We start from the raw sequence: 140,585 nt of genomic DNA, 5'->3' as shown, positions 1-140,585 counted from the left end.
TATATATATATACATTATTATTATATTTTAATTTTTTAGTAATTTTTTTTATATTTGTTAAAATGTTATTATATATTGAATAAATTATTTTATAACATTTTTAATTTTTTTATTATAAATAGAGTAATATTTTTTATTTTAATATTATTTTTTATATTATTTTTAAAATCAAAGTCTCATATCAAGTAAAAATAAATAATTACATAGGTTATTTTATGACATTTTATTGAAAAATGTTACTATAAATAAATAACATTCTTTATAGTAACTTTTTTTTTTTATCTCAATATTATTCTTTTTAATTGATTATAAAATCAAAGTACCACATCGACTAAAAAAAATATATTTTTCTCATTTTTAATTATTACTTATAATTAAAGTCTCATATCAAATAAATAAATGACTCATAAAAAATATATAATCATATAGTTATATTTTAGATAAATAAATTTTGATATTTGATATATAATTAATGATAATAAATTAACAATATTTATACACAATTAGATAATATTTTTAAATATTATTAAATATTGTATATATATAACTTAAAAAGTATTTATTTACATATATTTTATTTTAAAATGAACAAAATCATTAAATCAAATAGGTTTAGTATTTTTGGGCCTAATTTATTAGAGCACTTTGCAATGCAGGTACCAAATAGAAATCTATTGTATAAACATCGGTTCCTATTGAATTAATTTAATTGTTAAAGGACCTTCTTATTTATAATCAAGTGTTTGTATAAACATCGAATCCTAAACTCTAAACCTTACACCGATAATAGATTCAACAATTGTAAAAAAGAGAACGGACATACATAACAATTGATTTTATAATAAAAATAATTATAAATAAATAAAAAATGGGAGCATGAAAGTTGCATTGATTGAATTTTTACTATTAGAAGGATTAAATAATTGAAAACAAAAGCAGTTGTGAACAAATTAATTATTTTTATTTCTAAGAAAACTAAAATAACAGTAACGATGTAGAGTTATTAGCAAATAAAATATAAATTTTATATTTTATAAATAGCGTAATTATAAATTAATAAATAAATTATTAATAAATTATAAGATGTAAAATTATTCATGACATTCATTTATACAAATGTTGAGTTGGAGAAATTGAATGCTTAATAAAATTCTTAAATAAAAAATAGTAAAAGTGAGTGATGTGTATAAGTGAAATTCATTTAAGTATTTTGAGTGAAATATTAGATTTTAAATGGTCTTATATATCTTAATAGGTCTCAAGTCATGCTGCCTATTAATACCTCATATGATAAATAATTAAGTTCATCAAAATATGAATATGTTTATGGTATGTTTTATATCATTGGTTTATTTTTTTTTTGTGTTACATCTTAGGGAAGAAAAGGAAAAAAGGTAACATGAAAAAACATCGCAAACAAGACTAGGTTTCTCTTGGAAACCTAGCCCACCAAGCATTCGTTATCCCTAATATAACTATGAGCTTCATACATCACTTTTATCCAATGTTTGAAGAAGAGTCAATCTTGGCAAGTAAGTCTCTACATTGGTTCCCTTCTTAGAACACATGAACAACAATGTACTCTCAATCGTTTTTCAACAGTTGTCTAATCAGGACAATCTCATTTGGAAATCTATAATAGAGCCCTACCTCACCCTTCACCATATTTACCAACCTAAACAAATCAAAATATCTTATATTCAATGGATCAACACAACTGTAAACCTTATAATAAAGTCATAACATTCGCATATAAGATATCCTCCTAAATCACTCTCTCATGAAAGAATTTTTATTTGTCAATCACAACCAAAACTTTCAAATCCTATCCTCTTAGGGTGATCATATATATTTCATTGGTACTAATAAGATGACTTAAAGCAATATTAAAAATTCTTTTAGAGTAAGACTTTCAACTAGTTCAAAATCATTTTAGATATAAAATTTATATAATTATTATACAAAATCTTATTATATATAGTGGTGAAGATTAGATGATAGTTTTTTTTTTTTTTTTACATTATTGATGTATTTCTATTAAATTTTTGAAAAATTAATTTGAAATAAAAATAATTTATGTTGAAAACTTGTCATCCTAAAAACAAAACTACCTTCTATAGAAAAAATTCAAATATATGTTTTCCTTGAAAACTCCATTCATCAATTTCAAAAATGAGTTAAAAAGCTCCACAAGCTATATTCCAACACAATAATAGTTATTAGACATATTTCAATCAATAGTCTCTCACGGATCAAATTATTCGAGAAAATATATAACGTGGAAACATCACATGATTCACACCGAACTTACTAATTCACCATTCGGCACTGTTTAGCAAATTAAGGCTAACTGGTATGTCATTTTTTTTCTTCCAAAGACATGATCAATGACAAATTAGTAAATCTTAAATCATATTCCTTCAAAAGGATGACTATTTTCACCAAAGCTGGCAAAGAATTTGCATAACATGCATTATTGATGACGAAATAATAAATTGTGCCAGAATAATAAAATGTTTAAAGATATCAAATTTAAAAAGATGAATACAGTAGTAGATATGGATAAGACATGCTGGTCGTATGTAATTTTAGCAATAATTACTAAAAACATTAAACCCAAATTAAGGAAATTATATATGCAATTGTAGAATATGATTACTGGATATTTGGGGCAGTTGTACAAGTCCTTTTTCGCATTGGACCATTGACAACATTGACTGCTTGTCGTTATTGTAAAAGGGATGGTGATCATTTCACCACTCACCACCCACTTAAACCTACTACTACTAATTGCTCCCACCTTCCCACATATTAGTTTTTCTCTTAAAAACATGTAAATTACTTCAAGGTCTTTATCCATTAGATTGTATGATTATACACTAGAGTTACTAATGATAACCATATGGGTAGTTTATTATGTTCTTATAATTTAAAATTATCGCACCTCTAATTTTGTTGTCCAACATAATGCAAATAATGAGTATATCTACTTCAAGGTCATTATCCTTTTGTATGATTATACACTCAAGTTATCATTAGCTATAGTAATGATTATGCACTCGAGTTGTTAATAGCTATAGTAATTTATTATTAAGTTTTATTATATAATTAAAATATAAAACTATCCTTTCCTTTATACAAGAGTCGGATAGCTAATCTAATATTTAGATATGGGGACATAGAGAAAAAAAAACCGTGTTATGACGTATAGGGTCAACTCGAGTGACATTTTCTTAGAGTGATTTAATAAGAAAATTTTTGCATTGTTTTTAATAATTTTATTGAGTTGAAATATATTTTTAATTTTTTAAATTTAAGATAATTTTTTTTAGCTTCAAAAATTTAAAATTCATCATTTTAGTTTATGTAAATTTCAAAAATATTATTTTAATTCTTATACTTAATTTTTATTAAGAAATATATCAAATATTATTGTATAAAATATACTTATTAATATCTTTATTAATGAAAATATCACATTAAACTTGGTTAATTTTATATAATTATTTTAATTTATTATTATTATTGATAACTTAAGAGATTAAAATAAAATTTTAAAAGATTATTAAACAAAATATTTTTAAATTTAAGAAATAAAAAATAAATTTATCTTAAATTTGAGAAATTAAAAATATATTTAAGTATTAAATGTATTATTTCAAGAAAAATTAAGATGCTGAAAATAAAAAAGTAAAATCTATTTAAATATTAAATAACTAAAGTTTTACATTTAATACAGAAGTCTCAATTTATATATTTGACCAAACAAAATCGGTCTTTTGCAGTTACAGAATATCCTCAACTAGACAGCTGTGGAAGTTTTCAAGGATACAACTTTCAAGATTATGATAATTTAACATATTTTATTATATTTAAGTTTAAACGTCTTTTTTTTATAATAAAAAAAATCTGCACGGGAAGAAAGGAAAATAACATATCTTCGTTGATTGTTGGAAACTATGTTGATCACACACATATATGTAACATTATGTTATATTATATAAATTAATTTTTAAATAATTCATATTGTATAAATGTAAATTTAACAGTAAAAAAATACTTTTTTAAATTAAAATGATACTATAATAAAGTATTAATTATTAGATTTTAATAAATAGAATAAAAGTTCGTAAACTTAGAGTGTGTTTAGTAAATTTAGTTTATAAATTAGTTTATTGAATTAAAGGTGTTTGATATTATTTATTGGGTAAGAGTTGAAACATGATCCAGTATAAACTATAAGTTCAGGAGCTCAAAAATTGAAATCTAGAAACTTATAAACTAACTTATTGAATAAAAAATATTTGATAAAATTAACTAATAATTTCATACTCTTTAGTATATATATATATATATATATATATATATATATATATATATATATATATATATATATATATATATATATATATATATATGAAGTTTGTAAACTTTTAAAAATTTAAAAATTATTTAATATTTTATTTATTTAATTCAAATTGACGAATAATCATAAAATTATTTTATATGTTAATTTTAATTAATAAAATGAAATATTAAATAATTTTTAAATTTTAAAAATTTTAAAAATTTGATTTGTATATTAGAAAATTTTAATTTAATAATTATATCGTTGAAATTGAATATAAAAATATAAATTATTAAGTAAAATAATTTTATGTGCACTTATTCTTAAAATAAATAAATTTATTTTATCTCACACACATATTATATATATATATATAATTTTAAATCAGCATTTAATTATTTTCATTTATATTAATTCAATTGAGTTGGTTGAATGCTCAATGTTATATTTTATATGGATGATATAACAAAGAAATAAAATACGCCTTTAAACCTTTTTTAAATTATGCTTAACTCCTATCTTATAGAAATATATAAAAAAATCTTAAAAAAAGCAAAAAACATAATTTTTTTTTTTTATATAATAATAATAATAATAATAATAATGATGTTAATAATGATAATGTATTCTTTATTCAAAAATAAGTTTGTTGAAGCTAGATAACATCATTATAAATAATAAACTTTTATTTTATGGAACCGAATACAAAATTATTAATTAAGTTAAGATAAATTCATATTAATTAATTTAAACACCGATGATCAAATCAAAAGCAGAGTCTGAACCTTATTTGTCTTATAGTCAAGAGGACTCGATTTTTTTTTTTAAATTATATAATTATGTTATAATTTTAAAAAATATATTTTTAATATTTTATATCATATAAAGTGATATGATTACAATATTTTAATATTTTATGTTATTTTTAATGTATTATATTCATTAAAGTGTAAAATGTGTTTTTGGTTTCACTAATTCTTTTTATCTTATTTTAATCATTTTGAAGATGTACTACTTTTTGTCTTTATATAATATTTTATTATAAACGATGATATAAAAATAAATTGAATGAAAAATATAAAATAATTTTTAAGGATTTGTTAAAATTGTTATTTGTATAATATAATAAAATATGATATTTTTAAAATTTAATACCTCATTTTCTTTCTGAACTTTTTAGAAATTTTTAACAAGGTTCCTAAATTAAAAAAGAAATTGCAATTAAATTATTTATTATTTTATAATTTTGTAATTTAGTCCATATAGTTAAAAATCTCTTCATAATTTGTGAAATATGATAAATTTATTATATCTTCATACATATACAATCACATTAAATTATTATTTCATTTATTATTATGCATGTATAGTGAATTTTAGTCTATACTTGAAATTTTTTGTAATTTTTTTAACCACAAAAATTTTAGAATAGTAGAGAATTTTAAGAGATAAAAATTAAAGTTTAATACAAGTAAATCATGATATTTTTTATACTTAAGAAAATATAAGGACAAAACAAAAAAAAATACACTCTAATATGTAAGATATTCATGACAATAAAAATATTATGTCAAATTTAAGATTGAATAATAATATAATATTATTGTCCAAGTATGAAAATATAAAAATATTATATCCAATCTACAATCTTAAAAGATTAAATTATAAAATATAAAACAATGAAGAATCTAATTATAATTTTTTTAATCTAAAGACCTAATTAAAAATTTTCGGAATTTCCTATGAATAAATGATATGCTTAATTCTATTTTTATGCTATAAAATATTTATATATAAGAGTTGATACATTTTTTTTATATGAGAACAAGAAAAAAAAAGGCAGTTAAAGATCCCGAGGGATATTATTTTTTCATATGCATTGAAGCTGAATGAATACGGGAGTGTTTCTCAATGTTTAAGAAACATAAAATTAGGTTATTCTCCTAACACCACTTTAATAAAAATGAAGCGAAAATGAAAGGAGAGTAGAGTAGAAAAAAGAAGAAAAAAGGAAGTAAATAAGAAGGGGCCCAGATGCGAAAATGCAATTGGGCCACGTCAGTGATCCCTATAAACCCATCCTTTGATGAAGTAATGAACAGCGGTTTCCCTTCCAACGTTCACTCTCTGCTGCCATTGCCTATCTTATGAGACGTTCCAATTCTCCCTCGCCGTTACGCACAAAATAGAGCCGTTGCTGCAATGCCTCACTCACTCACTCACTCCCTACTATATATTTTATTTTTTCCACTCACTCTTTCATTTTGCATTTGATGCTATTTTTAGCTACCTAACTTGAGACAAGCCACCATATCCATTACATTATTCCTTCCCAAAGTACGTTCATTTTTCTCTCACACATTCTCGCTGTTAATTAATCTATTATTCAGCTGTCCAAGGTTTAACTTAAAGGCTCTTTTGTTTCTTTTTTGGAACATAGATTAGACCACATTCTTTCATCAGATCTATCTGCAAACAATAATTCTTTTTTTTTTTTTAAATATATGGCTTAGAGCCAAGTGAGTTTCAACTTGGCTTATCTTCCAATCAAATTTGAATTTTCTCGATTCTGCCATGTCCTCTGAAAAGTTGCTACGGAATAAAGACCCAAAAGATGCACCATATCGGCTACAAGTTCAACTCACTACTTTTCTATTTTTCTTTGTTTTTTTTTGTTGAACAAATTAAATAAATTATGTTACCCTTTTTTTTTAACTTGAAAAACACAGCCTGCAAGCTCATTCTTTTATGCACAAGTTTCTCAGTGTCCGCTTCTACTTTCTTAGACAATCTTCTAGGAATCAGATTTCCTTTTCTAGTTTCCACCCTTTTTTTAATTTTCATTCTCTTTTTCGGTTTTCCCCTTTGTCTCAAGAGGGGAATTGTGTCTTTTTTGTTTAAAAACTAACAAACTTGTGGTGATTCATTTCAGTCTATGCAGTGGTGGTCTTGGGTTGCAGTGTAAATAAGGTAGCAGAAGAAACTCCTCGTTCCTTGCTGCTTTTGGAAGTGTGGAAGGAAATTCTGAAATGGAATATCTACCCATTTTCTCTTTCATTTCAATGTTGTGTTTGGCTCTGTGGCATGGGAGTGCTGAACCTGTTGAAGACAAGGAGGCTTTGCTTGACTTTGTGAACAAGTTCCCACCTTCTAGGCCTCTGAATTGGAATGAGAGTTCCCCCATGTGTGCTTCCTGGACTGGTGTGACATGCAATGAAGACAAGTCTAGAGTAATAGCAATTAGGTTGCCAGGGGTTGGATTTCATGGCACTATTCCACCTGATACTATTAGCCGCCTCTCAGCACTGCAAACTTTGAGCCTCAGATCCAATGTGATAACTGGCCATTTTCCTTCTGATTTTTCCAATCTAAAGAACTTGTCTTTTCTCTACCTTCAGTTCAACAATTTGTCTGGTCCTTTGCCTGATTTCTCAGCCTGGAAGAACCTCACTGTTGTCAATTTCTCCAATAACCATTTCAATGGCACCATCCCTTTCTCCCTTAACAACTTAACTCAGCTTGCTGGTTTGAACCTTGCAAACAACTCACTCTCTGGTGAAATTCCTGACCTCAAGCTGTCTAGATTGCAGATGCTGAATTTGTCCAACAACAACTTGCAGGGCAGTGTGCCTAAGTCCATGTTGAGGTTTCCTGAGTCTGCATTCTCTGGGAATAACATTTCCTTTGGAAGTTCTCCTGCAGTTTCTCCCGCGGCGCCTCAACCGGCTTATGAGCCTTCTCTGAAGTCTAGGAAGCGTGGAAGGCTCAGCGAGATGGCTCTGCTGGGAATCATTGTTGCTGGTGGTGTTTTAGGACTTTTAGCTTTTGTTTCTTTGATGTTTGTGTGCTTCTCAAGAAGCAGTGACGAGGATGAGGCCTTCAGTGGAAAGTTGCACAAGGGAGGAATGTCTCCTGAAAAGGCAGTCTCAAGGAACCAGGATGCAAATAATAAGCTGGTTTTCTTTGAGGGATGTAGTTATGCCTTTGATTTGGAGGATTTGTTGAGGGCTTCTGCTGAGGTGCTGGGAAAGGGAACTTTTGGTACTGCATACAAGGCAATACTAGAGGATGCAACCACGGTTGTTGTGAAGAGGTTGAAGGAGGTAGCCGTTGGAAAGAAGGATTTTGAGCAGCATATGGAGATTGTAGGAAGTCTTAAGCATGAGAATGTGGTTGAGCTCAAGGCGTATTATTATTCCAAAGATGAGAAACTCATGGTGTATGATTACCACAGTCAGGGTAGCATCTCTTCCATGTTGCATGGTATGTACCACTGTTTTAGCTCATTGCAATTTGTTTTCCAATTCATATATGTTCTGGCATGTAATAACGCGCTTAAATCGATTCAAGTATAGATATATATGGTCAAATTGACCATTTTAGATTAATAATATTCGTAATAAAACGGGTCTGTTGATTATTCAAATAGCTTCATGTACATGTTCACTTCTCTGGTTTAGTTGTAGCTATTGACAAGCATACCTAGCTGTAAAATATACGAGGCATTCTTCTACTTATTTTGACAAGACTTCATTGGCCTTCCTCTTATAGATTAGACTCTTTTAAAATATTGTAATTTAAAATAAAGATTGTAAAGTGAGAAGGTATTTCCATCGTTTTGAATTAAAGTATATCGTAAAGGCCAACCCATTTCAAATCACTGGTGAATACTTATTTTGACAAAATTTCATTAGCCTTCCTCTTATAGATTTGAGTCGTTTAAACTAAAGATTGTAAAGTGAAAAGGCAAGGTATTTCCATTGTTTTGAATTATATACTGTAAAGTTAACTCATTTCAAATCACAGTGAATACATCTTTACTTTTTTCTCTCCTTACTTTACACATCTCTTTACTTTAAAGTGGCTAAATCCTCCTCTTGTGCATTAAAACTTTAGCAACCATGAGAGGGTGTGTGTGCATGTTGATACATTAGTCTTATTTCATCCTCTTTGACTTCTCTCATTTTAACTCGTAGCATACCAATTAAATCCTTATTCGTTATGTTATTACTATTTTGAAGAATGTCTGTCAAGCTTCATATTATTTACAAATGGTAAAGTTGTACAAGCACTTAAATATTGAACATTAACAATCAAATAAGAGAAATGTTAATGACACTCTCAATCTATTATTCTATGTATAATTTATTATTAGAGATAGTGTTGCTAACTTTTCTCATAAGATAATCTCACTCAGGAGGAAAGTAAATCTATTAGTGTCTTTCAATATTTGAGTGCTTGTACAACTTTAATGCCCAATATCTTCCAATCTCACACTGAGTGTACGTTTTACACAATATTTGCTGTTTTGCAACAGAAGTCAAGATTCAACATATGCAAATAATAATTTGTCTTCGAAATGCTAGTTTAGTATATTCTACAAATTACAGCAACATCTAAACACTGTCCTTACATGTAAAAGCCTTTCTTTTTTTTTTTTTCTGAGAATTTCAGGTAAAAGAGGAGAGGATAGAGTGGCTTTAGATTGGGATACTCGGCTGAAAATAGCCTTAGGTGCTGCAAGAGGCATTGCACGTATCCACCTTGAGAATGGTGGCAAGCTTGTACATGGCAACATCAAATCCTCAAACATCTTTCTCAACACCAAACAGTATGGCTGTGTGTCTGACCTTGGCCTGGCAACCATATCAAGCTCACTAGCCCTGCCAATCTCACGAGCAGCCGGTTACCGTGCACCCGAAGTTACCGACACCAGAAAGGCAGCACAGCCCTCAGATGTTTACAGCTTTGGTGTGGTGCTGCTAGAGCTTCTGACTGGGAAGTCTCCTATCCACACAACTGGTGGTGATGAGATTATCCACCTTGTGAGGTGGGTTCATTCTGTTGTACGTGAGGAGTGGACAGCTGAAGTGTTTGACTTGGAGCTGATGAGATATCCAAACATAGAAGAAGAGATGGTTGAGATGTTGCAGATAGCCATGTCATGTGTGGTGAGGATGCCTGATCAGAGGCCAAAGATGTGTGAAGTTGTGAAGATGATAGAAAATGTGAGGCAGGTTGATGCAGAGACTAAAATTTCTCAACGTGACACTGGTAACACTCCTTCCACTCCTTCCTACATCTTAAGAGGAAGTGAATGAAACAAACATCTTGCCCTTTGTTTCATTTTAGTGCATCTTGTCAATGTTTAGCTGTTATTATTCTCATTATTATTTTTTCCTCATATTTAAGTTGCCTTGCCTGAGTTGGTTTAATATTAACTGGTATTTGATTTGATCCTGCGTAAAAGGAAGTACCATGCGCTGGTACTGCAATCAAGTGGTTATAATGTGAACCATTTCTTGTGTGTGTGAACTGTGATTACTAAGTAGCAAGAGGTATAACAACTATTGCCCCTATTATTTTATATAGGAATTCTTTGAGAAATTTGCTTTATCCTTTTTAAGAAGATTCTCCGAATTGTCTGTTGTATCGATCATTTTTTTTTATATAAAAGTATCAGTATGTTTTTTAATGATCAATAAACAATGCATGTAAATTAATAAGTTAAAACCAACAATTTGTAATAGATTCGATTTCTTTAAGTAAGATTTTGAATCTAAATCGTGTGCATAAAAAAAACGTAGTTAAAGTTATTTTTTTTATATTAAAAATAGTTAGTCAAATTCTTTGATGGAAATTAATTATCAAGAAAACTTGTAGATATTTCATATGAATAATATAGTTTAAAAAAAACTAATAAGGATTAGCAAAAATTTCCTTAAATTAGAACTACGGTTTCTTCCCTTGTAAGTTGTATTTGTGGATGAGGAAGATGACAGGTTAAAAATTAAAATTGTAAAAATGTTTTAAAAATGAAGGGGTACATTAACTAAGTACCCTAATGAAATTAGGTAGCAAGACTAATGAGTCTTAATAACGTTAAGAATACTTTTTGAAGAAAAAAAATACAAATTATTAATAAATTTAATATTACTAATGAAATTAATTATAAAAGGTCTTATATATATATAAAAAAATATATGTAGAATTATTAGTCAGCAAAAAATTTGAGAATTTTTCTTCTGAAACGATGGTTTAAAACATGTGTTGGCATTTTAATATCTACTAGTATTTTAATTTGTGCAAAGTATAAGCTAACTAAATATATATTATATGTACTAAATTTTATAATAAATGAAATATACAAATAAATATTATATTTAAATATATAAATCATATTTGAAATTGATATAAATAAATAATTTTAAATATATAAATTATATTAAAGATTTATGATAAATACTTTATATTATAATATAATATTATTTTTATTTATTGATAATTTATTTTAAAATATTAAAATTTAATTTATAAATAATTATGGTAAATAAAAATTAAATTGGAAAAGAAGTTAATAGAATTCTTAAAAGTCTTATGGTTAAAGAAAAGTATTTAAAAATACTTTGTGTTTAATATATAAAAATTAATTAAAATTTATAGTATATTATATATATATATTATGTTTGAATATATAAATTATATTTAAAATTATACATAAATATTTATTTTTTTATCGATAATTTCTTTTAAGTTATTAACATTTAATTCATAAATAATTATGATAAATAAAATCAAATTAGATAAAAAGTTAAAATAATTTCTACAAACTTTCTTGATAAAAAAAATTAAAAAATATGTTTGTGCAAGATAGAGATTCATGTTTAATATATAAGAGCTTATTTAATTTTTATTTTTTTTTACTTTTTAAACTTAATCTTATTTAATATATTTTTAAAACACTAAAAAAAACAGGAAAAATGAATTATCTTATATTTTTCCTTTATCTTTTAGTCCAATGTTTTAAGTATTAATTTATTTAACTAAATGAAGTTTTTTCTTAATATGGTTATATTTGTATTTTTTAATTTTTTTTGCCAATTTTACATTTAATATTACAATAAATTAAAATATTATTTTCTCAAGATTAATCTTTATAATATATTCATTAAATAAAATATTAATATATTGGACATGTTAATATGTTATTAAAAATATATATTTCATCCAAATTATTCTACCAAAATTAAATATTATTTTTTACAAAATAAAAAAAATGTATTTTTTATAATTATAATTTTGTTTTAAATTTTTTAATTAGAATTTTTTACAGTAAAATAAATTAAAAACTAATAAAATAGGCATATTGAATAACCCAATTCTGTTTTGGATCTCTTTATTGTTCTATTAATTATTTGGTAGTTCAGTTCTAAATTTAACTCTTGCCGGAATATTCTGATGTGCATAAAAGTTGAGAATCAATTATATCTTGGGAAGAATTTCCTACGTTATTGACCCTTGTTTTTCAACTTATTTGAGAAATTAATTGGCATGTTATTTTCAAAGATAATAAGGTTCCTCCCCAATATCAACAACAATGGAAGCATTCGCCTTGACATGATCATCATGGAGCCCCACAATGACCATATCAAAGGTTTATTTTTGGATGATTCTTTTTAGATCAACTTTCTACTTGCCGTTGTTAGGTCTATTAATATTATTGCTTAAATTTCTAATAACAAATAAACTGCTAGTATAAAGTTTCTTAGTTATTGTTTACCTGCGACTTCTTCTATACCTGGTTTCAAAATTCCATTATTTGCTACTCAAAAATTTCCATTTCTAATATTATAATGGCTTAACAAAATATTGATCCACGCTGCAAAATGTTAAAATAATATTTAATCAGTAAAAATCATGTTTTGTGAACAGATTAACCTTTAATTGTTAACTTTAACATTGTGTATGTTTATGGAAAAAAAAACTAGACGAATGTGAAAATTTTCTCTCTAATTGGAGTAATTTCAGGTCTTACTATCAAGTAAACAAATCCTACTGTTGATGGTCCATTGGGCCGAAGTAACCAGCACAGAAAACTCACTTCACTACAGTTTTCAGCCCAATTCGCAATTAAGTGGAAGTAGCCAACATGTAAAAGTTTGACTTAATATAAACGCTCATTTAGTTTCATAATATATTGGCATCCAAGTGAGTAGAAAATCCAGTAGATACTCACCAGTTTCTAGCAAAGACGTTGTTAACATTTTTATATCTCGATGATGGAAAATATTGCAATCCTGGTTTCCCATGTCAAAGTAGTTTGGGCTCTCGTTTATTGTTTTAGCCCATTCTCCAATTCAATCTTGGCAGATGTTAAACACACCTTCACTCTCGTATTAACACACCCCCTTTTTTTAAAAAAATATATAAAATGTCTAAATTACCCTTTAAAAAAAATGAAATTTCTAAATTTACATCTCCCTTTCCCGCACCTCCCTTATCCTGTATAAGCATGTAAATTTTAGTCTGGAACGACACTAGAACGGGCCGTTCTGCAAGAAGTACGGGCCGTTCTGCTTGCAGTACGGGCCGTTCTGTTGCAGTACAGGCCACCGCGTCACTTTTAAAATGGCTACTTTATGACTAATTTTAAAACTCCGATTTTAAAAGTCATTTTTGTACTAGTGTTTCTTTTCATAGAACAAGTAAGAGTCTTTCTCTTACAAGACCACCTGCTGACATTGCGCACCCCTCTTCTTTCTCTTTGTGACACTCCTCTTCTTTTTTTTTTTCCCCGCACCTCGCACACCCCTCTTCTTTCTCTTTCCGGCACTCCTCTTCTTCTTCTTACTGTTACGAAAAGTTCTTTCCGGAATTATATAAAAATGTTCCGGAAAATACTTTCCATAATATTAAATTCTTATTCCGGAAAGTATTTTCCGGAAATGTTTTATTACATAATTCCGGAAAGTACTTTCCATAATATTAAAGTTATTATTACGGAAAGTTCTTTCCGGAATTATATGAACAATAATTTTACTATTCCGGAAAGTACTTTCCGGAATGCTAATGACTGTAAAAGTACTTTCCGGAATGCTAATGATTGTAAAAGAGCCTTTCTTATGCTGGTTATGGTGGGGCTAGTCCTTTTTTTCTATTCAGAATGACTGTAAAAGTATATTACTTAATGACATTGAGCGGAAAGAAACTTTGAAAAGAAGAGGGGTCGTAGAGTGTGGGGTGCGGGGAAGGGGGGTACGGGGAAGGGATGTGTAAATTTAGGAATTTCATTTTTTTTAAAGGGTAATTTAAACATTTTATATATATTTTTTTAAAAAGGGGTGTATTTATACGAGAGTGGAGTTGTGTTTATCATCACCCTTCAATCTTAGGCTTCGAAAATTATTGAAATCACTACACGTGGGCCACAGCACATATTACGTTATGCCAGCCTTATGTGGGCACTGTTTTATTTAAACTAGTATTATATGTTCTGAATTGTATAAAGTAGTGTTTATTTTTATATAATTAAAATTTCTAATGAATAAATATTTTTTAACATGAATTATATTATAAGTAAACATCATAATAAATAAATATTCTTAAATATATAAATCGTTTTTTAAATTTACAACTCATCATTTAAATTGTGTTATACTTATAAGATGGTTTTCAATTATTGATATTTACTTTGAAATAATTATTTAAATCAAATTTAAAGATAAAAGTAAAAAATATGATAGTTTGAAACGATTGAGGTTTTTTTTTTTTTTTCCAGTCAATTGTGAAAGTAATGTGTAAAACATACCTTTAAAGGAGAGGAGTTGTAAAAAGAAGAGAGAGAATACTGAGAATGACTAATTGAAAGAGTAGGAAGAGTGAGAGTTTTATTATTCAAGTTATATATAGGAGGAGTTAGTTAAAATAAATTGGTGAGGAAAAAAAAAACTACCCATCATATATGGATTATGGACCACCCACTGCTTCAGTAAGCACGTCTGTTAGTCAGTTACTTTAAGAGTCCTTTGACCCAAAATGAAAAGGGATGTCCTAAACTAAAGAGCTAAAAGGAATTCTCCCTCTACCTGAGAGGCAGTGCCTCACTGTAACTCAACACTAAATAGGAAACTTAACAGGAAAAGGGAAACATAAATGACTTCAATAACAATGTAATATAAAAACTTTGAATGTATATGTTAGAATTATAAAATAATAATTTTAATCTTTCACTCTTTTTTTTTTTTTTTTTAATTCTAACTTTCTCGCCAAATTGCAAAGAACATTTCCCCCCCCCCCCTCTTTTCTCTCTTATTTTCATGTGTATAAAAGAATATTTGTTTATAAAAAAAAATGTATTCCTTCTTTTTTTTTCTTCTTCCTTTATATGACTGCTATTACCGAATAAGGTGTAAATGTTTAATCGAACACACATGTACGAATTAGGAAGTTTCCAATAAAAATGAAAGTTTTCACTGTGGACTGTAGTAATTCCTTTCGAAGTTCTGTTTTTGATATAATATGTTGAGTAGGGTAGATTCCAAGCCTCATGAAAATAATGATGAAAAAGAAGGAAGGTAAGGATGATATTAACTACGGGTGCAACTAACTTTGGATAAGCAGATCCCGTCAGCTACATCATGTTTTGAATTTTCCATTTATTACCCTGGTCAAAAGGATCTAACATGTTAACTCTTCTTTCCTAACTCAATGAAGGGTCATTGCAAGTGTATTTAAATGTTTCCACCAACTTTTATAAATTAGCCCATAAAAGATTTCCATGCCATCTCACTGTCCATTAGATTTTTGGAGTATATAAAGGAGGAAAAGATCGTGATTTTTGAATACCATTTATAACTCTCAGATACACTCTCATGCTTAAAATAATGTAACTCATCATGGTATTGCTCATTGAATGTTTGATAGTATATGTGCTGAACAGGTGACGTACTATTTTTATTTATTTTTTATTGTTACAAAGGATGTCTATGAGTTAGTGTAGCGCTTGTGATTCGACCTCAAAATAAAGCAGTTCCCGAAAGAAATTGTTATAATTAGATTAGGTTAACATTTTATATTGTATGTTCTTACCATGATAAGACAAGACCTTAAATTAAATTAATGAACCGCTTAATTGACTGACTAGTGCATGGAATGATCATGTGAAAGCTTACAATTTTGTCTCACCCAAACAAGGGCCAAAATAAACAGTCTCGGTGCAACTCTTTCCGTAAGACTCTTCAAACTAAAAATATACATATCTTGAATTATCTAAATAAGTACAGAAAAAGCTCAGGGTGTAAAATTTCATTTCTATAATAGAAAGAAAATATGTTACATGCTTCATTCAAACTAAAAAAAACAGATGCTACCCATCTTGAATTATCTAAATAAGTACAGAAAAAGCTGAGGGTGTAAAATATTTCATTGTGTAATAGAAAGGAAATATGTTACATGCTTAATTTAGTGAAGAGCCAAGTAGTGCTGAATTTGATGTGCTTGCAAGGGTGATGATATGTACCCAGATGGCAGATGGTGCACATGGTCCCTCCCAAACCAATTAATGGGGAGCAGCTTATGCTGTTCCACTCAATCTTTTAGCTGCATGCACAACTCCATCTGTACCAAGAATTCTTGCCCCAAGAGTGTTCTTAGGACATGTATAAACCTCCAAAATCGTGGGTAGATAAACTTGTGAATATGCAGAAAATAAAATCAACTGATCAAGTAAAATAAATGAAAAAAAATCAATTCATGTACTTTTTTGCATTAAAAACTTTAGGTGAATTGGTCCTGAGATCTCATCAATGTTAGTGCAAATTTTCAGACATAAATCATTTCTATATAGATTACATACCAATAAAGTTCATACATTAATAACATGAATCGAATTCATATCTTTATAAATATTTAAATTTAAATTTTATTATAATCATTGTAACCTGTTAAAAAGCAAAAGTAAGTTGACATTTTACGTCCAATTTGTAGAATAATGTATGGTAGATATTGGTCTCTATTACAAACCTTTGCAAACACGATTGGGTACGGTAATAATGGAAAAATTACGTACAATTATAATGCAAACCAAACGTTCCTGAAAACAAATTACACAGCAGGGGTTCAATTAGACTAGATAAATTAAGTTTCGTACGTATTCAATACGTGCTTATTATAATTAGGTTCTAGCATGTCTTCAATATTGATCATAATCTTGCATGTTTTGTTGTAATTTCTTAAAGAAATCCTTTGGAGCCAGTTGGGTTGGTGATGCATGACTTTCTCGTAGAGAAATCCTTGAAAATAATATATAATAAAATGTAATTATTTTTAGGTAAATCTGTATTCTTTAAAATCCCCACCATATCACTGAAATAAATAATTAACAATCAACAACAGGGGTTACTCTAGTGAAATGAATAGTAGACAATAACACTCACATTTAATATCTGATCTTTCTCAAACAAATTTGTCTCTAGCTAGATAAAAAATATCTGTAGAAAGCTAAAGAAAAATCCATTAAACTAAGTTTTTCATTCACAAGTATACTTAAAACTCATCTATTTATTAATTATGTAGTAAGACAGTGCTGGCAAATGTTTCATTGTATATTGTCCTACTCTATGAAATTAAAAAATAAAATCTGAGATGACCATTTATTTACCAAGGAAACAGAAACATAAAGGATTATTATTTTATATAACATCAAAAAAGAAGCTAGTTAGTTAGCCCGATCACGAATTCATTATGATTCCTCTATTTTTATATAATTAACAGTACGGAAAGTGATACCTAGAATAATTATATTTGTGTTTAATAAATAAAACTAAAAGTATATTTTATCGGATCAAATTCAAAAATAAAAATAGAAAGCTCATTAATTTTCAAAAAAAATAAAGTGAATGTAACTTTATTAAAATATTAATTCTTTTTCTTTGTGCAACTAAATGCTCGCAAATGGCTTTCTCTTTTCTGTAAAAAAAATATTAATAAAAGAAAAAGCAAGTGAGAATCAATGTACTTCAATATATTTCAATTATCATATGTGAAAATCTTTGATAACATTTTTTTTATCACAGCAACAATCCTTATGATTCGAGTATTATTTTTTCACTACTAGATTTTAATCTTTTAGCAACATTTTCTTGTTTACACTTGTTAAAATGTTACTATATATTAAATAAATATGTTATTTTGTAACATTTTTTTGAAAAATGTCATTGTAGATAGAGTAACATTTTTTATTTCAAATTATTGTTTTTAATTATTTTCAAAATTAAAGTCCTATATCGAGTAAAAAAATTTACATAAGTTATTTTGGAATATATTTTGAAAAATATTACTATAATTGCTTATAAAATCAAAGTCTCACATCGAGTCAAAAAAAGTATATTTCTCTTATATATAATTGTAACTCATAATTAAAGTCTCATATCGAATAGATTAATAACTCATAAAGAGTATATATACTCATAAAGAGCATATATACTCATATAGTTATATTTAAGATAAATCAAATTTGATATTCTATATATAATTAGTGGTGACTAACTAAAATTGTCTTTCCCTAAAAACTTAAGGAACTCCTAGAAGTTTAGGAGATATAAAAATATAATAGTTGATTTTAATATTTAAATTAAAATTAATTATTATTTTATAAAGTTAACAAAATCTTGGCAACATCATTAAAATGTTACAAAAATACTATTTTAATAACATTTAAAAAATGTTAACTAATTATGTAAAAATGTTATTAAAAGTCTTTAGCAACATAGACTATATACAACATTTGATAATATGTTGCTAAAACAAATTAACAACATTTATACATAATTAAGTAACATTTTTCAAATGTTATTAAATACTATTTGTATTGTAGTGTTTTTTTATTCTTTGCCTTAGTACACAAAAGAGTCTGTGTTTGTGTTTTGTTGAGAGGAAGTCAACTAAACAAGGCATGACCACCTCTCTCCCAACTCGAGAGAGGAAAGGATAATGTTGTTGAATACTATCTCAAATCAATCCTAAGTAGATAAATAAGTTTATTGGTCAAATTATTTATATGAGACATTGACAATCATCCTTTTATAAGTTTATTTACGGAAATGTTATTACAATTTTTTTTTAAATAATAAGCTTCAGTGAACTTCTAGCACGATGAATAAACAACTCATTGTTACAATCTGAAGACTTCACTGTACCATTCGAACATTGTTTAATGGTGCCTAATTACAATACGTGAAACAAAATAAGAAACTGTACTTAGACTTTATATATATCTGGAGTTGTGCACAAGTTATTAATATGAGTTAATTATTTATATACTATCGGTGTAAAAATAATTAATTATATCTTTTAATTATGTCATGTTACTGTTAAAAGTAAATATGTTTATAATGACATGATATAATTAAAAAATATAATTAATTATTAGTATAAAAAAACTTTAAACTGGTAATGTATTGATAATTAACTCTATTAATATTAATCCATATATATGAGCTGCATGTTATTCTTAGGCACCGACCACACGGGTTGGGTACCAGAAAATCAGGGTTCTCCAAGTTTATTAATCATCAGCTATAAACATTAATTGAGGAGAGAGCGAGAATCACAGCCTGCTGCGAACTGTTCTGACACAAATGCTTGGGAACAATGGATTAGTGATTAAGAGGACCTGCATTGTAGTACTCCTATTAACATCATTTGAGACATACATAATATTTATATACAGTATTTAATTAACTTACACCTCTTCTCGTTTCTTCCAAGTGCTGACCGTAGTCAAACTCTTCGTGATTGCTTTCTTCCGTAAAGTGCACCACATTACCGTTGTATCGCATGTACTCCACCACTCTCATCATTATGACTAGGTTCTCCAGCCAAAGCGTTTCGACTATCATTTGAGATAACAACCAGTGCCACGTATGAAAATTTGGCAAATGGAATTTGGGCCTGTTTCTAGAGTTGACAACATGTTTTACAAAATTATTTTAATTAAATGTGATTTTAAAGTAATGTAATTTTTATTGTAACATATATCAGAATACTTCTGTTTGATTCAAATAAAATATTGTTTGAAAACTTACAATAATTAATATTGATTATGGATGTTAAATTACTCATATATTTTAATTTTAAGATATTAAGAGCATGACCCTAGGCTCTAATTATGGTCATCGTAAAGAAATACACATATTAAGAGCATCACCCTAAAAGACAATTTAATTATTGCATATTCAGTGATTAATATATACAGTATACATCCAATCAATATATTAGTGTTTTGAAACTAGTGAGTTAATAACTGAAAACAAAGCTCGTGAGCAATATTTTGGCCACAGCGCCCATTGACTTTTAATAATATGCATTTGAGTGCGGTTAATTTGAAAATTAGCAACCTAGAGCATCGAAGCTTCTTTCTCTTTTGAGGCTCAAGGCATGCACAGCACACAACTAAGAAACTAAGCCTCGGAGATGGTGCATTTTTGTTTACTAGTTCTCCATCACATAAAAGTAAAGAACAATTCCAATGCAAATAATCACAATCCATGACTTTATGTACATTTGGCTTAGAGTTTGATCAAAATAAATTAAATAAAATCAATTTCAATTTATCAGAGTATTTTTTTTATTTATTTTTTATTTGGAAAAGCTTTTCAATACACTTCATAACTAGCCCATTGTTTTTAGACATTTTATAAAGCTTATTTATCTCATTGATTTGTGTCTTTTTTGTGGTACAACTCTAAAATGTATTAAACGAGTCCCAGATAAATTACTATACATTTTTAATTATCATCAATTTTTATGTAAAAATTGTCATTTTTTTTTCTTGTTTGTTCTTCTCACCCTGTTGTCTTTCGAATGGTTTCTTTTTCTCTCTCTTTTCATTTCTTTTCGTATCATATATTCTCCGCTCTCCCCATTCACGATATCCCTCGACCCTTATTATCTCCATTTATAAACCCTATACAATTTTAGCTTCATTCTCCTCTGCTTCATACAATAACAAAATTAATGTTGGAAAATAGGATATGATAAGAGAAAACAATATTGTGAGAAATAGTTTATCCACAGTGATTAGTTTTATCCATGTGTTGTTTGGAGAAGGAAAATTAGTTTAAATTTGTATCTCTTATTATTATTATTATTATTATTATTATTATTATTATCTTATAGCATGATAATTAAATTTAAATCTGTTACTAGTCATCTAACTTAACAAGAAAAACATATTTTAACGGCAATTGGATTTTTAAGATTTTCTCAACTTATAAAAAAGATCAAACATATAACTCTTGATCTATTGTTTTAGTACTGAAGACTTTCTTTAAAATAATCTGGTGACAATTCAGATTTAAAATATTTAAGAAAGTAATCTATCTCATTTCAACTTTAGGAGGGAGTATATATATTTATGTTTGGATATATTATAATCTCAAATTTTTTAAAGATATGTTCCAAAAATCTTAGCATAGTTATATCCAATCTTAGTTAAACTATTGGACTTTTGTCTTAATTAAGTCATAGGTAACAACACAATGGTGGGCATATGCCGAATCGGAATGGTTTACTCTAAATCAATTTTGTATTCAGAGAATACACAACCACAAGCCTCAAATGACTACATATTTCACACCTATATAAAAAAACAAAAACAAAAAACCCTTCAAATTTGGTTTGACATGAAAGACTATTTCTAAAAAGAACTAGCTATTATCTAGACCTTAACTTAAAACTCTTTAAGACCTAGACATGCTCATATATAGGAAAGCTATCATGACTCCGAGCATAAGATCTTTATTTATTGTTATGATTTCATAAATAATAACATATTCTTATTATCATTAATAAACCTCAAAATTATATAGTATTTATGTTCGTTATTAAGCACAACTGACACTTTATTTAAGGTTTCAGTGTTGGAAAATACAGCCAACGACATGAGAGTTATGTTGACATTTAATCGAAAGAGTCACATACAAGACAGAAACTCAAAAGTACTCCATAAAAATGTCTTCGACCAAGGAAGATATACTGGAACGGTAGAAAATTAAATTAATTAACTGTTATCTAAGAAGTAACTGAAGAGGCAGTGAGTTTTAGTTGGAGATAGGAAGAGTGGGACGATTAGCGCAAAGTACTCGGTTCTTTTTTAGTCAAAGAATGGGTGTTCTGAGCCAAAGTATCTCAGCTCACGTGATTGGTATGCCTTCTGCCCTCCCACGTGTCCTATTTTTATGCCTTAAATACTGCTGCATTTCCTATGTGTCTCGTATCCCACATCACCTCATCAAAGGTTAACCCATAAAATACTGTTCTATAAACCATTTTACCCTGCAGAGATTAAACCGGGTTTAAGTCACAGATCTGTTGGATCCTATAAAAGTATAAAACAGCTTCAGCTCACCAAAGAAACAGTACTTTTCTTCTACTCTCCAGTACCTTTCTGTGCCCAAAATACCTCTCCTCTCGTACCCTTTCTTCTTCCTTCCTCGCAGTACAAAACAAACCACACTGTGAAATCCCCTTCAATTGTTACAGTTACAGCACAGTTAGCTTGAATATTGTTTTTAATTTCTTTCATTTTCCAGTAAAAGAAACTGTTCAAATCCTTTTTTTTTCTTTTTTTTTTTCAATCCTTCAACTTTAGCTGAAAAATGAACACTTTTCCTTTCGTCCCACATGTGTTGGTGCTGGGTCATAAGACTAAGGTAGAAAGAAGATATGTTTGTTCTCTTTTGTTCCACGCTGCAAACGCTGTTATTCTCTCCTTTTAAACGTAACTTTCTTTGAACCTTCTCGTTCTTTAAGAAACTCTAGAAGCAGTGGATTTCTCTCCCTAGTCCCTTTTAAGCTTCTCTCTGACGTGTTCTCTCCCTTCTTTATTTATATTCTCTCCAACCTTCCTCGCCCGTGTCCACTCTCCCTTCTCCAACGAATCTCTCTCTCTCATTCCCTTTCTCATCTCTATTTCTATTTCACTTCACCAACCCACTCACCACCTTAAACGCACCCAACACCTCATGGAAGAACAACAAAACCCTTTCAAGAACCACCCTTATCCCAAGCTCGTAAGAGTACGCGTCGCCGACGCCGACGCCACCGACTCCTCCAGCGACGACGACGACCAACCCTCCGCCTCCTCCACGCGCCGCCGAGTCAAGTGCTTCGTCAACGAGATTACAGTCCATGGCGGCGTTAATGTTGTTTCCAAGAAAAGAAGGTTCAAGTCCGGCGGTGCTCCGGCGAGTCGGCGGCGGGCGGCGGGGAGGAAATTCCGGGGAGTGAGGCAGCGGCCGTGGGGGAAGTGGGCGGCGGAGATAAGGGACCCGTCGCGGCGCGTGCGCCTCTGGCTGGGAACCTACGACACCGCGGAGGAAGCCGCCATTGTGTACGACAACGCGGCCATTCAGCTGCGTGGCGCCGACGCGCTGACGAATTTCATAACGCCGCCAGCGGAGAAAAATAAAAGCGGGTGGTGCTCCGGCGAAGAGTTGCGTTCCCCCACCTCCGTTCTTGGGTGCTGCTCGGAAGGCGAGTCCGTAACCGCAACGATGACTGCAAACGACGTGGCGGAGCCTGCGAGTGAATGCGAATATTCGTGCGTTTCGGGGGATAAGTACTTGAAGTCGGAGTCAGTGTTTCCGATTCCTAGCGATGTGGTATTTGAGTTCGAAAGCACGTTGGATATGTTCAATGTGGCAGAGAGTAGTATATTCCTTGGGGATGATTTGAGTGAAGGGTTTGTTAGTGAGAATTTGGATTTGGGGTTTAGGGAGTGTGATAATTTCCAAGACATTGGGGATTTGTTCGTTTGGGATCCCCTTCTCGCTCTTTGATTCACACCACACCACCTTTTCCTCCTTTCTATTGCCAATCAAAATGGCTTAGTTTTGTATCGGCGGCAACCCTGGGATGCTATCAGTTTTGTTTTTTTTCCCCTTTTTTAGCCAAATATCATGTTTTATTTTGTTTATGTTTTCATATGGGTGAAGGAGACATTTTTGTATTCTAGTACTACTAGACTAGTATATGTTTCTTGACACTAGTTGTGAAACCCTGCGTCCCCCGGTCTTGCCTCTTTTCTTTTTTAATGTTTAATTCACTTAGCATATAAGCTTACCCGTTTGTTGGCACACCGGTTCGCACGTAAAACCAAACTATCATTGCTCCTGGATATTTACAAACGTTCTTCACTTATATATATAAATCCAATTTTAGCCTCCATATCCTTTATTTTGTCTTTACCTGTCTCCAAGTGTTAATTAACTCCATTATTTATTTAAATTTCAAATTAACTGGATTAACATTAATTTGCAACTTTTAGTTATATTTAATTAGTACTACGGTGCTTCCTGCTCTATTATGTTATGAAATATCACAAAATGCTTATAACTTAAATGCTTAATGTGATTCAAGATTTAGTTATATTTCAACTTTCTTCTATCTTTTTTAAAGATGTGTTCAATGGAAATAAATCAAAATATTTTTATATACAATATATATAAGAATGGATTCACTTATTCTAAAAAATTAGTTTAAATAAATTTATTTTATTCATATTTTATATAAAAATTTAATAGTTTAACAGTTAAATTAAAAGTTTTTAATACTTATATTAAATTTATAAATTTAAAAAAAATAATATTTTATTTTATTAATTTAAATTGATAAAATAATTATAAAAATATTTTAACGTTAATTTGAATTTATATAACGAAGTATTATATGATTTTTAATTTAGTAAAAAAAATTATAATCAAAATTTATTCTTAAAATAAGTGAATTATTTCTTTTCCTCTCTCTCAATATATATATATATATATATATATATATATATATATATATATATTAAGTATGAATTTAACATTATATTAATTAAATTATAAAATTGAAAAAGTATAAAATAAAATATGTTATATATGATAAAACAAAAATTTAAGTTATATTTAAATATAAATAATGTTAATATAAATACATTAAATGTATAAATTTGAGAAGTATATAATAATCATCAAATTGGAAGATATAATCCAACATATAATTCATATCTCATTCATTAAATATGCTAAATATAAAAGAATGAGAGAATCATGAACACATATACAACTATTTAATATATTAATATTACAATTTTAAAGGCATCACTCATAAAAAAAATTAAAGGATATTTATATATTGCCTTATAATAACTATTATTATAATACTTGAGTAACATTCAAATTACCTACCCCTTGATGAACTCTTGAATATCATTGATGGTGACTCAAGCTCTAAAAATATTGAGATCATCTACTAAGATAAAATAGATTTGCAATGATATTAATAATTTATTATGGGATACTATGTGATAGATTTTGTTTTATTTTAATTATTATACTATTTTTACTTTGTATTATTTTTTATTTTGCATATTTCAAGTTTTATATTTCATGATTCACAGTTCACATGTATTTTTAAGAAAAAAATATATAGAGGATTCATATTATTCTTTAATTTCTCTTATATTAAATAGAGTAAATATAGTATTTTTTTTGTCTAAAAAATAATTCGTATAAAATCATACATGACAAACCAAATTATTTTTGTGATATTAATTTATTTTATAAAAATATTAAATATAATATTTTAATTTTTTTTAAGATAGCAAATAATTTGAAAATAAAACAAAGTATTTAAACTTATAATAATTTTAAAATAAATAATATAATAAAATAATTTATTAAAAAAAATAAATATGCCTCTTATATATTTTATACATATCAACAATTTTAATAGCTAATTTTACTAACACTTCAAGTTAAATTATAGCTACCTTATATTTTCAACCATCTATGTAAGCTCATAGGAGTATTTGCTAGCTTGTATAGTTATATACAATCAACTAGTTGATTTGCCAATTTTTGTCAAATAGCTAGAGGCAAAATCTTTATTCTCTTCTAAAAAAATTAAATAGTGACTTTTCCTTCTTTTTCTCTTCCTAAATTAGACTACATAAGGAAGTTTCTCTTCTTTTTTTTTTTTTTTTCTTCTTCTCTCTTTTAAACTAAACACAATGTAAATATTAAAATGTCAACGTTAATGGAGATTAAATACATGTATTTTTATAAGTAATTTCGTTTTAAACGCTGAGTGTCTAGTTTTTTTTTGGGGTAGAGCTTAAGATATATTTAATCAAGAATGAAATATTAATCTTTTAAAATAGGATCTCTGGACAGGCATTCTTCTGTACACACAAAATTGAAAAACAAATCTTAACTACATATAACTAACAAGATCTAACACAACTAATAGATACAACTAAATTCGATGCATGGTAAAAGAAAAAAAAAAACTTAATCACATAATTAAAGACATATAGTTAACTGCTAACACTGTACCAGCTTGTTATTTGGCTTCGCCACACTTTTCAAACATTATGTTAATATCCATTTTCGCTTCCATTGCGATGGTATTTGTAACGAGAGAATTTCTATACTATATTTATTAATTATCAACACGAGTTTTACATTTTTGGCATCCTTATAAATGAACTATTTCAACAGGAAAATTTATAAATTAAGCCCAAGCATTTGTGAGTTATAAATTTATATTTGGAATATGAACAGAAGCTTATTTAATATATCCGGCTATAGGTATTGTTGGATTGGATAGGTGCATTACTTGTACAATAAAGTCTTACGCTATGCAAAAATGAATTTGGCATGTAACGGTCGCACCTAACGTAAGTGTAGGAGTAGTCCATATGCTCAGGAATTATTTTACTGCATTTATTTTCTTTTTTAGAGTTTGCTCGGGTGAAATTAATGGCGTCACCTACACTCTTCACCAGATATTCAAACCTTGCGAACCACTTTCTCACCAGAAAAAATTGCTACCGGATATTTTCGTTCTAGACTTGGGAATCAGGGCATAACGTATCTTTGCTTAATTGGTGCAGACATGGGCCATCACAGTAGCAGAGGATTAGAACTGTCAACTGTGTGACAAACTTAGATATGATTTCATCTTAATATTTTTATAAAATAATGTTAATTTAATAAGTATTAATTAACTTTAATTAAAACATTAGCCCATCAAATCCAGAAAGTGAAGTCTATCGATAGTTTCTGCTTCTCACTTTTTTTTGTTTGGTTCTTCCGACGTTAAAAGCAATTAAAAGGAAAAGACTAGCCCTTTTGCCTCTCTCGAACTAAAAGGCAAAAGCCAAACCAAACACACTGCTAACCTTCTTTTCCGTTTATATTTTCTGTTTTGGCCAAATTTAGCTTGTTCCTCCAGCTTCCCAAGGAAAGCAAAAGAAAGAAAAAATAGAAGGGATCTTTAAACTTGAAGAGGAAAGAGTTTGAAAATGATTTTGTTTTGTGTTAATAAATATGTATTATTAGCGAAATTATAGATGATAATCCAGGTTATATATTTTTGTCATGTTTTTAATGAATATTTAATTTTGATAATCCTACACGTGAAAGAAAAGAAATACGTTGAGTCTAGAAAAGGGAACATGAAAATGCGTTGTGGGCTTTTAATAAGGAAACCGGTCAGGTGCAGTTTGAATTCTGACAATGCAAGTGGCAGCATGAACATGAATGAATACTTTTCATGCCATTAACCGGATGGAAAAGCAGAAACGGATAAGTTAAGCTTTGCTTCCTGACAAATTTCTAGTTTCCAGATAATCTTTACTCTTCCATTTTTTTATCTTAAATATTTTTAAATTTAAGATAAATTTATTTTTATTCTTCAAAATTTAATTAGTATTATTTCCATCACTATATTACAAATGCAATATCATATTTTAAATAAAAAGTTTCTTGAAAATGTAATTTTTTTAGTTATACGTTATTTTATTATATGATTTATTTAGGATAATTAATTAAGATTTTATGCTGTCAATTTTGTAATAGCAAATAACTCACACTACCCTTTTCGTATTTTTAACTTTATTTTTATGGAAAATATCAAATTAAATCAATCATCGAGAGTTAGTTTTAATAATTTAAAAAATAATAATTTTTCATCAAGAGAAAAATATTTGTAATATGAGAAACATGGTAAATAATTTCGTTCTTGATAAAATTTAATATTTTTAATTATTAAATCTTCGTACTTGAATCTTATATATGCACAAAATTTTAAGATATCGCTATAAATTTTGCTGATTAAAAAAATGAAGCATGCACTATTAAATGTTTGGAATAAATGTTTTACAAACTCAACTAAAACATTATTATTTTTTATGAATAATATTTGTGGCATCTACTACCTGAAAAATAAGTTTAAAGCTTAAAGTGAGTTTTGACTTTTAGAACTAATACATTTATTTTGTTTCATAAAAACTGTATAAAAAAAAAGTGTTGTGTTAGTTATTTTTTTATTTATATTTTTAATAATAGTTTTTAACAAATATTTATTGTGTTACTCATTTTTAACAAGAAGATTAGTTATAAGATTAATTTTATAAAATTATTATTTTCTTTTTATTTTATAAAATAATTAAAACAACAATTATTTTGGAATAGAAAAAAAATATAAAATTCTAATTGTTTAAGAAAAAACAAGGGAGGTGAAATTCTCATAGGTACATTTAAAAAATATATGTTTAAATATATTTTTAGTCTCTTAAATTAAATTTATTTTAAGTCCTTCAAATTTAAAATGATCTTTTTAATTCATGTAACCTTAAAAAAAATTTATTTTAATTCATATATTCAAAAAAATTTAGGAAATTTTTCAAATACTATAATATAAAATCTATCTACTAATATTCTTATTAGTGAAATCACATTAAACTTCTGATACTGTATAACTATTTTAATATATACTTATATATATATTATATATAATATATATATATATATATATATATATATATTTTTGGTGATTTGAAGGATTAAAACAAAAATTTTAACATTTTTAAGAATTATAAATAAATTTTAATTTTAAAAAATTAAAAATAAATTTACTCTGAATTTAAATTTAAGAAGTTATAAATATATTTATGCCGGTAAAACTCATAAGAGAAGAAAGGGTTTGTAATATTAAATATATTCATCGTGCACATCATGGTAAAGTTGTGGTGTTACCGAGTTAGTTGTTTTATAAGTAAGGTCATCTCTAATGGGGTTGCTTATAAACAACTTCACTTGTCACATCAACTTTATTTTTCTCTTTTTCTTAAGAACTGGTGCTTATATAAGTAACTTTGATAAATTTTAGGCTTAATTACACTTTTGGTCCTCCTAATTTAGTGTAGGAGCAATTTTGGTCCTCATAATTTAAATTGCTTAATTTTAGTCCATAAATTTAAATAATGGGCAATTTTAGTCCCACAAACAATTTACTATCCAAAATTTAACGGACGTTAATGATGTGAATTTTATGCTTAAATAAACATTAATTATATATTATTTAATTTCTTACGTATCAAATTATTTAATATTCAAAATTTAAAAATTTTAAATTCATTTATTTTATATTTCTCTTTCTTATACGTGTTAATGTTGCAACTGGAACGGCCCGTTCTCCAAGCAAAACGGGTCGTTCTGCTTGTACGCGTAGTTTGTTAATTTTGAAACTGGAACGTCCAAGCAGAATAGCCTGTTTTGATCCATCGTCATGTGTGTATTTTAACATCCGGAACGGCTCGTTCAACGAGGGGAACGGGCCATTCTGAAAGTGCTGCAAGGAGAACGGGCTGTTCTGAAAGGAGAACGGGCCGTTCTGAATCCAGTTTGACACCATGCTTAGATCCAAAATGTAAAAAAAAAATAAAAATTAATAGCTCATTAAAAAAAAATTATATTTTAGTGAAAAATTCTCAATGGGATTGATATCAATATACCTTTTCATTTTGTTTTCAATGTTATTTGAATTTAAAATTTTAATATTAAATAATTTGACACGTAAAAAATTAAATACTATATAATTAATATTCATTTAGCATAAAATTCATATGATTAACGTCTGTTAAATTTTGGATGATAAATTATTTATGGGACTAAAATTACTCATTATTTAAATTTATGGACCAAAATTAAGCAATTTAAATTATGAAGACCAAAATTACTCTTACATCAAATTAGGATCACTAAAAATATAATTAAACCTTAATTTTAAGTAATTCAATTACTCCCTTTTTAGACTGATTAGACAAATGGAATTACTTATAAGTAACCTAGTGGAGGTGCCACGATACCCATTCAAACGTCTTAACAAAGAACAATATATGCATGCTCTTCTGACTGGACGTACCCGGTACTCTCTTTGAACTGTCATATCCATTAAGGTTTCAAGCTCATAAAGTTTAATTATATATATATTATATTGTTAATTGTGTCGGGTTACGAGAATTAAAGATGAATTTGAAGGGTATAGGTATACTGTATAGATGCATGCGGGAAGACGTTATGTGATGAGTCGCTGTCTGGTGGTAGATTAAGGCATCAAGCATTGGAAATTTCAAAAATTGTGAGAAAAGGCCCACATATTAAAAAACTGGGATTTTGGAACTGATCGAGCCAAGCCCACTTGGCTCTCGACTCTCGAGGGCCGAGGCAGTGATTGCTTTTCGCTACCATTTGTTCGGTCCCCACACGTACACTCATCCTCATGTATTATATACTAGCTATTAGGTATATGTGCCTATGCATTCTGCATTCTGCATTCTGCATTCTGCATTTTGCATTTAACACCTTCATCGTAGTATCATATAACTAGTACAATAAATGCATTGTCTTTGCAACCACTCTTTCTTTGATTCATTTCATTACTTTGCTCTTTTAAGCACCCGACCCCTCATATCCCCAAAACATTTCCGGACACTGAACCAAGAAAACTGCCAAAACACCATCCACACATGCATGTGAGAGATACCCTCACAATGTAGCTTCAAAGAGATCGTTAGAAAGTGGGGAGAGATAAGTAGTTAGTATAATTGGTGATGTCGTATGAGAAGAAAAATTTGAGAGAAATAAAAAAGATATTATTATATATATATATATATATATATATATATATATATATATATATATATAAATATAAAGAACGACTTCTATGAAAATATTCGTTATTACGGAAATATGATAATACCTTATAATAACTCAAATAAAAAATTAAAATAATAAACTATTAAAATTAAAGCTCACTTACAAAGTACAAACACATTTTATAAGACTGTCAAATAATTGTCACTAGTATCACTATTAGCATCGCTATCGTTACTGTAATTGTTGTCCTAATTATTACTTTCGGTACCTAGTAAAAGGAGGAGAAATGATAATAGTGATGGTAACATAATAATAACGATGAAAATAGTAATTTAAACAAGAGGTATATACTTTTAACGTCAATAACAAATAGCAAAATAGAGTGTATTAGAGAATCTTTATCGGGGTTGGTACGGTGTTGCTTATTTAGCAATCATGCAACGTGAACTGACAAATCTTAAATATGCATCAGTTGCTTATAGTACCGCAGCTTGTACCCTTATTTAAGATATATATATATATATGAGTGCTTAGAAATTGCTTTAACTGAAAAGATAAAAATGAGTTATGTAAAAGGTACTGTTTACGGTGGAATTAACCATCAAATCCTGGGTTCTTTTTATTTAGACTAGCATACGAACGTATTTCAATTTAGGTGTCTTACTGTGCGTTATCATGTTACCGAGAATGGAGAGTAGGATGAAAAAGTCTTAGCAACTACTTGTTTCGAAATATTCTTCTATTACTACTAACAAGCGATGCTCATGCAAGCAAATAATAATATGAACAGAGTGAACAATATATATGTTAGCAATGCAAATCATAGTTCATTTCGTACAATGATCAAATTACGTTACACATGCGAACATATTGATCCCAGTACATGAATACACTACGTAATTAAACAAAGAACAAGAAGACTATTCTACTTCTACTCCTAAAAAAGAGAAAAAAAGTGGCCGAGAGTCAGTCATACCCAAAAACGATCTTGTGCACGAAAGCCATGTGTGTGTGTAGGCAGAGAGTGCTTCAGAGTCCAATTCTAGTATGAGTTTTTCGACCCCAGTAAAGGTCCGTACTCCTTATATTTATAGAGCAATCAAGGGCGGTTAATTCTGTACATGTACGCTTTTGACTCATAACCGCTATCCACTATATTTGCTACGTGGTCTTGACTCAACTTCCTTTAACCGCTCTTCCCACGTTCCTTGTTTTCTCGATTGATTTTTTAGTAACCGTTTTGGCTTAACCTCCATGTTCTGACAGTCTCAACTTTTCAACTATTTTCGAGCAACACTTGTTTTTTCGAGTCCCATAATTTCATCATGTGTTGATTTTACTTCTCAGGCAGCGCTATCAATCTTTTCGAGTCACATGATTTTCGAGTATGCCTAACAAATGCCCCCCTAAGAATTTGGTTTCGATGAGCATTTTAGGAGAAAACTAAATTCCTATCAAGGTTGTTCTTCGATACTTCCTCGATTTGTTTCTTGATGTTCACTTTACTTGACGTTAACTTAATCTTTCTTTCGATGAAAACCTATTCTTGTAAGGTATTGACCATTTGGATGTGACATTGATAGCTCTGACGGCGCATACTTCTATTTTTCCATAAATTTGCCTTCTGATATGAAACGTTTTGGCGGTTGTTTTGGAAATTCAATCTAATATTTCAAATAATCTTGCCTAACCTAACCCGTTTCAACCTAGGCCCATTTACCTCGTTTAAAACCCCTTTTTCACCCTAGGGTTAAATTGTTTTCACCACTCTCTTCCTTCGTGCCCAAGTTTTCTCGCTCACTGTTTCTTTTTGCTCTGGTTCTTGATCTTCTTCTCAGACCGTTCTTCTCTGTTCTTGCTTTTGTTTGTTATGGCTTCTTCTGCTGCGTCTACTTCCGCTGCCGTAGCTTCTTCAATGTCTCCTACTGCCACCACTTCTTCCCCTATTTTGATTGCTACTACTTCTGCTGCTATGCCCACCACTCCGGTAACCACTATGGCCACCGCAACTACTATCCAGGACACTCCTCTGCTACTGACTGGTGCTCAGGTTCAAAAGGTCAAAGAAGGTGATGACACTTTCATTCCAATTCCAGGCATGGAGGAGGCTAGTTTGAAAATATACCAATCTCAGGTACTTCTTCCTTTTTCTCTAGCAGATGGTTCTGTTCATGCTTTCCTTGGTCCTTTTGCTGGTCAAAATACCAAGAGATATGGTAATACCCTTTTGCCTGAGGACTCCACCACCCTACCTTTCATTTATTCCCCAGAAATAGACCTAAACCTTTTTGGGGATACTACCAAAATTTTTAGAGCGTTTCCCCCCGTTAAAGAAAGGCACCTCTCTTGGTTAGCTCGTGTAGAGGCTTCTATGTCCTCAGAATGGAAAGAAACAGGTATTTTCGAATTTATCCAACTAGCTAAGTTCGACCTCCACCTTTTCGACCCTCAAATGCTCCTTTCTGCTATCTTCTTCTGGAATAGAGAGACTCGGGCTTTCGAGTTTCCTTGTGGCTTCATTTGCCCGACGTTACTTGATGTTGCTGCTATAACAGGGTTAAAGCCTATTGGAGATAGGTTTTATCCTGACGCCTTTGAAGAGGAAATTTCGATCAAGGATACTTCCATTTCTTGGGATAAGAAGACCTATTTGGCCTTTATTAACGCGCATATGGGACAACCTGACACGCCTGTCTCACCTTCAGAGCATATTGCCTTTCTTATGTACTGGTTGTCAGCCTGTGTCTTTTGCACCCCTTCGCTTCAAGTCCCAAAATATTATTACAATTTAGCTCAAGCCCTTCATTTGCAAAGGAAAATCTGCTTAAGCAAATTACTTCTGGCCTCTCTTTATACTTGTCTTGATGAAGCTTCTGAAAGTCTTACTCGAGAATCTGGGCCTCGAAATCTCTCTGGCCCGTTATGGCTACTTCAACTTTGGCTCAACGCGCTATTGGAGAAGAAACTTCATTTGCCCTCAAAACCCATTCCCATATGTGAACTCGAAGGAGCTCGTTTAACAACCCTTACCCCTCGAAAGCGTCTGGTAGACAATTTCGAGAAATATATTAGAGCCATCCTTAGCTTTACTGACTTCACTGAAGATTTAGCCCCTTTCATTCGACCGAATTTGATAGGTCCTACATGGTTGCGCCAAAATAACCAAGTTGGTAGCATAAGTCCAGCTTCAACTGACCTGTGGTTTGGATTCTTGTCTTGGGATGTGATCATGTCGGGTATGAGGCAAAAAGATGTCAGACTTTATCCTTGTCAGCCCCAACTTTTTGCTCGACAGTTTGGGCTTTGCCAAATGAAACCTCTTCCCCTTCGACGTAAAGAAGGCATTGATGCGGATATTTGTGTCGAAAAAGGGAATTATGAAGAAGTCCTTAACTTCATCCTTCGCCCTGATAAAGAACTTAGGCTTACACCGACCACCTTTTCTCCTTCCTTCTTAGTCTCAAAATGCTACCTTCGATGGTGGTGTTACTATATTGTAGATAAACTCATCGATTTTGATGGCTTTCTGAAAAAGCTGATTAGTTCTCCTCTTTCTTGTACGCAGGGGCCTAAACAACCAGGTACTTTCAAGAATCAACTTATCATTTATCAATTCGAACAATTTTTTAAGGTTTGTTATCGACCTGACAATGCGCACCGAACCATTTTTGACGCTTCTGTCTCATTATCGAAAATGGTACAACGGAACATTCGCTCAAAAAAGGTAATAAATCCTCAAGGTAAAACTGATTTCGAAAAATTTTGTCCAAAGCATATACCTCCTCTTCCAAATGCCCTTTTTGGTCTAGTTAAACATGTATCTCATCCTCCTTGGGTGAAAACACTCGACCCGTTTTACCTTGAGCGCAAAGAAGTTCCTGTAAAGAATAAAGTTACCTACGCGAGATGTTTCGTGTACGATTTTCCTCGAAACAAATGGTGGCCATTATGTTGGGTCAATAACATTAACCCTCCTCCTGGTAAATATTTTTCACCTCCTTCCTCTTCGCGTATACCTTAAACTTGTCTCACTTCTTTGCTCGAAACTTGTAGCTGCCATCGCTCAGCGTGTTCCTCGACATGTTGATCCAACTCCTGATTGGGAGAGTGACGATGACGAGGATAAGGAAACATCTAAAAAGGGTCGAAAGAGAAAGACCGCTGCTGACAAAGTTTCTTTACGTTCTAAGGTATACCTTGTTTGGATTGCAGTTTTTCTCGAAACTAATATTTTATCTTACCTTCTCGAAATTCTACTCTACAGAGTATTGGAAACTCGAAGAAACAAAGAATAGGTTCAGACAGTACCAAAACTGTTAAGTATCTTAACTCAAATATTAAGATTATTTTCTTGCTCGTTTTTCATACCTAATCAATTATTTTCCAATTCAGGTCTCGACCACAAAAAAGCAAGACAAGGGGAAAGGTAAGATGGTCTTGCCTCTTCCCAAAAAACCTCAACAATCCTCTGGCGAGAAGTTGCTTAAAGACGCCATGAAGTCCGTTCCTAAGGTATCTCAATTTCGACGTCTTTCCTCCTTTATATTTCTCTTATGCCTTTAACCGTTCTAAAATCCTATTAATAGGATATTGCGATTATCCCACTGGATTCTTCTCAAGGGGTGTCTCAAGAGGTGCAGAAAAGCGTACCCTTTGCCACTGAGGTAACCCAACATGTTCATCTTGTTATACCTTGTGACTCGAATTTCCTCTTGATGTTTAGCCTGACTTCTTCATTTCCTCAGTTGTCTACTCCTCAAGTGGATGTTGCGGCGCTTGCCTCTGCCATGGCTTCGATAGAAGTTCCCCCTCCTGTCGAAGAGGGTAAGATTCCCCAACCCGAACCTTTGACTAATATGGAGACGCGGCAAGACTCCGCTCAAGGTGAACCTTCTTTCGAACTACAACCTCCCTTGGATCCGAACCAGGGTATATTTCTTTCGACTTTAATCTTCGATATGATACCTTGTTAATGGAAGTTTCTTATGTATTTACTTTTGTGCAGGTTCAACTGAGTCCCCTAGACCTTTTACCACTTCTCCTTCAACCCAGGGCGGTGCTACTTCTTCTGTCCAAGGTCTTTCCTTGATTCCCTCTCCAGATTTGGATTTGATGAGTTTCTTTAATGACGAGGACGAAGATATCAATACTATCTTCGAAGTGTTGGACAACTGGACGAGTGGTCCCTCTGGGTCAGAGAAAGACAAATTGAAGGCTGTTGAGCCAGCTTCTGACACACCTTCTTACCAACCCCTACTCGACTCTTTTCGCTCGAAGGCATACGTTAAAGATCTCGATCAAGCCTTCCTCATTCCTGAATTCAAAACGGAAGTGCAACAAATGATTGATGAGTTGCTCAGTTATTCGGACCTTCCTTCTGATATTTCTTTAGAGCTTCAAGCATTTATCAAGCCCTTTAGCCGCGCCTGGGAACTTCGAACTCAGTGGTCTACTGCATATCAAGAAGTGACTCAAATTGAGGTCGAAACTGAAGGAGACCGTGCTAAGCTCGAGAAACTCCGAGACGAGTTGGTTTCTATCAAGAAATCAACGGAAGAAATGATTTCTGCTTTACAAGCATTGCAGAAGGAAGAGGCTGATATCGAACGTACTATCGAAGCCTTAAACCACGAGCTTGACAAAACTCGCTCGAAGAAAGATGGAGTGAAAATTAAGAGTCAAGAGATCAAGAAACATCAAACAGGGCTTAAGGAAGAGGGCAAAGCCATTTCATCTCGATTAGCAAAGACTTTGGAGCAGAAGAGGCATTTAGAAGCTCAATGTGCGTCTCGCAAAAAGAATCTGGACGAGGCTTACAAAGCTTTCGAGGATTTCAAGAAGCAATTTTTGCAATAATTCATTCTTCTTATCTATTTTTCCAACCTTTTAGTTTATATTTGCCTTGTATTGAACAATTATTCTTCTGCTCTTTTATGGAAATGTTTTAAATATTTCCCATTTATGACTTTGCTTGCACTTGAATTATTTATCTCCTTAATTACATATGCGTTCTTTGAATATACTTGCTCGACTAGAAATGGGCCTTCCCAATTATATGACCACTTCCCCAAACATCGAGATTTTTGATCCATGGGAAGTATAACTTTTAATACCAATTCTCCGACTCGAAAACGTTGCATATTCACTCTCTTATTATAAGTTTTCTCGACTCTTTCTTTCTGTTGAACAATATTCTGTAACGCAATTAATCTTTCTTCCTCTAAAGAGATCAACTCATCATACATCAAGTTCCAATAATCCTCCACGGGTAATTCATTTTGTTTTTGTATATGAATTGATTGTAAGTTAATATCAATAGGAAGAATAGCCTCATGGCCATATACTAATTTATATGGGGTTGTTTTCGTGGCATCTCGAGGTGAGTTCCTATATGCCCATAGTATTTGGACGAGAGTTTCATGCCAATTTCGAGGTTTATTTGATATGTGTTTTTTGATTAAACCAATTACCACTTTATTAGCAGCCTCAACTTGACCATTAGCTTGGGCATAATATGGTGTTGAAGTTACCAACTTAATTCCTCTTGATTCTGCATATCGAGCAATGTTTCGACCCGTGAAAACCGTACCCTGATCAGTAGTGATTGTTTGAGGAATTCCAAACCTTGTAATAATATGGTCTTCGATAAAATCAATTATATTTTTTTGCTCGACTTCTTTTAAAGGAATAGCTTCAACCCATTTTGTAAAATAGTCTATGGCAACTAGTATATACCTGTGGTTCTTCGAGGAAGGTGGGTGTATTTGTCCGATTAAATCCATTGCCCAACCCCGAAATGGCCAAGGTTTGATGATCGAATGCAACTCACATGCCGGTACCTTTTGTATTGGTCCATGCTTTTGACACTCCACACAACTTTTTGCGAATTCGATACAATCTTTAATCATAGTAGGCCAATATAAGCCTTTCCTTGACAAAACCCATTTCATCTTCTTTCCAGCTTGATGTGCTCCACAAATGCCTTCATGAATTTCTGCCATTGCTATATAACCTTCATGGTCTCCCAAACATTTGAACAAAACTCCGTCGAAGCCTCTTTTGTACAATTCATCATTTAGTAAGAGATAATTGAGAGCTTGGAGTTTAATCTTCCTTTCAACCTTTATGTTAGGATTTCGCAAGTATTCGATCAATTCGCTCCTCCAATCTTGTTGACCTGCTGAACTTATATTTAGAATTGCTCGATAGTCTAACACTTCACTCTCTGTATGAATCAGATATTCAAGATACTCTTTACTGATTTTATATCCAGAGGCTATTTGGGCCAATTTATTTGCAATATGATTTGAGTCCCGGGGAATGTGTTGTAACTCTACTTCATCAAATGTGTCAAGTAATCGTGTAGCTCGAGTTTTGAATTCAATTAATTTTTTATTTAAACACTTATACTCTCGAGTTAATTGTTTGATGACCAGTTGTGAATCTCCTCGAATTACCACATTTTTAGCGCCTAATTCTTCAAGAATCTCAAGTCCAGTAATCAATGCTTGGTATTCAGTTTCATTATTCGAGCATCCTGTATTTGTTTTGACTGATAACTTCGTCGGGACCCCTTTGGGAGAGATGATTAAAAGACCTATTCCGGCGCCTAACTCGTGTTTCGAGCCATCGAAATATAATTGCCAAGGCTTGGTGGTTATGTAATTAACTTCTTCAGTTCCATTCGAATGTTCTGCAAGAAAATCCGCAATTATTTGTCCTTTAGTTGCTTTTAGCAGCTCGAAAGTTAATGAGTATTCGGTTAAGGCAAGTGCCCATTTGCCGACTCGAGAATGTAACACAGGTTTACACAACATATATTTTATCACATTACTTCGACAAAGTATTACAACATTACGAGTCCTAATATAGTACTTCAACTTAGTACACGCAACATAAAGACTTAAACATAATTTCTCTAAAGGGGTGTATCTAAGTTCTGCTCCTACTAACATTCGACTTAAATAGTAAATGACTCTTTCGATGCCATTTTCATCATCTTGCGCCAGCATGCCCGCAATAGTCGAATCATTAGCTGAAATGTACAACTTCAGTTGCTTCCCTTCAGAGATTGGTGCAAGCACTGGAGGATGAGCCAAGTAAGCTTTAATTTCTTCGAATGCTCTCTGGTGCTCTTCATCCCATCGAAATTCTTGCTCCTTTTTTAAACGCAACAAAGGAGAGAATACTTTAGTTTTACCAGACAAATTCGAAATAAATCTCCTCAAAAAATTTACTTTACCTAAGAGAGATTGAAGCTCTTTCTTGTTCGATGGAGGCTTGGTCTCCATGATAGCCTTGGTTTTGTTCTTGTCTACCTCGATCCCCCTCTGGTGTATAATAAATCCCAGAAATTCGCCTGCTATGACACCAAAAGCACATTTCAATGGATTCATTTTCAAACCATATTTCCTCATTCTCTCGAAGACTAGTTTCAAATGATATAAATGGTCTTTCTTTTGTTTTGAGCCAACAATTATGTCATCAATATAAACTTGCACGAACTTACCAATCAAATCATGAAAGATTAAATTCATCGCTCTTTGATAAGTCGCACCAGTGTTTTTAAGACCAAATGGCATCATCACCCATTCGTAGACGCCTAAGGCACCTGGGCATCGAAAGGCAGTTTTCGACACGTCATTCGCTGCAATATAAATTTGATTATATCCAGAATAACCATCTAACAAACTCATAATCTCGTTACCTGCAGCGACGTCTATCATATTTTCAGCAATGGGCATAGGGTACTCATCCTTGGGAGTTGCCATGTTGAGATCTCGAAAGTCAATGCAAACTCTGAGTTTTCCATTTTTCTTTATAACTGGCACTATATTCGAGATCCAGTCAGGATATCTCGAAGTTCTGATGAACTTTGCTTTCAACAATCTCTCAATTTCCCCTTTGATTTTCTCGATCACTTCAGGAGCAAATCTTCGAGGACTTTGTTTCACGGGCTTCCTTCCTAGGATCATTGGTAGCCTATGTTCTACCAATTCTCGATCCAAACCTGGCATTTCATCATAATCCCATGCGAAGCAATCTTTGTATTCATGCAAGACTTGAATTATCTCCCCTTTCAGCTCCCCTTGCAAGAACTTGCTAATGTAAGTGATCCGCTTATTTTCGATAGTTCCCAGATTAACCTCTTCGAGCGGATCTTGGGATTCTAACTTATGCTCTCCATTAGCGGCACTCTCGAAACCCAAAGGTGAATCATCAAAAATGCAATCCAGTTTGAGTTCTAGCTCTGCTTTTTCTTTTTGCTTTTCATTTTTATCTGAGACTCCTTCGTCCCTTTGATTTTCTGTTTTTTGCTTTTCTTCCCTCTTTTTCCCGATTTCGAACTCCTTTTCTTTTTGTTGTTTTTCTTTTTCCTTTATTGATTCGAAATCCATCTCTTTTTTTTTTTTTTTTGTTTTTCTTCGGCCAACATAGCCGTGCTAACCTCATTGTCAAATTGATCTTTATCGGCCAAATTGGCCGTTTGATCGGCCACGTAGGCCGATATTCGAGCTAAAAAGCTCGAATAAGGATCTTCGTCCTTCATGCATCCAATGGAGCCGAATTCTTTTCGGCTCAAATAACGAATCCTCTCTTTACATCCCAACAAAAGGTTTTCTTGACACCTTCCTCTTCATCCATCACCCCAGAGTTGTAAGCGTCAAAAGGTTTGGTCTTGGCAAATGCTGTCAGTTGTTGATCAGCAAAATACATGCCAACTTCATAAGTCTTCTGATCAGCTTCGAGAACCTCTAAACCTTCATCATCGTTCCAGAAGAAAACCTTCTGGTGTACGGTCGAAGGAACAGCACCTACACCATGAATCCACTCCCGACCTAGCAACACGTTGAAGTTTGCTTTGGAAGGTGTTACTATAAACATGGTAGTCCTCTTCACACTTCCGATCTGTACATCGAGCAAAATCATACCTTCAAGATGTGAAGACTTGCCTGCATAGTCGGAGATCATGATGTTATGGGGTTTCAGATCATCCAAGGATTTCCCAAACCTTTTCAGCATTGTCTTAGGCAAAATATTCACAGCTGCGCCTCCATCGACCAAGACCTTGTTTACCTCTTGCCCCTCGATCATCAGTGTTAACAATAGGGGTTTGAGATGTCCTTTCATTTCTTCTGTGGGAGAGTCGAAGACAGCAGAGTTAAACTTAGGGATAACCCTCGAGATTTGATTGACCCATATGATTTTGGACTCATAATTGGGGTCCTCGAAAACGTCTTCCCTGATGATATCCTCTTGTTCATTCACGGATTCCATAGCACCAGCATACTCCGAAGGTAAAATGGAAACTACCCCGCAAATATCTTCCAAAGAATCCTCGAAACCGCTCTCGAAGCAGTTTGTTATCATGTCTTCATCGTCTTCGATGAACTTGCCAGAAGATTCCCCTTTTTGAGGAACTGGGATCGAAAAACGATTTCCTCCCCTACCTTCAAAGGTTGCTTTACGCATCCTTTGCTGCCTCCTCCATTGGGTTTTGGTTAAGTTGTTAAATGGCTGTCGAAATCCACGTCCATATCCCCCAGCTGGAATTCCAACATTCCCTGTAGTCAAGTTCGAAAATTTTCCTGCATTTCTTTGTCCCGGGTTTCCCATGCTAGTCATTACTTGTTTACCTCGACCCATCATAGACCTAGGTGGTGCGTTCCATGTCCCGACAGGCACATTCGCGTTCGGCACAAAAGTATTGCCGAACCTAGACGAGTTATACATCTCCATCTTCCCAACCGGGGCATTATATTGAGGCATATGAACTTGCCTCATAGTCAGACCAGCATTCAACCTAGCATTGGGCTTCATTTTTTCACGCAGCTTCTCAGCTTTGTAATTCTTCATTATTTTAGACTCCTCGAAAGCCTTAGCCGCTGCTCTGTCGAAGACAGCACTGCATCGAGGACACAACATGACCTCTTTATCAGCTTCTTTTTTCTTCGATAAAAATTCCACCAGACTATCTCCTTCCTTTGGGTATATGGGTTCTTGCTCTTTAGCAAAATCCTCCATTAACTCTTCGAGCTTCTCATCAGAAATGGGCTCAATGCTATCATCGTCCTCAGCAGCGACTTCCACCATGTTGATGGACATCGAAACTGGTTCAACATAGCCAGTATGGGCAGCAAATGGGTCAACATCCACTTTCATTTCCTTCTCTTCAAAAGCCAGGCGACCATCAGTAATCGCCTTCTCGATGAAATCCCTGAAACGCACACAACTGTTAGTCCAATGTCCATACATATTATGATACTTGCAGAATTTCTTTCCTTTTCTTTGCTCGAAAGGTGGAATTTTATGATTCTCTGGGAGTATAATCTGTTTATCTTTTAACAAAGTATCGAATATCTTTTCTGCCTTACTAACGTCAAAACTATATTTTTTAGTCGAATTCCCTTCTATATTACCTCCTGGTTTTAGCATTTGACATTGGTACGTAGGTCCAGGGCGCAATTCTGCCAAATTAATCTCGAAATCTTCACTTACAACTTCATAATTAGAATCCTCATTTAACTCAGAACTTTCTAAATACGCTATCTTTTCTTTTCGAACGAACTTGTCGAATTTCATCAACTTTTCCTTTTCTAATTTAATTTGTTCAATCCTCCTCACTTTCTCAGCAAGTTGAGCCATGTCCCTCAATTGTTCATTTACTAATTTTTTGCGTATTGAGAAGTCTAAACCTGTGGCGGCGATTCTAACCAATTCATGTTCTGGAATATTAGTATAGCATCGAGATTTTAATTGCCTAAACCTATTTAAATAGTCATCTAATGTTTCATTACTTTGCCTTTTGATATTCATTAGATCGACTATACTAACCTTTGTTTCCTCTCGAAAGAAATGCTCATGAAAGCTACCTTCTAGCTGTACCCAAGTATGTATCGAATTAGGAGGCAGGGTAGTAAACCAGGTAAAAGCATGTTTAGTCAACGAACTTGGGAAATATTTCATTTTCAAGTATTCATTATTAGCCAAATCCCCACATTCGACCCCATACCTAGCTATGTGTTCAACTGTTGACTCAGTTATATCTCCTGCAAATTTCGAGAATTTTGGGACTTTCATTCCACGGGGTAATTCTACTTGTGTAATATAATCTGGAAAGGCTGACACAAAGTATGGGCATTCATTCCGACCTACATCAAATCCATGTCTATTCAATATCCTTTCTACCATTTGATCTAAATTATCATTAGGGTTCGTGTTAGGTCGAACTATGTTTTGCAAATTTCCATGCCCCCCAGGGTTTTCTGTATCGTTCAGATTCACACTCATTGCTCTCGAAGGAGTCCCATTACCCAACTTATCTCCTATTTTGTTTATTAGCTCGTAAAGGGGTGTCATGATGTTGTGCATCTGAGTAGACAACAAATTGACCATGTCATGATTACTATGGTCCATTTGTTGTCGAAGGGCCATCATTGCTTGATTACTAATACCCGTGGGCATGTAACTACCTTGTCGAATTAATGAACCCTCCTGACTTGTTCCTACATGTTGATACGGGTCTTGCATAACAAAACCCAGTCCACTTGGCCCAGGATTATATCCCTGTGGGGATATATTCATTTGTGAATTTGGCCCTATAAAAGGCATTGACATTTCGACATACGCAGGCTGGGTATTTCGCCAATTAGTTGGCATACCCCAAGGGTACTCTCTAGTAACATTTACCAACTCTTGAGTGGTATTATTATGCCTAGCATGGTTTTCAAGCAACACAGGAGGAGATCTTGCCCCCCTGGTCACATTGGTAGCATTATCAGGATTGGAGTTAGGCTGTTCTACATCTACATTATTATGGTTTACGTTCATGTTATCAGACGTAGACATAGTTCTTCCACTCCTTAATCTCATGCAATTCACACACCTAAAACTAGTCCAATTATGTTCTAAATTAAACGGGTCCCACCGGGCGTGCCAATTTGTTTACGGTGGAATTAACCATCAAATCCTGGGTTCTTTTTATTTAGACTAGCATACGAACGTATTTCAATTTAGGTGTCTTACTGTGCGTTATCATGTTACCGAGAATGGAGAGTAGGATGAAAAAGTCTTAGCAACTACTTGTTTCGAAATATTCTTCTATTACTACTAACAAGCGATGCTCATGCAAGCAAATAATAATATGAACAGAGTGAACAATATATATGTTAGCAATGCAAATCATAGTTCATTTCGTACAATGATCAAATTACGTTACACATGCGAACATATTGATCCCAGTACATGAATACACTACGTAATTAAACAAAGAACAAGAAGACTATTCTACTTCTACTCCTAAAAAAGAGAAAAAAAGTGGCCGAGAGTCAGTCATACCCAAAAACGATCTTGTGCACGAAAGCCATGTGTGTGTGTAGGCAGAGAGTGCTTCAGAGTCCAATTCTAGTATGAGTTTTTCGACCCCAGTAAAGGTCCGTACTCCTTGTATTTATAGAGCAATCAAGGGCGGTTAATTCTGTACATGTACGCTTTTGACTCATAACCGCTATCCACTATATTTGCTACGTGGTCTTGACTCAACTTCCTTTAACCGCTCTTCCCACGTTCCTTGTTTTCTCGATTGATTTTTTAGTAACCGTTTTGGCTTAACCTCCATGTTCTGACAGTCTCAACTTTTCAACTATTTTCGAGCAACACTTGTTTTTTCGAGTCCCATAATTTCATCATGTGTTGATTTTACTTCTCAGGCAGCGCTATCAATCTTTTCGAGTCACATGATTTTCGAGTATGCCTAACAGGTACATGGCTATTTAGGAACTTTTAAACAAGTCCCGGGTAAAAATGTTCTAACAATGAAAATGAAGGTACACTGTAGTTGTAGCGTTGTACAGTTCAACTACATTGTTCGTTAAACTGGTAAGTATACACGTGTTTATACGGAATTAACTTTTCATGGGTTACTAATCAAAGAAAAAAAATAAATTCATGGGTTAGTAGTATCGAAACCAAAAAAAGAAAAAGATAATTAAAAAAAACTGAATGTGAACTTGATCTTTCATCATGTCCCAGCCATGAGGGGAAGGAATTGGGCTTCAATACATTCGCTCGCCAATCTTGAAAAAAAAATATGGAGGGGTGATAATAGCTAAAGTTATAATATGTGAGTTATATGTAACAATTTTTATTATATTATTTTTTATGACTGATTTTAACTACTTAATAATATTAATTTTTATATCCTTATTTGTTATTAACATTGTATACAAAAAATCGAAAATTCATATGTAAATTCGTAAAAAAATATTAAATGTATTTTTATATTAAACACGAATGCATAAAAAAGTGTTTTTAAATCAGCTATAAAACTGATATCATTGAAACCAAGAACTATAAATGTAATATTAATATTTTTAAAGAATATTATAAAAGATTATTAATACCATCTAAAAATATAATAACTTTTAATATATTTCTTTATATTAAAAAAAATTGGGACTATTCTCAGTCTCCATTAAGCTCCGACTCTGCTAGAATCGATGACCAATATTTGGAAAGAAAAAAATTTACTAGAAGGATGATCAAAGCTTGATCTTGATTTGAAATGTTTGGACCGTGAGATGCTGCAAAAGTGGTGACCAAACCCGGACTGCATTTTGAGGAATAGAAGAAGTTTGAAAATATTAAAGTAAACTAATTAACTAACCATAGTTAACCATTTTACCATTTATCTATAGTTTATTTACATTTACTTAGTTTATTATTTTTGCATGGCTAGAACCTGCGTGGCAGCTTGGTGTGTGGCCTTCAAAATTTTGTAATAGTTATCCACACTAATTAGTAAGTCACTATTTATAATTAAGTAATGATTATTTCAACTGTTTAGTTTTAAACTAATGTAGTTAGGCCCATTACTAAAGTGATAAAGAGGAGGCCCAAATGTTTTGTTAGCTGATTCAGAGAGTTCTAGAGTAAGCAAATACAATTAGCGAGTTCATGGGCTGACTGATTTAACTGTTGTGAAATTATAAACAAATCATTACTATTGGGTCATTTTGAATTAATTTAATTTTACATTTTTATTGGAGAAAAAATTAGTGGATACCTTTACGTACTCAATGACACCTGGTGAGAGAATGAGAAAAATAAATAAATATAATAAATTTTAGAATAGTAGATTTAAACTTAACTCAATTCTATAAAACTAGCTTGTAAGGTGAGAATTGTTTTTCACTTATATACTATTTATTGCTTAATCTTTAATCGATATAAGACAAATTTTTTTCAATAATAAGTGATATAGAAAAAATATGATAGTTATTATTAAAGTGTTTAAATTAAACCGGAGAGATATTCACTGATTATTATTTTTTTATTATTTATTTTAGGAAAAAGATTGGTATTTAGTCAAATCTAAAAAGAGAAAGAGATATAAGTTTGCAATATAAGTATAATTAATATTTTTTCGTTAAGGGTCGAACTTAAGTACTATTTAAATAAAAAGAATAAATATAAGTAACATGATGTGATAAGAAAATATAAATAAGAAAAATAATAGTAAATATTGATAAAGTGTGTAATGTGATATCATTAATATATAAGTAATAAAATGATAATATCACATCAAATACTTTTTGCATGTTTAGTTTCTATATAATCCACTTTTAAGTAAGAATTGCATTAAAATTAATGTAAAATCAATTAATTGTTGCTTTTTTATTAATGCACATCTAACTAAAACTAATGTGAAATCAAACATATTTCTTTATCAACACTTACTATTTTCGTATGCGATCAAATTAGACATACGCATATTTATGCTAATTCTTTGCACACATCAAATAGTACATAAGTATGATTAAAACATAACACCATAAACAAATTAATTAACAAGTTATAACATGTATATTTTTAAATAAGTGCAACGAAAATGGTGAAAAAGCATTGTAGCAAATATACAGAACATAAACAAATGGAAACATTAATTTGTGGCCACAATCCTATAAATACAAGAGGTGAAGACTATTATTGTAGGGTGCAGTTAAAGTTGGAGGAAATGAAGAGATGAAATTAATGAGAGGATATGGTTGATGGAGCAACAACATCAACATGGAGCTTTTGGCCAAACTCGCAATGCATTCCAACGGAAGAGAAGAAATAATAGTCCCCAACCCTATCCAAAGTAACACTCGAGTTCCCTCTGAAATACGTGTGGAGGATTTTTTTGGTTGTGCAACTGTCGTAATCGCTTTTTTCTACAAGAATCACCGTGTTCAGTCCCGGGTTGTACTGGAAAACTGCAAACCATGTACACCAAGCAACAAATTAATGACTTGTTCCTGTGCTAATTGTTTTAGGTGTGTTACAAATATAATATGAGAGCCCAATATATATATTTAGTTAAACTATTGTGCCTGAATCAATGTGAATAATATTAAGTATTAACATATGTATTGAAATTGAAGAAAAACAAGTTATGAAAATTATATATGTCACATACGAAGAACGTCACCAACAACGAAGGTTCTGTTTTGGGCCCATTCCTTGTAGAACGTTGGGCTGTTGGGCACATTCCAACCCAAATTGTCTCCCACAATATGAGTTGTGGAACTCACAGATACCAATTGCATGCTGCCAATCGTGGCGAAGATGAAGAAACTAAGGTGCATTTTCACGGCCATTTGTTTCTCAATTTGTGTCACTGTGTCAGTGTTGCCTTTGTTTGTTTATTTGTGATAATATCTCATTGAACTCTAAAGTGGGATTGAAATTGAATTGAAGATATTCTATTACTAGTGCTCACTAAAATTGGCATTTCTCCTCCCGCTTGTGCGCTTATTAATTAGGAAACTCGTTTTTCTTGACCAAGTCAAATTATTGATTACAAATAAGAATGGCTCAGGTTCTAGTTGTCAGATGAGAATGATACATGTTATATAGAATCAAAGGTTGGGAGTCTTTTCTGTTACTCCAAAGTACTAAACAACCAAAATGACACCTCATATCAGAGTGACATTTTTTAGGCTTTTGTTATATAGAAATCGAGTAAACACTTTTTTTTCATTGATTTAAAAGACACGGTCATGCTATCTATCGAAATGAATCACTAGAGTTGATTTAATTAATGTTCAAAGTTTGGATAATATGTATATGAGTTTATGTTTGTGCTATTTTTATAATTTCCATGAATAAAAAAATATTAATCTTAAAATTGAGAAATTAAAAAAATATAGTTTCTAAGATGCCTAATAAAATTTTATATTTATTTATTTATTGGTATTTTAGCCTTTTATTACATCAACATTATGGTTGAATTGAGATTTAAACAATGTATAATACCAACAATCTTAACTATTAGGTTGACCCTAATAATTTTTTGGATGTTAATATAAATAGTTTGTTTAATTATTTACAATAATTTTATCTAGATGAGTTATGATTCGACTCATCATGAGTTGTTCAAACAATGAGTTAATCTAACTCACTTTTAAGTGAAGTTATAAAAAATTGAATGATAAATTTATTTAAAATAATAAAATAAAAAATATAAAAAAATTTTATTAAACTTGATTAAAAAAAACACTTCTATTATTTCTATACCCTATAATTATATATGTTTATTACAAGATATAAAAATTGAAAAGAAAAATAGACATCAATTGTAACTAACTTATAATATCACAATAACATTTTTTTTAATCCATCATAATTAAAATGACAGCACTATAATTCAAACCTAAAATTTTGTGTATTCTAACTCCCTTCAAAATATCTTAGTAACATAGAATATGAAATTGACACAAAAACTTATAATCATAATTAATATATGTCAAATTCAATCAATAATACAAATATATAATCACACTAATATTTAAGAAAAAAAATTAATTAAATAAATTCATCTGACATATCATAAATTAACTTGTGATAAGTCAAGTTATAAATAAATTGAGTTAATTTTTTCCTATAATGAAATGAGCTAAATTTTTTCTAGTTTAGATCAAATTTGTAATAAATTGAATTGACTTATTTCTTTTGCACATTTATTTTATAAATATTATGTATATTTTTCATATTATATATATACATATAACTAAAATACTAGCTTACTTTTATTTCTACTTCAAATCCAATTTTTAAAAGTTGTTTATAGCAGTATTTTAAAACCCGGACCGACCCGGCCGGTCGGACCGGTTGGACCGGGAACCGGTGGTCCAGCCGGTTCGAATCTGAAGTTGGATCGATTATGCAGTCGACCCGTTTCAAACCGGATTGAACAGGTCAATTTTCCGGTTCAACCGGTGAACCGGTGGGTCAAACCGGTTCAACCACTTTTTTTTTCTTATTTTTTTTAAATTTTTTTTAAGGGACCATAAATCAAAAAAATAATAATGAAAATTGAATCTCTTAATGAAAAAGCAAGGAGTCTTATTAAATATAACAATGACTACTTGTTCTAATATATTTGTTTGCAATATATACAACTTAAATAACTTTTATAGTATATTATTAATTTTAAATTATATATTTAATAATGCAATATCTATGTAAATATTACATATATTATTTTATGATATTAATTGCAAGCATATTATATATGTACATATTATTTATATTTTTAATTTGTATTAATATACCGTTTAACATGTAATTTTTTTATGTATTTTTTACAAAATAAAAATAAAAATAATTTTAAATAAGATAGAAAAATTGAAATTTAAAATAAGATATTGATTTATTAAAATTTATAAGTATAAAATATATTTAATATAAATATTTTTTAATAAAAATCGAGTCATGCGGTTCAACTAGTGACCCACCGATTCAACCTTTGATCCACTAACTCAGTACCTTAACCGGTTCGATGATCGGCCCGATTTTTAAAACTATGGTTTATAGAATAAAAACGACTCATTTATTATTTTATTTTGGGTGTTAATTATTTTATACATAAACTTTTGAAAATAAAAATAAAAATAAAAAATGAATAGCGGAGAGCAGAGAGGAGTAATAAAATATTAAATAGGCGTGGTTTAGCGAAAAACCAATTGGCGCCTTCGGAAACAGGAATTGGGCTTAAGAAAATCAAGGTTTGTCCGTAAAACCCTAAATTAGCGAAGCGAAGATGGGAGAAAGTGGAGCGAAACCGGTGTGTGCTGAAGAATCTCTCGCTCTTCTCAATTGCGTCACACAATCTCCGTTCGATGAAGACAAATGCCTTCGCCTCTTGCATTCCTTGCGCGACTGCGTCCTCGCCAAGGTACACTTTTCATTCCTTCTCAAATAACTGCGTTAAGAGGAATCCAATTTCTTTTAATCATTGTTTTATATCCCTTCTCTTTATGCCGATGCCCGATGCCCGATGCCCGATGGGTTACATAAAACTTTTAAATTTGTTCGACTGACCTAAAAGAATGTTTCATCGGTGTTGATGAAGGAAGTCAATTGTACAATTTGGAGATTTTTTGTTTTAGCAATGGAAGTTTAATCAAGTACCGGCTTGGCTTTAGATGACCTCAAGAGCCCACCCTTTGATTAGATATGACTCCTCTAGGCAAAGCATATGTTAGATGGTAAAGTAAGTATGAATCACCCTTGAATAAACCATCAATTCGGTCCCTCAAGTATTACCCTCTCTCCTAAGTAGTTCTTAAAGTAATAAAATTATATTAGTGGTTCCTAAAATGTTAGAAATAATGCTTTATAATCCTTTAAGTATTGAAAGATCCTTCAAACTAGTCCTTTGATGTTGGCAAAACATATCAATGTCACTAAATTGATGGATTTTCAATACTTTAGGAGCTACTTATCAATTTCATTTCTTTAAGGACTATTTAGGAGAGAGAATAATACTTGATGGCCTATTTGACGATTTATTCGATCATGCTTTGATTAGTATCCCGTATTTTAGAGGAACTTATTTTATAGGTAAAGTAAGCTACTTATATAAACTAAGCAACTTATTTTAGATGATAAAGTAATTTGAGTAGATGATAAGAAAATCCACAGTCAATATAATTTGCACATGCATAACAAGTCATTGATGTGTTGGAATATCAACTATTTTTTTTGTTATCATACTTTTCCCTTGCTCATATTAGAAGAATCAAATTCCTTTTATAAGAGAGATGGCCACAAAAACAAAATGTGAAAGTAGTTCATATATGGCTTATTTTATTGGAGTTGCACTTGATCTGCATACCAAACATGATTTGAAACACTTAAATCGGAATGCATATTTGGTGGTGTTGTCCTCTCTGGACAGTACATAATTATGCGCTTCAGAGTTGATTGTTTATGGCCTTTGCCTTCCTATTCCAACTTGTTTGCCAGACATGTTTGAGTTTATGCATGCAGTTGTTTAAACATAGATGTGTTTTCTTCTGTTTTTTGAGTGGTTTGTGTTTTCTGCCTCAACAGAAAGTGAAGAAGTTTTCCCTAGCTGGACAGGAAAAACAGGAAACTAAATCCATTGACAAGAAGGCTTAATTACCAATTACCATATCTTCATGTAACAGAAGCTGTTTAATTTCAAATATCCACAATAACTTTGATTTTGACAAAAAAAATTGTTTCAAGTGTAAAGTTGAATGGGAGGTGAGATCAATGGCTTGCATCTCTCATCATCGGATGTTATGCTAGTTTTTCCGCCTTAATCATAATTGTGGCCTGAGGTTAATATAGCCGAAGACTTCCACTTTACCCTGTTCAGCATAAACACTGAACCGCGTTGCAAGATGGAATTGAATGTATGACTTGTTACAATGTATACCTTTCTAGATAACTACGAATACAATTTATGGCATTCTAATGGATGGATGGATTTCTGGCTTTATAACCTTGTTCATTATGCGAGAAGACGAATATTTCATCCTTGCTTGATGATATGCCATTTTCCTGATGGCTAATTGATTGTAGTCGATATTTTTCAGAATTTTAGAGCTGTAAAAATAACCCTGCATTGGAAACAATTACATGCTTCTCAACAAAAACATGTCTCCCTTTTTACGCTTGGTTAGATTTATTACTCCATTCGTTTTTTTTTATTTGTCATATTTTTAGTAAAATTTTATTTTTGTTTATTTGTTATTTTCAAAATTAATTGTTATATTATCAATTATATCTTTACATTTTACTTGACATCTAATTAATTTATATATCCCAACTAATATGCATTTATTATGAAGTAAAAAAAAAAAAAGATATAGTAGAAAACATTAAAAAAATTCTATAGAAAATAGAAAATTTTATTATGATTCTTTTATATAAAATAATCTTAAACAATTATTATAACAGAACCGAGACATTATTATTATTATTATTATTATTATTATTATTATTATTATTATTCAGCTATGTGGTCATTACGCCAAAAGCAAGATAATCATTATATTACTAAGAGGAAAACATTGACAAAGCCTGTAACCTGGTTTCAAGCACCACCAGAACCAGTAGCCACTGTCACGTACCACTTTTCTTAACTGGAATAATAAACACAACACCCACTATTCTAACATCAATTTCATATTACATTTCCCCCTTTTTGCTCAATGTGCGAACTTGTTCACGATAACAAACTCAGGAGCTGGAGGGGATTTCGGCCGTGTGGATGATATATGTGAGTACAAGAGCCAGCAGCATCAACACATAAGCTATCCCTTGATCAAGAGATGGCCCTGGATTACAACACACAACACAAAAAAAATAAATAAAAAATAAATAATGCAGAATCATTAGTTAATAACTTTAGGTATGACAATTCATCAGAAATTAGAAAAAATGTAAGATCAAAACCTAACCTTTGCAGTTTTAAAACGTTTTTTTAAAAGATAATTAATATAGAAAAGAAGGGAATTGGGATTTGGAAGTACATAGTATGTATATTATTAATAAGATTGGATGTGGCATTGGGATATGATATTAGATCTGGTGAAAAAAGATAGAAGAAGAGTTGAAAATAATAATAATAATAATACCATCGCTGGTAGGGGCAGGTGCAGGAGCTTGAATTTGAGCATGAACAGCGGCGGGCATTAAGAAAAGTGCGAGAATGAGAGTGGCAAGCATGGCCACAACTCCGAATCCGAAGGAATATTTGGGACCCTGCATTTCTCTTTCTCTCTCTCTGGAACTTGAAACGCACAAGAGAGAGAAAAAAAGAAAGTTTTTGGGTGAGAGGAAGAGGGTGGATGGCGTTTAAAAAGTGGTTAGATTACAGTTGTCAGTTGAAGGCATGCGACAAAAGAGGAAAAAGCCATTCCCTTGTGTTGTGGGGCGCATGTTTCGGAAACCCTAACCCATGTGACTCTTCGCAATTTGCCCTTTCGCTTTTTCATTCCCAATAACACTCTTCTTTTGGCGCCATTCCGCTCCTTCCTCGCCCATATGTTTTTGTTCCTATGTTTATGTTACCCGTCTCTATACACCCCTAACATATTTATTTATATCTCACTTATTTCTAATTACGTCTCTTCGCTACATTGTTAGGTTAACTTTTAAGAATAAATAATTACATAAATACAATAGTTAAACATGTTCATGACCATGACCATCAATATCATACAACGACAACCATCTACTTGTTACCTAAAAGTAAAGTAGATACACAAAATCTTTAACATTTGTCTAGCTTGCTAAAATACACCCATGGGTTACTTATTTAGATAGTAATTATAGCTTATTAAAAATATTATTTTGATCATTGGTATTTACTTTTTAAACGATTTAGTTAATAAAAAAATAAGGGTTTGTTATAAAACAATGTCTGAATACATCACATTGCAATAATGTATCAATAACATCTTTAAACAAACATTGTATAAATAAATACTTAACAAAAAGTTTTTTTTTTCCTTACATTTTTTTCATTACCAAATTATCATATATGTAATAAGTTTGTTAATTTTTTATTATTATAATAATCACTATAAAATCACGTTAAAATTGTTTTCTAATTGATTTACAATATATATTTTTATACTAACATGCCGTATCCATTAAACTCCATAAAACAATACCACAACACGAAAAATACCTTGTTACCAATTGAAATTCAAGTCATAGCATTTATATTTTATACGTCCACTTAGGGAAGGGATCTTCATTAGTATTATAATATAAATCCATCGCTTTACTTTCACTCTAATGTCTTTTACATTAATGAAACCCAACATTTTTTTAATTTTACTTTAAATACATTAATGTGAGGCACTAGCCTCAAAACTTGACAAAATTCTTGCGCAAAATTACAGCAGCCAGACGTCCTTGTTATATTAAGGACAACAAAAAATTATAACATCTCAGACACGGAAATGCTAATTTTAAATACACACGCACTATCGGCGAAAATACAAAAGAAATTTTCAAGATGCTTTCCTTTGAAGGCGTTATTGAAGCTGCAAATTTTGCTAGCTCAAACATAAAATTTACACTACGTACATATATATAGAGTATAATTTTGAAGTGTTAATCTTTCACGTAATGAATCTGCTACTTGTTTTCATATTGATCCTCGAGACTAATGTATAACAAGTCTTTTATACAAACTCCATATCAGAATGTCTGGATTAACATTGTGATTATTTCTCCATTCAATTATGCTTGAAACCGATCCCTTCATCAAATTATGCCGTCAAAAGAATTTTAGATACACTAGAAGAAAATTGATGAGATTAGCTTGAGTGAAACGGGTAAAACTGTATGGCTGTACAAACTTTAACGGGGCAGTTATCAAGGGCAAGCTTTCGCTCAAACCATCTGTAGAACTTTTATACATCCACTTGAATTGGCTGCAACAACCATGTCCGATTTCCCTCTCCAGCACACACTTGAAACAAACTGACCATTGTCATCATCTGTCTCTTTACCAGAAATAGGATCAATGGTGCCAAACTTGTGAGAAGTCACTGGCATGGGAAGAGATTTATAGTAGGCATAAACCTGCAAGATCATATAGGTATCATCGCAAAATTTGGGCTTATACAAGTCACGTAATAGGATGTGTAACTCTGATTTCAGAGGTTTGTGAATAGTTAAATGGATAAAACACTAATTGAATACATTTTTGTATTAGTTAACTTAAAGCCTGTCTAACAAATGTTATAATGAAAGTAACATATACCTCATTTGTTTCTGAACCACATGCTATATATCCATCAGCAACTGATAAACCCACAAAATTCTGCAAAAGCAAAAAGGTGGAACTTAAGTCGGTCTTTCTGATGTACAGCCTCGGGAGTAGCTCACCGAAGTAGTTAATATTATGGAAGGTAAATTTGGATTTTGTAAATTTGTCTTCACTACTCAGACCATCAGAATGCTCCATCCAACACCCAAAAAGAGCGAATTTATTTTCTTTTCTATTTTTAAAACAAATGTTGGAAGGATGTCAGAAACAGATCCTTAAAGATGTCATGGACATAATTTACAGTAAGTGCTACAAAACTTAAAACCAAACCTTCTCATTAGTATGGCCTGACAGGGTTAAGCTGCAGGCACTAGTAGATGGACCCTCAGGAGAGGTTTTATTGAGATTCCAGATCTTCAATGTATTATCCGTTGATGCTGAAACAAGTGTTTCAGAGTCCAAGAATTTGACATAGCTTACAGCTTTACGATGGCCAGTCAACACACACCAAGGGCTTCTAAGATTGCGAAGATCATAGCAATAAGCAGAGTAATCCGCAGATCCAAAGGCCAGCAAATGAGAGGAATGAGTAGAGAACTGGACGCTACAGACATTAGCAACGTTCCTGATTGTGCCTAAACTGTTCTTCTGCAAAACAATTTTACATTTTATTAGCTATAGATCATAGGGAAGAAACTTTTTGCTGTAGCTTTAGCTAAGTTCAGATTCATAAATGCCAGACCAACTTGAGAGAAAGCAACAATCAATGGTAACCCCAGTTCCTCTAATTACTGTTATCAGTCGAGTAAATTCTGCACTCACAGCTTAAGCTGGTGTCCCTATGACCTGTGTATGAATGCTAAAGAGCTTCAGCTTACCTCATTGATACTCCACAGCTTCACAGAACAATCATCACTCCCGCTGGCAAATTTAGTAGGGCATACCAGAGAGAAATCAACAGACCAGGCCCTCTTTTCATGTTCGGTGAATCTAGAAAACCCTTGGCTTGTATTGGCATCCCATAGCTGAAAATGCATCCATTTAGGCAATGCACTTAGTAATGCTAGAAATGAGAGCATATCAATCATCAAGAAATGGTTGTATTTTTCATATTAAAAGAAAAAAATACCAACTTTTTACTTTTAGTTTTCTGGTGGGGGAGGAAGTCATAGGTGAGTATACATGATGCATTTCAGTTAGTGAACTAGACCAATAAGAGCATCTAGTTTATCAGACAAACTCTACCAGTGTATCATAACATACTCATGTTCAGTACAGAGTACTACTTTGTCGGCTTCCTGAGGAACTATATTAAACTTAAAGAAGGTAAAACGCAATCCATCCTTGAACTGAAATAAAGCCAACCATTGGACATGATAATCCTTAAAAACTTCAGATTGAAAAGTAATCTTGCAAGCAACATAGAGGATCATGGAAACCAATTAGTGAAGCTAAGGGAAGGAACTTACAATTAGCGTTTTGTTCCCCACTCATCCCTTTAGGGTTAGTTTGACATATTCTGGAAAAATGGGAATGAAAAATGAAATAATGAATTTTCGGTACAATTTTTCACATGAATTTCATCCACAATGCTTTGTCCCCCATTTAAAGGTACAAGTATAACAAACTCATCCTCAAACAGTTTTATCACAAACATACAAGTGAAAATTCAAGTATACTCTAGAAGATAAACCATTACATTTTGGTTCAGAACTGCATATGCCAAAATGTAACTGATGGAAACAGAAAAGAATGTATGCCAATGATAAACGCAAAAATTCAAATGGTATCTAATATGCAAGCCATACAAACCTTGACTACACCATCATAGTCTGTGGAGGCAAGATAGTTCTGGATGTAGTTATTCCAGCAAACACTACTGAGCCTTGATCTGTTTGACATCTCAACTACAGGATAATGGATATTGACAGAGTCATTGAAAAGTGCATTGAAATAAAAAATGTTTATTTTCCTTGATATCCCAGCAGCAGCAAAATAGTCTTCATCCCTATCAAAACTCATAGAGCAGATTACATTTGCAGGATTGTTAAAACCAGCATTTCTTAGTGTGCCCCGCAATTTAAACTTGCTATAACGTGCATACTTGCACAAACTGTCAAAGAAAGCTCCTAAAGTATCTGTCGTCTTATGTTGTTCCATGTCTTTTTGAGCTACGCACCAGTTGTCACGATTTTTCAGTATATCTTTATCTAGGTGCATTGCAGTGTCTGTTTCAGGAAGTTTAATTTTGGATCTCATGGAAAAGTATGCATTTTCTAGTAGGCACCTATTTTTCATCAATCTCTGCTCATTTGCATTAGAAATTGTACGTACTGGTGGTAATGTTTCGGAACTTGAAGGTTCTTTGCGAAGAGACGCACTCTCTATTTGACAAAAGGAGTTGTTCTGCAAGCTTGAGGGAAGCAAGGATTTTCTCAAGTCATGTCTCCTCTCCACCTCTTCTATATCTGATTCCAAGCATCTGATTTTTTCTGCCAATTTGTTGGCTTCCATGTGCTGCTTCTCTTTTAGGGAGATGAGGAAATCCAATAGCAATTCTGATTCTGCATCATCTTGGTTAAGACTTGATGATAATTCCTTACTGTACACCTCCTGCATTCCATTAATCACTTCAGATTGTAGGATCTCCCTGTTAGGCAAAATGAGTTATAACTTTAGGAAATCATAGTCTGTGGTAGATATAGAACTTGAAATGACAAGAAAATCGAACCTCCTTACAAGACTAATAAATTGATTTAGAACAACAACAGAAAGAAGTCCTCTCAGAAAGATCTGAGCCCAAGGTGAACCTCCTTTAGTGCTCAATTTCCCTTAGTCCTCCCTATTCTCTCTCCCCCCTATTATCCGATTAAATAGCATATTTTACATATGTAAACATGTCAATATCTGTAGGATAGCCATTACCGTAAGTTTGGGATTTGCTTGATTTCTAGTGATGTGCTTTAGTACAGACCATAATGAAAACACACCATTATATAGTAGTCAGTGATATCTAACAAAGGAGTTTGAGTCTGACATGTCCAAGAATAAAAATTTCAACTACATCTACAATAACTTGCCAGATGTCTATTTTTTTTATAAATAATAACAAAAAGGAAAAAAGAAAACACATCTTCTGTACGCACTTTAAAAATCTAGTTAAAATGGGACTGTATTTTTCCTATACTTGATTAATAGAGCGTTTCTTCCCATCTTTCATTTTGCATGTTCATGCATGCATTAGGTGGTTAATAAGTCTTTTAACTTTTGTCTGGATATGATCAAATTATGGATGGGAAGTAGGAAATAGGAGAGGACACGTAGCAAGAGCTCCACAACATTGTCAGCCATCAGTTTCCAACCAATATGGAGTTGAACCATGTTGTGTGATGCTCTTAATGGAATTTAACACCACCCCAACCAGTTGCACATCGGAGCTACAGCCACCCTTTCTAGTAAGTAAAAATATGGTACTGAAATTGATTCGCAAGCTGATTGCGATAGATACTCCATAAACAATTTGATTTGGTGATCTATACAATTGCGTGGTTGGGATTCATGTGACATTCTTTCTGAAATGCATTTACCAATAGGTAGTATATTCTTTCCTTCAAACTCTCAATGGCACTGGAGAGTAGTTAAAACAAACAAGCTGTAGATCAATTTTTATTTTTACTTATGGCAAAATTTTACTGGGATGGACAAAGTATGAAACCTTTTTTAGTTATTAGTAGGATGGGACCACAACGGAAACTGTATCTACAAAAATTAAAATATAATGGGAGCGTTTTTTCTCATAAATACAAGAGATGATTGATGAATCCAATGATGATCATAATACAGACTCAGATGTGAAATATATTGGCATGGTTAATGGTAAGATAAGTTCCTTACCAAAAATATATATTCGCAGAGTAGAACTCAAAGTACAAATACACAGCTTTCTGGGCACCCCAGAGAGCATGCCGTGATGTTTAAACATTTTTATAACATTTATCAAATAAACATGAGATTTCTATAGCAAATGTTTGTCAAATCATTTTTACTTATAATTTAATTAAAGAAAATCTAATGACTTTGATACACAAGATTTCAGTGTTACCTTATTGTTGGACGTGATGATGGTTCAGGATGCAACATCCAAAGGCAAAATCCGGCTTCTGTAGGATACTCTGATAGGAAAACTGAAGGAAGGATCCTACAGCGAAGATCAGACATTGCAGCAATATGTGCCTTTTCTGATTCAAAATGATTAAGTAACTGAAATAATTGACCTAAAATATAATCAGTCCTAAAGTTTATGTAAACTTATCCTACTGTACTGTTTCAGTAAAAATTGACTAAGAAATAGTATTTAATAAAAGAATATCAGATCATTCAAAGGTCTGTCAAAACAATTAATGGATTAAATTTGTTATAACAAGTATTCGATTTTACTTGACCAAAAGAAGGTTTCCAGTATTAAAGAGCTCTGTTTTTTAATTTACATGGGGTGCCATTTTACAAATGATAAAACAGATCACAGAAGTTGAATGGAATGAATATTTTCCACTGATATTCACAGGTACATTTTTATATATAAATCCTAGATCAAAAAGGGAAAAAAAACACTAGTTGATCCAAACAAAATTGGGTTAAATTAAAATCATTGTACTAATAACGGTAGCTAAGAAAACTAAACATAAGGAAATGATTACAAAAATAGGCTAATAATCAGGACTAAAATTAAGGAAATAATTATAATCAACAACAAAAAAAACAATGTAAACTTCTTCTAAAAGAGGAAGTAGCATCCTTTTCTCTATCTAGCTTGTTAAAGATTCAGCATCCAGTTCAAATCATACCAAAACATTATAAAATAGCTGATACAAATGAGAGGACAAGATTAATGTATGACTGAGAAATGGACAGTATAAATCAGGGATATAAATGTTTCAAAATAAAGACTATATAGCAATATACATTAGAGTTGGTTCAAGAGCAAACAAAAAGTAAATTATAAAAGACAGAATTTGAAATCAGCCAAACAAACAGTAAATTGCCGGTCGATTGTCTCATTATTTACTTAATTTTAATGATTTAAAAAAAAATATATCAACAGTTGACACTGAACAAGCATAAGTAAACTCTTCAATAAGTTATTTCAAGTTAGAATCAGATCAAAAGATTCATCAAACTTTAGTTCCAGAAACATCTCATAAATTTTATAGAGAAAGGGTAGAGTGACACTGGGTCAGTGTCCCATTGCAAGGATGTTTGTAAGCTAACTCTCAGAAGAAGGGGAGACATACCCCCTCCACCCACCTTAAAAAAAACAGACAGAAGCATGTTTCTTACATGTGTACTTCATATTATTTAGAAACACATCAATTTTGAGAACTCAACGATGAAACAGAGGAAATGAACATCGAATAAATGTAAAAAAGAGGGTATCCATCAACTAGGCTACGCACCTCAAAGAAAAGGACTCCGAGACAGTAGATATTTGATGATGTTGCGCAACCACCCTCAGGACTTGCATACCATTTATCTTCCAATCTTTCATTTAAAGAAGTCAATTGCAATTGACCTGCATTAGATATGTGAGGGATGCGAGACAATCTCCAAATATTATGTTCAGAATATTGGATATCTTGTGATCCCACTGCATTGATTTTAATATCATTGGCAATTTGAAGATACAAGTCGGTCCTTGGAGGGCATTGACTCCAATCACCAGAAACTCTAACATTTTCATTGAATTTATGTTTCTTTGACCGCAACTTAGGAGGAGAAATTACCTTCTCTGACAGCCTTTTTCTATTAAAAGAATTCTCTAGCTGAAGAACTTCAGAATTTACAACACTATATAAGGTCTGATTCTGATCAGGCAACCCAAGGTACATAACCTGGTTTGATGGTGACAATTTAATATAAGAAGGGTAAAGATTGTGCATTGCAATTCCCTGGGAGTGAAAACCATCCACCAAATCCACAATTTTTCTGAATATGCTTAAATGCTCCGTTTTGCTCCCTTTGTGGTGCCTAGATTTCAACCATTCTCTCAAAGTCACACCATCACAGTCAGACTCACCGGATCCTGGCACTGTAGCATTATGAGGAGACTTTGCAGTCTTTGAACCATAGCCCAATAATGCATTAGAAGATGGACCTTTACATACAATACCCTTTCCCTTCGATGTACTTCTAATAAGGTACTCTGCAAATCCTGGTTTATCTGTAATTTTTGTTTGTATTCCTTCACGAGCATCACCTTCATCCTCTTTAAGTGCAGCTTTATGCACATCACTGGACAAGTGCTGCATGACATCACCCTGATCATCATTGACTGATCTTCTAGCCAATATATCCCCCCAAGCACTAGATGTAGCTTGAAGACTATTTCTGGCTATTATGCAATCACTTCCCATGCCTGAATCACCAACCAGCTGATAATTATGCCGCCATCGACTCTGACTATTATGCAAAAGCTCTGGATTGTTGGAAGTACCAATAACCAGGTTAGTACCGTTGTAACTTTTCACCTTTAATTCTTCAACCATGCCACCAGCATCATCCGAAAAGAGACTTGGATGCAGATGCTCCCGCACGGCAACATGGCTGATGGCTTCAAGCACATTCTTACCTAGTGGAAGGTCACTATATTCTTGGGGTTTTAATGTTTTGGGGAATTGAGGGTTTAGTGAATGTCCATCATCTTTGCTTTGATGTTGCACACATCCACCAACCTCCAATTCTTTATCCATGTTGTTAAAACTTAAAACTTATCGTTACATTACATATCCTCTGGCACAAACATGCGCTCATAAACTACCCACATGATATAGCAAGTTTGTCGCAGAGCAATTCCAAGTTCTGACAACCCTATGTTAGGATAAGTACTTAAACAATTAGCAATTGAAGACACACCGTTATATGAGAAATATACAACATACACAAGACGCATAAACATTAATGAAACACAAAATCACAATAATTCACTGACCTGAAGGAAGAAATGGAATGGAAGCAGATACTGAAAAGTGTATTGTAGGATAACAGATAAGAGGGAATTAGGCCATTTTGCATAAAAAAAAAAGAGGGTGAAACGGAAGAGAAGTGAAAGTGATTTTTTATTTTTTACTTTTCATTCCAATTATGAAACGGGAGGTTGTGAAAGTAGAGAGATGAAGAAACGGTGAAAAGGGTTTTATTATGATTTATGAGTGAGTTTTTCTTTCTTCCACCGCAAAACACAATGGATAATAGGACCTTTCATAACTTGTATTTTGAATTTGCCACTTCTTTCTTTCGTACATATCTCCGTGTTTCATATCCATGCTACCACGTCGATCAACTGTCTTTTTCTACTTTCTAACTTGCAAACACGTTCCCAGAATTTTACCTACAATTTTTTTTAAATATTAAATTATATTTTACTCTTTTATCTATTAAAATATTTCTTTTTTTTATTATCTTTTTTATTTGACTTAATTTAATCTTTTTAAAATAATAAATATTTTTAATTTTACAATATAATTTTGAATATTTTTTATTGATTGAAGATGTAAAACTTATAATATTTAATCCAAATTATGAAATATAATTGATGTTTTAATCTAAAAAGATATATCATAAACAACTAAAAAATAATATAAAATTAAATTATTTTAAAAAAATATTTTTATCATATTTATAATATATTTGATTTGAATATTTAAAATAATTTATATAAATAAATTTTGTTAGACAAATTTAATATCTTGAATTAATCAGAAAAATATTCAAAAAAATTGAATTAATTTAGATTTAGAAGATAAAAAACATAATTTAATCTTTTTAATGTTGTATTTATTTTTAACAGAAATTTATTAAAAATTATATAATAATACAGCGTCATTAAATATTATGCCAATTTATAAAAACAAATATTTTAATACATTTAATTAAAAAAAATAAGAGGGATTCTCACACATTTTATATATAATCTAACAAATTAATTAATTAGATAAAAAATAATTAAATAAAAAATAGTGAGATAATAATCGAAGTTTATAATTTTTTATAAAACTAAAATTTATAAGAAATAAATGTTTATACGAGTTTCATTTTTTTTTCTAGAGAATTATAGACAATGAAAAATACAACAAATTTTTTTTCTTTTTTCTCTCTATCCAAATGACGGAGCGGCAGAGAAGACGTGCCTACTGAAAATAATAAAAGGCAGTGGATGAGAATGATCCACGTTGATATCGTATGGAACAGTTGACATGCAAAATATGATTTTAGGTATTTGCTTCATTGTTTTCCTATTTTGGTCAAACCAAAACCATAGATCCTACACTTTGTTTTCTATGGTTCCCTTAATGACACGTTATAATTGATTTAAACGTTCATTTAATTTTTTAAATATAAGATTCAAATACATTAATATTTTGAATCGTGGGCCAGCTATCTCATTTTTTGAGGTGCCTCTGAGGACATTAATCATTACTATCGACAGGATATTCCAGGGACGAAAAAAAATATTAATATTTGAATTTTTTGATCAACTTTACAAAAAAAAAATTCGCTGCATAATAAATAGATAACCAAGAAATGAGAGTATACTTACTGCAACTGTTAATAAAAGAATATCTTTATTTTATCTCCACATTTTATTTGGATAATGTTATTTTTTAATTATTTTTTGTAAATTATCTCATTACATTTGGTTATTATATATATTTTATTGATTTTTTTAAGACTTACGTAATTTATTGATAAACAATATATCTTTTATATTTAAATTTTTTTAATTGATTATTTTTTAAAATTTGTTACACATTAAAATATTTTTCTCTTCAAAAATGTACTGACATTCTTTTAAATTAATGATTTTTGTCCTTACTATAATAAACTTAAATGAAATAGTTATTTTGTGAGACCTCTTTCTTTACTTGCCTATAAATGTTGAATCAAATTATCTTCAATCTTTGTCTAAAGTATATTGGATATGTCTATAAAAGAAACTCTGACAATCAAGTTAGTTTATTTGTTCATCTTCTAACATATATTATTATACATACCAGTCTTCGCTAATTGTATATGTTCTTTAATTCTATAACCATTACAATTATAATATGATAAAATTATTCGAGTTAGAGATCAACATGTCAACTCAATATATTGATAATATAGTCGAGCTTATATATTGATGTAGTTAATATATGTAATATGAGGCAATTTAACCAAGTTTGATGTCATTATACTCACTTAGTTGAGTATATTGTCAAGCTTGCATCATCAATAGGGTTATTACATAAGTTTCCCAAACTCTAAACTATGTAAGAGTGAAATAAGTCTTTTTATTGACATGTAATAAATATTTTAGTTATGTGTATGCGCATAGCTCATGTGCTATTTTTAATAATCATTAATTATAAAAAAAATATTTCATATTCTAAGAGATGTAATCATTTAAGGACATTATTTCATCTCTTCTTTTATTTATGACCTTTGGATTTTTGAGATGTGTCTTTTCATCCTTGTAACTCTTTGAAATGATAAAGTTTTTCATTAATAGTTGCTCCATTTGAGTTTTTTTTTTCTACACTAATAATGAAAAATATTTCTTTACTTTTTACAAATGTCATTTTACTCATTTCATATTTCTTCGCTTTCGTCTATCATTTTTATTCCTCCTTTGTTTTTCTTCTTTCTCGTCCTCTGTATCCTCCATTGTTGGAACTTGAAGTTTTTCAAGCTCTGTCCATTATTCCAAGTACTATGGTTTTTCTCTTCCTAATTTAATATACTTTATTCTCATTTAGAAATATCGAGCACAAAAGAAAAGAGGTATTATTGTTCATCCTCTTCTTATCTATTATGACCTTGTTAGGTTAGTTGTCTCTAAGAAATTAGATAAGGGTAAGGGTAAGATCGGAAAAGAGAAAAATGTGTTATTTGAAGAAAAAACAAATATTGATGATAATGATAGTAAGAAGCGAAAAAGAGATGAAAATAATGAAAAAGACTCTCATCCATTGATTTCAATGTCTAAGTGTGAATGGGTTAGAGGTATTGTTGATAAATATAAAGGTAGGTTAACTTTACTTTAGAAACAAGTGACAACTTGTTCATCGTTCTAATCAAATCAGATTTTTGTTGAACCTATTTGACCTAAAGAACGTGTCTTTTTTTTTGGAAATTATGTTCATTCTTGAATATCAAATTGACCTTGACCAAATTATGCATTTTTATCAATTGAAACTTAGAGAGCCACCATATGGTTGGGTTTCATTGAATGGTACAAATTCAAATGGACTTTTCCAATTTTTTTTTCTCAATCTTACAAAAATTTCAAGGAAGAATTCTTTAGAATCTAACTTATTTGTGGTGATCCTAAGTTAGACACTATCTTTCATCTAAATGGAAAACCTAAGTTCCCATTTTATTGACAATCCCAACCTTTGAAATTTAATGATTCTAAGGGTATTGTTTTGACTCCATCTAAGGAGGAAGATATAAGTAAATTGCAATAATTACCTTGACCTTTGGAAAGTAAAGTTGTTTTTTCACTTTTGAAGTCAAAAAATCTTCACAATTATTTAGAAAGTGAGTACTTGCAATTACAAGTTTTCTTTCTTTGTTGTTATTTTTCTTTATTTTCAGAGATCATAGGCCAAAGGAAATGACATGAGTTAAAGACCATGTTCAATATGGAAGAAGAAGATATTCCAAATGATCAAAAAAATTAGAGTAACCTTCGCCTTCGTCAAAGGAGAAAGTAGAAGACTACCAAGAATGCAACATATGATAATGAGAAGATGGTTGAGATGAAAGTCAATCCTTCAACTCAAGATGTTTTACATAACTTTGTTGATGATATTGCAAAATCAACTAAATTGATGAAAGATAGAGGTATAGTTGGTTTTTCTATTCCAACACCATCCTCTTTGGTTGATCAACCTATCCAACCATTAAGTTCTCAAGTTCCACCATCAACTCCTTTAGTCCAACTATTAAGTTCTTAAGTTAGAGCTACAACTCCTTCAGTCTAACAATCAAGTTCTCAGGTTGGACCTACAACTCAAACAAGGTGTATTTACCTAAGATTTGATACTAATCATCTCTTGACAAGATTAAAGCATGTAAGTATATCTCTTGATGTAGCATCATTATGGAATCATGACCTTACTACAAAAGATTTTTACAAGGAAGATCCAACTTTCACTGCTAATAAGGTAGTTACTGAGAAGGTCAATCCGGTTGAGGGGTTAGATTTTGTACAAGTGTTTTAACAATAATTCATTGCTATTGTGGATCATTGGAAGAAAAATTGGGAGAAAAATATTGCCTAAATGGGCAAGATGAAGGCATAGAATGCTCGCTTCAAGAGATTAAGTGTTAAGTTAAGTGAGAGTAAGAAAAATTTGGCAGAAACAACAAAGTCATTCAATGTTGCTACTAAGGCTAACCAATCTTACTCTACAAAAGTTGAAAAGTTGTTGGACAAGTTAAAAATAATAGAAAATGAAACAAAGATTAAGGTTAAATCTTGTGAAGAGAGGACCACCAAAGAATTTTAAGATAAGATAAAAGAGTCTAAGAACAATATCAAAGTTTTTGAAGATAAAGTCAAAGTGTCATAGGAAAACAATAAAGTATATTAGGATGTTATAGCTACCAATGAGAAAAAAATTGTTGACCTAAAAAAGGAGTTAGGAGTAGTTAAGTTGACCAATGAAAACTTGAATAATGAACTTCTTGACACAACACCAAGTTGTGATTGAAGACAAAAAAGGTTTTGCTAAAGACATTTGTCAAATTAAATTGGTTGTTCTAAGGGCCAATCTCATTGATATTCACATTGACAAAGATGTACTTGATGGAAAATTCGTCAATCAAGATGATCTATTTTATGACACTAGTGAAGAGGAAAGTGAAGATAAAAAAGGGAAAGATAATTAAACAACTTGTACTATTAATTACGTTTCTATTTCTTGTTCATTGTAGTGTCTTTTGAATTTGTCTGAGTAATGATTGGACTTGATTATTATTCCAATCAATCTTGATTTGTAATGTTTCATGAACAATATAATGTTTGATGAATTCTTTTTCTTTTATAAATTCTTCTTTGATATTCTGAGTTTAGCCAATTTAAAGATAGCATATTTTATTGGCTTTAAACTTGACCCATTTTTATCTTGGAAAAATTGATAAGTTAATTTCAAAATCTAGCTTCCCTTATTTCCTAATTTCAAGAATTTAGTTGAGAAGAAAAAATCCTCTTTATCTTTTGGAAAGTTGAGAAGAAGGAAAAGCAATTTAGACCTAATTTTAAATAAATTTTTATCATTATTAATTAAATGTAAGATTATTAAATTATATTATATTAAATATTAATAGTTTACAGCAATATTTAATATTAAACTTAAATTTGAATGTTATTGTAAATTTAAAATATGAAATTATAAAACAATTTAATTATGTTACAAAGATATCCCAAATAAAGACTAATTTTTATTTTCGTAATATTTTCAGCTTATAAATAATATTCTGAATAATTTAAAGTATAAAAAATAATTAAATTAATTGAAATAAAATACATACATTACATATATATGTTATGTGAAAATATAATATATGAATTAAACAAATCGTAATTAAGTTGGGAATTAATAATAATATTTTATTTTCCAGTAAATTATATATTTTTAAATAAATGTTTTTTTTTAATTTCAATTATTGGAAATATTATTTTGTATTATAAAGTAAAAATCATAAAACTGAGTTTTATAATAATTTATGATATAATTATTTATAAATTTTAGATGAATTTACCATTTCAATATGATGTAAATATTAAAACCATATAATGTATATCATTATTAATATATTTAACAACAAAAATAACTTTATATTTCAACTGCAGCAAAACTCTTATTTTTTTTTTCCTAACTCTCTTTCTCTTTCATGCTTTTCCCATATCGTTAATCATTCGCGAGATATTGAAGAGATTATGAACCGTAATAATTAGAATGTTTAAAGGGCATTTTATTCCAAAGAAGTGCCAAGATTACCTCGTCACCCTCGCTCGCGAGACAAGGACAGACACGACAGTAATAATGGTTCTTTTCGTCTCATTTCTTTTTTTCTTTTATTTCTTCAAAATTGTTTTTTTTTTTTTTTTCTTTTCTCCATTATGCTCTTTTACTTTTTATTTTCTGCTTCCTTTTTTCAGTATTTCATAATCCATTCGGTTGGTGGCTATCGAGTTCCATTCCCAGGTAGTTTTCTCATGCCTTTATCAGGGAAAATCAAAATTTCTGTTAGATACGTTTATTGATTTGCATCATTTACATTTGTTGAAGAAAACGCCTCCTCCGATTTGCGGCATAATCTTTCTCTCAGGGTGAAACTGTTTGTTATTTTGATTTGGAATAATCAATGTAACATAAATCTGATTAGAGCATAGAAGTGCTGAAAGGATTCAAGATTAGAAAGATTATTGAAAATAATGAATATTTATGTCATAATTAGCATCATGTTGGAATCTATCTTCTGCACATCCAGGATGTTAGCATTGCATATTCCATCTCCACATGCATTGAATTTGCACATGTGTCCTCTAGATTCAATTGAGCTATGATTAAAACTAAAATATTATGTCTTCATTCAATTATTATTCTCTGTTCCGACTTGCATTAATTTATCACGCAGTTGATTCTTTTTTTCATCTGTTTATAAGTGTGTGTTTGAATATGTTAGATTCTTGTCCCGTGTCATGTTGTTGAACCCTCCTATGTTTTTCTTTTCTTTATTTTTTTTAACGGTAATTCTATGAATTCCTTTATGTAAATACGCCAGAAATCATGGTTTGAAATTGAATTGAATGTCATTGTCAACACCATTTTTCTGTGTATGAAAACTAGAAAGTGACACCAATACAAGATTTTTCTAAATAACAATTACTATAGTCAGTTAGGCATGTGTCATGATTATATATACGTTAAGAGAATTTTTTAAGTGATTAAAAAAATGTCAGCTTAAGAAAGTATTAGCTCTTAGCCCACTTTGTGGACTTTCATTCCTGTCCATATATATTATGTGATAAATGGGTGCTAGCCTGCAAGGTGTATAATATTTGCTTTTCTGGCATTTATTTCAAATTTTGAATTCATCAGCGAACTTGGAAGGAAATGTTAAGGTCATTTTCAGCCTAAAAAGAACCGTAGTTTGTTCTACAAATCAGGAAAACAACAGATGATAAGGTGTTTGAACAAGCTTATCTTTATGGAAAAGGAGTGAACATGGCATTGCAAATGAATGTTGGAAGTCGACACATGCACAAATTTACGCCCCCCACATTTATGATATAAATTTGTTTCGGGGAAAAAATTATTGGACCGCTAAGTGCTGTGGGGGTCAGGCCATGATGTTTGCCAACATCGTAGTGTCCATAGAGCACTAAGGGAATAGTAAGAAGAACCAGAATGGATTTAAATGAGTTTTACCTTTTTATTGCATAGTTTTTCTTTTCTTGTTGAGAGTCTTGGGACAAAACTGAATCATTATGGCCATTATGCACGTGCCTCTCACGCCTTTTTTTTTTTTTTTTTTTTTTTTAAGTCAGTTACGTGATACAAATTATTGCAAATGAAATGAGTGTGTGAATATATCTCTACATGAAGTTTTTACGAGAATATTATCAGTCAGCGTATAATTTTTTATTTTATTCTTTAATTATTCTCTCAGAACTGTTCTTCTCTGTTCGGTTCTAACTTTCAGCCAAGGTTTTATTTCCTTTTCTGAATCGAGGCTGTCTCTCACTCCTATACAACAAATATCCCAAAATCTTCTATCACCTAAAAACAAATCCAAAGACAGCTCTAGTTATAACATATATCGTATAATTATAACCTAATTTTCTATCAGTGATTAGTGACTACTGTAGCTGATTTTGTGTTGATTGATTTATTTCCTACTGTTAGGTTAGGTAACAACTACACATGTTCTTGTAATGCTATCTCTGCTTCCATATTTCTAAGTTTTGGTGATACAACTACTGTGCTGTTTGTACTTTTGTTTGCACCAAATTCATAGCTAGTACCACATGATAATCAATTACTCAGTTGAGTCCTGGATTTACAAAGCTATGTGCATATGCCATTTCAAAAAGGCCTTGATATTGTCCTATATATCTGTCTTCATTTCTCAATTTCAGGATTGCTAGTCATTTGTGAAGACAAAAGAGTTCCTTAATTTGGCATTTAATTCTAAATGTAATATTTGCTGATGGTCCTGAAAAGAGTTACTAAAGATGGCATATCACCGCTCAAGGGAATCAATTAAGTTCTCTGGGAGTCTAATCGATCCTGAAAATGCCGAAGACCTCCTAAGGACCAAAACAGGTGGCTACATACTTGTGTCTCATACATCAATGTTGGAATAACCTTCAATGTTGGAATAACCTATAAGATAAAAATTGCTTTCACAAGGAAAAGAAATGACGCAGTACTTCTTAAAAACTTGGTTTTATATCAGTCAATGGAGCTGTTACTAATATTGTTGCAGCCTTGCTGGAAAGCTTAAAAGTGGAAATATGTAGGTGAAAGGAAGAGAGAGAAAGACACAGATAGGAGAGCATAAGAATGGGTTCTTAGCTAAGTTAACAGTTAGAGGAGATTGAGTTGGAATTCGTGCTGTAAGATTAGTTCCTTATACAAGAGTTAGTTTTAAAAATTAAAATATTTTTTTAACACTATAAAATGTGGGGGTATTACGTGAGTAAGTGGATTCACCTTTAGAGTTAAAAGTTATTGAAATTTTTAAATCTGATGTAGCATAACAGGATCGCCAAAAGTTTGTTAAGAACCAAAGAAAGAGTGTACCATTGGAGATGCTAAGTGATGCGAGGGAAAGGGAAAAAGATATGGGAAAAAATGGAGTGAAAAGGAGAGATGAGAAAGTGAGTGCATGAGTATAATAATTATTTTGAAGTCTTGCATTTGGCCGTGTTTGTAATTTAATTTTGAAATATTTGATTATATCATGATTCCACTTTCTTTGCAGATATCGAAAACAGCCTCTCTAAAATCCTGAAGCTTATTAAGAATGAAAACCTTAGCACAGGAGACGGGATCCTTAAACATTCTACAAAACAGACAGAACTTGTGGGGCTAGTAGAGGACTTATACAAGCAGCACCAATCACTTTATACACAATATGATCGTGTTACTGAAGAGCTTGAGAAAGCAGTTTCTCGCAGAAGAAACAGGAAAACTCCAGCGTCTTCCTCTGACTCAGACTCTGAATACTTTTCCTCAGAGGAAGTAGAAGCCAATAGAAGAAGATCAGCATCTGATTCTGAAACTCCTAAGCGGGAATTGGATAGAGGTGATGCAACAGAATTTGAGGAAAAGTTAGCTTCACTAATGAAAAAGGTGGAGATCTTGAGCCAGCAGAAAATGGATCTAGAACTTCAAGTTGAAAGCCAAACACAAGAAATTAAACAGCTAAGCTCCAAGAACAGTGAGCTTAATGACCAAGTCTCGGAACTTGAGTTGCAGTTGAAAGAGGAAAAATCTGTGGTATATAATTTTCAGGCAAAACTCAATAACAATAACAACAAAGCCAAGTCAAACATTGCATATTTCATGGCAAAGATGAATGAGCTAGAACAGGAGACCAAATCCCTACAGAGACAGAAAAATGAAATGGAAGAAAAAATAAAACATGATAAAAACGAAGCATCAATCCAAAGAGAGGAGTTGATGGAGCAGCTTAACCAAATGCAGCAAAAGCTAAATTCGCTAGAAAGTGAGAACAAAGAACTAGAATCCGAGATTGAAAGCCAGAGGGAACAAATGTCTCAAGACCTGATTCAGATAGAAAATCTGAAAGACAACTTAGCCGAAATGAGATCGGTAGAGGAGAACATGGTGGAAGAGAAAGAGAGGTTTCTCGAGCAGATAAAGGAACTGGAACAAAAACTGGAAGCTCAAAACAGCCACAAAAACGAATTGGAAGAACAGTTAAGAGACACAAGTTATGAGATCAAACAGGTGGCGGATGAAAACAAGGCTCTCCAAGACAGAAACCACGAACTGAGAACAGCAATAACACAGAGAGGGGAAGAGATCTCTAATTTCATGAGGGAACAAGAGAATCACAAAAACGGTGCTTCCATGAAGACAATGGCTCTGAAGGCAAACCTGAACACTATGAGGCTCGAATTGGACACAATGCACGAACAGAAAAACAAGCTGGAGCAGCAACACGAGCGAAGCCAGAAGGAATACGCTGAGAGCATGGCAAAGATGGAAACTTTGAACGCGAAACTAGCGGCCCAGGTATGGGATCAAGAGAAAACGATTGAAAAACTGAACGAGGAGAACAAACAAGCGAAAGTTGTGTACAGCAAATTGAGGTTAATGCAGAGTACAGCGGAGAGGAAAATGAACGAGTTGGCGGAGGCGTTTCGGAGGAAGATGGAGGACAACATAAGGTTACTGCACCAGAGGATCCACGTGGCGGAACAGCTGAACAACGAGAACAAGCACAGTTGCAGGCTCACGAAGATGAGGTACGAGGAAGAGAACAAGAGTCTGGGGAGGAGAATCGCGAGTTACGAGGAGGAGTCACGCGTTCCGAGTGGGTTTGATTTGGGTACGCTGAGTTTGGCGGTTGGGAAGGTGGAGGAACACGCGCGGCGCGTGAGCGGGATGGCGTGTGAGGTGGAGTTTGTGAAGGATTGGGTGAGGGAGAGGAATTGCGAGGTGAGGGAATTGAGAGTGAATGTGGAAGAGTTTAGGGAGTTGTTGGGGAAAAAGGAGGAACAAGAATTGTTGTTGAGGGAAAATGTGTGGAATTTGGAGGCACAAGTGAGTAAAGAAGGTGGGGAGAAGCTGAATTTGAGGAAGGAAGTAAGCCAGCTTGAGAAGAAAGTGGGAAAATTGGAGAAGATTGTGAAAGAGAAGGATGAGGAATTGGTTAGCCTTGGAGAGAAGAAAAGAGAGGCAATAAGACAGCTATGTTTTGTGGTGGATTTTCATAGGGAGCGTTGTAACTATCTCAAGGCTGTGTGGTCACGGAAAAGAGCTTGAGTATGAGTTTGTGAAGGAATGTTATTGTTTCTTGTACATTCTGTGGGATGGATGTTTCCGTCCGCACTCATCAAACTATTTGCACTTGCAGATCGTTTTCTTTTTCTTTTCTTTTCTTTTCTTTTGGGCACATTGTATTTTATTCTTTTAATGAAAAAATAACTCCAGCTATGCATCAATTCATATGCTATTATTGAGTTTCAACTTAGTTGTAGAAGAATACAGGAAACAAAAAACAGAGAGAAGATGAATGGCAACCACGTGCCGCAAGCCAGATCATGGTCACCATTTAAACGGGATCTTCGTGGCATCGCATCCTGCTCCTTTCTGCCAATTCACTCCTTAATCATATTTTTCTTTTAATTAAGATTTTTGTCGGATTCCCAGCACATGAAAATGTTTTTTTATGAGAGACAAGGAACATTCTCAATTTACAAATTATATGTAATAATTTAATACCAATAAAGACCTGATTTTTTTCAAAATGTTGAACACCCTATAAAATTTGTATATATCTGAAACAAAATTTATGATATATACACGAAATTTAAGTGATACACAGAATATTAGGTCATAAATAATTTAGTTGAAAATTAATTCTGCATCAGTCAGTCAATACAAGTTGAAAAAAGATAAAAAGAAAGGAAAAAGCAATAATAACAAAAGTTAGCTTAGCCCACACTAATTGCATTGGTCTCGAGGTCATTGATATTGTTAATCTTCATTTTTGTTGTAGAGGTTTGTGTTTGTTTGATGATGGTGTTTAGTCAATAATTATATTTATTAATTTTTTGTTAGGAAGTTAATAAATATTTATAAAATAAAGTAAATCAAGTATGTACATGTACTATTATATTTCTATTAATATAGTACTCTATTTGATATTTTAAAGATAAACAAGTACTTTTATAAAAAGGAAAAACAATAGTCTTTCTTTCTCCCGCTAACCATGAAAATCCAAGAAAGATCACGGATGCATATCTTTGGGTGTGATCCACGTAGAGGAAGGAGAGTATTAAGGTACTGTTTCGTTCGTTCCATTTTGTTTTTTGTTTTTTATTTAAAAAGTAAAAGAAAAGAAAGAAAAAAAAGAAGATAAAACTATAAAAGAGCTTCTACTTGAATGTTGTGCAGTATGAGACTATGAGGTGTTTCAAAATCCGGTAAGCTCGATCCACTTACCCCATTTTGTGCGTATAGAATTACAATTTGAAGTACCACTTTGTTTTTATAGAATTTAATCGAGAATTTTGTGCATATAGAATTACAATTTGATGTACCATTTTGTTTTTATAGAATCTAATCCAGTAAAAAAACGAATTATACTTTTGATTTAGTAAACAAGAATTATGTAATAATTTACCATGATTTCTATATTTAATGATTTAATTACTTGTAACGAAAATATAAATATAATTACTTAAAATTAACATATACACTATATTTGAATATATATACCATAATATATATATATATTGCATTAAAGTGTGAAAATTTTAATTATTGGTTAAGCAGCGCAATTATAAAAGTATGATCCTCGTAATTTTATCTTATGAAAACATGCGAGGAAAAGTTAATATTCAAAAGAATAATCATATAATAAGTATAAAAGTAAACGCATTTATATTACTAATATCATCATTTAAATCACACAACACAATATATCATGGCTTATAATTTAGCAACACAACAATAGCATTTTCACATGATATTCGACAACCTTAAAAAGTAAACAACTTAATGACTTCAAAACAGTTTCAACTTATACCACAACCATACTATTCAATAATAAATTCATATGAACAATACCGCAATCAACATATCATATGCATAACACCTCAACTATATACGTCGTCACCCATTCAACTATAAAGATCTCCTATAACAAAAGTAAGCAATTAAAGTAACTTGATCCTACTGAACCAATAATAATGTGAACCTTTTACACTTGTTAGATCAACAACCAAATTAGATAAAATTTCACAACAACATGATTTCTTAGATTTTGTCACTTAAACTATAAAAGTTTAATATTTTTTTGTTACGTTATAATAACTTAGGTATGAGTTTATCACAACGTTAACATGTATAACTAAGTATCCTATGAAATTAGTCCACTAATTACCATCTAAATATTGTCTCTTTCAATACTTAGTTATGGATTTTGCCCCTCCAATCTTTTACCTTACTTGTTTAGTTACTTTATATATGTATGATTCAACTTGGCCCTTATACGAATCAACATTGGTCATTTACACTCAATATATCTCGACTTGGACCCTGTTTTATGGTCACTTATAGTTGGTATGTCTCAACCTTACTTAAATACTATATCAACTAAGGTCTTAGACAAAATTCAACTATTCACTTCAAGAGTCAATTACTTGAGAAGAGTTTTCAACAACTAGGCTTATAAAACACTACAACAATATCCTCATAATGGAATATCTAACTTTTAAAACACCATTTTCTCTAATCCTAAGTTAATAAACACAACACACCCTAATGCCTAAAGCATTTTCAACACCATCTCCCCAACATTTTCAACAAGATAATCATCAATACACATTGCTTCAGATTAATGTATAAAGAACTAGTAACATATATCAACATACAACATGTAATAAATACAACTACCACATACATGTTTGACATTTCATCAAGAAAATAACACATTTTCATAAGCCAACCCACACCCAACGTCATTAAGACAAAGAACTCTTAGGCTCGCCCACATCCATCGTTACTCAACTCGTGTTTGACGTGAATGAAGTAGAAAGTCTTAGTTGTAATAATGCCTAACATGGTTAAACTTGCGCCAATCTCATTTAAGGCAAAGAGTCTCTACCCAATTAGATGTGTGTTCTAATACTTGATTAATAAATTGGTTGAATGATTTTTTTCAATGATAAAAAATATCTTATTTTATTGAATTAAATTAAGAAAATAATAATTAATGTCTTTTAATAAATACAATTTGAAACTATAATATATTCGGTGCATCATTTAATATCAATTAAACATTATTAATATAATCAAATAAATCTAATTAATAAAACTAAGTATTGAATATATTAATCTATTCCTAGTCAAATATAATTAGTATAAATCTTAGCATTTAATAATACATTTACACTTATGGTTAATATTAATTTTTATTTTTGACCCTACTGTAAATACTGATGTTTAAATTATCATAAGGTTGGTAAATAATAAGTCTTAAATAATATCTAATTGAATGAGTTGAATTAAATTTAATGTTTACTTTTGTACCATTTATGCTAATTAAAGTTTTAAATGATTAAATTGTAAATATTGTTTATTTTTAATTTATTAATTGGGTTTTATTTAATTTAATTTCTATTAAAATAAATAAAAGTAGAAAGACAGCAGTGGTGAGGCGAGAAATAACGCGAAAGGAGTGAGGGTGGCATTATGGTAATAAATAGAGAAAGGAAAGGGCAAAGATCTGAAAAGCAATCCAAAGATTCCATTCCTGAAATTTGAAGGTGCAAAATAGTAATGCCAATACTAATGCTAATTGCTAATGCTGGCGTCTCTCTAATCCAAACAAAGCCACTTTTTCAAATCATTACCATTTTATATTTCCCTTTTCTTTTTCCTTTTTGATTTTGCAAACTTAAGCCTCTCTCTGTCTCTCTTGCATTAACTCACTTCTTCTCGATCTTCCTTTCTTCGGATTCGATCGGATCAACTTCCTCTGCTTTCAAACTCACCTTCTCTGCTTATCATTTCAAGGTAAACTCCTACAGTATCATATCTCAATCTTTTATTCTACTGTTAATTTCCCATACGATCTTTCCTATGCTTTGGATTTTAAGGAATAAATAAATAATAAATTAGCTTACAAATAAAATTATCGCTGCCGCCGTATAAAATTATTTATCGTTGTTTGTCTTTGGTAATTATATTATCATCTCATACGTTGGTTCAAAGTTAAAGCTCACAATCTTTCTTCTTATCTTTTCTCTGTAGGCAGCTGCGATTTTGCTTTTGGAGCTTAGAAGATTCTGTCTGAAGAGTTGAGAGGGAACGCAAATCATATCTCAGGTACCTAATCGGATTTGCCAAGATAGTCACAATTATATGAATCCAGATTACTGCTTTTATCTGTTTTCTTCATTTTTCTTTACAAAGATAGTTTCTTTTTTGTTTAATCGTTTTTCGTTACAAATCACTTGAAATTAACAAAAAAAGAAATTGCCTGTTTTTTAAGCTGTATCACTTGAATTCCAATCTGTTTCTGAGGTGCTTCCCGGAGTTGCTGACGTGGCGCGTTGTTGGCGCATACTGGTGGCTCTGTTTCTTTCTCTCTCTTTTTTAGCCTTTTTTTGAAAAAATATTTTACTTGTCTAATTTTTTTTTATATACCTGCTGAAAATATTTCGTGATTTTATATTTTATTTAATAATTAAAAATATTTGTTAAATTAACTGAAATTCTGCTTTGTTTTCAAATTTTGAAAGTCTTATAAAAATAATTAATAATTAATATTATTTTATTATTTAATAATTAAAAAATAAAATCATTTAAAAATGTGTATATTAAATTATACTATCGTCTTTATATATATATATATATATATATATATATATATATATATATATATATATATATATATATTTCGTTCGGAAAATTTGAACTCTGCGAAGCTGAGCGAATAAATTATAAAACTTTGGTCCAGCGATGATAGCCATGCATCTATTTCATTGAGAATCTGACCGTGAAGGGTGGACCCAAACAATTACACATTCTCCTTTATTCTCTCTATTTTCTAGATTATGCAACTAGTTAATCCCATAATCTGCAACTGAACCCGAATTACCACTTTCAAAAAGTGAAATAAAGCCGCTATAGCATGGGGTCACCTGGGCTTCATTTTGTCATCGGATTGATATGAGTTCTGGAGAATAATAATAGTTGGTCTTTTGAATGATCCCTATATACTTGTACAATCTTTCCCTATATTCAAATATTTTCGTATTTCCCTGTAACAAGAGTTTGCTTTTAATTTCCTGCAACATCTTTGATTGCGATATCATATAAAATTATTTGACTTAAAATATTTTTGTTCGCACACCAAATATTGCATACCACCCATCTTGGGCTACACAGAAGCTGTATGAAAAAAAAATCCTTTTCTTTACAAAAAAAAAGTCCTTTATGTGGCGAAGTGTTGGTGTTGAAAGACTGCTCACGGATGTCACATGTTCTGTTTCTGTTATAACTAAAACAATAAGCGAAGGAAAAAGTTAATCTTTGAAAGATACAATGTTGCTCATATTAGTCCTTTAGTTATGAAAATTATGCATAAGATCAATCAATACATGCCTAGTACTCTAGGGACAAATCTTCGGTGAATTTGATTGATAGAATACATATTCAAAGACTAATTTAATGACTTAATGCAGGTTTAGGGACTGCAAAGTGTAATTTCTATCATTTAGGGACTTGTATGATCAAGTTGTATTATTCAGGAACTATTTCTACATGTTTCAGTCGATCTCCTATAATTTGTATATGTTTTTATAAATAGAAAATTTATTGTTCAAAAGTAGCTAGATTTGTATTCTCATTAATGACATGTTTAAAACATCTGGAAAATTGTGCATTACAGGGCTCAAATATCAAGGAAATGTGTTGAAAAATTCAACTCCTGTCTTACAGGGCTCAAATCTCATTAATTACATGAGAAACAGATTATCTTGATTTTATACTGCTAAGAAATTGAAAATCTACAGAGAAGATGGTGAAACATCGCTTTAGGGAGTCTATTAAATCTTTCTTTGGAAGTCACATTGACCCTAATAAAGAAGAGCAGCTCCAGGTGGCTAAAGCAGGTACAATCTTTATGAAAGATTACATTCGGCTGCTACCATGACAGCATGATATGATATCATGGAAAATATTGATGAATAATTTGCTATGATTTGCATGTATCACCTTATGATGATCAAACTAATGATTTGGAAATTTTCTTCTTTTCCTACAGAAATTGAAGAGAAAGTGAAAAGGATACTGAGACTTATTAAAGATAACAACCTTGAAGAGGATAGTACCCAAGTAGAAGTTTCAAAGAAGGAACCACTTGTTGAACTGATTGAAGATTTCCATAATCAATACCAATCACTTTATGCACAATATGATCATCTAACAGGCGAGTTAAGGAAAAAGATTAAGGGTAAGCAAGAAAAGGGGAGTTCTTCATCCAGCTCAGACTCAGATTCAGATTATTCTTCAAAGGACAAAGACAACAAAAACGGACAGCTGGAAAATGAATTTCAAAAGACAATCGATGGCTTAAAGCAAGAACTTGAAGTGGTGAATATAGAAGTGGCTGAATTAAATCAAAAGTTGACAGTTACACATGAAGAGAAGGAGGATCTTAATTCAAAATATCTTGCAGCATTGAGCAAGATACAAGAAGCAAACAAAATTAACATGGATTTGAAAACTGTTGCTGAAGCTGAACTAAATAAACAACTGGACATTGCTGGTAAAAGAGAAGCTGAACTGAGTCAAAGATTGGAAGACTTAACGGCAGAAAAAGATAGTGTGGCCGCAGAGAAGGAGATAGCTCTCCAACAGATTGAAGAGGAAAAGAAGATTAGTGATGGCCTGAGAACGCTTGTTGATCAACTGAAAGATGATAAACTAGCAGTTGGCAAAGAGTTAGAGGCAGTTACTGCTGAAATTTCCATTCTGAAACAACAGTTGGAACATGCAGAACAGCAAATGACAAATATAAGCTATAATCTGAAAGTAGCTGAGGAAGAAAATGAATCTTTAAAAGCGAAACTTTCACAGGCTTCAGATGAGGTTCAGCTGGCTAACAACAGAATACAAGAATTTGTAGCTGAATCAAGTCATTTAAAGGAGAAACATGATGAAAGAGCAAGGGAAATTTCAGCCCTCACTCAGACGCATGAAGGGTATCAAAAAGAATCCTCAAATCAAATCAGGGAACTGGAGGCACAAATCACAAGCCTGGAGCTGGAATTAGAATCAATGCAAAACCAGAAAAGAGATATGGAAGAGCAAATTAAGAGCAGCACCACTGAAGCAAGGGAACTAGGAGAGAATAATACAGGCCTACAAAACCAAATATCGGAGCTTGAAATGAAGTCCAGAGAGAGAGAAGAGGAGCTATCTGCACTGATGAAGAAACTCGAAGATAATGAAAACGAGTCATCTGCTAAAATGACAGATTTAACATCTCAGATAAAGAAGCTGTTGGCTGATATAGGCACATTACATGCTCAGAAAAATGAACTGGAAGAGCAGATAATTTTTAAAAGTAATGAAGCCTCGAATCAAGTCCAAAACATTACTAATGAGGTGAATGCTTTGCAGCAAGAAGTGGAGTCCCTCCAACACCATAAATCTGACTTGGAAGTTCAGTTAGCGGAAAAAGTCCAAGAGAATTCTGAGTATGTGATTCAAATGCAAACTCTGAAAGAGGAAATTGACAGAAAAATCCTGGAACAAGAGAGACTTCTGGAAGACAGAGAAAATTTAGCCATGCAAATAAGTGCTTTGGAATTAGAGACAAACAGTATAAGGAACAAAAACAGTGAAGCAGAAGAGCAGTTAAGGGCTAAAAGCGATGAGATCAGTCACATGAGACAGGGAATGTTGGAGTTACATGGAAAAATAGAAGAAATAGAGAAAATATCAACAGATAGAGAAACAAACATCTTTGCTCTCCAGGATAAGTTTGTTAACTCAGAGGCAGTGGTTTCGGCTCAAATGGCGGCCTCCAGTGAACAAATTAAGAATCTTGAACATGATTTGGCTTCTCTGCAGAAGGAAAAACAGGAATTGGAACAGCAGGGTGAAAAGCTGAAGATTGAGCTGGATTTCACTCACAACCAGAAGGGTGAAGTTGAAGAGCAAATGAGAACTAAAGAGCATGAGAACACTGAACTGAGAGGGGAAATTTTGGGATTGCAGGGAACAATTACTGCACTGGAGAAAGCATTCGCTGAGAAAGAGTTAGAGTTATCCACCTTACAGGAAAAGCTTCACGAAAAAGAGAGCGAGGCTTCAGGCCAATTAGCTGCCTTCACAGTCCAAATTGATAATCTAAAACATGATTTGGTGTCCGTGCAGAATGAGAAACAGGAATTAGAACAGCAGTGTGAAAAGCTGAAGATGGAGCTGGATTCCACACACAACCAAAAGGGTGAAGTTGAAGAGCATATGAGAACTAAAGACCATGAGAATGCTGAACTGAGAGAGGAAATTTTGGGATTGCAGGGAACAATTACTGCACTGGAGAAAGCATTAGCTGAGAAAGAGTTAGAGTTATCCACCTTACAGGAAAAGCTTCACGAAAAAGAGAGTGAGGCTTCAGGCCAAATAACTGCCTTCACAGTCCAAATTGATAATCTAAAACATGATTTGGTGTCCGTGCAGAATGAGAAACAGGAATTAGAACGGCTGTGTGAAAAGGTGAAGATGGAGCTGGATTCCACACACAACCAAAAGGGTGAAGTTGAAGAGCATGTGAGAACTAAAGACCATGAGAATGCTGAACTGAGAGAGAAAATTTTGGGATTGCAGGGAACAATTACTGCACTGGAGAAAACATTAGCTGAGAAAGAATCAGAGTTGTCCACCTTACAGGAAAAGCTTCACGAAAAAGAGAGTGAGGCTTCAGGCCAAATAACTGCCATCACAGTCCAAGTTGATCATCTAAACCATGATTTGATGTCACTGCAGAATGAGAAACAGGAATTAGAACAACAGTGTGAAAAGCTGAAGATGGAGCTGGATTCCACACAAAACCAGAAGGGTGAGGTTGAAGAGCAAATGACAGTGAAAGACCATGAAAACACCAAACTGAGAGAGGCAATTATGGGATTGCAGGGAACAATTACTGCACTGGAGAAAACATTAGCTGAGAAAGAGGCCGACTTATCCACGTTACAGGAAAAAGAGACCGAGGCTGCAAGTCAATTAATTGCCTTCACGACCCAAATTGATGATCTGCAAAAAGACTTGTTTTCCTTACAGAAAACAAAGGAAGAATTGGAGCTCCACTGTGAAAAAATTAGTGAAAAACATGCAGAAAGCCTTACAATGGTAGAGAATGAGAAGAATGACATATCAAGCAAAACTATGGATCTTAAGAGAACATTGGGAGAACGAGAAGATTCATATCAGAAGTTGAATGAAGAATATAAACAAATTGATAGTTTGTTTAAGGAATGCATGGTCAAACTAGAAGTTGCAGAGAAAAAGATTGAAGAAATGGCAGGTGAGTTTCAAGAAGGTATTGAGTCGAAAGATCAGCTTGTAGTTGATTTGGAACATACAATAGAGGACCTTAAAAGCGACCTAGAAGAAAAAGGAGATGAAATCGGTACTTTGCTTGAGAAGGTTCGGATGCTTGAGGTTAAGCTTCGTCTGTCAGACCAGAAGCTTCGGGTCACAGAACAATTGCTGAGTGAGAAGGAAGAGAGCTTTAGAAAGATAGAGGAAAAGTTTCAGCAAGATCTGAGAACACTTGAAGAAAGAGTTGCCACTTTGTCAGCAATAATAACTGCCAACAATGAAGCTTTTGATAAAATTGTCTCTAATATTAGAGAGAGTGTGAACAGTGTCATGACTGGCATAGAAACTGTAAGCTGGAAATTTTCTGATGACTGTAAAACTTTTGAGGACTGGATCTCAAACATCTCACATGAGCTTAAAGTTGCAAAGGACAATGTCAGGGAGATGAATAAGGAAACAGAGAAGTTAAAGAGAGACAAAAGCCACTTGTTAGAGCAGCTGCAGGTTAAAAACGAACAGGAAGTGGCTTTGAGGAAGAGCATTGAGAAGCTAGAGGAAAAGGCAAGCAAGGAGGAATCAGAGAAGATGAATCTGACGACAACTGTAGTTCAACTTAAGAAGACAGTTGGAGAACTAGAGAAAATGATGAAAGAGAAAGAGGATGGCATATTGGACTTAGGGGAGGAGAAGAGAGAGGTTATCAGGCAACTGTGTTTGTGGATTGATTATCACCGCAGTCGCTATGACTATCTCAAGGACATTCTATTAAAGACTCGCAGAGGCCAGAGAGCAGCATAAGTCCTCATTTTTATTTTTATTTTGTTTTTCTATGCAGCAGCTTGTTCAATTAGATATATGATGTTATGGTGATTCAACTTCTCATTAGCTCATTTTTTTTTTTTTTCATGTGAATTGATTCTTTTTTTCTTTTTTTTTTGTTACACAAACTTGTGCTTGTTTGTAATTCAATTTGTCCAGTATATCAGGAGCATCGTATAGAGTTAGTTTTGTTCTCCTCTTGAATTTGAATTGAATAATGTTACAGCAGCTTTTTCCTTAATTGTTCAACATATATATTTTGATAAACAAGGCCCCCACTATCAAATTCCTCTGTAATTCTTTCATTTCTGTAACGCTTTTTTATTTTTACATCAGATGCATGTTCTTCTTGTATTGTCACCGAATTTCAAATTTATTTGAAAGGCTTAAATTTTTAACACCATTGGATCTTAAATGCACCGAGTAGAGATTTACCATGATGTATTATGACTAGTCTTTGTATTATTAGATTGCATTAACGGCAGTCCTCGGAATGCAGGTTCCAGAGGCAATGTAGCTTAAAGCCAAAATGTGACCTTCATCAGCACCTTATGGAAATTGGATGCAATCATGCACCTTACAAAGGGGACTTAGCGATTAGGGATACACTCATGCACACGAGTTCAGACCTTTCGATCCAACCTCTAAAAAAGATGGCCAAATCAGGATAGAGTTTGCACTCAAATCGGAATATATGATCGTTTTGGATCAGGCCTGAAGTTAGATTTTAATCTGTCTAACCTTGACCTGATTTACTAATCATATTTTGCGGAATTTTTAATAAGAATTTCTTTATAAAAAAAAAAATAAGAAGCAAAAAAACTTGAAAGTAATGAGCAGTTTGGGCTAATTCAAATCTGTTTGTGCGGGTTCCGTTTGATGATAATTCTCCAACACACGATTGAATATATCCTCTATTATTGACTGAAATGTATTGTATTTATTCTTATTTGAAATTTATGGAGAATTATAAATTTTTTTGGTAAGTCTTACTTATTATTTAATGAATTTTTATTTTATTATGTAATTTCTAGTAAATTTTAACGAATAAAAAATGTATTAGAAATTGTACTGTCAGCATTTCTCTTGCATTTGATTATGGTTTGAACAATAACATATCAAAATTACTTCAATCCAGTCAATAGTCATCCCAATGTGTAATACGGCAATACCTCGAATATTTTTATGCTACTAGTTAGTAGGCTGGTAAATATATGATACTATACCTTCCATATTAAATGTCATCTTATTTTTTTTTTCTAAACACCAACTAAGAGAAGTCAATAAATAAATATACAGAGAAGAAAAACAACTTTATAAAATTAATCATAATAAAAATCAACTTCATCCAAGAGAAATACTTTAAGAGAATAGTATGATTTTTTTTTATATTTAAGAAACTGAAACTAAAAATTCAAATAAAGTAAAACATATATACAGTAGTAATTAAATATTAAACAAGTAAACAACAGTTTTTGAATAAAGAAGTTGTCATGAACAGTGGGAGTTCGCCAATATTAAAATAAATATGAAATTCCTACCGACACATGGTTTAGACCGTAGAACGATGATTCGCAAGATAGATGAGAGAAGGGACAATAAGATTGGTGGTGAATTACTGAATTATTTATTAGTCAATAATTAATTAGTAATTAGTATAATGCCCCCCGCACCTATTCCACCGGAGGCTTATAAAAGAATTTTAAACAAGACTAAATTTTGTCACAATAATTTCGTGCCTTTGATGTTACATTTTGATCCATTTGATCACTATTACAAAATACATTCAAATTTTGTGGTCAAGATTACACATTAGTGACAATTTAGAAACTCTGAAGAGATTTGATGAATCATTGCTAGTATATAGAGATCTCATGTTCAAAACAAAATAAAGAGATGATAGGTTAATGAATAATGCAATTCAATCTCTCGTCTTAACTGAAATTGCAAAAATTTGATATTCAAGTTCCAATTTAGTGTGTGAAAAATCTCCTTAATTAATTTCAGTAATTCTTGAAGAGAAAAAAAAAAGTTCGGAATCTTAGACTGAATTATATTCAAGTGAATACACAATTGATGCACCTATTATTATTATATTAACATTTTATCATAAGATTTTTAAAATTATATATTATGGTTAATTGTTAATCTCTAATTATTAATAAAGATACTACATTTGATGTATATATTTTCTGAATTATTTTACCTCTCAACTAAATTTTAATCACCCCAATATTATAAAGTTGATTACATATTCACATTTTATTTATTATTTACTTTTTAAAACAATAGTGAGGGGCATAATGCCTCACTGTTCATAGTCGATATAAAAGTTTTAGATTCATTGGATCAAATATATAAAAGTATATTCCTTACATGCTAGTTTAATTAAAAAACTTTATTAAATATTTTTGTCATGTTAAACTTTGAAAATGGACATCCAAGTCCTTAAAATAACTGAAGTAAATAAGATAGGTCTTGTCATGAAGGAATATCAAGTCTCGAGCACTAACTATTACTCTTAATTGGTCAAATTTATTAAATTCTTCATCGATCATTTGTTCAAAATTGTATAAACTATTATCGTTTGGACACTCTTACATTGAGAAGTCGATGTAATCACAAAATTTTGTATACGACGAGAAGTGTTGTATCTTAAGATCTATACTCTTAATAGAAGGAAAAAAATAATCATTAAGGATTACAACTTTATAAGTAATTGTTAATATATAGTTCCTTTTGGCAACTAGAACCAACTATATTATTTGATTCATAAGCGTTATTATCCTTCCAAACTCTAATTGAACATTAAAATCATTGTCAGTGCATATCTCTCACAAGATTAGAAGTATAAATGAGTCATATACACGTAAAATTATATGCACTATTAGAAGAATCACAACACAAACATTGTTGAATCAATTACTTTTTGTTCATATTAAAATAGATCCTAACTTTATATTTAAGAAATAGATTATGATCAGACTTCAAAAAGTTTAATTTAACTTGAGTTATTTTAATCTTTTCCTAATCTTAATTATTCAAATATCTTTTAAACATTAAGAAATATCCTTAACAAGAGTTCACAAAATAAGAATTTAGACGGATTCAAATTCAAAATAATTTATTTGAACCCACACCTATAAAAAAAATACAAGAATTTTCTTCTATAATTTCTTAACTATTTATGTTAAACTGCCTTAGGTAACAAAATATGTTTTCAACCTCAAATATTTAAAAAGATTTGTAGATACTAAACTCTAATAAACATTTAGAGAAATAAAGAGAGAAGTGGTAGTATAATAAGTAATATAATATGATATGAATCGAAAGAAAAAAATGATATTAATAAAGTATTATTTAATAAGAAATTCTTTTATGAGCACAAATCCAACACTTCATTCTTACACACAATTAATATAAAAAATACAACTAATAAAATAAAAATAAAAATTTTAACATTTAAAAAAAAAACCACGGTTATTCCCTCCATTTCATAATTGTATTTTTTTATTATTGTTTTGAATTTGTTAACATAAAATTTGTATTGAAAGCATAAATGTATGTATTGCAATTTTTTTTTATGGTATTTCTTACACTTTGAAAAGTGAGAAATAAAAATTTTCATCTTACTTAGTGTAATCTAACAAGAAACTAAATAAAAAATGTTGAATTATTTTCATTACCTTCCAATCAATAAAATGATGAAATAAAATTGGAAAATTTTGTAATAAAATTTAATAGATTCTTTTTACTTGTTTATTCTTTAAAAACATTTTCTAAGCTTTCTTTAACATGACAGATAAATGAAATAATTTTTTTTTCTAATTTGGTATTAACTTAAAAATGAAAAAGAGATATTAAGGATATTATTATTATTTATATTTCTAATTTTTTTGTTGAGCCTTTGATTTTTATTATTAAGCGTATTCTTTAACAAGGACGCTGATATCATAGTAGAAATTCGGGAACAAAATCTTGTTAAATTATAGGGGAAATTGTATTAATCTGCCCTAAAGTTTGCAAGTAACAAAAAATTACCTTTGAAGTTTTTGAAAATAAATTCCTTTCTAATATTAATTCTATTTAACTTCTTAAATTAGATAAAATTAATAAATTATTTAGATAAAAAATAATAAATCTTTAAAATGCATGATTTTTCTTATTTTTTCATTAACAAACTCTTTTTCTTATTATCTCCTCTTTTTAGTATCTTTATTTAAACAACTTTTTTAGGTTGTCTTTATATATATATATATATAAACAAAAATGTAATTATGTAAATATTGCATTTTTTTTTGTCAAAACTACAAAATGACATCCTTATTAATATATAGATTTATTTAAGTTTCTTGAATTTAATTGTGGGTGATCAATATTGTTGATAAAATTTTTAGATGCAAATAATCTATCACTCATGTCTTTGTGCAATCCACCAATGAATTACATTTATTTTATATTTGTACTAGTACTTTTTCAATCATAGAAAAAAATTCAAATCATAATAAAAGTGAATAAGTTTTAACATGTAAATAAATTAATATTATAAAAGAGATGATATGTAAAAACTAAATTATAAAATAAAAAAGTGAGTATTAACTAATAAAACTAAAAGGGAGGTCGATGTAATTTTGACAAACTTTAAGGAAGGTTATAATAATTTTTTCGAAATTAAATAGCATGAAAAATATGTAAGATAATTTTTACTTTAGTATTCATGTTAAAATATGCTAAAGTCAACCTTTTTTTTAAATACTTAACTAGAGAAGATTTTTCTTTTTAAATAGAAATTAAATTCTTAAAAACATGTTTAAAAAACTTAGGGGGGTGTATTGGTTTAGAATTTCGTAGGATTTTAAAAGACTTTTTTTGAGTAAAAAAATTCATTGGTATTCAATCAGGATTTTATGTCACTTAAAAATAATCCAGTGGTATTCAATCAGGATTTTCAAGATTTTTTAAAGAGTCCATTAAAATCCATTGGTATTCATTTGAGATTTTTTACAACTTAAAAACAATTCATTGGTATTCAAGAATATAAGAATTTTAAAGGATTGTTGTGTGAGAGGGATTTTGAAGGACTTTCTAGTGTTATCTATAAATACCAAATTCATAAAACAATCCCATCCAAACCCATCGGATTTTGAAGGATTGTTTGAAGTGACTTTTCAAGAATTTTCAAGTGAGTTTTTTATCTTTTTTTTCTATGCTCCTGTCTTCTCCATTTTTTATTTGCTAATAATACTGCACTATTGTTCATTGCTCATATATAATATTGTAGTATTGTTCTCATCTCATTCTCCTATTTTGTGAAACTCCGATATATAAATGATAGTGTCATTGATTTGTTCTATTTTTCTGTTCGTTCTCTTTAATTGACTTGCTTTATTTTATTCTATGTAGTTGAATTTTTTCCTTTATATAACACAAAAAAATGCTTAAAATTTTAACTTTTAAGTGGTAATTTTTTTTATAACACACGTCAAGAAAATAAAAAAGTGAAAGATGAAATTGATATTATAATCTCTACAATATATATATATATATATATATATATATATATATATATATATAAAAGATGAATTTGTTAGGGTTTCTGTGAGTAAAATGAGATGAAAATTGATCTTAATTGGGGGAAGAACCCTCTTAGCATAAAAAATTGCGATTTATCTTCTTCCCTTAAGTTTGTTACTCTTATTCTCCTCCTTTTATGACTCAACAATTATTTTATTTTTTTTACTATGAATTTTTCTTTTTCTTTTTATATTGTGAAATTAGGACTTTTTTATATTTTAAAAAATAAAATTAACATAAAACGTTGCAGTATCTAATTTTTTAGGGTTTAGAATTTATGTCTTCATTAGCTTATTTTTTAAAAGAGGAAATATTGTTAAAATATTTGTTAGAATAATTTATATTTATAAATATCGTTAAAAATTATCATATAATATATAACTAAAATAATATATATATATATATATATATATATATTCTTTATATCTAAATGCTTATTCTTTAAATAATAATAATAATAATAATAATAATAATTATTATTATTATTATTATTATTATTATTATTATTATTATTATACTAATATTATATATATTGCATATGTAATTAGGTAACTATTTTTTTGGTGGATTGTGGATTTCCTAATCGACGCCAATTTTTAGCTCCATTTCGAGGTGTAAGGTATCATCTACAAGATTTTGCAGGTCAGGGTAATATCCCTGAAAATGAGAAAGAATTGTTCAATCTTTGTCATGCGTCTTTAAGGAATGTGATCGAGAAAATATTTGGTATTTTTAAATCAAGGTTCACAATTTTTAAGTCAGCATCTCCATTTTTATTTAAGACACGAGTAGAACTTGTGTTAGTATGTGTAACACTACATAATTTTCTACGTAAAAAATGTCGTTCTGATGAATTTCCAATTGAAGCGGTGGATGAACCTTCATCTTCAACGTTACCAATTAATGAAGATCATACTTTTGAACCTATTATTCAAATCCAGGAGCGAAAATACGCTAATGCTTGGAGGACTAGTATAGATATGGATATGTGGGTGAATGCTATTTAAGAGGACAAGATATTATGGAGAATTATTATTATTATTATTATTATTATTATTATTAATTATCTAGACATTATTTTTTATTATTATTTTTGCCTTTGACTCTTTAAATTTGAATGTATGAATTTTTTTTTGAAATCTTATCAAATGTCAAAAATCCATGAAAATTCTACAAAATCCCACAGAATCTATTAAAATCCTGATTTAAAAGTCTTGCAGAATCCATTAAAATCCTGATTTTAAGTCTTGTAGAATCCTGCAAAATCTTAAAAGTCATAAAAATCCTGCAAAATCTTTTAAAATCCGTAGGATTTTTTTTAACTAAAAAAGTCTTTTAAAATCCTAATCCAATACACCCCCCTTAATTATCTTAAATGTGGAACTCAACGGGAACGAACTAAAAAAAAATGTGGAACTCAACAATATAAAATTAGATAATGTAATTATATAATTAAAATTATAAATAATTTAATAACTACATGATGTGACATCTATTCACATATAATTATGTGATTTAAATTTTTCTCTCTCATTTTTTCATTAAAATCTCGTCATTGATTTTTTATTTAGTAATAGGAATGTCATTTCTTATCTATCTTTTTTATTGATAAAAAATGTCATTTCTTATTATTTGGTACTCTCGACAATAATTATTATAAAATGATAAATTTAAATAAAAAACAAGATACTATTTTACATAAAAATCTCAAATTTTATATTAAAATATGACATCATTCTCAATAATAGATTTACATTTAATTTAACATAATAATTACTTGTAAAAAATTAGATAATTTTATTCAGATCAATTTATTTATTACTTTATTTATATAACTTTGATATATTGAACGTAATTCTAAGCACAAATAAGTTTGACTTGAAGTATTTTATATGTATTAAGTGAAAAACTATATATTACCACATCTTGATTTTCTTTTCTAATATATATATATATATATATATATTAATCTTTACTTATCATTTTTAGAACACTATATAAATTATATTTATGAAAAAAATATATACACATGTAATATTATACTTGTGGTTGATTTACTTATTGTTTAAGTAAATATTAATTTACTTTTAAAGTTTTTGTATTATTCAAGACATTTTAAATTTAAATTTAAACTTGAATTTAAATTTAATTAAAAACAATATATATTAATTTATTTGATTGACTTGCATAAAAAAAATATTTGTTACTTTTAAAATATTACCTTATTTCTTTCTTTGTATAAATTTTATAATTTAATTGTGATATCTTTGGTAGGTACGGTATTATATCACAATATGAGCAATTTCAATGGCCACTCCTATTAGTTTATAATTTTTAAAAATAAGATTAATAAAATTAATAATATTGACCATTTTCCAAATAATAAAAATTATTATTTTAAGTTATATATATATATATATATATATATATATATATATATATATATATATATATATATGTTAAGATAGGTGTATTTAAGAATAAATTTTTATCATTCCTATATTATAACATAAATGGATTAATACTAATAAGGCTATTTGTGCATGTGAAGGTGAAAGAGAAGGGTCTTATTATATTCCTGAATAAGAATTAAAGAGTGGAAAATAAGAGGTGGAGAATCTTGTCTGGAGTCTTGTCTTCAAAACTCCAAACTACTGCTACCAGTCGGTCGCACCACAGCTCACATGGATCTACGAACCACTTTGCCATTGCTCCCTTCTCTTAGCACTTAGCACTTAGCACTTAGCACTTAGCACTTAGCACTTAGCACTTAGCACTTAGCACTTAACATCATCAAATTCTCTTTCCTCAAAATCTTAACACTCTCTCACTGCTCTTTGCTTTGCACAACAAAACGAGGATGGATTATTTGAAGCAAAAGTTTCCCTTCCTCAAGCTTTTCCTCACCATCTTCTTCCTAGGCCTCGCTTTACGCATCCTCTTCTTCCACTCCCTTTCCCCCACTGTTTTGGAATCCCCATTTCCTCAGAAAGTCACACTAACCCAACCTCAAAACCCCCCTCTTAGTTCCACTCTTTCACCACATATTCCCCAACCCCCACCTGTTCCACAACATGTTCCCGAACCTCCACCTGTTCTCGAACATGTTTCCCTAACTCAACATCAACTCTCTCACACCGCAGACTCAGGTGAGTTTTATGTTTGCCTCTCATCTTTTAATCCCTTGTACAACTAAAATATACGCACGTCCGTTTAGATCTGCAATCCATAAATGCTCTTGTGGATCTTGTTTCTGATTATAGGCTATAGTACCATTTCAAGCTGAATGGTTATGTATCTTGCACATATGAGTCATACTATTTAGAAATTAGATATAATTTTCTAAATAATTATTATGGCAATTTATGATTACATGAAGTTTTATCTATGAACACGTAAATCAACTCACATGAGGTTGTTTCGTCATAGTTAGTGATCTCTAGTTCAAATTTAGATATGCAGCTCAATTACATACTTTGCCATCCATAATGATCTTACCTTACACGAATAAGATTGTCATTATTTGACTCAAATAAGATTGTCTTGTGCCTATAATAATACTTGTAGATTTTACCAAAATATTATATGAAAATGTACATTTTGAATTCTACATAAATTAGTTGGATTGTAGGTTAGGGATGTGAATGCTTGGTTCCAACTTGAATTTACCTGAATGCAGAGAAATGTGATTACTTTAGCGGGGATTGGGTTCCAAATCCGTCGGGTCCAGTTTACACTAATGATACCTGCGACCTCATTGAATCTCATCAAGATTGCTTGAAAAATGGGAGGCCTGACAGAGAGTTTCTGTATTGGAGGTGGGCTCCAAGAGAGTGTGATTTGCCTCAGTTTGATCCACAAAGGTTTCTCAACATGATGCGGAACAAAGCCTGGGCATTCATTGGCGATTCCATTTCCCGCAACCATGTGCAATCGCTGCTCTGCATTCTCTCCAAGGTATGTTTTTCACATACAAATATGCAATGAATGATTCTTCTTACTGACATGAAAGGTCTGTTTTCCCATTTGTCTGATCCTTGTGAATGTTTCTGTGAGGATCAGACAACTGCCTTTTGTACTTGTGTTTTTTTTTTGAATTGTGTTGGACAAGATCTTGTTTTTGGTGCCAATGCCAAACCTTGGAGGCTGGGTTTATGTACTTTGAACAATAAAATCAAGAATCTCTTGCTGTTTGTGTGAGAAAGCTTTCTGTTTGTGTAAGCAAATGATGGAATAGGCCTAAATGTTTAGTAAACAGTAATAACATGTTTATCAAGTACTTACAGGATTCAGCCTATGATTTAATGTGCGGAAAACTAAGTAAAGTCATTTTTTTTACTTAGCTTTGTGGTTGTGCATGCTCCCATTGCATCGGAATCTATCAGTGCCCTTATAGATCTGAGGCATAGAGATTTATATACTACGAGAATATTTGAAATCATTGCTTTTTGGCTCTGAAGTCATTGAGAGTAGCATCATTTTAGTTACAAGATTTGATGATCTATTGCTGGATGATTGATTTGAACTCCCTTTGAAATGATTATTCAGAGGGTTTGTAGTGAAAAAGTTTGTTGTTGAAACATACCTGTAGAAGATGCCAAAAAAAAGGAGAGTGAGTATGACTAATGGCATGAACAAGCTGGGTCTAGTTATTGATATTTGTAAAAAAGTCCATACACATATAGTTGCTAGTAGCCTTCTTCTCAGGCCTGAAAGCTGAAATCGCAACTTCTGTCTGGAATTCCCTTCTACTTCTGTTTCAGCTTTCTCAACACAAAACAATGCATTTATTTTAAATTCAAGACTTATGAGATTTAGTTCTCAGGGCGATCTCTCTTCCTTTTTGCTCTTTTAATTTTATTTCTTCATCATTTTGTGTCTACATTAGGTATATACATATGTCTCATATAGTAATAAATTCACTTTCTTAAATGATTGACTGTGTTATGAATGCTGGACTTTGCCACCACCTGTTTGGGCTGTCAATTGAAACATTTTTAATTTCATTAATCTATAATTAGGCATAAGAGAAGCATACATTTTCATATAGTTTGTAGCATAATATATTTTAGAAATTATGATGGCCTATATATACTGTTGTTACTTATTACTCCCAGCAATCATTGGAAGAGGAGTAATTCACTTCAACCATTTTGTCCTTCAGGTGGAACAACCTGTCTTAGTCTACCACGACGAGGAATACAAGTCCAAAAGCTGGAACTTCCCCTCATACAACTTAAGCGTGTCAGTTATTTGGGCACCATTCCTTGTGGAAGCTGCTATTTTTGAAGACATAAACGGTGTTTCGAGTTCTGAAGTTGAGCTACATCTCGATAAACTGGATAGTAAATGGACGGATCAGTATCTCGACTTTGATTACATTATTTTTTCAACTGGGAAATGGTTTCTCAAATCTGCAATCTACTATGAGAATGACACTATGTTGGGCTGCCACTCGTGTCCCAAAAGGAACCTGACGGAGCTGGGGTTTAACTTCGCTTACCGCAAAGCCTTGAAATTTGTGATGAACTTCATAGTGTCTTCCACTCACAAGGGGATGATTTTTTTCAGGACATTCACTCCTGATCATTTTGAGAATGGGGAGTGGTTTAGTGGTGGAACTTGCAATAGAACAGCACCAATTAAGGAAGGTGAGATGGAGATGAAATATTTGAACAAGATGCTTCGTGACATTGAGTTAGAGGAGTTTGCAAAGGCAGCATCTGAAGCTTCAAGAAATGGGGTGAATTTTAAGATTGTGGATTTTGCTTCACTTTCACAATTGAGACCTGATGGGCATCCTGGTCCATACAGGCAATTTCATCCATTTGAAAAGGGCCAAAATGCTAAAGTGCAGAATGATTGTCTGCATTGGTGCTTACCAGGGCCTATAGACTCTTGGAATGATATAATAATGGAGATGGTTGTGAATGGGTGAGAAAATGAGTTAAATTGCCCATACAGTTGTGAATATTGATGAATTGTTACACTCTCTATACTATGATTCTTGATATTCATATTCATACAGAAGGACATTGGAGATTGGAGGCAAATAAATTGAATGTAGCACAGAGGATTCTAATCTTGATATGGAAGTGCATGGGCATGAAATTCTGTTTTCTTTGTCTCCATTTTGGTTTGACGGGCCATCCGTGGTTATTTGAGGCAACTATAGTTCTATCTTTTTCCATTTTCTTGTAATATATAGTATTTGATGAGTTGTGTTGTGTTAAACAACTCAAAAAGGAAAAATTAATTCAATTAGATTTGAGGCTGGTTGTTGGATAAGACAAAATGTCGGGGATTACTTTTATTTTATTTGTTTTTAACTGAATAAATATGTCAAATTATCCACGAGATGCGGTTTTCGTTTGGCTGGCGATTTGCGTGTGCAGTTTTTATTTTTTGTCCTGGGCCTGAGATAAATAGTTTAAATATAATTGTTTCATGTCTTATGTGAAAAAATATCATAAGATAAAACAAATTAAGAGAGATGGATGAGAATAAACATTTTTTTTTACTCAACAATTTATATAATAACCTTTTGTCATTGATACAAAATACTCGACAAGATAATAATACATTATACATATGCTTACTCAGTAATGAATTGAGAAATTTTAAGTTGTAAAAATAATAAAACAATATTTATACATAAACGTGTAACATTAAAAATATTAGATATTGGTTTCAAAAATAAATATATATTAGAATTATTTTCTATGATTTTTTATATTTATCGTTACAATTAAAATTAATATGATCACAATTAATTTAATCATGATATTATATTTTTATAATATAAGATTGGAATGACATAGAAAAATACTATATTTATAAAAAAAATTAACTTTTAACTGATCTATCTAATTAAAAAAAAATAGCAACATTACATTGATAAAAAAAATGTAATATTTACAATAAAATGTCACTCTTTATCAAAATTTGATATTTTTTAAGGCTTAAATATTTTTCTAATTCCTTGAATTTACAATAAACTTATTTTTGGTCTCTTATATTTAAAATTATTATTTTTAATTTTTGTAATTTTTTAAAATTTTGTGTTATTTTCTCGTATTACCAATAACATATTTGAAAGTGACAGATTAAGATAGTTATATAATATTAGTTAGGTTAAATTTAATGTTTTCATTAATAAGGATACCAATAACTAAATTTTGTGTAACAGTATTTGACAGATTCAAAAAAAAAATGAATATAAGAAGTAAAATAAGATTTTTTGAAATTACAAGAATTAAAATAACTAGTTTTAAATTTTAAGGGATTAAAAATAAATTTAACTTAAATTTGAAAGTATAAAAATATGTTTAATTTTTTTAATATATATATATATATATATGGACATATTATGATATAGTATATATATTATATTAAAAAAATTAAATTAAGTTTGTTTATATGCATGTTTATTTTTATCAAATTATATTATTTATGGACACTGATAGACATTGTAATAGTGTGTGTATGTATCGTGTAAAAGATAACGTATATTTGTTGTTGCGGTTACTTCCTCCTTAATGATTATATATTCGATGCCAAGTGAATTTTTTTTTTATATATATAGAAAATAGGTTAAGTCAGGACTTTTATTAAATTTTATATAGTTTAAAAAAATTTATACTTTAAGCTTGTTTGACAGATTCACTTATTTAAGAAAAGTAAATAAATAAATATTATTATATTAAATTTGTTACAATATATTAAAATCGTATATTTTTCTTAAAAAATATTAAATATATTAGCTCAAATAAAGTGTGAAGCTAATAAATTTATGAAAAGATAAATTTGTGTTTTATCTAGAAGTCTCATGCAAAATAGCTTTTTTTGAATATGTTATTATCGTGAATGTCAAATTAGACTTTAAAAATATGTTTATATCATATAAACAAATTGAACTCATTTTTTTTAATAAAATTTAGAATATATATTTTTATTTTTATTTTAGTGCCAAATTATTATAAAATAAGTTCTTAAACATAGGCTTATGGTAGATAAACTAGTTTAGATTCAAAACATATATTCCTAATCAAGGCTTTTACTTATATTTAACAAAGATCAACATGACTTACCTATTTTATTCCTAAGTGTTGTATCATCGTCACTGTCAACACTACCCTAGAGTGTATTATAGTGGTTGTTGATGTTATTAACACTACCACTACATACCACCGCCATCATTATTACAATTACTACCGATGTTATTACATTAAAATAATTTATATGAATTGTATTAAGATAATCGGTATTATGAAGAGTAACATAATAAATTTTATATTATTTTATTTGTGTCATTTGTTCACCACCAAATAAAGCACATGATAAAATATTAACTTATAACTTGAAGAAAATTTGTCTAATGTTCTCTTTGTATTATACCTTAATATATATTATTTTTTATCTTAATTATAAATAACAATCATTGATTTTAAGGTTACTGAAACTTAAAATTATTTTATATCTTTCATTTATTGTTAACTTCATTTCCTATGTATTCACTTATAAATAATATTAAATATAACAATCACTTAAAATAAAAGATATGTTTGAAATATTATTTAAATTTATGATATAATTAATTAAAAGTAAATATATTAGTTGAGTTTCTTAGTCTGAATGATTTGTAATTAGAACAAGAGGACAAAGGTGGTGTTAAATATACCTATAAAAAAATAAAATATTTATGAGTTATTACCTTAAATGTGTAAATGAAATAAATTTAAATCCAAAGCAACTAAGATCTAAACACGCTATATATTTATTTTGAAAAATATAAAAATTTATAGATTTCAAGTTTGTATAATATACTTTTCTCCTCATTTTATAATGGATCTTGCTAATAAATACCATATTAATTAAAATATATAAAAAAAATTATAATTAAAAACTATGATAAAATTGCGAGTGTGTTTGATAAGACATTTAAAAAATTTATAAATTTCTTTGATTATTGATGTAAATATATTTATTGTGCGAATTAGTTGAAGTATCTTATAACTTATAAATTATTAAATTTTATTTTATTTTTATTAGTTTATTTGAATTTTTTTAACTTGTAATTTTTTTCTTTAGTTTAGAAACACTTTTAGATGTAATCATTCTTTCATTTTTATTATAAAAATTATTTTATTATTTTATATTTATCAACTAACTTATCAATTAATATTATTAAATGTTTTCGATTCAATTAACTAGTTATGGATGTTTCAATGAATCCAAAATATACAAAGACAATGAATTATATATAAAAAAAACTACTTATAAATGTTTCTAGCTTTTTATCTTATTAGCATTTTATTATAATATATTTTCAAGTAATTTATAAGTAAATTTTACTAAACACATGTGCATGAGAGAGTGTTGTTAGAAAAAAAATAACTTTTGATTTCTTCGATAAAAGAGTGTCGTGCTTTTTTTTTTTTTAACATTAAAAATGCCGTGTTTAAATGACTTTTACGTAATTTTTATACAAAAACAAGTTACCTTTGTCTTTTTTTTTTTTTTTTTCCCTTAGTAATAGCCATTCCTTTCAAAATCAAGCAGTAATGTATCCAATTATACGTTTTCTTTCTTTCTTTATTTATTTATATTATCATTTAGCTTAATGTTCAAAATTATCCGTAAATAGTTAATTTTCTGAATCTTTAAAAATAAAAAATTGCCGCGTAAATAGTTAATCCTTGAAAAAGAAAAGATTGCGTTTGTCTCATTCAAATTTAAAAAATCAGACCGTTGCATCAACGGAACACAGAACAGTGCTATAAAAACCCCTTCTCTTAGACAAACAATACGCACTCTCTTGCATTTCCCTCTCTTGCATCATCAATGGCTGACGCAGCTGCTGAAGTAGTAGTCCCAAAGAGGGGAAGGGGCAGAAGGCCCCTGAAGGATAAAACAACAACCCTACTCACATCTGATGATAACAAACAGGACTCCAAGAATCACCAATCTTTCGAGAAAGAATTGCTCCACATGCAGGAAATGCTTCAGAAAATGCGTCTCGAGAAGGAGCACACAGAAGAGCTCTTGAAGGCCAAAGATGAGGCTCTCAAGCAGAAGGAACAAGAACTCAAAAAATTGCAGAAGCTCAAGGAGTTTAAACCTACCCTCGTGAGTTCACTTCATCTTCTATCTTTTTATTGTAAAGATTTTTTATTTTTGTCAAGATTTTTACTTGTGGTTCTTTATGGTTTCAATTTTGTTGGGATCTCTGCAAAATTGCGGACAATTGTGGCCGATCTGGCCCCAATTGCGATCATTAGGGTTGATAGATCCAAAATTATTGACGTTGGCGAAGGTCTTGTTTTTAAAATTATTTATGTGTGTATTTCTATCTCGGTTGGTGTAGAATTTGCCTGTGTTGAAAGATAATGAACAAAAGAAGGATAAGAAGAAGAAAGGGTGCTCCGAGAAGAAAAGGCCTTCTCCACCTTACATTTTGTGGATGAAAGACCAATGGAATGAGGTAAAACAGAAATCATTTGGTTTTTTTTTTTTTTTTGGTTAAATTCAATGTTTTTTTTTTAATTTATTGATGGCTTCGCGCAGATCAAGAAAACGAACCCTGAGGCAGAATTTAAGGAAACTTCTAACATGTTGGGGGCTAAATGGAAGACTGTTAGTGCAGAAGAGAAGAAGCCTTATGAGGAGAAATACCAAGCTGAAAAAGAAGCCTATTTGCAAGTGGTTGCAAAGGAAAAACGTGAGAGTGAGGCAATGAGGTTGTTGGAAGAGGAGCAGAAGCAGAAGACTGCCATGGAATTGCTTGAACAGTACATGCAATTCAAACAAGAGGCAGAAAACAAGGGCAAGAAGAACAAGTAAATTATATGCCCCTTTCGTTTTTTTTTTCATTACTATGTTTTTGTGTGATACTGTGATAGTTATCCTCTTCTTAGCTTGAGGTTGTTGATGTTGGTGTTGTATCTTCACAGAAAGGAGAAGGATCCATTGAAACCAAAGCACCCCATGTCAGCTTATTTCATGTTCACTAATGATAGGCGACCAGCTCTTGCTGCTGAGAACAAGACAATGTTGGAGGTAATTGCGTGTCACCCTTATTTGTGACCTATGAGTTGATTAATCATGATAGAAGAGACACATATAATAAGGGTTTGGTTCTTTAATTCAGGTTACACAAATCACAGCTGAAGAGTGGAAAAAGATGATAGACGATGAAAGGAGACCCTATGAAGAGGTTTGCTCCTTTGGTCTCTCAATTCTCATATACTATTATACCCTTCTGTCGAGTCATTTATAGGCATGCATTCTTACTAATTATTTATTTTGTAACTCTCAGATGGCAAAGAGGAACAAGGAGAAATATGTCTTAGAAATGGAAGCCTATAAACAGAAAAAAGAAGAGGAAGCTGCCAATCTCATGAAGGAAGAGGAGGAGCATATGAAGCTTCAGAAACAAGAAGCCTTGCAACTCCTTAAGAAGAAGGAGAAAACTGAAAATTTAATCAAGGTTTTCCTTCTATATCAATTTAGTCCTTATCTTTTTGTGTTTTATTATTTTTCATTGATGCTTATCCACCCAAGCATGGTGCAGAAAACAAAACAGAAGAAGCAAAACAAGGAGGATAAGAATTCTGATCCAAACAGGCCTAAGAGGCCTCCATCCTCGTACCTCTTATTCAGGTGAGATTTCAATTTGAAAGTTACAAGAAATTGAAAGAATGCTATGTATGTGGTGTTTCTGAGATACAACAATGCAAAAACTATATTGTGTACAGCATAGAAGCAAGGAAAAGTTTACAGGAGGAGAGACCAGGAATCAACACCTCAACCCTGAATGCACTTGTTTCCTTGAAGTGGAAGGTAAGTGTTGCACTATAGCTTCTTCAACATTTCATTTTTGCATAACAAAACAATCACTTACATATTTCTGGTGCAATTTGGTTATTAGGAACTGAGTGAGGAAGATAGACTAATCTGGAATGTGCAAGCATGTAAAGCAATGGAATCATACAAGAAGGAATTGGAGGAATACAACAAATCCCTTGCGGCAACTTCAACTGCAATCCAGGAGCAGAAAACCGAAGAATGAAAAAGATCCCCGTGGGCAGCATGTTCAAAGTTGATTTGAATATGCTTTCAAATTTAGTCGCTAGTGATGTTTTACTTCATTTTTTTAGCTGTATTTTTTCTTTACACAAGTTGTAAAGAAAACCGAATAACATAATGATGCTTTCATGCCTCTTCAATTTAGTTTGGTATCATCTTGAATTTGCCCTCAGTGTTTCATACTAGTTTTTTTTTTCATTTGCTCACGTTTTTTTTTTCTTTTTTCATAGACAACACGAATAAAAATTACAGAAAGTTCTAGGTTGTGTCTTGTTCCCAAGTCCCAACTTAAGATGCGGTACAAATCGAGCTGAACGTCAGAATTGTAAGTAAATCCCAGCGTACTTTGACGGAGAAAATTGGTTTTGATTCAATTTGAACATCCAGATATTGTTTGGTTTGATTGTTTTCAAGAAAACAGAAAATAGTATTAAAAATATGTATGGGTTAGATTGTTAAAAACATTTTCATTTGAAAATATTTTAAAAAATAAGTAAACAACTGAAAATTGAATGTTTATTCCAAACGCTCATCCAAACATGCATTACATACTATCTTTCGATAAGAATGTGACATATTCCTCATTTATAATATTTTATATGCTGTGTATTTTTTTTAGTCCTAATATAATAATTTTAAGAGTAAAAATATTTGAGTTAAAAATAATTAAAAGTATTTAATTAAATTGAGTTTAAAGTGTGCATAAATTATGTTTGCATGCTAATTACATAAAATTATCTTCAATATCTCTCACGAATCATAACTCATACAAGTAAATACCTTGTGTAGTTTTTAGTAAATCCGTTATTCCTTCATGTGCAAGTTGAGAACTTATTTTTATGAAATGTAGAAACATGTTTAATAATAAAATTTATTAAAGTATATTCAAAATTTATAATTATTAAAATGCAAATAGATTATTTTAATACTTAAAAATATAATTATTTTAACTAAAAATATATATATTTTTTTAAAAAGCTAAAACTAGAATATTTGGTTCTTGAATTTTTATAGATTTAATATATCATTTGGTCATTAAATTTTTGATATTTTTTAATTAAATCCTTAAACTAAAAAAATTGCAATTGAATTTTTTATTTTTCACGATTTTTGTAATCACATTCCTAAAATAAGTAAAATTGTCACAAATTGTTATTTTTGTAACGATTTCAAAGTTTAGGGACTTAATTAAAATTTTTCAAATAATTTAGGAACTAATTGATATATTAAACCTTTTTAATAAAAAAATTTACAATAATGTTTAAAAACATCTTACATTAAATTAAAAATAAAGATTAAGGATTAAATTATATAAATTTTATTTATTTTCATCGTGGTTGGTCATTAAACTTGAGACCTTCATTATATATTAGAGTTGTTAATTTGAGTTCGTTTCGATGGGTCGATTTGGTCAATCTACAAATAAGGTCAAGTTAAACCTTAAAAAGGATAGTTTACATAAAATTAAGCCATTTTGACTTAACCCATTGAGCACAACAAGCAAAATGAGCTTAGGTCAAGCTATCCCATAAGCTTACAAGCTGACCTATTAAATTAATAAGTGAACAAATTTGAATTATCATCAATTTGTAAATATGAAATGTATTATAAAATAATAGAATAAAATATAATATAATTTATATCAATAATAAAGGATTTAGGGTGTAGTTTATAAAGTTGTAGTTACAAGCTTAGAGTGAGGATTAACTTATGACTTGACCTTATGACCTATTATCTCTGTTCTGTTTGTCGTAGAAGACGAAGATGTAATCATGCTTGTACTCACGAAGTCACAATAAAAGTAAGAGTAAGGGTATTAATGAAGAAGACTAAGATACTACAAAAGGCTAAGAAAACTAAGTTTAATACCTTTAAGGTATAAAATTATTATGAAAATGTTAGTTTAGTTGATGAGATGGATAAATGCAAATGCAATGGTTGTGCTAAATTGTATACATGTAAAACTATTAAGTATTTCATGACAATATATAGTATCAATTAATCATGTTATAAAAAAAAAATTCATTGAAAAAAATATATTTAATTTTTAAAATATATATTTTTTAATTAGGTCAATTTGGCATGATGACTCAACATGGGTCAGGTTGGACTAAAAAATTATAGCTAGAAAAAAAAAATATATGGACCAGACTAGCTTAACCTAAAATAACATTTGATTCGTGTAGGTCAGATTGTATTAAGCTCGCTCGATCTATTTGATAACTCTATTATATACCCAATTTTTATTAAGTCCAACACATGAACATTTTAATAGAGTTGAGTTCATTTGGGTGCCTAAATGCTTATTACAAAGCAACAACAAAAATATACTTTTCTATGGGGACAGAGTATGACTTTAGCAAAATACCATGCTATTACCATGTTGCTTATACCAAGATTATCTTACCTTGGCAGAGTATTAGACTTCTTAGTTTAAGTGGTGACACTTGAGAAATCAAATTAAGTTATTAAACAGATTCTCTAAGAGACCTAAAGTTGTCTATACCTGACCTATTTGTGATTGGTCAAAAGTTGTAGTTTAGGGTCTAACACTTAAATTGTTCACCTTTGTTGTAGAAAATCTCAATAATTGATATGTGTGATGACACATTTGTTGTTTATTGTAGCTTATGTTGAATATGTTGTTAAGTTGAAGTAGATAAGTTGTATTACATTGATAAGTTGTTTATGTAGTAATTGATGATATATAAGTGAAACTGTGTGGTTGATGAATGTTGTTGCTAAGTTGTTATTTATTGCTTTTGATTATGTTGATTTCTTTCACAAACTTATCCTTGCTTGTTTTTCTTGTGATTAAAATTGCAACAATCATATTTTGTATGAGTGTAACGTAGAATTAGCAAGTTGGCATGTCTAACTATTGGAGGGTCATGTTGTGATGGCCTCTTTTGGTGGTGTCACTTTAATGTGACACAATTGTTGTATAAACACTTGACTAGCAACTAGGGTTCTTCTGTAAATAGTTATATAGACTTTATATTTTGACAGGGTATGTATATAACCCTATAAGGGAATTTTATATTTGAAAGTTTTATGTTTTTGCCCGATACATGTATAAGTGACATGGATGACTAGCTAACTGTTGCATGAAAACTCTAGGTTAGTTGATGTTGTCTATTTTTTCCACTACATTGAGATTGAACTATAGTAAGCATAGTAATTTGTTGAGTTGATATAATTCTAAACTTAAGTTGTAGAAGATATAGCTTAAGTATATGAGAGTTGGCTTGATGAGAGTTGAGTTTATAAGGTGGATTCTTAGAAATAAACTTCATAAGTTCATGACTCTAAAATTTTATAGAAAAGTTAAAGAGAGGTGTTTTGGAGCTAACGGAATCCGACCTTTGATTCAATTCCACAATAAGATCTTTTTTCTTCCCTTGATCGTTAGTTGATGTCATAGAAGCTAAGGAACTAAGAATCTTAGAGAGAAGTCATTGTATGAGATTCGGGGTTTTCAAGTTTTCTTCCATTATTCCTTGTTTTATTGAAGCAATCGAGGTAAGGGAAGTTTATAGTTTGATTCTTTCAAGTTGTTGCATGTTGTATTTGTTGTTAATTTTCCCATTGGTGGCTTGATTTGTTATTTTTGAGGTAGTTGTTGATGATGGTAAAGTTGGGCTTTTGGATTGATGAACCAAAACTCAAAATTGATGGTTTTTTTATTTAATAATGTTGCATGTTGAATTTAAGGTTGGATTTGTGTAATCTAAGTATTTTAGAATCATTTCTATTTGGATTTTAATTTTCTTATCACTTAAGTTGCTCATAACATTATAAAATACTTGAAATATCATAATTGAATCTAATTCATAACATGTTATATGTTGATATATAATGTTGATTTAAGTTGTTAAAGTTGAAAGTTGTTTATAACCTTAAGTTGCTTAAGTTGAAAGTTGTTTACTGTTAAAGTTGTATGATGATGAGTTGTATGAACATCTAGTATTGAGATACACGTTGAAGTTGAGATACATAAAAAATCATAGAAGAATAAAATTGTTTTAGAAATTAAAGTATCCCATTATGTGGATATAGGTTATGGTGCTCTCAGAGCCTAGAGTTGAAAACTCTTCAATGAGTAAGTTGACTCCTAAATGGATAGTTCTTTTTAAGTTGTCTCATTTGGGTTTTATGTAGAATCATATGGGGATCGGTTGAACCATATGTATATAAAGTAACCAACTAAGTAAGATATGAAGTCGATGGGCAATGTCCTTAACTTATTGTTGGAAAGGTACATAGTATTTGAAGGATAGTCGATGAACTAATTCCATATAAGACTTAGATATGCACGCTAAGGTCGTGATAAACTTACACCCAAGTTATTATACTTTGATAGTAGTACTATACTTTCCTAGTTTAAGTGACAAAACCTAAGAAACTAAAATAAATTGTTAAACAGGTGCTCAAGGAGGTCTGAAATTGTCCATGCTTGACCTAGAGAAGACAAGTTAGACATTGTGATTCGGCAGGGTCAAGTCATTTAGACTGTTCACTTTTGTTGTAGAAGATTTCCATAAGTTGATACATTTGATGATGCATTAGTTGTTTAAAGTTGTTTGTGTTGTGATTAAAGTTGTTTATGTTGTTCATGTTGTAAGTTGTTCAGTTGTATATGAATTGAATATAAGTTGTTTATTCAGTTTCCTTGTTGATTTTGAGTTGTTTAGTTGATTATCCTCAGTTGTTCTCAATTGTTAAGTTGTGAGATGATCTTGAAGTTGAGTTATGCTTTTAAGTTGAAAAACTAATCCATTTCTTTAAGTTGTTTATATCGATGAAGTTGTTACTTCTTTACTTGATGATCGTTGTTTTCTTTCACAAGTTTACCCTTACATTTCCATGTTGTTGGACTATAATAATCATACTTCGTATAAAAGTAAGATAGGATTAGGTTGGAAAGCATGCTTGGTGGATAACCATGTTAGAGATAACCTTGTTTTTGTTGTGTTGTTCTAATACAACAATTGTGTATAAAGATGCTTGTCCGATGCTAAGGTTTTATGCTTTTAGTATGCTTTACTAGATGTATACTTATATATGTATAGAGTTTATTATAACTTCATAAGAGATTTTATATTTTAAAGTCAAAATTAGCAGAGACTATTGCATAGATATCAAAGTATTGTTGCATGATAATCTTAGTTTAGTAAATTTTTTTGTATATTTTGATGCATAATTATTATATTATATTATATTAAGTATAATGACCTTTCGAGTTATTGCACATATATAAATTTAAATTATATAAGATGTGTAAATATGAAACTTTAAAATTATATTAATATTCATTATAACTGTTAATACATTTTTTAAGAGTAATATATATTTTTAATCTCTCAAAATATTGCTTTTAGTCTTTATAAAAAATTTAATACATTTATAGTTTTATAAATATATTAGTCACTTATAATAAAATAGAAATATTTTCAGTGTTATAGAATTGGAGGGAATAAAATGAAAATAGCTAAGGATGGATATGGAGGATTTTGCCCTTGCTCTCCTCCCTCTATATCTCTTTGAATTTTTTTATAATAAAATATATTTATATCACTAAATATATAATTATATTAAATTTGTTTGATTAAAATCATATATTTTATGTTGTATAATTCTATAATTTAAAAAATATTTATAAGTTAGTAAATAAGATGGTGTATAATATTTATTTAATTCTATTATTAAAAAAATTTCATTCTCCTTTCTGGATCCGTCCATGAATAGAGATATTTGTCACTCAAAATTTCAATCAAGGAGAGAGTGACATGGCAATTTTTCGTAGTAGAAAGAATGAATCTGTTTCATTTTCATATCTTATATTCCATTCCATTAGATTATAAGCTACTATTATATCCCAGCAGCCTTTTCAAATCTTCTTAACACAAATCATGTCAAATACTTTTTTGTCAATGCAACTCATTAATTGAACACATCTTGGAAGCTTTTCACGAAAGGAATTCATGAAAGACGGAAATTCGGCTCATTGGTCTAATTGAATCCTGGGATTATTTATTAAAGTGAAGTTGTTTAAAATAATATTCATCTCTTTGGAGTGGATAATGGGGAAGGTAATACTAGTTAATGTAGTGTCACCATTGTCATGTATTTTTATTACAGTAAGCTGATTAGTATCACTCACCGTTAATCATCTTGAATTGAGAAATTATTACAAAACAATACTAATTGATCGAATTTGGTACTCCCTCCGTTCTTTTTATAGCTATTTTGACAGTATTTTTTGTTTTTTTTATTGTCACTTTTTTTTTTAAATCAATGACTTATTATTATTATTTTTTTTATTTTTATTCTTGATAATTAATGTATGTTTACTGAACAATATATCTATTTGTTTCTAATGTATTGCCTATTTCTCCTCCAATCATCTATGTGAAGTTAATATTATATTTATGAAGACAACATTTTTCCAACAATATTATTTATTCATGAATTCTTTTTCTTTTCATAGTATTCATTCATGAATTAGGATGGATACCCAAAAGACACCATTTACTTAAAAGAGTGATTAAATGGCGTATGTTACAATTCACATTTGTATTCTAATAATCAATGCATTAATTCATGGATTTCTCAAAAAATGCATAACAACAATAAGTGTACACAAATCAACAGTCTTAAGACTTAAATGCAAAAAAATAAAAAGAAAAAAATAAAGAGTATAACAAGAAAGTAAGTAATAAATATTTTTGAAAAATGAAATATCAATAATTTCTTTAAGTCTCTAGCAAAAACCTTAAATGGCTATGAAAAAAAAAAAACAGAGGGAGTATATTATATATAAAAAAAAGTACTTTAATTTTTTTAAAATTAAATATAAATAAATTTTAACTAAACCAATGTTATTTAAAGTTTTTAATTTAAAAATATTTCTAAGATAATAATGAGAATATTATTTATAATAAATATGTTTAAAAATATTTTGATAAATATAATATATATTTTATATAAAATCGTAAAAATTAAATATATTTAACTATTTTTTTATATGAATGAAATTAATTATTTTTCTTATAAATATTTTTAGAGAGAATAATGTAGAATATTTATGTTTTTAAAAATAAAGTAATGTGCAGTATAAGAATTCACAGTTATTGTAATCTCTCTTATCCTTCTTACAATATATTTATATTTGAATTAAAATATAAATAATTTTGTTAAATTTATAAAATTAAATTATGATATATTAATTTTTTTATTTTTAAATTTTTATGATAGAGATAAAAGTATGACTCAATGTCAAAATTTATGTATCTATACGAATAAAATTAATACTCCATTTATTATATTTTGTTTAACATTTTAGTAATTATTATTTGTTTCATTTTAATTATTGTTTTACAATATCATAATATTCAATATTTTTCCTATTAAACTATTAAGTATTATTAATGTATTCTTCAATTATCTATAGAATCCAAAAGATTTAGAGGTATATCGAGAAATTACTAGATTTTTTTTATGAAATCAGACATATTAATTGTATTTCTTAAGTGTTAGGTCATAATCTTAAATGTTATTTCTTCCGTTTTATTTATAGTTGTTTAAGGTTTTTGTACAAGACTTAAGAGAATAATTGATATTTTAGTTTTCAAAAATATTTATTATTTATTTTTCTGTTATACCCTTTATTTATTTTTTTATTTTTATTTTTTGCATTCAAGTCTTGAAACGGTTGATTTGTGTACATTTATTATTGTTATGTACTTTTTGAAAAGTCTATGCATTAATACATTAATTATTATAATACACTTGTGAACTGTAACCTACTTCATTTAATCACATTTTTAAGTAAATTGTATTTTTTGGATATTCTAATTCCTGAATAAATATTATGAAAAGAAAAAAAAAATCATGAATGTATAATGTTGTTAGAAATATGTTATTCTCATAAATACAATATTAATTTCATATAAGTAGTTGGAGAATAAATTAAGTGATACATTAGAAAGAGTACTCTAGAATGAGAGTATATCATAAATGTAATTAAATATGTTGTCTTAATGTGAGTGGTTCCTCATAAATGTAATTAAAGGCTTTGGAGATAAAAATGTTGAGAAATGAGCAGAAAAGAAAAAAATCTTCCAAGTTGGAGAAAGCATGATACAGGCAATGGAGTCTATTTATTTTTCTATGGAAAAGGACAGAAGGTGAAAATGGAAGTGTGAAGTGTGAAGTGTGAAGTGTGAAATGATGGTAGCTACCTAGTTTTATACGCCTCAATCATCATACATATGAAGATTCCGCCATCACATAGCACGCTTCCAACCTCCTTTTCAGACCCCAACCAATCAATTTCGTTAACTATTCAACTTACACTTTTCTGCACAATAAACTTCTTTTATAACTTTCTTTAATTTCAAAATTAAATCTAATTCATTAACTTTGCATTTAAGTAAACTAAATAATACTACTCCGTACTATGTTTATAATAGAAGTACAATTTTTTTACTACTAATGAATATATTTGTTCAACATAGCAACTAATCTCTTTCAAATTTTACAGAAATTTAATACGAGAATATCTTTTTTTTTTTTAATTTAAATTTTATTTACATTTTTAAAGGATATTTCATTATCTGTGTCAATTCAAAATGTTAAAATAAGTGATACAATTATTAACTTTATATATTAAAATAAATAATATACAGTCACAATGTAAAAATATTTTATATTTTCACTTAGTTTCAAATCTTCACGTATGTCTATTAAATTCTATTTAAGTAATATATTTTTAAAATAAACTTATTAATTTATAATAATTACAATAAAAACATAATTTTAATTGATTAATGATATAGTTAATTTTTAATTTATAACATAAGCCTATTAAACTTTATTTAATAATATATTTTTTAAAATAAGTTATTAATTTATATACAATTTTTTTATTTATTGACTTATTTGGAAATTTTTTATTATTATTAGAATTAATTTTGACTACATTAATTGTAAAATATCTTCACATTTTCATCCAATTATATATTACCAATAATAATAAGATCGGTAGCTTTTATAATAACTGTTTAAAGAAAATCATATCCATTATAATTTCTAATTAATTTATTTTTAGGAAATATTGTATAAAAGATAAATAAATGAATGACAAGATTGCAATTTCAGTGTTTCAAGAAAGAAATGGCCAAGATTAAAAGCAAAGGCTCCACACTCACCTAACATATGATATATGTCATATTTATCTCTATTTTCTATAAGTATAATAAACGAGTTCGAAATTTTTGGTGTCTATAAATTTTGTCTAATTTTATTTTATAATTACTTTTTTTTTAAGTTACAAATTTTTATTTATTTTCTATAAATTTCACTGTAAATTTTTTCTATTTTTAAGAATCATCTACTATTACATAATTTTATTATTTATTATTTTTAAAAATAATTATGGAGGCACAGCTTTTTATACTAATATATAATAAGGGGGGGTGTATTGGTTTAGGATTTCGTAGGATTTTAAAAGAATTTTTTTGAGTAAAAAAGTTCATTGGTATTCAATCAGGATTTTATGTCACTTAAAAACAATCCAGTAGTATTCAATCTAGATTTTCAAGATTTTTTAAAGAGTCCATTAAAATCCACTGGTATTCATTTGAGATTTTTTACAACTTAAAAACAATCTATTGGTATTCAAAAATATAAGAATTTTAAAGGATTGTTGTGTGAGAGGGATTTTGAAGGACTTTCTAGTGTTATTTATAAATACCAGATTCATAAAACAATCTCATCCAAACCCAACGGATTTTGAAAGATTGTTTGAAGTGTTTTTTCAAGTGTTTCAATAATTTTCAAGTGAGTTTTTCATCTTTTTTTTTTCTGTTTCTGTCTTCTCCATTTTTTCTGTACTAATAATATTATATTATTTATGCCTTCATTAGCTTATTTTTAAAAAAATAAAATATTATTAAAATATTTGTTAGAATAATTTACATTTATAAATATCGTTAAAAATTATCATATAATATATAATTAAAATAAATAAGTATATATATATATATATATATATATTCTATATCTAAATACTTCCGTTTATATAAAAAGATTATATATCTAAATATTTTCTCAGTATCGAATATACTAATTTTTTTATATAAAAAAATCATCTTTTGTTTCTATATTTTCGGTTTTACATTTTTTTTTATAATGATTGAGATATTTGATCCATTTGGATAGTCAAGATATATTCGATCTTGTATAATTGGTGTGCTTCTAAAAATAATAAGATAATTTTATTGATTTTGTCTCTTATCCATAATTATTTATATAACTGGTTTTCAACATATATTATTTTAATAATTCAAATGGGAGATTCACATGAAAATAATAAAGAAAAAGGAAAAGAGAAAGAAAACTATGAAGCTTGGACCAAGGAGGATTCCGATGAATTGTTACAATTGATAGTGGATGCTATAAAAAGATGATAGAATATTATGGAGAATTATTATTATTATTTATCTAGACATTATTTTTTTTTAATTATTTTTATCTTTGACTCTTTTTAAATTTGAATGTATGAATTTTTTTTTAAATCTTATCAAATGTCAAAACTCCACAAAATCCCACAGAATCCATTAAAATCCTGATTTAAAAGTCTTGTAGAATCCATTAAAATCCTGATTTTAAATCTTGTAGAATCCTACAAAATCTTAAAAGTCATGAAAATCCTGCAAAGTCTTTTAAAATCCGCAGGATTCTTTCACTAAAAAAGTCCTTTAAAATCCTAATCCAATACACCCCCCCTAAATTTGTTGAATTTTATCATAATTATTTGTAATTTATAATCTATATCTATATTGTATATAAAGTGGATATCTATATTTAATTTTTCACATTATTTAAAAAAATAAAATTAAATAAGTTTAAATATATTTTTAGCCTCTCAAATTTAGTATAAGTTTATTTTTAGTCTCTTAAATTTATAACTATTATTTTAGTCTTTATAATTTAATTTCTTCTATATTTTAATCTTTAATGTCAACAATAATATATCTATAAGTAATAAGTTGAGGTAGTATCCAACATCAATGAGATTTAGTGTGATATTTTCATTAATAGGGAGACTAGGTGGATTTTGTATAACAGTATTTAACAAAATTTCTAACAAAATTTAAATATAAAAATCAAAACAATATTATTTTGAAATTATATGACTAAAAAATTTGATTTTAGATTTGAGAGATAAAAAACAAAATTATCTTAAATTTGAGAGACTAAAAATTAATTTATCTTAAATTTAAGAAACTAAAAATATATTTAAAAAAACACACATATATATATATATACATATATATACATATATATATATATATATATATATATTTATAAATTAATTATCTAATCTATCAATAATAACTATCTTCTTATTTTATAACCACCTTTAATTCTAGTTTTGTTTAAAATTATTTTATTTTTTTAATTATATATTATTTTACTCGATTTACATTCTCATAACTATTCTTTTACGAATTAGAATTTTTTTTATGTTAATTTGAATTCATAATCATTTATATTTTTAATAATCACTTATTTTTATATATTATTTTTTATAAAAAAAAAATTCACATAGATATGCTAATCTGTAACTATAGTAAAAGAGAATGGAATTTTTAATATACACAAAATTTCGTCAAATTTTACATTTATAATTACTCTTTTATAAATTACAATTTTTTAAATTATTTATAAAAAAAAATTCCTTCATAATCACGTGTATTTTTAATAATCACTTTTATATAATTTTAATAATTTATTAATTTATAAAAATAATTCTGAGAGGCAGTGTACCTTTTGTATGAGGGTCTTATATAAATACTTTGTACATATAATGGATTATCTCTTCTTAATCATAGTTTAGTTAGTGAATATCATATCATGGCAGAGCCACCTAAGGCGGATATCGGTAACCGGCGCCAGGACGAGGACGACGCCGGAGCTGCTTTCGTTCTCCAATCCAAAGGTAACTGTAACTCAGATTCACGGAACTATGGATTCAAACAATAATATGAAATATGAATGGCTTAATCAATCAATATATTATATATAGGTGAATGGTGGCACGCCGGCTTTCACTTAACGACGGCGATCGTTGGGCCAACGATTCTGACGCTGCCGTACGCGTTCAGAGGATTGGGTTGGGGGCTCGGATTCTTGTGCCTCACCGTCATGGGAGTCGTCACCTTCTACTCATACTTGCTCATGTCCAAAGTTCTCGATCACTGCGAAAAATCCGGTCGCCGCCATATTCGCTTCCGGGAACTCGCCGCCGACGTATTAGGTGCGGTGATTTCTATGTTACTTGGTTTCTCTCACCGCTTCATATTTTAATTGCCTGTCTGTCCTTTTCTTATCATTCACACCCCTTTCCGTCGCCCATTAATTCTTCTTTGACTTTTTTAATCAATTCTCTTCGCTACTGCTTTTCCTTTTACTCAACTTTCTTCCATTTAAATAACTAAAGCTTCAGCCATGTCACCATATTTGAATGCAAAAGCTACTCTCGTTTTAAAGTTTCATAAAGATAAAGTATTTCAAATTTTTTGTTTTAAGAGATTAGATCTTTATACTTGCCGTTTACATAAGATAGTATACCCGGTATCTTAAATTTAAACATTTTACTAATTAAAACAAAAAATATATGTTTTGAAACTAACTCCTGAACTCATATATAAACAAAAAAAATAGATAAACTTTGTAAATTTAAATATAAATAAATTTTAACTAGATCCTATTTAATGCTATTATTTTAAAATTTATTCTTAAATTAAATGTGATCACTACATTCAATAAATACTATTAAAGATAGTTTAGAAAGTAAAATTTAATTTTATTTATGAAATTAATAAAATTAAATAAGCTTAACTAATTTATTTTATGTGTGAATTTAAATATTTGTTGGTCTGGTTTAACAGGGTCTGGATGGATGTTCTATTTTGTAATCTTTATTCAAACGGCAATCAACACTGGCGTTGGCGTAGGGGCCATCTTGCTCGCGGGTGAATGCCTTCAGGTTAGTTTCCCGTTTCAATATTTATTATTATACACTATTTATCAATTTCTTTCTCTTTCTAATTTAACTAATTATTTTAGTTTAATTTCCTGTCATTTTCCAATCAATAAAATTTAAAGGTTTCGGGTTGTAGTGACATTAAATAAATCAACTGGTTATAACTATAGTTATAGTATATATAATCGTATTCATTTTACATAATCTCTTATTCTTTATTATATATTGCAATTCTGAATTTCGTTATCTCCCATCAATTATTGATATTTTATTCTTCTTTCTTTTTTCCTAACCTTTCAAGAAGTTTTCACTTACTGATTATAAATTATGGCTGAAACCGTTGTTAGCCTTGAACTATATTTTGGATGTTTTCGAAGTATTCCTGACTTGCACGTTTTTAACTGATCAAAATTTTCAACAAAAAAAGTACTACCTTCTAAAGAATGAATAGTGATCGAAATTTTCACTCAGAAATTATTTATAGCCTCATCTTGAGACGAATACTATGCAATAATGTTAAACTTAAACTCTACGGAACCATGATTGGGGGGTAGCCGAAAGGATGAGTTATAGTGAGTAGTGACAAACTGAAAATGGTTAAGAGTGTAGTCATTGTGAAAATGATAAGATTCAAACTCAATACCAAATGATTGGAAGGAGGTTGGTGCGGTGCAACATGAAGGAAATTGTGATCTCTTGAGTCACGCTTTCTACTTATTGAAATTTTGGTTCATGAAAGCAATTTCGCACACGCATGATATGACATTTTTCGCCTGAGCCGATAAATCTAAAATTGTGCTTTCAGCCATTTTCTGATGAGATTGAATTTGTAATCCTTTATATAATTTTTGAATGACAGATAAAGATATACGAGTAACTTCGATTCTAAGCTAACAATTTGATCAGTACAAAACAGTTGTTGGAATTTTCGTTTTCTTTCTTTTGCTTAAAAATAGTCAAAACTATAATTTCTTGAGTGATCATTTATTCTGCTTTTGCTGCATATTGTTTTAAGATAATACAGTGATTTGGAATATTAAGTAAATAAATGACCTTGGTTAAAATATTTCATTTTTTAATTTGTTAATTAATTTATTGTTTGTTTTTCCTTTTGTTATGGAAGATCATGTACTCCAACATTTCACCTCATGGATCCCTCAAATTGTACCATTTTATAGCGATGGTGACAGCGGTAATGATAGTTTTTTCTCAGCTTCCTTCTTTCCATTCCCTGCGACACATCAACTTTTGTTCACTACTTTTCGCCCTTGGCTACACTATCCTGGTGGTTGCTGCCTGTATTCATGCAGGTATTTTATCCCCTAATTACATTTTACTTACAAACAATCTTTGTTCCAATAACATGATTTAAGAAATCTCCAACCATGTTGCAGGTACATCAAAAAATGCCCCTCCAAGGGACTATTCCTTAGAACCTAAGAAGTCTGCGAGGGCATTCAGTGCCTTCACCTCCCTCTCCATACTAGCAGCAATATTTGGGAATGGCATATTACCAGAGATACAAGTACATACTGTTCCTATTACTAAGTTAAAATAATTTATTTGGATATTATGTTACGTACATTGACCATGTCATTATGAATACAGGCAACTCTAGCACCCCCTGCCACTGGGAAGATGGTAAAAGGCCTTGCTATGTGTTATGCTGTGATTTTTGTGACTTTTTACTCTGCTGCAGTTTCTGGATATTGGGTATTTGGAAACAAATCCAACTCAAACATCTTAAAAAGTCTGCTACCAGATAGTGGGCCTTCTTTGGCCCCAACTTGGGTTCTTGGACTAGCAATCATCTTTGTTCTTCTTCAGCTCTTTGCCATTGGTCTGGTAAGCCAACAAACATCTCTCTCTCAATGGGAAGGTCAATTGGTCATGATTAAGTTTTGTCATGAGAATAATTCTATTTGATTTTGTTCCTTGTGAGTGATTTTTTTAAGAGGACAAAAAAAATTAATTTTGATACATTGTCTTACTCTTAGAAATCAGTCTAAAAACGAAGAAATTATTTCATGGTTCGATACTACTGTATCTCAGTTAATCTCCACGTGGCACATGATTGAGTCTTATGTGTCACCTGAAGATTATTCAGGATCAGGGCAGGATTCAAAAATAGTTATTACAAAGTCAGGATTCAAATTCATGATTGAATGACTTTGTAACAACGTATATATATATTTAATGTGTTGTAGTTAAATTTCATAAACAAAACTGGCATGAGCAAAGATTTAATGTTTGTCCGAACATATGACAGGTCTATTCTCAAGTTGCGTATGAGATAATGGAGAAGAAATCAGCTGATGTGAGGCAGGGGATGTTTTCCAAAAGAAATCTCATTCCTCGCATAATTCTTCGAACAATTTACATGATATTATGCGGGGTTTTTGCAGCCATGCTACCATTTTTTGGGGACATTAATGGTGTGGTTGGAGCTATTGGCTTCATCCCTCTGGATTTCATTCTGCCTATGCTTCTATACAACATGACATACAAGCCTAAAAAATCATCCTTAACTTACTGGATCAACGTTTCAATTATGGTGATATTTACGGGTGCTGGAATCATGGGTGCATTCTCTTCCATAAGGAAATTGGTTCTTGATGCCAACCAATTTAAGCTGTTTAGCAGTGATGTTGTGGATTAAGAAAATGCATACATAAAATCACGAATGCAAGACCACAAAAGGTTATTTCAGTTTGTGAAATGGGTGACATTGACACCAGACAGATAAAAACACTTTCCCCAACATTGTTGTACATATGGTATTAACATTAGGCTCATGAGAGCTCATAGCAAGCGGTAACCGGTGTTCATGGTATTGGTAGGTTCGTGAATGCTCTAGATTAATTTTTGGAAACATGAAAAAATATAATTATAAATCAAAATACCAAACGAACATTAAAAAAATCTAACAGTTCTTTTTCTTTAAATTTTGATTATCTACATATGTTTCTAGACACCGATTATGGAATTGAAATTATTAGATATTTAATATTGAACTATATTTTTATTTATATAAAAAAATGATTTAATGCTCTACATATATAATTTAGAACGGTTATCATATCGAATCTTCTTCGGTGAAAATATTATTAGGAATTTTTTTTAATGAAAATGTTTTAAAGATTTTTTTTTTTATCTAGCATTGTTATCTTTATTTTTAAGTTTTTTTTAAAATAGTAATAGTTAAAAATAATATTATAATATAAGCTATATATCATAATATATATATATATATATATATATATATATGAGAAGAGATTCGTTTATTTAAGAAATAAGTTTACTTAAATTTACTCCGTTTAATAATTTATATTTTGCATCAAATTTCAATGATTCAATAATTAAATTTAAAGTTTTTAATGCATAATTAAGTCTACAAATTTTTAAAAAAATTAGAAATTATTTAATATTTCGTTTTATTAATTCAAATCAATGTATAAAATAATTTTATGATTATTCGTTAATTTGAATTAATGAAACGAAATATCAAATAATTTTCAAATTTTTTAAAAATTTACAAACTTGATTTATGTATTAAAAATTTTAAATTTAATGATTGGATCATTAAAATTTGATGTAAAATATAAGTTATTGAACAAAATAAGTTTAGATATATATACTTATTTTTTAAATAATTAAATCTGTATATATAATTGGCACCAAACTTGATAAGGTAACTAGTTTTGTGGGAAATATGCATAGTGGTCCTTATTATATAAAAAATAAAATAAAAATTCTTGAGTATTTTTATAAAGGGGCACTTTGAAACATAAACAAATACACTATCACAATTATTTTCCTTAAAGGACTAAAGTTTTTTAACAAAAACATAGTATAGCAAATTGTATCTATTTTCTTATTCCACTTATTTAAGATTTAACTAAGAAAAGTCGTTCTTAGTGTAGATAGATATAATCTTAACACAATTAAAGAAAGATGTTAACAATACAAGAAGTAATATTCAAGAAACATATATCTATGTAGTTTTTATTGTTTTGATAGATTTTAAATGCAAAACATATCCTTTTATTTGGTCGTAACTTTCATCCACATTCTTATCTAATTAAATGCACGAGGAAGTGTGCTACGTACAAGAGCGGCAAAAAAAATAAAAAAATAAAAAAAATAAAAAAAAAAAAATATATATATATATATATATATATCATTTTTCACTTTGTATGAGTAAAAATAGATGAATTATTACAATTAATTTGAAAGTAAATATACATATAAGCAATAATTCATGTCCTCTCGCATGTAATTCATTTAAAATAATATTAACTTTTACTTCATATGATGAAATTAAACCGATATATGATTATGTGTGTAAACATAGTCATAAAAAAATTTGTTTTCACAAGAATAAATTAATTTAGTTTAACTACTTAATCACGTGGAAATAGTTTAAATACTTATTTATGATTAAGTGATCATGAATAATTAACTTTTATAAATATTTATCTTGATATATATTACACTCCATACATTATTGAAGGATTGTATGGAAGATAAACTTTTCAAATCTACATATTTGGCCTTGTACCATAGAACTGAAGCAAGAAAAACATATCCTAGACCCTAAAATAATAGCATTGAATAAATTTTAAACAATGTTAAAAAGTTTAAGACATGTTTGTACATTTTAACACTTTTTGTTTAAAATCACACATTGTGTGTGTGTGTAATAACACATTACCGTGATAATTTTACTCCAAAGGTAAGAAGATGTTATTATTCTTACTAGGATGCTGATTCCGAAAGCCATTTCGAAAATGGAAACACAAGGCTAAAATGCCTACCAAATAGTAGTTAAGACTTAAGAGTAACAAAGAACAATACAAGAATGTGTAACCAATTATGTTGAGATGTTGCATTTGAAAAACATACCCTTTTTTTGACCCAAATACATTGAAAGAGTATTGACACCATATGCTTTATCCCTTTCAACATCACGTATATTCTATATAAATAGAATGCTTTACAATAGTAATACATATCGAACAAAAAACTTGATGTTAAAAAGAAACATGTTTTAAAAAGTCTTTACCTTGGACACCATTATACCCACAGAGTATAAACTTATAAAAAAAACAACAAAAATGAGTGATTTTGGAAAGATAGTTGGCCTCTTCAACACAAAAGTCTAGACATTGTTACATGGGTTAGTAATAAAAAAAAATTGACCATTTCATCTTTTCCACTTTAATTAATAGCATGTTGAAGGTTATAAGAAAATATAAAACTCTTAGGAATATATAACAAAAATATATTAATAATACTAAAGATGATCTTATGTGATAGTTTGTGACTTGTGTGTAAAACGTTTGTAACTTATTCATAATTAGTTAGTTATAAGTTCTCTATTATTCGAATGAAATAGCCATAGTTGGTGTAGCAACTTTCAATGTAAATGAAGCTCATTGTTCTCTATAAAAAAAAATGAAGCTCATTTTTCTTTATAAATATTTAAATGCATATAAGTTAAAAATTTAATGATTATGCACTAATAGTATAAAGTACTTTACACTATCAATCAATTATAATTCATTTTTTGTATGAATTTTTATTTATTTATTATAAAAGTTAACAAACTCACCATACATGATTTTATTGAATGAAAACGTAAGACCATTTTACATTATCATTGCATAGTTTATTTTCTCATAAGTTAATCCATGATTGTCCAAAACTAAAGGCCTATAAAAATCACAATTAGTTATAAAACAAACCTGCATGTGAAGGAAACATGCAATTGGCGATATAAATCCTAAAATAGCAACCATGATCATTATTGCGGGCAACGGATGTTTCTTCCATCTTAATACCGACACCTGAAAAGTTTCAAAACATTGCAATTAACATTAAACAATATTTTTTAAATGAGACCTTATTAATGGCCTTAGGTGTGATGAAGTACTAGGTAGTAATGAGATTGATGTATATTGGAAAAAATCAAAGTCCCATATCGACTAGGGATTAGACAATTAAATAGTATATAAATGGAAAACAACCCTCACCTTACAAGCCGGTTTTATAGGGTTGAGTTAAGCTTAATCCACTATTCTAAGAATGTACTTGCTTGCTTTATATATTCACCAAAGAGATTATACAAACTTTCTTTAATCATTCGACCAGCCAGCTCTGGCTTTTGCAAAATTTTAACTATAGGATAGTTGGTCTTGAAGAGAGTTCTTAACCTTTGAAGGTGAATCACGAGTTCTTCCTCTCCATTGGAGAACTCTTTGAAGTTTAAGAAGTATCAAGAAGTTAAAGATCTAGAAAGAAGCTTGAAAGTAAAGTGATATCAATTACGTCTCTCCTTGATGTTTCCATCACACTATTTATAGAAGAAATGGTTTTGCGAAATGAAGCGTCGCGTCTCCCTAAACCGTTAGATCCTTTTGATGTCAATGACGAAGAAAGGTATTCCTCTGTGTGCGAAACATTTCACATTCACATTATTATAAGTGCTATGACATGTCATCATTGCATGCAAAATGACTACTAAAATGACAACGTATCCAGAAGGCAATAATTTCAAATCTCAAAGCGAGAAACAATATTTTCGACAATTGACTATGCATTCAACTCTTCTCTCATAAGTTGAAGACTTAGGAGACTTATGTATTATCAGTCTTCGTGACTAGAAGGACATTGAATAGTCATCTATAAGGTCGAGAAGTATTTGGTATGGTCAAACACCTCATCACAATCATGAAAAAAGTAACGTCGGGTCGTTACAAAGAAATAAAAGGTCTTAAATACACTTAATTGACTAAATCATCAACGGTAACATCCTTTTATCTATAAATATACATTAATTTCACTTTTATGAGATATGTAATTTTACAAACAATATCGAAACGTTCCAATTACTTGCTAACTTTGTCATCAAAGTTCCTTTTGCAGGTACAACTGACATATGAGACTTATTGTTTAGTCACTTGGTAAATAATACTTGTATCTTGTTGAAGATAGAGGAACTCAATCTGGTTGGATCGAGAATTGGACATAGTCTTTTAGTTGGATACGAACTAGTATAAAAAAGACTCGTGTCATTTCATCTATTTTACCACTTTGGCTGATTACCTTTTAGTATTTCATCTTTTTGTACTCTTCACTTATTCACTGCAAAAAAGCGTGAGTTTTTTTATATACATTATTCAACTCCCCTTCTAATGTGTATCTTTCTCTCCAACAAGTTGGGTAGGAGCAACATTAAGATTTTTAAGGATACTAGTAAAGAAAGGATTAAAAAGAATAATGATATTGAGGTCTCAAAAGAGACAATCATACATATAAAAGAAATGCCATGAATCCTAAGGATCTTTCGGAGCAAAATCATAATCAAGATTTAGAGAGGCATCAATTTTGCAACATCTAGCAAAAATTGAATACGACACCTCTTCAATAAGAAAGGTAGAAATCGTGACAAGATCAACAAAGTTTTCAAGAGCTCTCAGATCTTTAAAACAATAATTATACGTGGAAACCTCTTAATATACCCATTCAAATCCTAGAACTATCTTAAAGTTTCTATCGGGTCTAAACCATCGGCTTAGGCCAAGGACTCAACCTCTTCATGGTTTAAGTTATCAGCTCAGGTTGAAGTCTCAACCCTTTTATAAGGAGAAGTATCATTAGAAGATAAATTAGAAAAGTTAGGCGAAAAGGAACCAAAAGAGGAAGAAGATGAGGAATGGATCACTTTTACCTAAGTAAGAAAGTAGAGGACTACTCAGAGGTGAAATAAGAAGGATCAAAAGAGTGCTCAAAAAAGGAGAATTATCAAGGAGGCCCAAGTTTGGTAAAAATGACTTCCTATTTATAGTGAGGTAAAAGAGGGGAGTGGAAGATCATAGTTGTTGGATCAAGCGTAAATCAATGGGTATTATCAAGGGACTATTTATATGCTCAAAAAGTGTGATTCCTCATTTCAAATAGGAAAATGAATAAGCATGACAATTCACAAAAAAAAATGTTACTAAAACAACATTGTCAAAGAAATTAATGAGATGTAACATGTGAAACGACTTTGCCAGGTTCTCTTTCATTTTATAATTAAAATTTTTTGAAAGCCTTATAGCATGTATGTTGGAAGGGTTTGGTCAAAGGGTAAAGCCGAATACTCCTCAAATTGTTATCGAAGACTATATTAATCCACGAATATTACAAAAGCATCATTAAATATAATTAAATAATTAATGGACCTATCATTAGGACTCAAATCCAATAAAATTAACATAAATAGTGATTTATTAAGAAGAAAAATGTACTTTTACATTTATTATAATATTAATTATGTTGACTTATCTGGAGATCGAAGATTGACTTGAGCGTTAAAATGTCTTTTATAGTATTCTCCTTTTTTCTTTCTTAGAAAAATTACTCATTTCATTATTAAAGATAGGTGGAGTATATTTAAAATCTTTTGAATAAAAACAATAAAAAATTATGATAATATAAAAGATGAAGATTATGAGAATAAAGACTTATAAAATAAGGAATTAAATTTGATAAAATTACCTATATAGTTTTCTATATTTACACGTACCATTAATTAATCCATATATGGTGTTGTATCATCTGAAGCGTATGTACATGTGAGTGTGAATGTGATACGTATGAGACGATACTTATACACACATGATTCCTGATTTCAAGGGGCCACTTTTGCTCCACGTCCCGGAGTTCCCACTTCTTCTTATTTTTCCACTTAATTAATTAGACGATCGATTTTTATTTTATTTTTAAAAGCTTTCAAGAATGGAAGCTTACCTGTACTGTGTTTGGCCAATGTTAAGCAAGCAGCTAGCAAAAATACAAGTGTGGTGGCACCAAAATAAAAAGTATATATCCTCACGGATTTAATGGTAATGGTGGTCAATATCCGCGGGACGTGAAACCCTTATATTATTAAGATTAAGATTAAGATTAAGATTAAGCCGCACTTTCCAAGTCATAACTAACGCGTTTCACCCTTCACCAACTATCACATAAAAGTACTCAAACCATCTCTTTAGTCGTCTATATATACAACACGAAAACTAAGAAATCAAACACTATTTTCACAACCTCTTTAGGCATGCACATGGAGAAACCAAGAGAAGAAAAGCTTAGAAACGTTTGGGATTGTGGCAGCACCCTATATGACTCCTACGAGCTAAACTCCTTCAAACACCAATTGGACTCAGCAATAGCCAATTCTCCGAGAAATAGAAGAACCCTTTCCATGCCTCACCAACGTTGTCTCTCACTTCAACAACCTCAACCTCAACCTCAACCTCAAACACCCGTGTCTAACAACAAGTCTTTCAAGATCTCTCGAACCTTCCACAAACTCCTTCGCTTTGTTTTCAAGCCCACCAACAAACTAAGGGGCCCTAGTAACAACATTAGTAGTTTCCGAGTGGAAGATAAATATTCCAACAAGGACCGTTTATACATCGTTTATGATAAGTCCGAACCGGTCCTCTCCACAATTCCCGAACTTCCGGAGTTTGAGGTGGCTGTGGTTTCGCCTGAGATCACTTCCTTGGTCAGAAAGTCAGCGTCGGAGCGCTTTACGCCCACCAACGCTATCGGTATTTCGTGTGCTTAACAAAGGATCATCATAATTAACAATTATTATTATTTCATCTCATAAATAGTATTAGTGTGGCTTGTGCTTTTTTCTTTTTTTACAAGTTTTGATGATTCACGATGCAATTGTTTAATTTATGAAGCGCGTATAGGAATGTGTAACTTGGACGGTTATGTGACTTGTCATTATTATTAATAAAATACTCCACAGTTTTCGGTCCACGAAATTAAAGAGAAAGTGATTTGATTAGGATTGGGATCGGAGTCAACTATAGAGGTGATAGTTAAATTTTGATTTAGATGAATAGGTGGAGGCGCATCCATATTGAGGCCGCGGAGGTGGTTTATCAACTTTTCAACTACAAAGTAGTTTTTAACTATTTATATAATCAAATTTTACAGTCATTCCTATGCAAAATAATTAGATAGGTAGAATATATAAGTGTGGGAAACAATGCACTTTCAACCACCTGGAAAATAAGTCAGGTTAAACTCACTTTTTTATTGGAGATTTAATTCGTAGAGAGTTAAGTTGGATTCACTTGTTTACTCAGTAAAAAATATATATAGATTTTTATTTTTATTTATCTTAAATTTTCTCTTAAAGTTATGATCAATATAACTAGAAAACTAGTAATTTAATAAATGATTTAAATGTTTAGCAAGATATATACTCATCTATTTCTACTCATTTATAAGCATGTTTGACCAACTTGTGCGTTAATTAAAAAAATAATTAATTTTATTTAATATTGTTAACTTCAATTAAAAATTATTTTTTTTATATGACCCTTCATTAAAATTTGATAACGACTTCATTGAAATTTGATATCAAGAATAATTTTTTTTATTAAAACTATAATTTTAATTAAATGAAATATATTTTGAAATAATATTATTAAATAGAATAAAAGTAGGTAAGATATATTTATATTTAGGTCCACAATTCATGAGATTTTTAACTTCATTTAAATGCGTTAGCTTCATTTTGGGGATAATATTTGACTCTACAGGGATACATAATAACTTAATTAAGAAGTATAAAATAAATCCATCAATGATATTAAATAAGTTTATAATATAATTACATATAATTCTATCAATAAAAATAAAATAATATGTGTGTTTATTTGATTAGTACACGTCTGGACAGCAGATAAGATATTAGTAACTGTGAAGTGTAATGATCTGAAAGCCCAAATTGAAAAGGGTGGCCCAATAGGCCGATTTGAGAAATTGATGGGTGGGAATGTTGCATGAAGCAAGAGATGAGAATTGAGAATTGAGATAGAATAGCAGAAGAGAGAAGAGTGAAATGGCGGGTGCCATGAGCTTGACCCTTCCCGTTGTGACTCTCTGTAAAGGCACCAAATTTGTGAAGCCTCCAACAAGGTTTATGCAACATGGAAGCAGGGAATGGAAGCGTTGCAGAAACAGAAGAGTGATCGTGTGTGGGCTGCCACTGCCTGTTGATCCATGGGCCCCCACCATCGACTCTCAGAGCATCGCTTCCCAGCTCTTCGCCTTTTCCTTGTTTCCATACATCGGATTCTTGTACTTCATTACCAAGTCCAAGACTGCTCCAAACCTCACCCTCTTTGGCTTCTACTTTTTGCTTGCCTTTGTCGGAGCCACAAGTTATTTTCTTTATCTCCCTCTTTGCTGCAATTATATTCAAGTTTCATCACTGTTGTAACAAAATATGAAATAACTCTTTAGTACCTCAAATAACTATTTTATTTACAATTCTCAAGTTTAATTAGTATCATAAGATTTTATGTTTCAACTTTGTGTCCCTCAGTGTAGTTAATTACAAATAAAAATAAAATTACAATTTTTATTTTGGTGCTCGAATATATATTCAGTCATATTTTCTTTTATAAATTTTAGTTAGACTACTATAATCGTTAATTTGTACTTTCAAATACTTATTTGATATATTTTTTTAGTTTCAGTTAATATGATAGCATTTTCCAAATTCATAGGCTAATCATTATTTACTCTGATATTAACCTTGCTGATTTGCTATGTTTTGAACCTGCTTTTTCTATGGCGCGGCACAATTGAGCAGTACCAGCTGGGATTTATGGTGAGTTTTAAGTTAAGTTGTTGAAAATGATGTTCAGTTTGATTGGCTCGATATGTAAAAAAGATGAGTGGTGATTTGTGTTTGCATGTCACCGCAGCGAAGGTGCATTATGGGACTTCTTTGTCCAATGTGGACTGGTTACATGGCGGAGCTGAGTCCCTCCTCACTCTCACTAACTTGTTCATTGTGTTGGGTCTCAGAGAGGGTCTCAGGAAGGCTCAAAATTCACAAGATGATGAAAAAACACCCTCTCCTAACTCGGGCTTGGAGGAGGAGGAGGAGGAGAAGAAGAACAAACGTGGGAATCTGGTTTGATATTTGAAATTCATTATGTTGTCACTTTTATTGCAGCATCTGGGCTGTTTTGTTTTGTATATAGAATGGATTATAAATGCTGGAAATTTGTGTAATTAAAGCATCAATTGGAATGAAATCTTACAGGGTTTTGGTCAGCATATCCAATTTTGATGTGCCATTTTGTTTCTTTTCCCTTTATTTCCCTTTAGTAATGTTCTAAAAGCTCACTCTTATAATATTGATTATTTTTTTGAGATGATGTAATCTTGTAACTTAAATTGCCTTATCAGTTGTTCTTTGTGACTGCTATTCTCTTCTACTAAAGATGTGGCTTGTAGGTTGTACCGAGGAAAATTTAGAGCACCTTTTAATCTGAAAGTACAAACTGCTTTTTGATAAACAATGCCAAAATTGTAATTCTGATATTGACTACAGTGACATTCATGAGTGCTGCAGTTGCTGATTCTTTATTCTACAATTCTACTGCTGTTTGAACTTGTCCTATTTTGGGAAAATTATATGCTTATAGGATTCCATTATAGTACAATCAAGAGAAAAATCCTGGGGTATTAAAAGGGAAATTTGGATCAATTTCCACTGGATCAAGTGAGAAATTGAAATCGGGAATTGGAGAATTGGTTGCTGATGTGTTGGTGGAAATGATCTCATTAACTTCAGAATCCGAATTCGGCTTGTTATAGATCCCATCAAACTCATTCATCTGGAAAGTTGGAGATGAGAAGTAGTGTGATTCTGGTGTAGTTGGAGATAACAGGTGTGTTTGGTATAGGTCACTCAAGAAGGATTCGTTCCCTAGGGATGAAGGAATCAAGCTGTGGTTTTCTTGTTGCATGCATCCAAATGAAGTTGAAGGGAAAGTGAAAGGATAGGTCATATCTCCACTGTCCAATTTATCTGTGCTGACAGCCAAGATGTTTCTGAACTTTGTAAGGCTTTCATGTGATGCCTGTGCATGGTGAATATCAATGTTATGACTGTGTGGTTTCTCTTGTTTGTCTGGTGACTTAGGTGGCATAACAGCATTGTTTCCCTGGGAACAGGTATGCTTTCCTCTGTAAGTTATGTCAAATATTGTAGGATCTTCATCTGACCTCTGTACTTGTTTTGTGGCCCAACAGCCCTGAGTGTTGCGGAAGGTGCACCTATAGTAACTTCTGCAAGTGTCACAATGAGTTTTTAATTAGAAGTTTATCATGAACAATACTTGTGATTCTTTTCTAAAGCATATTTTAGGGAAATCCTCTCACCTTGGATATTTGGCACCAAGGATGTCTTTCTGACCATATTTTCTCCAGTTGTAGCCATCTTCATGTGGTCCTTCAAGACCACTCTCGCAGCTCACTCTTACTTGGTCCATCCATTTGGGCATTGTCTTTCTGAAATCAATTAAAAACAAATGGTTAGGAGCTGTAGTATATAATCAGACATAGTTGATGTTTATGTAGCAGCAAACTGCTACCAAGTCTGCCTAGTAAAATTCACCTTTTCTTTGAATCATGTTTAACTTCCTGGTGATCCTTGATGGTCCCATCAACGTCCTCACTCAAAGGACTTCCATGAACAGACAATGGGGACTCTGGTAACCGAGTCGCTGTTGCTTGACTCATGGCCTGCAACTCGGAAGTTGATGCATTGCATCTTAGAATTAGTAGAGCCTTTTCATAAGAAGATAATATCCTCTGCACCAGTAAATCTCTTGTGCCGGCCGAATACGGCGTCCTCAAGTCCGCCTTCAACTTCCTTGCTACCTCCATCCCTTGAATTAACTCATTGATGAGCGTGTTCTGCTCCCAGCTCCATTCATTCTCCATTTTGTGTTGTTTATAGTAGCGACAATATTCGTAGATGATGGTGCTTGATGTTTATTTCATACCCAATAGCCTCACTTCTACTCTGGAAACGCACTTATATCTAGAACCAATAGTTTATTTTTCTGTAGCAGAGTTGTAAGCTGAAGTTTATGAGAGCCTTGGAATGGTGAAGTGTGGTAAACAATGAACATGGACGTAGTAGCCAGAACGAGACTTGAAATTTCAAATGGGTTTCTTAGGATTGATTAGTTAGTAGTTGGAGCAGAAGAGAAGAGAGCGTGAGTGAGGCTAAAGGAGCAAAGGGTATTTGAGATAAGGTGTGTTTTTTTAGTTGAATGAATGGCTTGTATTTATAGGGTGGTACCTTTTGGGGGTTTGATTTCCAAATAAGGAGCAAGGGAAAGGAAGGGGTGTTGATTCGTTGAAGGGTTGAAAGTCCAAGTTTGACTGAGAAAAGCGAGTTTTTCAGCTAAGACCGGTATTTGGTCAGTGCATAGTGTGATGAATTAAAATTGTGACCAAGTCCACTCAAGCTGGATAAGTTATTGTTGGTTAATGATAGGCCCATGTTCCTTTTGATTTTGAAGAGTTCGAATGAAGAGAATTTTCCAACATTACTCCGCGTTGTCGCTTGGCCCCTTACTACTATTACTTTTTTTCCATTGGCGAAGAGAAAGAAACATAGAAGACTGCTTACGCGACATGGTTGTTGCCATCTACTCAATTTCCTCGTTGATTTTCGCTCACTCTTCGCCCAAGTCAACATAAAATACTAATACATACATAGTTTCATACTCTACTGTTGCTCACTCTTGGTTGTTGCTATATATTCAATTTCCGATCTGCAGTCTTCATATTCGAGAAAAATTAGTCTGATAAAACATTTGACAGAGTTAACTTTACAGCGACTTCTCGCATGTTTGGTGTTTTTGGATGTTATTTTACAAGCTAATAGTTATAACATTTATAAGTCTCTTTGGATAAATTTTTCTAGAAAAATTTTTGGAAAAAAATATAAAGAAAAATTAAAATAATTTTTTTCATAAGTTACATAAATTAAAAATAAACTTCTAGAAAAGTTGATAAAGAAACTTTTACAATAACTTACGAATAAGTTAATCTTAGCTTAGAAACTTATTTTATTTTTTAATTTTCGTTTTCTCTTTCAAATAGAGAAGTTTGGAGGAGAAAAGAGCTCACGAACTAGGGTCTTTTTCTCTAAAATTCTTCTCTAGGTTTCTTTGAGAATGAACTTACAAGGTTCTATTCTCAGATAAAGTCTTAAATGCCCTTCCTTCTAGTATCCACTAACCTTAAACTAACTCACTATATCATAATAAGACCAAAACAATTTATATTTCCTCGTTGAAATAAAACATAGACATATCAATATTAATTTCCTTTGTGTAGGTCGAATAAGGTAGATGGTTCCACGCGTCTTCCATTTGCTTGTTCTTGGAAAGGAATCTCTTCAATCATTTTTCTCCTTTTTTCTTTTTTTTTTTCTTCAAAACCGAAGGGTGTAGAATGCTTGTGCGTGTGAAGTGGGACTCTGAATTGACTATTACTAAACAGGGTTGGGTATATTCATGAGGAAAATGTTCTCTAGCAGAAAGGAAAAATTTTTATTTTGAAACTTATATGCTTTTGTGATGCACATCTACCAAAAGATAAACAAGATAAGTAAAAAGATTATGCATGATGTTACATACAGTATTAACTTCTTGATTTTAGCATTACATTAATTTGTCTCCCTTCATATTGTAAGAACATACCAACTTAGAGAGATTTATATATAAAGTAAGAGTTTATATAGTAATAATATGGTAACAAAGAAAATACAAATAAATGTTATATAAAAAAAATACAAATAGAACGAAAAATGTTGAATATAATTAATATGGCTAAATCTGAAAAGTTGGGACTATAATTTAACAAATATATATATATATTATCATTTTAATGATACTTTATGTTAATATTACATGTAAACTTGTTTTTGTTTTTTATCTATAAAAATTTCAATAATAATAACAAAAGTTAAATCTAAAATTTTACACATATTATATCAAACTTTCATCACTAAGTCAAGCTCATATTATATGTAAGTCTTAAGATTTAATTAATAATTTTTTATTTTTATTTTCACTTCTTTTTATTTAAACATTTTCCCCTTCCTCGATATATACTAACTATTCATATCTATAAAATATAATAAAAGAAAGTTATACCTTCTACACGTCTCATTCATCGGAAGAAATTTTTCCTCGTAAAATCAGACCCAACTTTTTTTTTTCTTTTATTCATCTTTCTTTTTTCCAATTATATTTTAATATTAAATAATTAATAAAATAAAAGAATATCATAAAATTTTAGATTATTGTTAGTTTTATATATTTTAAAACTGTTTAAAAATTATAATAATATTTTTGTTCACTTATAAATATTATTACATATTAATATAATAAATACCTTTTCAATATTTTTATTAACAGATAAAAAAATTGTTTTCTGGATAATTTAATTTTAAAATCATTACAATGCTAATTTGAATTTATTTTAAAAATATAAAAGATATTAAACATTTTATTTTATTTTAAGAATCTATTTTAAATTTCTTGGAATAATTTTAAAATTATAAGAAATTGTTTCAAAATTTAGAATTCTTATTTTGAGATTTTATACAAAGTGTGAGTATGATTTTAAATTCAATTTTAATTTTCAAAATTAAAAAATATTCTTTGGTAATATATGTCTTAAAATTATGATTTTTTTAATCAGTTTTTTCCAAAAATTAAAAAATAAAAAAAAATCTAAACCATAAATAATAATATGTTTATAATTAAGTAATATTCTACTATAACATATAATTAGTAATTATACCATGTATGGATTTACGTGTATAAATAATAATATAATTAAATTTTGAATATATTTTTAGTATTTATAAAATAAGTGAGTTTCAATTTTAGTTCTTGATTTTTTTATTTTTCATTTTAATTATTTTTTAGTCTTTGTAATATAATTAAGTTTTAAATATATTTTAGCCTCTATAAAATAAGTGAGTTTCAATTTTGGTTCTTGAAATTTTTTTCTCTATTTTTATTTTTCTAAAATTTGTAAACATTATTTTTAATCTTTATAATATATTTTTGTCCTTATAAAATGTGTAAATTTTGTTATTAGTCTGGTAAAATGCTTTTTTTTATTATTTTTATTTCTCTAAAATATAAAATCACTATTATTAGTTCCTAACAATGATTTTAACAATTTAAAATAATGACTTTTAATGACTCTATTAAATAACATAACAATTATCCTCAAAATTTAACATATATAATTAGTTATAATTAAATATAAATATTTTTGTGTAAATAGCCCTTTGGAACAAATTTTTTTAAGATAATTTTATGGTGTATTATTGTAATCTCATGTTGAATGCTATATGCTGATTCTTTCACACGCTTATCCTTTATTTTTCTTCTGATTGGAGTTACAATGATCATATTTGGTATATGAGTAGTACAAGATTATTTGGATTGTTTGTTTAGCTGTAAAAGGTCATGCTAATGGTAACCCAGTTTTGATGATGCTACCTTGATGTAGCATGATTATCGTATAGATGTTTTATTTTTTAAAATTCAAATAATTTTAGATTAAACTATTTTTATTTTTTAAAATATTTAAAAATAAAATGTTTTTTTTAGAAGAAAAATCAAATGTTAAAAGTTACTATTTAATATATTTATTATAGATTCATAAGAAGAAATATAACATTTGAATATTAGGTTAAAATAAAAAAATTTGGCCTCTCCTTTATTATTTTAATTAAGTTTTAATCAGGTCCCTTGAAAGTGTTTTTATTATTTAAATTGAATTTTTTATCAATTCTTTACACTAATTAACAATGTAAATTTTAATTTACAGAACATCTTTATAACTTGTCACATGTCATTAAATTAACAAAATTAATGAGATAAACTAACAAAAGAACTAGCTTAGTCTAAAAGAAATATTTTAAGTGAGTAAAGTAAAACTTTTTAAATTTAGAAAACCAAATTGAAACCAAAAATAAAAATAAGAGACTAAAATTCTATTTTAGTCAAAAAAACAAAAATAAAAAAACAAAAATAATTATTAAAATAAATAAATTGATAATAGGTCGTGAGACTTGCATTCAATATATTAATAAATAAGTGTCATGTGTGTATGGTAGAGAGCATTGAATCATGTTTAATTATAACAAGAAATAACTAATATAATATTATTTTAATTTATACAGTAAGTGGTGATCTTAAGTTGGAGTGTTAAGTAAGTTAAATCCATGTTGTCAATGGTGATTTATTTGGCTTGGGTAAGATTGTATCCTGTGCAAGATAAATTTGTTTTATACCAAAATAAAAAATAGAGAGAGGAATAACCAACATATATATTGGTTGTTCACCTCTTCTCCATTTTCACGATCTCCTGAAGGAAATTAATTTGGTATATATTCGGTAGGCAAAAAGGCTAAATAAAGGTGATGTCCTGGTGACATGATTGAATGTGAAACAAAAATATTGTGATATTCTTCGTTCCATCAAGAAAAAGGAGATTCCAAGTTTGTTGATTGATGGAACATAACTGGGAAGCCAATTAATGCCTTCCCAATCCTATATATATATAAGAGCTTACTCTCAAAACTTGCAAGCACCAAGCAAACCAGAAAGAACTAAGAAACAGAGTTTCGAGCGTATATTCATCAGCATGGCCTCCGTTCAATGCCAAAAAACCTGCGAACAAAGCTGCCAACAGAAAAGCCAGCCTGGTTTTGGGCACAAGGTGGCTGACTTCTTCAAAGGGCACCATAATGAGGCCTCCAAAACCCACACTCACACCCAAACCCTTTCCCACTCAGCCCACACCAACACTAAAACACACTGCGGTTGCACCCAAACAAACGCCACTCATCATCACTCCAACACAAAAAACCAAGGCAGAAACAAGAGGGAGCACAAGAAAGGTCTGCTGCACAACATCAAGGATCGCTTCTCTGATCACAGCAGTGATGACAGCAGCGACAGTGAGAGCGACAACGAAAGTTGCCACAAGAGGAAGGTATATAATCTTTATATTATAGGACAATAGGACATTGATTAAAGAATCAATCTGTAGACAAAAAATTTTAAACTGTAATAAAGTTTCACAAAGAATATGCAGGTATATTTTTTAATAAAAACTTCTTACTTTTTTATTCTTTTAACCAGTGCACTTAGAGTACTCGATAGCATTTTCCATATGATAATCATACATCATATTTTATATATATATTATCATTCGTTTGTGATACTCAGTCTGACTATATCTGACACGATGCTGTATGTGTACATGCAGGATTGAAGTTGAGAAGTTGTACTAATAATAATTGGAGTTCGATCGCAACTCATAGGTGTGATGTGGAGATTGTGGTCCATTATAAAATAAATAAAAAACTATACCAAAGAAGAAACTAAATAAAAGTACCTAAAAATAAATATGTAAACCGATGTACTTTAGTTATGGTGCAAGTCTGAGATCGAGACATTGAGACCTATCTAAAGTAAATGCATGTACTATGATATATATTCCACCTTCCTATTATGAATAAAACTGTGCGGTGTTAAAATCTATTTTTGCTTCATTTTTTATTTTTTTGTTTGTGATCTCTACATCATGTCCAATTTATCAGCAATCTTACTCTCATGACTAGTATATATCTTCTGGATCTTGCGTAAAAGTGAGAGTTTTATATTTTATAAATTCTTTGTGGGAGGGGGTAAAAAAATAAAATAAAATAAAAACTACAAAACAATCGCATGGGGGAGTATAAGAAATCCCATGAAATCAAGAAGTATAAATTGCCCTACTTTGGATTGTGAATGTATAGAGAAGCACAGTCCTAACATTGTGAGTAAAGCTAAGATTTGCAAGAGAATATATGCAGTAACTAACTTCCTTATAAGTATGACAACGTTTCTGGATTGCGACAAGCCGACAACTAAAGTTTTTGCCCTCATATGTTAACGTTACTGGTACGCATGTCTCTTTTAATTGTGTTTATCACAACCATATAATTCATGTGAAGCTGGATCATAGGAAATCCTTTCATCCAAGCCAATATATAAGACCTTCACAAGCTCCCAATAATTTAGCACCATAAGCGGAGACTTTGCCAAAGAATTTTAAGAAATCCCCCAACCGTTGGCTAACCCCCTTAATCCACTGCAACCATACCAGCATCTAGCTTGTAGCTAGGCTCCATTTGTATTTAATCTAATCCACAAAAAATTATTATGTAATCTAAAACTATATCAAGTGTTTATGATTTCACTCAATCACTATATAATATATATTTAAATTTTTTAAATTTATGAAAAAATAATAACTTATTATATAGAAACTAATTAAAAACCATATTATTCAAGAACACTTAATAACTTCTCTTAATCCACCCCTTAGGATGTGAGGACCTCATTATGTACATTTATGATATAGGTCTATTGGTCCTTAGATTAAATAATGTTTGGTGATACCATTACATGAATATTGGTAAGCGATCCTCCAAGGTTGAATAGATCTCAAAAAGGTCTTCAGTATTAGCACAAATTAAGAACCATTTCCATTCTTCCCCATATGTAACCAGGCATTTGCTAGAGAACATGCAACAAGCATCGTAGACAAATGAAAACAATAAGGACCAGTTATCCATTTAGCTAATCTTTGATTAGCAGGTAGCCTACCGTAATTAACTTGTCCTAAACCCTACATGGACGGAAAAATCGTGTAAAGGAAGTTTTGTCTTTTGCTATTTTCATTTGTGGTGTTGTGTGTCTCATGCCTTTGATTTCTGTTGTTATACATGAAAATGTTTGTTTCTCCAATAATGATATCAAAAAGTAGATTGTGCATCCCAATAATAATCAATCAAATGAATAGTAAAGTTTGATGAAATTGATGGTAAATCCATATATAATCCTTATGTTGAAAGTCTTTTTATAACATGAGAGTCAAACAATTTGTCCAAATAACAGTAACTATTAATGGCACTACAAGTACAAGGAGTATTATAGTCAAATACTTGTGAAATATTAAGATAAGAGGTTTAGTGAAGAATTTACCGAAAGTTTGCAAAGCATAAGCATAATGTGGAAGAAAGAAAAAACATGAAGATGATTGTGATATGAGTTGAAAATTTCAATTTCCTAAATAATTATTGGGAGAACAATTTAAAATTTTAATTTCAAATATGTTAGATGTTATTTAAATTTAAAGATATTATATAATCTTTATAGTGTTATTTAAATTTAAAGATATTATCTTTATTTTAGATATTTACTTATTCTTTAAAATTTGGATGCAAGGGATATAAAATAGAATTTATTTGATTCGGAGAAGTCATTACTTAGAGTAAGAGGAGGTAATGTGAAGGTGAGTTTTTTAAGTTTGTGTTGAAAAATTGTTATCATACCTTAGCATCTTAGCAGGGATGTACAAAAAAGTTCAATAAATCAGTTTAAATTTAAAACTGAACCGCATCATTTAAAAAACAATTTGAAAAAAAAATAAAATCGCATTATTTATATATAATAGATTTTAAAAACTGAAGCACATTGATAATTAAGTTCGGTGGACCAGTGCATAATTTTTAAATAATAAAATTAAATTAAATTAAAATAATTTACTTGTATCTTTTATATCTCATGGTTTAATTACATTATTGTATAAAATATTTAAATATTATTTATAGTAATTGTGTTTTTTATTTTTATTTTTATTTTTTTAACTTTTAATTATCTTTAGATTATAAAAGTAAATATCAATTATCAAATCATGCTTAATAATTAATTTTTCGCATGACAATTATAATTTGACAATATTTTTGAGTTGACCTCTGGGCTTGTTTGTATAAACTTTTTTCTTTTAAAAAATATTTTTTAGTAAAATAATCAAAAAAAATTTCTTTTATGGTGTATTTGTTTATTTAATTAGTCTCCAAGTTAAATGTCTAAATAGTAAAAAAAATTATTTTGTCTAAAGAGCACATTGATCATGATTTGTTCATAATTTTGGGGAAAAAAGCTATTTTTTTTCTTAAGAAAACCAGTTTAAAATTGGTTCAATTATTAAAATTAAATCAAAATTGATTTCGTTATAAAATATATTTTAAACCTATTTATAAAAATGATATGGTTATAAATTGGTTTATCGATGTAATTTTTTTAAAAAATCGAACCATGCGCACTCCTATATCTAAGATTAATATTGTTGAGATATTCTCATATGTGGAGATAGACAAGATTAGTGCTTTAAAACCTGATTCAGATTGACAAGTTGAATCGATCCTAGTGAGACCCAAATAGCAAATTGATTCAAGCTAATAATCAAATCAGATATATTATTAACTCAATTATGACATCATCAACACAATAATAACTAACACAAACTTGGGTTGAACCACTTGAATTTTCCAATAAGATTTGACCCCTAGTCTGAATAGTTAAAATTACACTAAATTATGCTCGACCAGATCAACAGTTATTTATATTTTTAAAAAAATAATATATATATATATATATATATATATATATATATATATATATATATATATACTCAAGTTATTTTAAATTTTAGTAGTACTTTCCATGATTATTTAATATTTTGATAGCCACTAAACTAGCATACATATTATGTTGTTATACAACTAACTTAAATAATTTATATAATAATTTTTTAATTTAAAATTATATATTAATTTATATTGTTCAATCAGTCTATAATTTAGTTGTTCTTTTAGTATTATGTTGAATATAATTTTTTGAAAACTTCTTTAATGTATGAATTTTATTAAAATATATGACATAAATATATATTTTTTAAAATAATTAATAAAAATCGGTTCTTGCAATTTAATTAGTGACCATTAATTTAACCTCGGATTCACTGAATACACTAACAGGTTTAATAGCCTATCCAATTTTTAAAACATTTGGATAAGATTGCCCCATTCATATTAATTAGTGTTTTTGTCATCATTGGATGAATCGGGACAACTTTAACTAATTACTGGTTTTAATAAAGTTATACAACAGCGAGGGACAACTGCTTAACAAGTTGACCGTGAAGATTATGATTCTAATCATACAAATAGACAAGTGATGCTTAAAAGAACTTGTTTAACCGCTTCGAATCAATGATTGAGATTATGATTCTTATAATACAAATAGAAAACTTATGGAGTCGTTTTCAACTTGTAAATTTGAACTGTGAAACTTAGTTAAAGCTCTAATTTCAAAGTTCATATTTCTCAATATGGTAGATAAATGTTTATGAACAGTTTTTGAGATGCCGAATCCTCAACAGAGGAGAAAAAGAAATCCAGAGAATTTTAATAGCCAATATGCCAAATGAGTTGTTCACCAGAAACGAAAATGTCATATTGGCTTTTCTTTTCTTGAATTCTTGGTCCACAAATTGAGTGGGAACCTACTCAACGTGTCTGTGTGATCTATGATCCATCAAATTAGGTTCTTGCTCTTAATTTATTTTCTGATACGTTGTGGAGGGACGCAGAGAATAAGTTCCGTTTTCTGACTATTGATAAAATGATTAGGCTACTTTTATTCAGACCATATTTCAAGAAAGCATAATTGAATTGTTATTTTATTTCTCCACTACGAGGGGAGGGGAGGAGCCTCACTCTCGTCTATGCATGCCAATAAAAGGCCCTCAATACACTACCATGCAACTGCAAGGAAACAAACAAAACACATCTAAGCAAAGCAAAACATTGCAATGGCTTCTGCTCAGTGTGAGAAACCCAAAACCACAGTTGAAGTTAGCCAATCAAAATGCCACAACAAACCCAATGCCACAGTTGAAGCTAACCATCCAAAATGCCACAACAAACCCAATACCACAGTTGAAATGTGCCAACCCAAAAGCCAACACAGTTCGTTCAGCCAAAAGTTATCTGAGATAACTAGCAAGGCTTTCAAAGGGCACCAAGCCCGTCATGGCAACAACCAAAATCAACTTCAGTGCTATAGCCAAACTCAGGTTGAGTCGCAGGGCCACAATGGAACCAAGACAGAGACTCACTCTTATAGCCAAACTCAGACCCAACACGACAAAAAACATGGAGTCTCCAAAACACAGATCACAGTTACCGTGGTCCAAGCACAAATCACCCATACTAATGAGAACCCTTCTCCTAATGGTACCATTACAACATGTTTTGGAACTCATGGGAAGAAGAATGGAGAGCTGAACAATAAGAAGGATATGAACTTGTTCCGGAGGTTTAAGAATGGTATGTCCCACCATAACAACAATGAAGGAGGAGGCAGCAGCAGTAGCAGTGATAGCGAAAGTGACAATGAGAAGTGTCCAAAGACAAAGGTAAGTAGGTAACTAAGTGCACTTAAATGCAAGAGAGTCTATCCTAAAAAATCTTTTTACGTTGAATGCATGTTGGGTTAGAACAAGATTGTTTGTTTCATAGATGAATCTTGACTTCTGTTTCTGATTGCGTCTGCAGAAATGAAATGAGCAGCTGCAAACAGGACGCAAATAAACAAAGCTTGGTCAAGGAAAGGAAAGAATATCCTTACTAATAATCAGTGTGTTTACGATTTGATGATGCTATTCTTGTACCCAATATAGTTGGGAGAAATAATTTCAATATTTCACTTTGCTGTGTATCTTATGATGAATAATAGATGCTATCCTATGCTTTTGGATTAATGTTTGTAAAATTGTTTGACGAAACTTAATTATGCAAAATTGATTTTAGTTCAAAGTGTGTTTAGGTGAATTAATTTGTGTTCTGGAACATTTACGTTAGAAGCAATTTTAATACAATGAATTATCATAAAGTTAAATGTATAATCATTAATATGGGTCCATAAATATTTTTAGAACGATTATATCTAATTAGGGTTGATGGATTGGTTGTTTTTATGGTGACATGGGGGTTACTAATAATCTAAAGGTTGAGCTACTTGCGATTCTACAAGAGTTGGAGTTGGCTTGGAGAAAAAATTTTCAAGATATTATTTGTGTTTCAGATTCACAAAACAACCTATTAATGGATGACTCTATGAATGGGTGACTCTGATCTGTGTCACAAGCATGCAGTTGTCATTGTCAAGATAAAAGATTGTATTCAGAGAGCTTGGAAAGTTAAGCTTCACCATTCATTGTGGGAAGGAAACCAGCGCGTAGATTTCATGTCAAAAATAGATTCTAGTTGTGAGATTGACTTAGTTATTGGAGGTTATGTCTATAGGATGAATCACCCTTGTGAAGATAGATGAATCCAAGACTATGTTCTTGAGGGTGTAATCTCCTTTTCTTTTGCTTGCCTTGTATTACCCAAAATAAATATATATATATATATATATAGGAGATTCTTAACATACTCTCACCTTAATTTTAGTTGGAGTACATTAGCAATTAACATCAAAACTTTTGGACCCAAAAAATCAATCAACTCTTATGTTTTAATAAATTTACTTGAAGGACATCATAGTATTTTATTATTTATTTCTTTAAAAAATAAAACTCATTTATTTTTCATATCCCTCTCATTCTCTCTCTTCCGTTCCTTCTTCCACTCATTTCTTTCTCATCTCCCATTGTTCAAAGAGACCGTCCTTCTTCTACTCACTTTCACTCTTCCTCCAACCATTTTGCTCTGACTGTGGTTTTCTAAGAGAAGACAAAACCACATGCATATACAACCTTTTAGAAGCCTAAAGACAACATTAAATGTTGAAAGCAACCTAGAGAATGTGACATAAAATCTTAAATAAACTCCCATTTCATTTGTTGACCATGCACATTCCGTTTAACATAAACAACTATGAAGAATAGCGAATGTTGCACTTCACCAAAAGGGAATAAAAAAATGCTTGTATTGTGATATACCAGCCAATATTGGATTTTCAAGAGCAAAAGAGAAAGCTGGCTCTAAACAATGGGGGAAGAGAGAGAAATGAATGGAATATGAGAAATAAATGATTTTTATTTTTTTAAAAAAATAAATAATAAATTACTATGATATCCTTCAAATAAATTTATTAAAACATGAGTACATTGATTTTTTGGTCCAAAATTTTTGGTGTTGATTACTAATGTACTCTAACTAAAATTAAGGTGAAAATATGTTATCAATCCTCAAATATAAATATATATATATATATATATGTATAAAATACTAACTATGATATTTTCATCAAACCTCTTTCAAGTTTCACGTGAATTTTTCTTCACTGCAAGAGCAACACATTGTTTTTGCCGTTAGACACAACAGAACCATGGTTTCCATGCTAAATCAGTTTTGCTTCAAAATTACTAAATATGTTGGTACAGATTTCATACTACAGTAATGGCATCATATGTTATTCTCTAAGATGAAAACGCCGATCCAAGCAAGAGATAGCACAGATATATAAAACTGCATTTAGTTAAACTAACAGTATCACCATATATGTCTATTCTGTTAACGAAGGAAAAGGAAAACCAAATTCCCAAAAGTATAATTACTGCCCACCTACCAGAACAAGGCCTAGATTACCACCATGCATGATACAACAATTCGTATATACAAACCTTGATACACTAAAGGAGTAACAAATGTAGGGGC

General features: G+C 30.4%; 14 protein-coding genes and 1 non-coding gene across 20 annotated transcripts in view; 11 read left to right on the top strand and 4 right to left on the bottom strand.

The window, feature by feature from the left end:
• Positions 1-6,440: 6,440 nt before the first annotated feature.
• LOC109806738 (Leucine-rich repeat protein kinase family protein) lies at positions 6,441-10,715 on the top strand. Of its 2 annotated transcripts, none has more exons than XM_020369239.3 (3): positions 6,441-6,685; positions 7,281-8,611; positions 9,803-10,715. In XM_020369239.3, the coding sequence occupies exons 2-3, from the start codon at positions 7,378-7,380 to the stop codon at positions 10,447-10,449; spliced, it is 1,881 nt and encodes a 626-aa protein (XP_020224828.1). In that variant the 5' UTR covers positions 6,441-6,685; positions 7,281-7,377; the 3' UTR covers positions 10,450-10,715. The 2 variants fall into 2 exon arrangements, with proteins under 2 accessions (XP_020224828.1, XP_020224830.1); XM_020369241.3 differs by lacking the exon at positions 6,441-6,685 and adding an exon at positions 6,808-6,982.
• Positions 10,716-22,503: 11,788 nt separating this feature from the next.
• LOC109806587 (ethylene-responsive transcription factor CRF2) lies at positions 22,504-24,362 on the top strand. Its single transcript, XM_020369039.3, has one exon. It carries the CDS (start codon positions 23,152-23,154, stop codon positions 23,965-23,967), a length of 816 nt encoding a protein of 271 aa, XP_020224628.1. The 5' UTR covers positions 22,504-23,151; the 3' UTR covers positions 23,968-24,362.
• Positions 24,363-46,957: 22,595 nt separating this feature from the next.
• LOC109805552 (uncharacterized) lies at positions 46,958-48,444 on the bottom strand. Its single transcript, XR_014431807.1, has 2 exons — positions 47,576-48,444; positions 46,958-47,372 (listed from the first exon to the last, which is right to left on the bottom strand). It is a non-coding gene; the product is annotated as an uncharacterized LOC109805552 (transcript).
• A 6,109-nt stretch (positions 48,445-54,553) lies between these two features.
• Positions 54,554-62,471, bottom strand: LOC109805571 (protein SPA1-RELATED 2). Of its 3 annotated transcripts, none has more exons than XM_020367707.3 (8): positions 62,187-62,469; positions 60,655-62,065; positions 59,304-59,434; positions 57,014-57,851; positions 56,080-56,226; positions 55,532-55,849; positions 55,196-55,255; positions 54,554-55,014 (listed from the first exon to the last, which is right to left on the bottom strand). In XM_020367707.3, the coding sequence occupies exons 2-8, from the start codon at positions 61,945-61,947 to the stop codon at positions 54,823-54,825; spliced, it is 2,979 nt and encodes a 992-aa protein (XP_020223296.1). In that variant the 5' UTR covers positions 61,948-62,065; positions 62,187-62,469; the 3' UTR covers positions 54,554-54,822. The 3 variants fall into 3 exon arrangements, with proteins under 3 accessions (XP_020223296.1, XP_020223295.1, XP_029128670.1); XM_020367706.3 differs by having other exon boundaries at positions 59,304-59,461; positions 62,187-62,468; XM_029272837.2 differs by lacking the exons at positions 54,554-55,014; positions 55,196-55,255 and adding an exon at positions 55,263-55,433 and having other exon boundaries at positions 59,304-59,461; positions 62,187-62,471.
• A 5,626-nt stretch (positions 62,472-68,097) lies between these two features.
• On the top strand, positions 68,098-73,448 carry LOC109806114 (uncharacterized). Of its 2 annotated transcripts, XM_083069092.1 has the most exons (4): positions 68,098-68,292; positions 68,406-68,451; positions 70,389-70,575; positions 71,237-73,448. In XM_083069092.1, the coding sequence occupies exons 3-4, from the start codon at positions 70,485-70,487 to the stop codon at positions 73,267-73,269; spliced, it is 2,124 nt and encodes a 707-aa protein (XP_082925218.1). In that variant the 5' UTR covers positions 68,098-68,292; positions 68,406-68,451; positions 70,389-70,484; the 3' UTR covers positions 73,270-73,448. The 2 variants fall into 2 exon arrangements, with proteins under 2 accessions (XP_082925218.1, XP_020224070.1); XM_020368481.3 differs by lacking the exon at positions 68,098-68,292 and having other exon boundaries at positions 68,326-68,451.
• A 3,344-nt stretch (positions 73,449-76,792) lies between these two features.
• CIP1 (COP1-interactive protein 1) lies at positions 76,793-83,629 on the top strand. Of its 2 annotated transcripts, none has more exons than XM_020367596.3 (4): positions 76,793-77,028; positions 77,270-77,340; positions 78,908-79,130; positions 79,283-83,629. In XM_020367596.3, the coding sequence occupies exons 3-4, from the start codon at positions 79,037-79,039 to the stop codon at positions 83,365-83,367; spliced, it is 4,179 nt and encodes a 1,392-aa protein (XP_020223185.2). In that variant the 5' UTR covers positions 76,793-77,028; positions 77,270-77,340; positions 78,908-79,036; the 3' UTR covers positions 83,368-83,629. The 2 variants fall into 2 exon arrangements, with proteins under 2 accessions (XP_020223185.2, XP_020223184.2); XM_020367595.3 differs by having other exon boundaries at positions 77,266-77,340.
• A 7,920-nt stretch (positions 83,630-91,549) lies between these two features.
• On the top strand, positions 91,550-95,319 carry LOC109805421 (protein trichome birefringence-like 23). Its single transcript, XM_020367484.2, has 3 exons — positions 91,550-92,111; positions 92,642-92,919; positions 94,127-95,319. The coding sequence occupies exons 1-3, from the start codon at positions 91,823-91,825 to the stop codon at positions 94,898-94,900; spliced, it is 1,341 nt and encodes a 446-aa protein (XP_020223073.1). The 5' UTR covers positions 91,550-91,822; the 3' UTR covers positions 94,901-95,319.
• A 3,438-nt stretch (positions 95,320-98,757) lies between these two features.
• Positions 98,758-101,193, top strand: LOC109806387 (high mobility group B protein 6). Its single transcript, XM_020368776.2, has 9 exons — positions 98,758-99,090; positions 99,329-99,445; positions 99,529-99,800; positions 99,915-100,020; positions 100,112-100,177; positions 100,280-100,450; positions 100,535-100,623; positions 100,719-100,803; positions 100,892-101,193. The coding sequence occupies exons 1-9, from the start codon at positions 98,806-98,808 to the stop codon at positions 101,030-101,032; spliced, it is 1,332 nt and encodes a 443-aa protein (XP_020224365.1). The 5' UTR covers positions 98,758-98,805; the 3' UTR covers positions 101,033-101,193.
• Positions 101,194-112,900: 11,707 nt separating this feature from the next.
• On the top strand, positions 112,901-116,936 carry LOC109806048 (Transmembrane amino acid transporter family protein). The gene is made up of 7 exons (XM_020368394.3): positions 112,901-113,056; positions 113,144-113,374; positions 114,009-114,106; positions 115,227-115,413; positions 115,498-115,628; positions 115,712-115,948; positions 116,373-116,936. Exons 1-7 carry the CDS (start codon positions 112,972-112,974, stop codon positions 116,760-116,762), a joined length of 1,359 nt encoding a protein of 452 aa, XP_020223983.1. The 5' UTR covers positions 112,901-112,971; the 3' UTR covers positions 116,763-116,936.
• Positions 116,937-123,150: 6,214 nt separating this feature from the next.
• LOC109806665 (uncharacterized) lies at positions 123,151-123,941 on the top strand. The gene has a single exon (XM_020369138.3). It carries the CDS (start codon positions 123,207-123,209, stop codon positions 123,720-123,722), a length of 516 nt encoding a protein of 171 aa, XP_020224727.1. The 5' UTR covers positions 123,151-123,206; the 3' UTR covers positions 123,723-123,941.
• A 671-nt stretch (positions 123,942-124,612) lies between these two features.
• LOC109805742 (1-acyl-sn-glycerol-3-phosphate acyltransferase) lies at positions 124,613-126,247 on the top strand. Its single transcript, XM_020367923.3, has 3 exons — positions 124,613-125,340; positions 125,775-125,792; positions 125,890-126,247. Exons 1-3 carry the CDS (start codon positions 125,019-125,021, stop codon positions 126,105-126,107), a joined length of 558 nt encoding a protein of 185 aa, XP_020223512.1. The 5' UTR covers positions 124,613-125,018; the 3' UTR covers positions 126,108-126,247.
• A 207-nt stretch (positions 126,248-126,454) lies between these two features.
• On the bottom strand, positions 126,455-128,254 carry WRKY53 (WRKY family transcription factor). The gene is made up of 3 exons (XM_020367921.3): positions 127,593-128,254; positions 127,358-127,486; positions 126,455-127,264 (listed from the first exon to the last, which is right to left on the bottom strand). Exons 1-3 carry the CDS (start codon positions 127,919-127,921, stop codon positions 126,637-126,639), a joined length of 1,086 nt encoding a protein of 361 aa, XP_020223510.1. The 5' UTR covers positions 127,922-128,254; the 3' UTR covers positions 126,455-126,636.
• Positions 128,255-132,597: 4,343 nt separating this feature from the next.
• LOC109806629 (uncharacterized) lies at positions 132,598-133,569 on the top strand. Its single transcript, XM_020369094.3, has 2 exons — positions 132,598-133,018; positions 133,295-133,569. Exons 1-2 carry the CDS (start codon positions 132,668-132,670, stop codon positions 133,298-133,300), a joined length of 357 nt encoding a protein of 118 aa, XP_020224683.1. The 5' UTR covers positions 132,598-132,667; the 3' UTR covers positions 133,301-133,569.
• Positions 133,570-137,648: 4,079 nt separating this feature from the next.
• On the top strand, positions 137,649-138,682 carry LOC109806664 (uncharacterized). Its single transcript, XM_020369137.3, has 2 exons — positions 137,649-138,337; positions 138,477-138,682. Exons 1-2 carry the CDS (start codon positions 137,732-137,734, stop codon positions 138,480-138,482), a joined length of 612 nt encoding a protein of 203 aa, XP_020224726.1. The 5' UTR covers positions 137,649-137,731; the 3' UTR covers positions 138,483-138,682.
• A 1,683-nt stretch (positions 138,683-140,365) lies between these two features.
• LOC109806609 (alpha/beta-Hydrolases superfamily protein) overlaps positions 140,366-140,585 on the bottom strand; it is a 3,082-nt gene continuing 2,862 nt past the window's right edge. Inside the window, exon 6 of the mRNA XM_020369066.3 lies at positions 140,366-140,585. This exon is cut by the window's right edge and continues 218 nt beyond it. The gene's annotated coding sequence lies outside the window, so the exon portion shown is untranslated.

Source organism: Cajanus cajan, chromosome 2, assembly GCF_000230855.2.
Source record: "Cajanus cajan strain Asha chromosome 2, NIPB_CcT2T_4, whole genome shotgun sequence".
Lineage (NCBI taxonomy): Eukaryota > Viridiplantae > Streptophyta > Magnoliopsida > Fabales > Fabaceae > Cajanus > Cajanus cajan.
The sequence above is the reverse complement of the archived record's forward strand: the minus strand, read 5'-3'. Positions and strand labels throughout refer to the sequence as shown.

Coding starts and splice junctions, on each gene's coding strand:
- LOC109806664 (XM_020369137.3), top strand. CDS start 137,732: ATGGCTTCTGCTCAGTGTGAGAAACCCAAAACCACAGTTGAAGTTAGC.
- LOC109806114 (XM_083069092.1), top strand. CDS start 70,485: ATGGCATATCACCGCTCAAGGGAATCAATTAAGTTCTCTGGGAGTCTA. Junction 70,576..71,236: donor CCTCCTAAGGACCAAAACAG/GTGGCTACATAC, acceptor CTTTCTTTGCAG/ATATCGAAAACAGCCTCTCT.
- LOC109806665 (XM_020369138.3), top strand. CDS start 123,207: ATGCACATGGAGAAACCAAGAGAAGAAAAGCTTAGAAACGTTTGGGAT.
- LOC109805421 (XM_020367484.2), top strand. CDS start 91,823: ATGGATTATTTGAAGCAAAAGTTTCCCTTCCTCAAGCTTTTCCTCACC. Junction 92,112..92,641: donor CTCTCACACCGCAGACTCAG/GTGAGTTTTATG, acceptor ACCTGAATGCAG/AGAAATGTGATTACTTTAGC. Junction 92,920..94,126: donor TGCTCTGCATTCTCTCCAAG/GTATGTTTTTCA, acceptor TTTGTCCTTCAG/GTGGAACAACCTGTCTTAGT.
- LOC109806738 (XM_020369239.3), top strand. CDS start 7,378: ATGGAATATCTACCCATTTTCTCTTTCATTTCAATGTTGTGTTTGGCT. Junction 8,612..9,802: donor CATCTCTTCCATGTTGCATG/GTATGTACCACT, acceptor TGAGAATTTCAG/GTAAAAGAGGAGAGGATAGA.
- CIP1 (XM_020367596.3), top strand. CDS start 79,037: ATGGTGAAACATCGCTTTAGGGAGTCTATTAAATCTTTCTTTGGAAGT. Junction 79,131..79,282: donor GCTCCAGGTGGCTAAAGCAG/GTACAATCTTTA, acceptor CTTTTCCTACAG/AAATTGAAGAGAAAGTGAAA.
- LOC109806629 (XM_020369094.3), top strand. CDS start 132,668: ATGGCCTCCGTTCAATGCCAAAAAACCTGCGAACAAAGCTGCCAACAG.
- LOC109805571 (XM_020367706.3), bottom strand. CDS start 61,947: ATGGATAAAGAATTGGAGGTTGGTGGATGTGTGCAACATCAAAGCAAA. Junction 57,852..59,303: donor TCATCACGTCCAACAATAAG/GTAACACTGAAA, acceptor TTTGCCTAACAG/GGAGATCCTACAATCTGAAG. Junction 56,227..57,013: donor ACTATGATGGTGTAGTCAAG/GTTTGTATGGCT, acceptor ATGCATTTTCAG/CTATGGGATGCCAATACAAG.
- WRKY53 (XM_020367921.3), bottom strand. CDS start 127,921: ATGGAGAATGAATGGAGCTGGGAGCAGAACACGCTCATCAATGAGTTA. Junction 127,487..127,592: donor AAACATGATTCAAAGAAAAG/GTGAATTTTACT, acceptor AATTGATTTCAG/AAAGACAATGCCCAAATGGA. Junction 127,265..127,357: donor CTTGGTGCCAAATATCCAAG/GTGAGAGGATTT, acceptor TGACACTTGCAG/AAGTTACTATAGGTGCACCT.
- LOC109805742 (XM_020367923.3), top strand. CDS start 125,019: ATGGCGGGTGCCATGAGCTTGACCCTTCCCGTTGTGACTCTCTGTAAA.
- LOC109806387 (XM_020368776.2), top strand. CDS start 98,806: ATGGCTGACGCAGCTGCTGAAGTAGTAGTCCCAAAGAGGGGAAGGGGC. Junction 100,021..100,111: donor AGAACAAGACAATGTTGGAG/GTAATTGCGTGT, acceptor TCTTTAATTCAG/GTTACACAAATCACAGCTGA. Junction 100,624..100,718: donor TCCTCGTACCTCTTATTCAG/GTGAGATTTCAA, acceptor TATTGTGTACAG/CATAGAAGCAAGGAAAAGTT.
- LOC109806587 (XM_020369039.3), top strand. CDS start 23,152: ATGGAAGAACAACAAAACCCTTTCAAGAACCACCCTTATCCCAAGCTC.
- LOC109806048 (XM_020368394.3), top strand. CDS start 112,972: ATGGCAGAGCCACCTAAGGCGGATATCGGTAACCGGCGCCAGGACGAG. Junction 113,057..113,143: donor TTTCGTTCTCCAATCCAAAG/GTAACTGTAACT, acceptor TATTATATATAG/GTGAATGGTGGCACGCCGGC. Junction 115,629..115,711: donor GCATATTACCAGAGATACAA/GTACATACTGTT, acceptor TTATGAATACAG/GCAACTCTAGCACCCCCTGC.